The following is a 121,896-nucleotide window of genomic DNA, read 5'->3' on the forward strand; positions in this document are numbered from 1 at the left end:
ATGAAGAGCAGAGCACAGCCAGCGTCCACTGGCCCCGAGGCCCTCCCGGCCCCCTCACTGCCCTCCGGGGGGTACAGGGGCTTCTCACCCGCTTTGAACTTGGGCACGGACTGGGCAGCGTCCGGCTCCCCCCTGGGTCTGTGTCTGTGAGCGCCCCGAGGCTGAGCGTGACGGTTCTATGTTCTCACGGCTGGGAGATACCAGTTTTTTCTTCATTCTCCTGTTGATGGACATGTGGATAGTTTCCAGTCGGGCACGCTATGAACAAAGCTGGAGGGAACGTTCCACGAGTTCTTTGTGGCCACATATTCCCAATTCCTGTCGGGCCTATACCTGGGGATAAATCACTCAGTCGGGTGAATGTGATCGAAGCGCTTCCAAGGGTACCAGTTTACCCCCACTCCCCACTGTATTTGAAAGTTCTGGCTGGGCCCCCCCACACCGTCCCCCGCCGCCCCCTTTGATGCGGTCTGGCCATTTCCTCCCTCTGAGGGCAATCACTGTGATTTTAATCTGCATTTCCCTGTTACCAAGCTCAGCACCATTTCACATATTTATGGGGCCTCTGGCGCTCCTGGGGGGAATGCTATTCAAGTCACTTGTCCATTTTTCTGCGAGGTTATCTCCTTTTCTCTCATTGATTTGTCCTATTTGCAAGTATAGCTTTCTACTGCGTGGCTTGCCTGCTCTCTCACTTACAGAGCTGCATCCTTTTCCGGACCCCGGCAGCCCCCAGGCTCAGCTCACAGAAGGGGGGCTTTTGTAGGCTCACTCGAGGCTGAGAAGGGAACAGACACTCTCAGCGTAATAAGGTGCCAGACAGACACGAGCGGAGGTTCACCCCGGCAGTGCGTGCGCGGTCTGGTCAGCTTTTATAGGCGCCACTGCTGGACGGGAACCGGTGAGGGCCGCCTGCGAGAGGAAGCTGGGCCTGGGTGGAGTTCGGAATGAGAAAGATCAGGAGTGGCGAGGAGGGCGAGCAGCCGTGAGGACAGGAGGCCGTCCGAGGAGGGTGCTGCTCGCGCCCCCGCCCGAGGACCCTCCCCCGCACGCTGCCACCTCGCCCCTGCCACCTGCGCCTCTAGCCTGTCTCCCTGCAGCACGCCTTGAACTGCCCCCCCCCCCCCCCCCGCTTCTGCTCGTGCCACCCGTCTGAGCAACCCAACCCTGTTGGGAGCCAGAGAACAGAGGTCATTAAGTGGAGTCATAACTCATTTCTCCCGTGTTTGAAACCTCCGCTGACTTTTTTGTTGTGCTAATTCATCACTGGCAGCAGCCCCCTCCCTGCACCCTTGCGTCCCGGGGCCCTGGCCACCCATCGCTCCGGCTGTGGGTCCAGCCTCGGGGCCTCTGTGCTGGCCGTCCCCTCCATGTGGACGGACGTGCCCCAAACCTTTTCACATCGGAGTCTCCTCGTTCAGGCCCATCTCGGGGTCACCTCCCCCCGCCCCGGGGGTGTCTTCCCAGTGCTTTGGAAGCTGGCCCTGCCCAGAGGCATTACCCTATGGCTCCGTCTAGTCCCCTTCACCGTGAACTCCCTCTGAAATGAGCTACTTTTCAATCCACTCATTTGTAGACTGAGATGGAGGATCTGTCTGCCCGTTCCTCTGCTGCGCCCCAAAGCCCAGCGTGAGCCTGGCGCTCAGTGGGTGCCGGACGACGGCTGCTCCCCGAAGGCTGCTGGGGTCTGGGCTGTCAGGGCGTCTGGGGGCTCCATCAGCAAAGGGAATGTTCCATGGAGGACAACTGGTCGGGCCAATCTAGTCCCTGGGCAATTAAATAATGGTGAAAAGTAATAATGACCAAGAAGCGCCCCCAGCCTGGGGAACCACCATTGCCCTTGACCCTGGCCCACTTAGGACATCTACAGAGTCGGCAGAGCCCACACTGACCCGGAGCCTGGAGACTGGGTTGGCCCCCCCGGGAGCAGATAGGGGAGAGTGTGCCTTTCAGTCCCCGTTGGGGGTCTCTCTCGTAGCTGGGAGAGGGTAGTGGTGGGACTTGCTCAGGTTGGGGGACCAGGGCCCTAGGAGGAGCAGGAATTCTGTGCACTTGGGAGCCAGGCAGGAGCAAGATGAGTGATGCAGCCCCAGGGACAGAAGGCATGAGGGCACTGTGGGGTCCCTCACCGGGTCCCTGGCCCAAAGCCATTTGTAGTAAAAACCAAACCAAACTGAAAATGAAGCCAGCCAGGCACCAGGGCAGGTGTGGAGAGAGCCGCGGTGGCTGTTGATCCGGATGAAAACGGAAAGGCCTGGAGGCCCCTGGGAGAAGTCTCATTTTACAGAGGGGCCAGCTGAGGGCCAGGAGTGGGTGGGCCAGGGCGTAGGCTCTGGAATTGCCACCTCAGAGCTTCCTCCACGTTTTGAATTCTGCTGAGAGAGCTGGTGCTCAAGGGAGGGGATGGTGGAATGAGGGAGGGCATGCGGTCCGTTTGGGGCAGTGAGAGGAAACTGCAGGCCTGGGAGGAGCAGGAGTGGCAGGGGGAGCAGGTGATCCCCATGGCCCAGCTCTGCCAATTCAGGGGGAGGTGAGGGAGGAGGCAGAGGGCAGGACCCAGGGCATTGGGATTCCAGGCAGCTCCCGACACCCAGTTTTCCAGCTGGGTGCCCTAGCCAGCTCTCTGAGCATCCTGCCAGCGCCTCCTCTAATTGACAGGGAGGAGGAGGCCGGAGGGGGTGGCGCAGGGAAGAGGGAGGAGAGAGGGACAGGGGGACGAGGAGGGAAGAAGAGGGGCCTGGAAGAGAGAGGTGGGGGGAGAGGAGGGGAGCGGGCGAGGAAGCAGCGGCCGGCCAGTGGCCCCTGACACTGGTGGTCACCAGTGAGGAGGGTGTAGGGATGATGAGTTGGAAGGGAAAAGAGAAACGGCAGCCCTGGCATCTGAGAGTTCAGGCGTGGTAAAGAGGAGAGCCAGGCCGTTTCTGCGTCCACGGTGGGGGAGCGATGTCCTTTTATAGGGTGAGGGAAGTTAGGCGGGAAAGTGTTTGTAGGGCGGGAAAGGTTGACAGGGCGGGGGGGGGGGGGGGGGGGGGGGGGGGGGGGGGAAGGTTTATTGTCTGATTTTTTCTATGTGGGCTTCTGCATTCCTGCCCCCTGCATAGACCGTTCGGTCTCAGCCAGAAGGAACCTCATCCAGAGAGAAGCCACTTCCCTGGGATCACACAGCAAAGCGCGAGGCAGGCACACGGGGTTTTCTGATTCTTAGGCGGAGGGAGGGAGGGAGCATCCTGAAGGTGGGGCTTCTGGGGAGACCAGAGGTGAGACTGCTTGGGGGTGAGGCGGCCTGCCTCCTCCGGGGTCCTGGGAAAGCACCGAGTCCCCGCCTGCCTCCACCGCCCCACAGAGCCCCTCTGCCAGGAGCAGGCCTAATTGGCGTTTCTGCCCGCAGTGGGTGGCTGGAGTGCCAGGGCCGCTGATTGGAGTCATTAGTGCTAATGACAGGATTGGGGGCTCTGTTATCACACGCACTCAGCCCGCTGGGGTGTGCCCCGAGGTGGGCGGAGGGGCTGAGAGGTGGGCTGAGGGAAAGCCAGAGGGGAGGGGAGGGGTGGGCGGCAGCCCCCAAGTGGACCTGGGTCTGCCTCAGAATACCCCCCCCTAACTCCAAATGCTTAAAGGAACTCGGAGTTTAAAGGAACTAAGCTGCGTCTTCTCTTGGGCTATCCCACTGGTCCTGCTTTTTGTACATTTCTGCTACTGGGCCCTTCTAGACAAACTGGGCCTGAATGGGGGTTTCGCCTCAGCAGCAGGCTCCCCTTTGACCTGCACTCCCGGGGCTCTGGCGCCCAGATGTGAGGCTGGGAGTGGGGTGAATGTCATGGGCTGCTTTGCCAGGCCCCGGCTGGTGCTGCGCTGGCCCCCACCACCCCCTTCCCTGGTGGGCAGAGCTGGAGGCGACTTCTCACCCCCTTGGGTCCCAGGCCCTGAATGCAGCCCCCCCTTAGAGATGCCTTTAACCCACTGGCTTCCCCAGTGTCCTCTGCTTCCACGCTGCTCTCTGACACTTGTTTCAAATTTTTTAGAAACCCAAAACAGCCTTAACTTCTGTGGGCACAGCCGTGCCCTGCAGGCTGGGAGCCTGGAGTGTTCTGCCTGGAGAAAACTGGCAGTGCATGTCGACGACAGTGAGGATGGCATGTAAAAAGTGCAGCATGGATGAGCACATGTGCCCTGGAGACCCCCATGCGCTCCCCCATGTGATAGGTGTGGGGGTGAGGGCTGAGTGATCTGATGCACCTGGGAGGAAGGGGTCCCCATGCCAGGGATCACCCTCTGCCAAGTTGGGAGCCAGGTGTGTGAGTCAAGGATGGAGTTGAGGCCAGAGGGGGTGGTGGGCGGGGCCCCGGGGGGCTTTGCAGGAACCTCTAAGCATCCTTGAGCAGAAGTAGGCCGGTCTGCCAAACTGGGGCAGGAGCTGGGAATCTGGGCCAGGGGCCTGGCGGGTCCCCAGGGCTGTGCCTTACGGATGGTGCTTCTCTGCTGTCCACCCCCACTGGGGGAGCCCAGGGCAGTGTCGCCTGCGCATCTGGCGATCAGCGCCTGCCTTTACTGACTGTATCTTGAGAGAACTCTGATCTCACTGTGGTTAAATGGGGGACTGGGATCCTTGCTGTTAGGATGTGGCCTTTGGTCAGGCCTTCACACTGCTGGGGGGCAGCTGGCGACTCAGGACTGCCCATCAAGTCACCAGCCTTGGCTGGGCCAGTGCCTGACACATAATAGGTGCTCCATAGACTGATGCTAAGCAGCCAAGGTGTAGCAGACACAGAGCCAAGTTTATGTGGGCCACAGTGGCTCCCAGGAGCAGGGAACCCTACTGCGCAGATCTCCCCTAGCCATCAAGGACCACTTCAAAGCTCACCTCCTCCAGGAAGCCTCCTTGATACCACCCCCACCAAACAAATGTGATCTTCCCCTGAGTCCCAGTGCTCTGCCTCCCAGATCTTCCTTGCTCCCTGGGCAGGGATTAGGCCCCTCCTGCAGGGTCTGACTTACCTCTGCATCCCCCCACACTCCCCACGCCCAGGCTCCCCTTAGTGGGAGGGCTTCAGGTTCCTGTCCAGGGACACGAACTGGTGGGTCTGGGAGCTGAAGGCTTCCTGGGAAAAGCTCCAGTGTATCCTCCTGGGGGTGGAGATGGCGGAGGGTGGGGGGAAGGTGGTGCAGACCAGGGGCAGGAGTGTTGGGAGGCCGGAGTCTTGCTCCCGTCCACTCTGAGGTTCGGTTTGGCTTGGGGCTAGGCCTCCCCCTCCAGGCCTTGCTCTCCTCTGCACTGACTAGCCCCGAGACTGGATGGGGCCCTGGCGCCCACCTCAGCTTCCTCTTTTCCCTGGCTCTTGTCTTGTGAGCCCTTTATCTGTTCTTCCACCACCCCCACCTGTCTGCTAAGCCTGGAAGGTCCTGGTTAGGACACGTGGAGGAGGCTTCCAGCTCTCTTTCTCTGCACAGAGCCCCACCAGGCTGCCCACCCCTGAGAGGATACCCCTGTTTTCCCTCCCTCCCCAGCCTGAAGGCTGCATGCATGCCTGTGTGTCTGCCTGTGAACTGCCAAGATCAGTGTGACCTGGGAACGTTTTGCCTTTGGCCAGGAGGGCTGAAATGGGGAAAGCACCTCTACGGTCTCCTGAAGCCAAGGCAGCTGGTAGAGGAGAGGGCTCAGTGGACCAAGTGGGAGCCCAGGGACCAGAGTTCAGGAGTCTTCACCCTTCATGCGAGGGGAGGGTGGGTGGGAGTGGGCCCGCCAGCCCTGGAGGTGGGCAAGCACAGCTGAGCAGCTTAGGGGGGGGGGTGGACTGTGCAGAGGGTTCAAATACTAAAAGGATTGGGCTAGAGGGAATTTAGGGTCTCTTTGGCCCTAGCTCCAAGGAATTTGGGGGTTCTCTGCCTTAGAGTATCAAACATAAGTTTTTTTCCAGGGGAATCTGCATCTTTATAGAGAAAGCTTAGAAATCTTCCAGATGCAAAAGATGGATTGATAGGGAGGTTGGAGGCACTGTGTGTGTGTGTGTGTGTGTGTGTGTGTGAACTGCCACCTACCAGCTGTGCAACCGAGGGTGGGTCCCTCAACCTCTCTGAGCTGCAGGCGCAGGCGCATCCCGGCAGCTGTAGTCTGTTTGGAACGGTATTGGGTGTAGATGCGCTTCACCTGCACCAGGTGAGGGTTTTCCGGTCCATGGTTTTAATTGTGATCTTTGTCCAGTCAGGCCATAGGGAACCCAGGGCGCTTAGAGAATGAGGAAGCGATGTCGCATTATGAAGAGCTACAGCTTCAGATCTGGAAGGAGCCCTTGGAATAGGCACGGAAGCCACCTGCTCCCAGAGATAATAAAGGTGAGGTTGGTCCGCAGAGTGGGGCGCCTTGGGGTAGGCGGGCATGGAGAGGAGCTGGGGTAGGAAGTAGTCCAGCTGTGCCCCCTCCCTCCCTGCAGCTGAGGGAGTGTAGGAGGTGCTGAGGAGGCCCACAGGTGGCACAGTCTAGGCTGTTACTGGGGCTCCTGTGTGTGCATGGGCGTGTCTGCTCGGTGTGTGTCCATGCGCGTTGGCATACATGTGCACGTGTGTTGGTATTGTGCACAGGAGTGTGTGCACAGGAGTGTGCGGGGCCCGGCGGCTCTGTGCACACTATTTTCTACTGCCAGAGTGAGGGAGGCACAGATCCTGCAGTCTCTGGCCAAGGACAGAGGAATTCATTTCCATGGCCTTCCATGGTGATTAAGTCTCCAAACTTTTCCTTAACCATCATTTCTTCAAAACGAAACATCAAATTGCATCTCCAAGCAGCTTGGAAATCAATTTCTTTCAAAATGAACTTTTGGAGAAGCGGTTCCAAAGAGAAATAAGAGGCAGGAGGAGGGAGGGGGCATAAGGTGAGGACAGAGCAGCTGCTGGGGCCTCCGAGGGCTGGAGGGGGGTGAGGAGCAGCCCAGGGAGGGAGTAGGCAGGAGGCGCTGACCACAGGGCACTCGAACCCCTGACTGGGCTGCTCACACCCCCAGCCTCAGCGAGGACAATCTCGCCCACCAGTCACGGGCCTCCTGGGTTACGACCCTCCATCAGGGTCTGGTGTGGGAGACATGGGGAGGGGCCCCTCTGGGTGGGAGAAACAACCTCAGCAGAGTCAGGAGTGGCAGTGGCGGCCATGCTGGGGCTGGGTGTGAGGCTAGTGCCGTCCCAGCCGCAGCTCACGGGAGTCTGCCCTGGCTCGGCATCTCGCCCGTCTCGGTGACGAAGAAGCCGTGGCCAGCAAGGCTAGCGAGCTATTTTGAGGTGAGTGCAATGGCGTTTGGGCGCCCAGCGAGGAGGACGATGGATGCCTCTGTGCCAGAGTGAAAGGAGGGACGCGATGGCCCTTGTGAGGTGGGGGGGGGAGTGGCCTCAGGGGTTGTTGAGCACCTACTGGGTGTCAAGGAATACTTTGGCGTTTATTATCCATTTCACACTGAGGAACTGTGGCTCAGAGAGGGGGGGCTGGCAGGGCAAGGAGCCAGATGAGGCCCCTCGGGAGGCGCAGAGGCCAGGGCCGTGCTGAGTTGGTGAGAAGCAGGGGCTTCCTCTGAAGGCTGGGGGCCTGGGAGGCTCCTGGGCCGCCCTCACATGATCTCCTCCCCGTCACCATGGGAGACACCAGGAGGAGGAAGGAGGCAGCCTGTTTGGGGACCACAGAGGTGGCTCCAAGGTGGGAAGTCCCAGGTGTGACAGAAGGGCCCCGGGAAGCCTGTTTGCTGTTCCCAGCTCTGTCCACCTGGCCCCAAGGAAGGAGGCCGGGACTGGTTTGGGCTCCTGGACCAGTGATGTGTGTGTGTGTGTGCACGTGCGCTCGGGTGTGTGTGCATGGGTGTGTGTGCGCGTGTGGTGGAGATTGAGGGGGTGTGTGGGTGTGTGTGGATGTGGATGGGGTACAGGCCGCCCGGGGAGGGGTGTGTCTGGCACTCAGTGTCCGGTGGGGGCAGTGGGAGTGGTACAGGCCGCGGCTGTAGGAGCTGAGTGGGCGACAGTGCACACAGCCCTGGCCCCGCCCATGCTCTGCCCCCGCATCTATTTGTCAGGCCCGAGGGATCCAGAGAAGGAAGGGATGGAGGAGGCTGGCCCCAGAGGGGTTGAGAAGGGGAGGAGACTGGGGGTGGGGAATGGGCCCCGCAGAGGCTGGAGGGGCCTGAGGTTTGACAGGAGGCTGGGGCTGAAGGAGACTGGGGGGCAGAAGGAATTGAGGGCTGGGGGGGCTTGAGAGGGAGGATAGGGCTGGGGGTACAGGAGAGGGTGGGGCACTGGGGGTCAGTGGGGGAGGCCGGGCCAGCGAGGGCCTTGGAGATTTCCCAGCCAGTATGAAATGTGCCAGCAAGGCCACTTCTGCCCTCTCCCTGGCTCACCGCTGGCAGCTGGGGTTGGATCGTTTTCGCAGCGCTGAGCAGCGGGGCACTGGGGAGGGGGCGTGACGGGTTAGCAGCTGGGAGGGAAGCTCGCCAGGCTGGAGGTGGAGGAGGCAGGAAACACAGACAGTGGAACAGGGCGGAGGCTGAGAGATAGACAGAAATCTCAGACTGGAGGCGGCCTAGCGGGGGAGAGGCGGGAGGCTGGGCACTTCTCTGCTCCAGGCCCAGGGTGCCCGTCCTCACCTAAGACCAAGAAATGGGCCAGTGTGGTGCTCAGATTCCCTGGGGAAACTGAGGCTTGGGGGGGGGCAGTTGTCTGGGAGGCATCCAAGCAGAGCTGGGATGACAGGGCCCAAGGTGTGTGTGTGGAGCGGGGGGAGCAGGGAGAGTGGGCAGGGGAGGAAAGGAGAGGCCGAGACCTTGGGGCCTCAGCACTGGGAATTCTGGGCAGAGGAGGGAGCCTGGCTGGAGGGCAGGAGCCCAGAGTTCTAGTGTCCCCCCCAGCTCCCCGGTGTTCCTTGGCAAGTCCCTGCCCATCTGCGGGCCTCAGTCTCCCTGTTTGAGAGGAGGCCTTGGACTGCTCTGTCTGCCAGATTGCTTTCAACTTTCATGACTTGAGCCCCACGAGACCCATTTGCCAGCACTAACGAGGCGCTGAGTGGGCACAGCGACATCCCCGACCCAGAACTGCCCTGTAGCTGCTTGGGCAACGCCTTCAAGTACCCTATGCCTGGTCTCACCTTCTCTCATGGAGACTTGGACGGACCTGCCCACCCAGGCCTGGCCAGTGTAGCCTCCCTCTCTCCCTCCAGCCTCCTCTGCAGGGGCCCCGGGCTGGATCTGAAGAAAGGTTCATTTTCCCTTCATCGCGCAGGTGACAAATTCTGCCGCCAATAATCACTTGTGAAAAATCAACACTGAAGCCCAGCGGCTCTCAGGCCCCAGAGATTTCCGGAGGAGCCGAGTGGAAAAACCCAGAGGGGGCTGTGGCACCCAGGGGGGGCCAGGGCAGGACAGCGGCCCTCGAGGGTGCGCCCACCGGGGCTGGTGCCACCCAGGGGCACACCACGGCCCCATGACCGGCCTCTTGGCAATGCAAGTGGCCTGAGTGGGGCAGGGCAGCCTGGGCTGGGCCTGGGGAAGTGCGGGCAGCCTGGCTGGAGGGTAGAGAAAGGGGAGTAGTGGAGAGGAAGACAGAAGGACGGTGGGTCCTTGGGTTTGAAAGCCCTGAGAGGTTTCGTTCATTTGGAGGATAATAAGGAGCCACAGAATGTTCTGGAGCAGTTGAAGGAAGGGAAGAAGCTCCATGGAGCCTGTCTTCTCTATACCCCTTTGGGATGGGGGTCTCCAGGGAAGGTTCGTCAGCTTCCAAGGACCCAAGCCTGTATCCTCTCTTGTTGGGAGTTGTGGGGTGGAAAGTGCATAGGGCAGTGGGACAAAAAGGGGGTTGGGTGCTGCCTGTCTTATGCAGTGGGAGTATTCTCGGGGCTCCCTGGCTGGTGCAAACAGTAGGTGGCTGAACCTGGCTTTGAGTCTCGGTCTGTCAGACTACAGGACCTCAGCAGGAGGAAGGCCTGTCTGGGGGGAATTCCCCTAAGTCTGTGCCCCCCCAGACCCATTTTACAAATAAGGAAACCAAGGTTTGGAATTGTCACCGGGAGAGGTCACCGACTCCTGGACCAGTAGATGCTGAATAAACGCGTGAGGGTCAGGATTTGAACCCCCTCTTTGGGCTTCTGAATCAGTGATCTCAGATGGCACCAAAGAGCTTTCATTGGCTTGGGGCTGTTGCACCCCCAAAATGGAGCCATCTGGGAAATAAATGCTCCACCTCTTGGAAACCTGGCCCAGAGAGGGAGAGTGACTTGTCTGAGGTCACACAGCGGTGGAACAGAGACCAAGACCCGTGTCTTCAGGCTCCCCACCCCCGCCCCGGGCCCAGGCTGGTGGGTGCTGTAGACTCTGCCCAGAGCTGGGCAGGGAGGGTGGGCACTGCGCAGTGGGGTGGGTTCTCCTGGTCCCTCAGGCAGGATGGGAGGGCACGTGCTTTGGCCACCAGCAGCAATGATGGCCTGTGAGGCTGCGAGGATGGGGCACGGAGCCCTTTCAGCTTTTGGGGAGCCACAGGCAGCATCCAGGGCCCTCAGAAGCAGGCCTGGCCACTCAAGACCTCCATCCTCTCCCGGCAAATCAATCCACTCAACAATGAATTTCCGTTTACGCCGCTGCCCACACGGCTGTTGGAGAGGACAGAGGATTTCCCTCATGATCGTTCTGGCGGCTTCTTTACCTCTTTCTCCATTTCTTTCTCCTCCCCCTCCCCTCCCCTCCCCCTCCCCTTTCCTCCCTCTCCCCTCCCCTCCCCTCCCTTCCCCTCCCCTCCCGTTCCCCTCCCCTCCCCCCATCTCTTGCCCTCCCTCCCCCTTTTCCCGCGCCCATTTATTTCTCTCTCTTGGATTTTAGCTTCAGACACTTGTGGCTTCAGAGTCCCAGCCCCGGCAGCTCTCAGCTGTGTGACCTCTGCGGTGACCTGTCCACTGGTCTGGTGCCCGGCAGGCCTCGCTTTTCTCCTCTCCACAAGGGGGTGACGGCCCAGGGACTGGGCTCCGGAGCTGCGTGACGCGGAGGCCCACGAGCGCTCACAGGTGTGCTCCGGTGGGGGCTGCCGTCACTAGGCTCCCAGCGCCTCCCGCCCACGGGCCACCTGTCCCCGACTCCCAGCGCTCCGTGGCTGTGGGGGGTGGGGGGTGCTGGGCAAGCTCCCACCCCTGCTGTTTCTCTCCCGGAGCACCCCAGGAGGTTGGCTGAAGCGTCTCACCAGGATATCTGGCTTCTTTAGGAGTCTGCGTATTTCTGCCCCACAAGGATGGTCCCGGAGCATGTGAGAGGGAAGGAGGCGCGTGCTGACTAAGGGGGGCCCTTAGGGAAGAGAGGGGGCCCAGCTGGAGCGGACTTGGCCCAGCAGTCCTGTTTCCAAAACAGCTTCCAGATTTGGGTTTGTACAGCGGTGGGGAAGGGTCTTGGGAGTGGCTGGGGTGGCAGGGCAGGCCCGGCTCGCCCAGCTCAGAGCACTGGGCTGTGGGGGTCTCTGAGTCGCTGGGGCCTCAGTCTCCTCTCCTGGGAGGAGAGACCCCGTCTTGCCTTGCGAGCTCAGCTCAGCTGAGCTGAAGAAGCAGGGGCCGCCGGGGATGTGCTGGGTGCTGGGGTGGCTGGACACCCAGGGTCTCTCGGCTCAACGCTGCCCGGACGCCAGCTCTCCACCCCTCAGCTCGGGCGTCCCTAGCCTCAAGGGGCGAGTACCCCTGGCTCAAAGCAGCCCTCTGCGTGGGGACCCCTTCCCCTTCTCTGCTGTGAGCCCCAGTCAACCCTGCAGGGAGCTCACTCCTGTTTTTTGTTATTTAAAAACAATTCTGTCAAAATGTATATAACATGAAATTCCCCATGTTAACTATTTTTAAGTGTACAGTTCTGTGGCATAAAACACATTCCAATGTTGCACCCCCCTCCTCACCATCCATCTCTAGAGCTCTCTTATGCTCCCCAACGTAAACCACCCATTGGACACTGACTCCTGCTGCTCCTCTCCCCCAGCCCCTGGCAACCACTATTCTGCTTAGCCTCTCTGCGTTGGCTTGCTCTAGGGCCCATAAACAAGTGGAATTAGACGCATCTGTCCCCTTACGCCTGGCTCATTTCACTCAGCCTACAGGAGGCCCTCTTGGACCGGATGAGTCCAGTGAGGCGCAGAGCAGCCACAGGACCTGTCCGAGCTGGGTGCCTTCTCCCAGACCTTTTCCACCTCCTCTCTCCTGCTCCCCCACCTCCCTGTGGGGTCCCAGTTCACCTGTCATACCCCCTTCCACTAAAGAGAGAGAGGAACGAGCGATTCAGAGCCCCTAGGTTGAGACCCTCCACATGCAGTGCTCAGGCAGTCAGGGAACTCTGGCTGGGAGGGGCCAGAGGCTGGCGGGCCCCGGGGTTTCGTGGGGAACTTCCCAGGGGCCACCATGCCCCTTTGCAAGTCCCAGTGTCTCTTTTCCCAGGGTGACCTATGGCTGCCCCATGGGTTGCCTCTGGCTGTGCGGACATCCTCTCTCCCCAGAGGGGAGGGGACAGACTGACAACAAGCCTGAGGGGCTGCCAGGGGCAAAATAGAGCCTGATCCAGGATCTGGCCTCCTGGTGACCCACACTGCCTGATAACCATCCAGGTGCCCCTCTTGTCCCTTCCCAGGACTCCCAAGCCCAGGATGTGTCTGGAGAGGAACGTGATTTGGAGAGTTTTTAGGTACTAGGAAGCACCTCTATCGTGTGTACCTCACTGCGAGCTGGTGGACATGGTCAAGCCAGGAATCTGGTGAGGGAAGAAGGGAAAACCTCCCTGGCACTCTGTCCTCCTCAGTTGAATGCTTTAGGCCTTTTGTGATGTGGCCCAGCCTGTGTGTTCATCTGCATATACTGCTGTCCATGGACCCCCCTCCTTAGATCCAGCCATTCATTCAGCAAGGATTAACTGAGGATGGCAGTGTCAGAATCTGGGGCCATGGCCACAGCTTTGCAGAAGTCAAAGCTCTGCCCACTCACCTGGAGTTCTTGAGCTTGCCTCCCAAAGGCAAAACCCAACATCAAACAAGCGATCAGATGATATGCGCCCCCAGGTAGTGCTCAGGGCTCTGAGGTGGTTGGGGTCTTTGAGGGGCTCGGAAAAGTTTACGCTAGAGACGGGCTGGGATCTGACAGAAGGACATTCACAGCCCCTGTGCAGACTGCAGTTGGAGCTGGCTGGCCCTGCTCAGGAGGACCTGCAGATGGCCGCCTCCGGTGCTGGTGGGGTGGGGGATGGGGGTCAGCTCCAGGGAGTCATGACAAGTGCCCCAAGTTGGCATCGTGTTTAACTTCGCTGACGTCTTGCCCCTTCGGGTGTGGACAACAGGAGACTCTGAGTCAGAACAACAGGGAAAGTTTCTGACACTTCAGAGCCGGCGAAGGAAAAGCAGAACCCTTGTCAAAAATTATCTATCGATCGCTCCTGTTTTTTGACGTAAGAAAACAACGTGTCCCTTCTTGCCTGTGATACATAATCTTGAACGTGTGCCTGGCAGGGCAGTTGTCTCAGAGTCAAATCCGCCAGATTGCCCCCCAGTACCAGTCCTCACTCTGATTATCACTGTGGCGGAGACGAGAGCCCCTCCCATCCCTTTGCCACCCAGCAAGGGTTAAGCGGGGACCCTCCCTGCTCCAAGAGGGGGTTGTCCCTGAAGTTGGGATGAGAATGCCGACCCCCATACACACACCAGGGGGGCCCTGGGGTCTGGTGGGAGGCACAGATGCCACAAGCCCTTCCAGGCTCACCTGCAACCCTGCTCCACTGTCCAGATCCGACCCCCAGGCGAGGTGCTTCATTGCGGGACATGGGAGAGGAGGGAAGGCGGACGGCCCAGTGCGGAGAAGGCGGGAGGACAGGGGACAGGACTTGAGAGCAGGCGAGGGAGCTGGCCAGCCGGCGGCGACAACCACAGGAACCGTTTACTGAAACTTCGGCGCATCTGTCTGCTTCACACACGCGCTGCCTCAGCCTCCCAGCGCCTCCGGCCACTGGCATTATTGCTCGAGTTTAGTTTCGTAGAGGTTTGTGCTTAGTTCATCTGTTCCTTGGCGTTGCTAATGCATTTACATATTTCAATATTTACAAGGTAACTGTTCATTCCCAGGTGTCTGTCCCCCCTTTGCTTCCCTGGGGACCAGCCTCCCCTCCCGAGGCAGCCAGCTCCCTAGCGACTCCACCCCCTTCCAGGGTGTCTGGGCAGAGGCAAGCATGGGCAGAGAAAAGCTAAAACATACACAAGCACATTTCCCCCTTGGTAGCTCATGAGCGGGTGCCATTTCTCACCAGGGTCTTCTGATCCCTGCCCCCCCGCCCCCCGCCCCTTACATCTATTTGATACCAGAGGCCACCACTGAGACTCAGCGAGGTGAGGACACTCCTGTCAGGCTGCACGGCGGGCATGGAGAGGTGGGCAGAGACCAAGGTAAGCCAGCAGGGTGGGGTGAGGAGGGGCACAGAGGATCAGTTTCCAGGGAGAGGAGCAGCACAAGCGCCAGGTGGGAGGGGGGGCAGCAGAGCTTGGAGGCGACAGTCGGGCAGGGAAGCGGGGGAGGCGGAGGCGCTGGGGCGAACCAGGCTCCTGCTCCAGCCTCGCTCTGGGGGGTGCTGGTGGGGGCGGCTTCCCGGATGTCCTCCTCTGCCCCCTTCCAAATTGTCCTCCGGGGCCAGTTGGATCCTCCCCCTCCCTCTCCTTCCCCCCACTCCTAGCTTGGCAGTCTGTTCTGGAAACAGGAGGCCTCTGGTCCTTAGATCTATGTCATCTGTAAAATGGGTATGTAGTGTGGGGGGCGGGTGCTCGCAGTAAGGGGGTGACGGGGAGTGGCCAGCTGACTAAAGAGCCTTTTGCCCTGAAGGTTCTGGGGCTACCCTCTGTGTGATATCTTTCCTAGTCTGTAGTGTCCCTGGACACCCCACCGGAGCGCCTCCCCCCTACTCCCCTGGCTTGGAGGAGGGGCCGTCTCCGGGCAGAGGGCCCCAGGGATCCCACCCCCCACTGCCTTCGCAGTGGATCCTTGGCCAAGGCTTCTGGGTGCCTGCTGGGAGCTGTGGCTGGGGCACCTCCATGTCGCTGAGCTTTAATGAAGGCCCCCACAGCGCTGACTAATGAGCTCAGGGCCCGGGTACAAGCCGCCCCATCTGCTGTGCACCTCTGGGTCCTAGAGCCCCGTCTCCACTGACCGACCCTGGGTTCAAATCCCCACAGAGGCGGTTCTCTCTGCTTTTTCTGCGGACATGTGCCCCCCTGAGATTCACTTTGCGGGTCTGTGAGGTGGGGGTTGGAGGGAGGCGGGTAAGAGAATCCCTCTCACGATGGTTCAAAGGATAGGAAAGAGAGATCCACCCCAATTGCTTTACTCAATTCTTGGACTTAATAAATGCTCCTTCAACGTCTTCCAGGCTGATGCTGCTGATGGTGATTCTAGCTGGCGTGGCTGGAGGATTCGGGAGCCAGAGTGGACCTTGGAGAGACCCCCTGCACCCCCACCCTCCCTCCTCTCCTTCTCCCCCTCCCCCCACCACACCGAGCTCCCAGATCCGAGATGGAGGAGGGACCTGCTGGACGTCTATACCCAACACCGGGGAGGACTGGGTCGTTCCCAAGTAGAAATTCAGGGGTTCTTGGGTCTGGACCCTCAGCAGCCCTTCCTTTCTGAACCCCCTTCTCTAGCTTCACCCCCTTCTTGAAATGTCTAAAGGAGAAGGGCTATTGGCCATCACCTTCCATAAATCTCGGGCTTGCTCCGTGACCCTGAAGTGACACCCATCCTCTCTGTGCCCACATTCACACCTGTCACGTGAGCTGGGGCTGGCCTGGGAGAGCTTTTGACAAATGTCAGCTCCTGGGCGGGTCTTCAGTCCTGGTGACTTTCTCAAGTCTGGGCTGGGAACTCTGGCTGCAGACCTGCGTCTGGGGACAGAAGGTTCTAGCTCTTGCCTCTGAACTTGGGGACCCAGAGAGGGAACGTCATCTGCCCAGCCCCTCCCAGTCTCCTCTTTCACTTGATCCCGCCCCCCTGCCACCCAACCTCTGCTATTCCAGGGTTAACCAGACTGACTTGGGGAGACTGGGGGTGTAGGCATCTGGGCCCTGCCTGTGGCTGATGTCAGGTGCTTATGCCACTCGTCCCGGTTCTGGCCCCAAGGCTGGGAGTCCTGCCTCACTTTTTTGAGGTTTTGGGGTGCTCCTTGAATACTGGTGTTCACAAGGTCCCCTTCCTCCTGGGGTACCTGGGAAGGAAGGGAGTGCCGGTGTTGAGGAAGGGTCAAGACTGGCATTCAGTAAGGGGGTTCATGTGTCTGCAGCCTTGAGGGGCTGGTGTTCGGGTCCTGGCACCTCTGAGAAGGATGGAGGGGAAGTGATTGAAATGTACTTTTCGTTCTGGGAAATTAAAGTCCTCGATTGGAGAGCGTGGCGGCAATTAGTGTTTAATCACGGGAGGCTAGAGCGAAGGAAAATGTCCCCAGCACATGGATGGGGGGGCTGATTATTGACTCTGCTTCCTGGGGGGTGCGGCTCATCTACCCCCTTCCCCAGGACAGATTAAAGGTATAATTAGATGAAATCAAATTGTTTTCTGGAGGAGGGAAGAGGGAAGCAGAAATATAATAGCTAGAATCCCCTTGCTCCATCCAGTCCTAGAGGAGCCATCAGGCGGTAGGTGGGGAGAGGCGGCCCACCCCGTAGGGGAGACCCCATTGGCTTCCTGCAGGCACCGCGCTGACCCTCTGACCTTTGAGGCCTCCCCAACCTGAGTTCATATCCTGACCCTGGCATTTTTCAGCTGGACCTATGGAAATCCGCCTGACCTCTCTGTGCTCCGTTTCTCCATCTCTTAGAGGGACAGCCCAGCAGGGTGGCAGGGCTAACAGTTGTAAATGTGCTTCATGCAGTGTCTGGCACATAGTAGGTGCTCAGTAAAGGTGACAGTAAAGACTCCAAACCCTGGGTTTGGAGTCTGGCTTGCAAAGGATGGGGAGGAGGAGGAGGAGGAGCTGGAGTCAGGTTGGTGGGGCTGAGACAACGGACCCCTGCTGACCTGGGCTGGGGTGCTGGGCCAGCGGTTCTCTGAGCAGCATCCTTTGGGTCATGGGGGGACAAAGGCTCCAGACAGCAGGAATTCTGCATGGGGCTAGAGCCCCAGCCCTAGGAGCAGAAATAACCTCTTCCATCCTCCTGGAATTCTCCCCGGCGCCCTAAACTAGGTTGGGTCCCCAGCACACCTCAACAGCCTCTCGATACCCCATCTGTAGCCTCATGAATGCCAACGGGGCTGTATGTGGTGGTGGGTGCCCGGTATACAGGAGGTGCTCAATCAGTGTTGAGCATTGTGAATTGCTCACGCCTCAGTCAGACAGGCCTGGGCTCAGCCTCTTCACCGTGTTGGGGGGCAAGTTGCTTCCTTCTCTTTATCTCAGCTGCACTTTACATTTTCCTGGACTGGTTATTAATAACAGTAGCATTTGCCTCCTGCCTCCTCCTCGTCAGGACAGCCTAGAGGAGCCTCCGCTCTGCTCCAGGGACATTCTGGGGCACTGAGTGGGACAGTGGGGTCAGAGAAGGCCTCTCTCCACTTTCCAAGTACAAGCCCGGTGCTGCAGCTCTAGCCTTGACTCTCTCATCCCCATGAAGGCATGTCCAGAATGGAGAAACTGAGGCTCGGGGAGGTGACCTGGCTTGCTCTGCTCCCCAGAGTGGGGGGCCAGCTCTGGAACTTGGGGCTCTCTGACTCGCAGTTCAGGCTCCATTCAATCTGGCTGGCACTGCTGGAAGCTGGGGGTCTGGGCTGAGCCTGCAGCCAGGTGTGGGTGGTCCCTGGTGCCCATTCATGGGGCACCTGCAAAGTCAGGTGCAGATTTAGGGGCAAGGTAGGTGCTGGCTGTGGTGGGGCAAGAGCTCCGCTGCCGCCCCCTCCCATCTCCTGCTCCCGCTCCCAGGGCCAGGAAGAGAGGCTGGGGTGCGGGAAATCTCACACAAGGGGTATGTGCACAACATCACACTGACTTTCCAGCTGGGCCTCAGCTTTCCTTTCTGCCCTATGGGCTAATGGTCTCCACCTCTTGGGCCTGCTCTCGGCACTGAGGGCAGTAATATATGGGGAGGAACCTTATAAAATTCAGGCCAGCTGGAGCGATTGCTTCCCCCCCCCAACAAGAAAATGCTCTTTTGGGGATCCTAGGGTCTTGAGGATGCAAATGGATACCCACAGATATGCCAGGACACCCCATGCCCACCGCCCACCCCCCCACCCCCAGCAGTCCCAGGTGAGGGATTCAGTGCTGGCTTGAGTGGGTGGGTGGGTGGCTCTGGCTCAGCCAAGAAGTGCCTGCCTTTGATTGGAGGGCTGGTTTCCATGGCGACCGATTGATTGCCCGAGCTGCGAAACACAAGGGGAATGAGCAATGGGCCTTTCTCCTGGGCTGGACAGCTCTGGCTTGGGAGGCCAGCTCTGGCTTGGACAGCTCTGGCAGGGAGGCCAAGGAAGACACCGACTCCTCTCAGGGCTGGGGAACCACTGCAGAAGGGGGCACCTCAACTCCGAACCTGCTCTGGACACACCCTGGAGCAGGAGGGGGGCCGAGTATTTATGAATCACCTGCCGTATATGAAGCCTTGGGGCTGCACAACCACGAGGCTCCGAAGCTTCCCCATGAAGGTTGTGAGGCCAGGCGCATTCGTGGGGGCCTACCGTGCCCCGGAACATACCCTAGGAGGCACCAGTCCTGTGGGTCATGCTGAGGGAGGTCAGGACGGGCGCGTCTGAGGACTGAGAAGTCGGGGACAGGGACTAGGATGAGCTGAGGATAGGGGATGGGGTGCAGGAGGAAGGGGAGAAATGAAGGCGTGGGGGGCGCGGGTTTAGACAAGGCCAGGGAGCCCCTCATCTATGACACGGGCCTGGACGGGCCAGCGGGGATGACAGTGCCATCCCTGTCAACCCCGGAAGTCTGTGCTGACCACGCCGTGCCCATCTTACCTCTTCTGCCCTGCGCCCTCTTGCCTCTGCTCTCTGAAGAGGGGGGTCTCCATTCTGCCTCCCCTTCGCTGGGGCCCGGGGGAGTCCCAGCCCCCTCTGGCTGCACTGTCCCACCTGTTGAAGGAGGCGGCACAGGCGGGGCTGCAGCTGGATTCTGGTTTCTCTGGCCTCTCCTCGTGCAGCCCCCGCTCTGCTCCTGGTTCCTTCCCTCTGGCTCCGCAGACGGCTCCCTTCTCTCCCTGGCTGGGACACGCCGAATTCTCTCCGTCTTTCCTCCTGCCCCTGGTCTCCACCCCGCCTGCCTGGCCCCTGTCTGCTCCCTGTCCCAGCCTTGCCCACCCCAGCCCTTGCCCGGCCGGGCTCTGCCCTTCTTTCCAGCCCCTGCGGGTCTTCCTCCTCACCCCTCCTCTGGCCACTGCCCAGCCTGGGCCCGCCAGCCCCTGTTCCCCGGCAGCCCCGCCCCAGCTCACCTTCATTCTGTGCCCCTGCCCCAGCCTCAGGCTCCTGGATGGGCGCCCTAGGTCCTGGCCTCATTGTCATTCTGGGCACGGCAGCCTCCGTCGCTGGCTGCAGGCTCCGTTGGAGGCGAGGGAGACAGCGAGACAGAGGGGTCATGGCTGCAGCGCGGGGAGCAGCAGGCAGGCCGCCTGAGCTTCCTCTCAGGGCAGGAGGGCTCCGCCAGTCCAGGAATGGCTGCCTTTACTGAGCACCGACTGATGCCCGAAGCCGCAGACAACAGCATCTCTGACCTCCCAGCAGCCTCCCCGGCAGGTCTCCATCTTGCTCCCGGAGGCGTAGTGATGCCCCGGAGACACAGCCTGGGCTCAGGTCCGTCCGAGCCCGGCTCTGTCTTTTCCGGTGGGTTTGGGGGAATGTACCTCGGGGTCCCTGAAGCCCGGGGGTCTCTAAGGATGGTCAGGGCCCCCATGGGTGCAAATGGGGGTGAGTGAGGAGGACACACAGGGAGGAGGGACACACAGGGAGGAGCTAGTGCTTGACTGGTCAGGGCCTGGGGATGAGCTGGAGACAAGACCAGGTGTGGATCGGGGCGCTTCTCGCGGCTTTTAGGGCTCGAGGACCAGGCTGGGTGGCTGGAGAACAGGGAGCCTCCGCACGTTGTTGAGCAAGAGCCCACCTGCCTCCCACCCAGCCTTCCAGACTTCCCTCCTCCTCCTTGACTCATTAATCAGAAAGTTACTCAGTGCCTTCCCTGGGCCGTGCCTTTGCTGGGACTGCTCCCACTCCTGCCCTCCGGGGCTCACGGGCTTCAGGACAACCCACGCCCATGAGAATTGGCACCAAAGTCCCACTGGGGCCAGGAGAGCTCTGTACTCTGGGGTGGTGGAAGCGGGGAGAGGTCTGGAAAGGTTTCATAGAGTCTGGACCTGAATTGAGTCTTTGTGGGGGGAGGGTGATGCCAGGGCCATTGGGCTGGAGACAAGGAGGACTCTCCTGGGGTGGGAGGGAGCACCATCAGCAACCAGCAGGAGGCTTGAGGGAAGTGGTAGCAGCTTGGGCGCTTAACGTTGAAGAAAAGTGGCAGCACTGGGGAGGGCAGAGAGGAGGCAGGGTAGCACAGGGCACTCCCCCTGCTGCAGGGTGGGAGATGAAATGGAGAGCTCAGGGGGGCCGGGAGTCGGGCAGGAGATGGTGAAGATCGGCGGGAGAAAAGGGAAAGACTGCAAAGCGCTCAGATACCCGTCCGGCTAGGCGTGTGGGCCCAGCACCTACCGCGCACTAGGGAGTCTGCTGGGTGCAGGACGGGGCAAGCCTGGCGTGGTCACCGACGGGTGGGGGCTGGGGCTCAGTCCTCCAGCACACAGGGAGAACCAGGCATTGGGGGGTGGCTGGAGGGCGGTCGTCAGGTGCTGGGATTCAGGATGGTGGCACCGCGGCTAGGGTCGAGGAGAGGACGCTGGTGTTTCCAGCAGGGAGTGGACCGGCACTAACAGGGGGTGACGCCTTCATTTCATCCTCATTTCATATTATCCTCATTTTTCCGCATGAGGAGAGCGAGGCTTGGAGACTGTGCTTGTCTGTGGGGTAAATTTACCGTGGGGTGATTTTTCTGGAAATGGCTGGGTAGTCAGTATTTCCAGCTTTGGGGCCCATGCCTCCCAGTGACGCTCCTGACCTTGGAGGCGAGCGAGCGAAAGCACCTCCACACGGGCGAGGGCAGTGGTGTGGGTGTGGGGGTGTTCTCATCAAATGATAGACACGAACGCTGAAGTCTGAATTTCATCTACTGCCTCATGTCAGAAAACACTATTCTTGGTTTGATTTTCTTTTTAATATCCAAAATCGTGAAAACGATGTTTAGCTCCCCGGGCCCCCGAAGGGTGGGTGGGCAGGATTTGATCTTGGGCTTGGGCTGTCCGCTGCCCACCCTGGCTGGGAGTGGCCGAGCTGGGGCTGGACCTCGGCTCTGCAGGACACGATCAGCTTGAAGCTGCACCGGGGCCTCCGCTGCCCTCCCGGGGTCGGGGGTGGAGCTTGGCTCAGTCCGTACCCCCAACCCCATCTGTCCCCCCCCCCACCTCAGACGGGTCAGGCTCCCAGGCCTCCCCTCTGGGATGGAGGCGGGGGGGGGCAGCTCTGGACCTGGACCGGGGCCCACCCGAGGGGGCTCCTTGATCAGCGCCTCCTCAGCTGGGGACACCCCGCCTCTGGGGTCTCAGTCACCCCGGTCCGTAAAGTGGGCTCGTTCGAGAGCCCCCCGGCTGGGTCTCTGCGAAGCCGCGATGGGAACGTGCCTGGAAACGGGGCGCCGCCCTCTGCACCCTCAGTGCCCACCTCGGGTCCCGGAGCCGGGTCCCCCCGCCCTGCCTGCTGCTCTGCACCCCGGGCCGAGAAAGGGCCGCCTCGCGGGGTCTCCCTGCGGCCTCCAGCCAGACGGTTTCGCGAAAGCTCTGAAAAGGGAGGGGGGGGGCTCCCGCCCGCAGGAGCCTCCCGGGTGGGCGGCGGCCGCTCCCGGCCTTCGGGAGCTCGTGCAGATCCGCGGCTGATTATCATGGAAACCAGGTCCCCGCCGCGCCCGCCCGGAGCCGCGGGAGGGGGTGGGGGGCGGGGGGGGGGGTGTTGCGCCCCGCTGGTTTGCAGGCGGCTGCGCGCCAACAGCCTCCGCCAACTGGCGGGACGTGGGCGGGGGTGGGGGTGGCGGAGGTGGGGGGCGGCGTCGCGGGGGGCCCCCCCCTCCCCCCGCGCCGAGTGAGGCCTGTCCGAGGAGACCTGGGGGGACCCGGGCCGCGGTGCTGGGTCTTTTCAGTCCAAACCCAGGAAGGACTGTGGGGCTCACCGACTTCCCCCCGCCGGCACCCCTGCTCCGACCACGCCCTCCCACTGAGCCCGGTGCCTGCGCCCAGCAGGGCGTGAAAGTCTTTAAATCCTCCAGGGATGTGGCATCATCACCCCCATTTTGTAGAAAACAAAATAGAGGCTCAGAGAGGCAACGATTTTAGGGCCAAAGAGCTTGAGGGGCCGTCGGAAAGGTGGGACCCGGGACTGCCTAAAGCCCCGGGCCAGTGTTCACGGCCCTGGACGTCCTGACTCGGGGGAGCTCGGGCTGCGGGCCGGGCGCTCATCCACCTCGAACGCCCCAGGCCCCTCTGGAGGAGGCCCCTGCGGACAGTTACCTGGACAACATGGCTGTGTCCTGGGAGCACTCAGGGTGCCCGGGAATGGGCAGTGCTGAGGCCCCGGGTTCTGACTCTGCCTAAAAGCATGAACAGGGGGGCTTGGGGTGAGTCAGGAGGCCCCCTCCCCTCCCCCTACCTGTGTCAAGGTGCACAAAATCCCATCTTTCAAAATCCAATTCCTTTATATTTTTCACGTTCTCAAGAAGGGAGGCCATCTCAGCTTAAAAGTGACAGAGGAAATAAAAATGGGCAAGTCCGATGGACGTGGTCACTGTGGAAGCCAGAAAAATGACCCCCGTGGAAAGACAAGCAGCAGTCTTGGGAAAATTTTTGTAGCAAACAAGAGCCGGCCATGGATCTGTCATCGTGATGTTACCAGGCAGGGTGAGGGGCACCCCGGATCCCCAAACCTGCTCTGAAGGGGTTCTGCCATCTGCCGCATCGAGACAAAACAGACTCTAGTGTGTAAGATCTTTAATGGAAAGGAACTTTAATACAATTGGTAGGCAACAAAGACAAGACAAAGAATACTGTTTCCAAATCAAGCACCCTAAGTTGCCCATCCCCTCCTAAATGCCCAGCCAAACAGGTTGGCCCAAAGCGGGGCCTCTGAGGCCCAAAAGGCCACACGTCTAAGGCACCTTCTGGTGGTGACCCATAGGAGGGGGCAGAAGGGGCCAGGCAGGTCTGGAAGGAAAAGAGCAAAATCCAAATCAAGATATGGGCCTCCCTGGGGGTGCAAGGGGTGAAGCACAGCCCTGAGAAGCTATCTGCTGCCTCTGCAGCACCAGTTCCATCTCCAGCCAGGGAGCTGACCCACATGGCGCAGCAGACCTCTCCTGTCTCACCTGTTGCTCCCCTCCGCAGTGTATTTCAGTAGATCCGCCTCCTCTGCTCCCCACTCTGTCCCACTCTGTCTCTGGTGAATCCTCTTACCCCGCCCTCGCACCTCTGGCTTGAACCCCAGTTCTTGTATGCATAAATAAACAAATCTTTAAAAAAAAAAAATCAAGATAAAGGCTGCCATTGTCGGCCTCCCCACGGGTGTCTCCTCCCATGTCCCCAAGTGTCTGCCCCACACGCCTCTCCAGGTCCCCTTCTTGCTCCCTTCCTTCCTGCCAGTGTCCTCTCCGCTTCTCCTCCCTCTCAGCAATACCCTTCTTTGGGTGGGGAAGGGAACCTGGAACCCCCCATCCCCTGGGGACCACCCTAGCCTTACCGGCAGGACAGGGAGAAAGCAGCAGGGAAGCAGGTAAAAGGCAGATTCACAGAAAAAAGGAAACAAACGCTTCACCACCACATGGGAAAAATTCATTCCCACTCAGAGACTAAGAGGCACGAAAACTTTAATAGATGCAATTCCATTCAAATTAACAAATATTTTAAAATATGAAGTTATTTTGTCTGCTACTGAATAACTGTAACGGTCTTTAAGTAAACTCTCAGGACATGCTCTAGCGCTTTAACGCTGGAATGTGAGCTGCGCCAAACCCCACCTTGCCCCCAGTGCATGACTGGGGAAACTGAGGCTAACGCGGGGGACTTACGCACTGTCCCAGGTCGCACAGAGGGTGTGGCGGCCCAGCGGCACCTGCCAGGCTCCGTAGCTGGGACCTTCGGCCACTAGGCCAGGGGTTCCCAGCGTGGTCTCAGACCAGGAGGTCAGCAGCACCTGAGAACTTGCTAGAAATGCAAGTAATTCGACCTCACCGCTGACCTGCAGAAACTCTGGGGTTGGGTCCAGCCATCCCTCTGGGTTTTAACAAGCCTTCCAGAGGATTCTGATGCTAAGATTGGAGAAGCAGTGCTCGGGGCTTCTAGAGGAGCGGACACTTGACTGTGCTGTTGAAGGCGAGTTATTTTGGTCTGATTCTTTTGAAATACCAATAGGTTTCCGAGGCTGAAAGAGGTCCGGTGATGGCGCTCTGAGAAACCCTATGGACATGGTTTTGTTCATGAAGATATTTTAGACAGGGTATTTATAACCGTGTAAAACTGAAAACAACCTAAGTCTCCAACAATAGGGGATTAGGGAGGGAAACTGTGACTCATCCCTGGGCTGTGGTGTCATTACGGAGCTGCGGGTCTGGGATGAGTGTATAGCCCGGGACAGTGAGGGGGGCATGTGCCCTGGTCTGCTCTGGCGTTCTCAAGTCCTGGGGTCCTTGGTCCTGACACACGAGGACACCTGGCCACCCTGCATGTGCTGGGCCTGGTGAGGCAGACCAAGGATCTGTCCTCCCTCCTGGATCGGCAGGTGGTAGGACGGTGCTTCCATGTCCCCTTGAACTTGTGAGCTGTTTTGGCCAACGGCACGTGAGTGGAAGTGATGTGTCAGGTCTACACAGTGCTGCTGGCATCTTGTGTGACTCCTCGGCCTGGGCTCCTGGCTGTGATGAGCAGAGACCCCTCGCTGGGCACAGTGTGAATAAGACAGGAACTCTTGCAGGTGGAGCCACCGAGATTTGGGGTTATTTGTTACCACAGCTGAACCTGGTCTATCCTGACTGTTACATGGGGGTGGGGTGATGGGGTGGGGGGGGTGAGCTGCATGGTGTCGAGCAAGACAAATGTTCAAAATTGCATCTGTGGTCGCGCTGCAGAGCTGTCACCTGTAAAGCAGACAGGCGCGCTGGAGACACGCAGAGATGTTTAGAACACCAGGTGGGGGGACTCGGGACCTGTGTTTCCTTCTGCCCCATAGCATTTTCCAATTTTCAGTGATGAGTACATTTTATTATTTTTTTATAGGGGACATTTTAGTGAAAAAATAATTTCCTTGGGTCAAAGCTGGGTCCTCTCTGGACTCTTATTTATTAAATGAAAATCCCTTGGAGGAAGGAGGAAGAGACCGGGAGTTAAGCCTTAGCTTGAAAGGATCAAAGGGGCTGTAAAGGTCGCGCAGTTAATCTCCCACTTCTTCAGCGCCCCTGCCGCCCCTGGGTGCTCTCCTCTTGTCCTCAACAAGGGCTCCGTCGCCGCTCCCTGGCCTGTGACTGTGACTGCGGGCGGGTCGCAAACCCTGAGCCTCCACACCCTCCTCTGTTAAGTGTGAACACGCCTGCTTTCCTTGTTAGCCACGGGGCGCCCACATGACAGCAAGTGACTCAGGAAATGCTGGTGCCTCGGCCTCTTTCTCCTCATGGGGCCTCTGCCCTGGGGGACCAGGACATGTCCCTGAACCTCTGTGAGCCTCAGTTTCCTCATGAAGAAGGGGAAGGGTAATGCTATAGACCACGGCATTCCTGTGCAGACACAGGGAGAGGGAGAAGGCGGAGGCTTATGGACTTTGGGGTTTGGCAGCGAACCCGAGCTTACTCCCTCTCTGGAACCTGCTGGAGTCTGGCCCAGAGCCAGGGACAGGGGAGTCAGGATTGGACCCCAGCTCTGCAGGCAGCTCGGGGCACCTGCTAGTCCATACGCTGTCCCGCCGGAGAGGATGCCCACAGGGGCAGGCGAGCCCAGCTCAGGGCCCCAGCAACGGGTGCGGAGGGGAGAGGGAGATTCAGTGGGAGGGGATGCGGAGTCAAGTGGAGAGGGGGAGGCAAGAAGAGAAGAAAGGAGGGAGCAGAAGGGAATGTAGGGAAGGCCCTTCCCTGACCTCAGACTGAGGGTCCCCACTTCGAGGCCTTATAGGCCCCTCTGATTCAAATGTGACCCCATTCATCTCCCCTTCCCCAAGCATGCACACCCCCTAGCCTTCGCAGCATCGTTGGGGGCCACCCTTACTCTCCCACAAGTCTTAACCCTGGGCCCGCAGCGCCTCTTCCCACTTCCTTCTGCTGTGCCCATGCCACCCTGACCGCCCCTGTCCTGCCCCCACTCACCACCTCCAGGGGATGTTCCTGCCCATGGCCCCCCACCCTGCTCTTCCCAGCCCCACAGCCTGCCCCCAACCCCCCATTGCAGCCCCCAGCACTTGGCCTCCACAGGAGCAGCTTTTTCTCCCTCCTCTGTCTTCCTTACTCCAGCCTCACACTGATTCATCCAAGTCTCTCCCTGAGCCCAGGGCTGCCTGGACCCGGGCCGGGTACCAGAAGAGCGTGTTCTCTGCCACGAGCCTGAGTTTCCTCCTGGAGGGAACTTGGTGGGTTTTTGGCAGCGAGGCTGTGCTCCCAGCTGTCTGGAAGCAGACAGTGGCCGTGGGAATGCCGTGCCAGCCAGGGGTGGGGGTGGGGGGCAGGTGACTGTGGCTCTGGAGAGGATCAGCCACTTACCCAAGATGGCACAGCAATGCAGGGCAAGGCCAGGACTTCCACTCCCGGAGGCTTCAGTCTTCAGCCAGTTTGGGGAGGTCTGGCGGGTGGGGCTTGGGTGGGGTTGCACTCAGGACTGCTGCCCCTCAGGCCAGGCTCTCAGGACATGGGGGCGGGGTGGAGGGTCCTTCCATCATCATTGGGAGGGCGGGCTTGGGGCTGGCGGAGCCCTGGAGGAGAAGGCCTGTCTTGGACTCTGATGCTTGCATTCGGTGGACCCCTGGGGAACGCCCGAGTCATCACTGAGCCTGCAAACATATTTAGCTCCTTTCATCATCCCTAATAAATCAGTTTCTGCAGGTCTCTCTCACCTGCCACGCGACTCCCGGCTGCCTGCCCCCCCAGCTTCTTCCCATGGCATCTGGGTATCGGGGCCCCTTTGTGAGCCCTGGCTTACAGTGCCTCAGGCCAGCGCTCCCCCTGCTGTCTCAGATCCCCCTTGTCCTCTGCTACTCCGTCCCAGGGCATCCGGTGCCCGGCTTGCCCCCCTCGTTCTGGCTCTGCGACAGCCTCTGTTCAGCAGGGGTGGCTGGGGTCCCGGTGGGAGCTTCAGGCTGAAGCGCATGGGGCCTTGAAGACACAGGGCTTCCAGCTCAGCGCATGCCGTTCACTCCCTGCCATCCTTGAACTTGCATTCTCTTGGCCCCCTGGGACTTGTGTTTGGGGCTCCAGGGAGTCTCAGAAATACCTTGCTTTATCATACATCCTCCTCTTGGGTCCTCCTGACTCCACTGGCTGGAAGACCCAGCCCTTGACCACAGCTTATCTGTTATGGGCACCTCTTCCAAGAAGCCTTCCCAGATCTCCAGCCCCCCAACCCTCTTGAATCTTTCCTTCTCCAATGGCCCCGCCTGTTTTGTAACTTTATGGACACGCACACAATTTGCGTTGTAATACTTGACCCTGAGTAGACCCAACACTGTTCTAAGTATTTTGCGTATATGTAACGACACCCACTTCGTAGATGGGAAATCTGGAGCTCAGAGAGCTCCGGAAACTTGCTGGAGCTCAGGCTCTCTGGGTGGCCTGTTTCCACCAGTGACTGGCAGCGTCTCATTATCCCCACCTCTCCCTTACCTGTCTCAGGCCCTGGGCTGCACCCATGTCTGAGACCCTTTTGTATACAGATGTTGCTGTTTGAGTCTGGACTTCCCCGGCCCAACCCTTCAGGGACGATCCTCCCAGAGTGGTGGGCACTAGGTCAGGGTCCTATACCAGAGTCAGAGCCGGGGTATTCTGACTCCCAGGCTGGGGATTGGGGTGAGCTTACAGGTGGGGGGAGGCTGTGTGCATCCGTGTGTCTGTTGGGTTGCTTGAGCCCGCAGGTCCTAGTGGACCAGGTGCCTTCCCCTCCAGGATGCCCACGCCAAGGATCTGCTGCCAGCTCTGTCTGAGCCCTGGGTGGCCTGTCTGGGGCCTGGAGAGGGTGAGAAGGGCTCATCTACGTGTGGTGGGCGCCCCCTGCTGCCCAGAGGGAGAAGCGGTGAAATGAGGGGAAGGTGGGCGGAGGCCCCCTGGGGAGGGGCTAGAGGCTGGAATGGGCGGGTCAGAGGTGGACCCACCTTGTTCTGACTGTGAGTGCCCTGCCCACCTCTCCTCCACCCCCCCAACCCCTGTGCCCCCCCACTTCCCTAATCCACCAAAGGTTTGCACCACTGCGGCAGAGGCCCAGAGGCACTTTTCAGTTCATTTCAGCCTGAGCAACCATCACTGCACACCTACTGTGTGCCCGGCACTGAGCGGTGCTGTCTGGCCTGTGAGGAGTGGAGTTCATAGTCAGAGTATGTGGTGTCTTTTCTGTGGCTGCCAACATTGAAGCACCCCCTTTGTCCCTCTGTCAACTAACCCCTGTGCCCCCCTTTTTAACCACACTGGGCTCTCACTGCTTCACAGAACTCCCCAGACATTTTGAGGTCCTTCTGAGGGCGAGGGCTGTGTCCAGGCCTTTGGCTCTGGCTGGGTGAAGGCGGGGTCGGGTCTCACAGGAGGTGCTCAGGAAGCGTGCCCCGAATGCAGGGGTGTGTGGGTCCGGGTCTATCTGTTCAGAGCCTTCAGGTCTCAGGGCGCAGCTCAGTGGTGGAGTTTCAGGTGGGGTGCTGGGCCAGGGTGTGGGCATCACCTTGGTGCCTTGAGCATCTGAAGGGGCTGCAAGGGCCCCAGAGTCAGGGTGGCCAGAATGTAGGCCCCACCTGGGAGGGGCTTCTGCCTTGTTTTCCGGCTCCTGTGCCACTGTAAGTACTTAATGAATATTGTGTGAAGTCCAGTGAAGCGCACTGGATCCGAGCCCCTCTGTACCCGCCTCCCCCCATCCACCCGCCGTCGACCCAGAGCTTGATGCGTCTCTCCTGGGCAGCGGCCTCTCCCTCTTTAGACAGCACTGCTGTTGGGAGGTTCTTGACCATGGTAGGTTCTTGACTGGGTCACTCTGCCCCTGCTCTGAGAGACCCCGGTTGGAAATTCAGTCCCTGGGGATGTCTGCCCAACACGGAAGCCCCATTGTGGGTCTGCTAATCCTAAGAGGCCTGTTCGGCCACCATTTTTGTTACCTGCAGTTCTGCATTCCTAGACAAGGTCAGTCAGTCATAGGATCCCAATCTTATAAGGCACCTTTCCAATCAACCACGAGCAGAAAGCTTGATCACCCCGGGAAGGCCGTGCATCACGAGGTGTGGCTGGGAATGCCCGGAGTGCTGCTGACTGATGTATAACAAGGGACCTCAGAAGCTGATCAGTGGAATGCCTAGTTGATGAGATTGGAACCACAGGGGGGGGGGGGGGGGAGGGGTTGAAGCCTGGTTTCTATGACAACACTTGTCATCAAGCAGATAAGAATTATCTGATCCGCAGACTCACTTCCCCCTGAAGCCTTAGATGACATAAGCACATTTTGAGTTCCACCGCATCTTTTTCTCCTTGTCCTTCTACCCCACGTAACTGATGCTGTGTGATTATTCCATCAATACAAAAGCCAGGATCTTGCTTGTTCAGCAGCATCCTGAACGGCGCAGCCTGCTCCACGCTGCCCGTTTATCCATGTGGTGTTGCCGACCCAACACCCAGGGCCCTGAGGACGAGGCGCTAGAGCCCTCTGAGTCCCTGCTTCTTGCCCAGGCCTCGCCCCTCAGGACGCCCCTTGGGGCGACCAGGATGGGCTGGGTGGGTCCAGCATGGCGGATGCCGTCACAGACTGGCCAAGCCCCACTCCCGCTTTCGCTCACGAGCTTTATGATCTCTTCTGAGTAATGCCCAAACTTGTTCTCCCTCACAACGAGGGAGGAAGCTGAGGACCAGCGAGGAAGGGAGCAGACTTGGATCACACATGCTGGTGCCAGGGAGGACCCGAGACGCCTGTCAGGGGGAACAGGTGCCCTGAGCAAACTCCACACAGGTTTGTGGACCCCCCCCCCCAGACCAAAGCCCTCGAGACACCGGGAACTACAAATCCCATCACCACCCAAGGGAGGGCTGCTGGGACCTGAGGGATGGGGGTTAAGCCGCCAGGTTTGGCATAAAACCAGACACGTGGGCCTTGGGGCTGTCTCTTGGCCTCACGGCTCTTGGCTCTTCGTCAGCTCTCAGCGCGCCTTTGGGATTCCAGGTCGGCGGAAGGGGTCGGACACAGTCACGAGTTTATCTCCCTCTTTTTCTCCCTGAGTTAGTTGTTTCTTTATTTCCCTTTCTTTTATCAATAAACCTTTTATTAGTCTTTTGTGTGTGCCTGCGGTCGAGTATTAATAAGTCCCTTGTAAGCGCTCGGGTGAGGACCCACAGTCAGGCAGCCACTTCACATCAGGGTTGCCCTGTAACACTTCCACGACTCGGGCTGCCCCCTCACGGGCCAGGCGGCAGAGGTGGCCGCGGCTCCCAGGCAGGCCAGGGGCCCGCGGAAGTCCTCGGAGGGCCTGCAAGGTCTCCTGCAGATGGCCGGCCAGAGCCTCTTCAGTACAGTGTCAGTGCCAGGCACCCCCAGAGACAGGGCTCTCCTCACCGCACAAGGCCGCTGCTGCACCCCGATCCAGTTGCAGGAGTGCCCCTGTGTGCGGGGCTGAGGAGGCAGGTTGCTCCCCATGCTGGGGAATCCACCTCGCTCCTGCCTGCCCACTCAGGATATAGAGGCAACCCTATATCCTGCGTTCCTGCCAGGGAACTTCCCTCCAGGGGCTCCCCTGGGGCCTGTGTGAGGGGGTGAGAAGAGCTACGAAGGAGTCTGTTCTGTTCATTCCAGAATCCTCCTCTGGGCGGGGCCTCCTGGGAGCAGAGCTCCTGCCCACGAGGCTGGGAGTTGGCTCCGCTCTGGCTGGTGCTGCTGTAGGTGACCGCAGGACACTGGGCCCACCGCGTAGCGCCCCGGGCAGTGCCCTGGCAGGGAGGCCATGGCGGAGACTGCCAAAAACTTCGTGTTCCTCATTGACTGGGCTACCACCTCTCGGCAGTCAGTCCTCTCTGTGGCCATGAAACTCTCTTCTTGACTTCTCGGCTGTACACCCTCCCGCTTGGGTACACTGTCTGGGGTGCTCTCTGCCATGTGCTGGGGAAGCCCCACTTGCCACCCACCCCACATCCAAAATGGATATCATTTAGAGTGGGGCCCATTCCGCTCTTGTCTCCTTAGCAGCCTTCAGTCCAGAGCCCGCTTTGGCTCAGTAGGTGAGTGTAGGCGTCCTGCAGTCACACACGCCGTGGGGAGACCCAGCGCATCTTGTCCTTCAGCGAGAGGGAAGAGCCAGCTCCTGGGATGGGGCTGTGCCTACTGTCACCCGGGGACCACCGAGTCAGAAGTGGCCAAGAATTTCTACCCAACACTGCAGGTTCCCACGGACCAGAGAGGGAGTGTGACTTGGCTGAGGACGCACAGCATGTTGGAGTTGAAACCGACTGAGACTTGGGGCCTGGACTCCCAGTCTGGGGGTCCTGGCAGTTCTACCTGTGGTTCTGAGTTGTGTGTGTCCCCCAGGCAAGGGGGCCAAGTCCCACCTGAGGACCAGGGAGTAGCTGCTAGAGAAAGTCCCAGAAGGAAGACGCATGGCATCACCCCTGCCCTTGAAGGCTGATGACGTTTCAGAGTGCAGGGGGAACAGGAGAAGAAACTGAGGCCTTGAGAGGACAGGGTCTGGGCCGCGGGGCTGCTGTCTCTTCACCAGCCTCCTTGTCCCTTCCTGCAGTGGATTTGGGACAGGGGCTAGCTGGGGACCTCACTCCAGCTCTGAACCCTTGGAAGGGTCCCATACACCCTCCTGAGCGCCGCCTCCCCACTCCTGTCAGCCTGAGGTAACAGGGGGAGGGGGAGGATATCCCTAAGCCAGGAAAGGGTGTGCTGGGGGGTGGGAGGCGGGTCTCCAGGTACCACAGGTCTTGGGGTTCCAACTTGCGGCCCCAGCACCACATCCTGGAAGCTCACTGCTTGTTGGCAATCTTCTTCTTCCGAGCAGAGACCAGGTCATAGACGGGCACGCGGGTGATGCTGGCTCTGGAACGAGAGTGGGTGCAAAGACTCAGGGCTGAGTCGACTGTCAGGGGCTGTCTTGTCTCCGGAGCCTGTAATGGGGTACAGATCTCCTCTGCAGGGGTCAGCCTGTTCCACTGCAGGGGCCTGGCCAGGTGGCCCCAACAAGGACCTAGCAAGAGCAAGTCCAGTGTCGCTGGTGTGAGAGGGTGAGACTAGAAAAGCCTTGGGAATTCTGTCCCCAGATGCCCCTGGGCCCTCTTCAGACCCCCACCAGACTCCCAAAGGAGGAGGGAAGAGCCAGGAGCAGCCCGCAGCCCAGCTTGTGGGCCCAGTGCTGCCCCCACTGGTTGTGCGGCTCTCAGCAAGCCCCTCCCTCTCTGGGCCTCAGTTTCCCTGTGGGTAAGCTGGAGGTAGCAATGAGCTTGGTGTGGAGGCCTCACAGGGCTGCTCTGAAGTCTGAGGGCAAAGGTCTGCAAGCCCCAGGCATGCCCGGCCCAGCCACCAGCCATGTTCTCCCTCTGGACCTCACGCATGTCTGCCCAAGTCTCGGAGTGAAGGGTGTCCTCCTGCCCCTCACCTGGCTCACCTCTACCTGTCCCTTTGCCGCCCATCTTGGCACCTCAAAACCAATCCCAACATGGGTCTTTCTCACCTGGCCATACCCTGTCCCTGTTTCTGGTCCATGGTGCAAGTTCGTTGCCATGGTGACAGAGGCCTGGCCATCCTCTGCAGCCACCTCCCCCACTGCTTGGCCCCCACACTGCCCGGCCTGCCACTGCCTGGCCCCTGCTGCCCAGCACCGGCCACCAGGACTTGGGTGTTTCTCAGGTGGCCTGTGCTGATGTGCCTCTCACCTGCCTGTCCATGCCCTTCCACCTGCCCTACCACCCGGGAGCCTTCCCTCCACCCCCACCAGCTATTCCCCGCGCTTCCGAGACAGAGGCTAACAAGAACACCAGCCGTGGGCACTCGCAGCGCCAACACTAGGCAAAGAGCTCAGCATACTCCTCTCACCAGATCCCCTAGCAGCCCCAGGAAATCAGCACCCAATCCCCTGCGTCCCGGGCCTGGCACAGGGCTGGCACTCGGTGCTCAGGGAACTTGGGTGGGAGGGATCTGCATGTCAGAGCAAGGATGGAGATCCTGGGGTTAGCCCCTCCACAGACAAGCAGATGTGGCCGCGAGAGAAGCAGAGGCTTCCGGACAGACAGGAGGCCCGTCCCGCCGGCTCCCTCCTCACCGGATGGCCTCGATCCACTGGTCCCGCTCGTCGGCGCTGGCGGCAGAGATCCGGTAGGACGCATGCTTGCCCTCCACCACCTTGCCGTCCCCGTCGGTCTTGCAGGCCTTTATCTTCTGGCCGCGGCTCTCGGGGTTGTAAAGCTCCAGGCAGAACTGTGAGGAGAGGTCCGGTGAGGTGGGTGGGAGGGAGGGCTCTGCGCTGGGCAAGACCTGACCAGCAACAGGACACATACTGCCCAGGGAAAAGAGAACCCACTACATGCCAGGCTCTACCCCAATCCAGCATGTCCCCCAAATTTCCAGTTGACAGATAGGGAAACTGAGGCTCCGAAAAGAACACTGAAGGCCATTGAGCCCTGTCACAGGCAGGATCTGACCATGAGGTCATGCCCTTCTGATGACCCTGCCCTGCCCCCAGGGTCCACGGCCCAGCCACGCAGGAGGAGGGCAGGCTCCTGATCACCCAGCCCAGCTGCTGTGCCCCCTTGTTTAGGAAGCCCTTCTAGTCGCCCTGGTGCTGGCCCCATACCCAGATACATACTGGCTTCTTGGGGTCATCCACCTTCTGCACAGAGAGGTTCTCAAGAGGTATGATGCCCCGCGGCTCCTTGTCCTGCGGGGAAACGGGAGGGAAGGTCAGCACCCACAAAGGACAGGAAGTGAGCTGGTGGGGCTCCCCAAACCCAGACTCTGTCTAGCCCTGGAGGGGGTGAGGAGCACTGTGTGGAGCACAGGGTGAGGGGCAAGAGACCCCCCTCAGCCTGCTTTCCCTTGGGCCTTGGCCCCTCCCCTCCGCTTCTTAGAAGCTCAAGTTCCCCATCTGTAAAATGGGCACAGAGGTGGACAGGGTGGTTTCCAAGGGGCCCCACGCTCTGTTAGTGGGATCCTGGAAGGATGTGGGGGGGCAGGCTCTGGAGCCCCAGGCTCACCGTGGTGAACTCGAAGTAGTAGAGGCAGTTGTCTGTCAGGATGAACCAGCGCCGTTTCCATGTCTTCACGCGGCCCCCTGCGGGAGGCCGGCAGCCACATCAGCCCCTGCTCCCTCCCTGCCACGCCGTGCCACATCTATCCCTTTCTCACGCTGAAACCACAGAGGCTCTGTCACCCCCAGGCTTTCCCTGGCTCTTTCATCTGGCATTCAAGGCTCCTCCAAGATCAGGTCTCGGAACGGACACTGGTCAGTCCCTGCACACCCCTGCCACTCCCTCCGCCTGCTCCCTGCCTGGCACCTGCTAAACCTTTCATGTTTTGTTTGCAGGCAATGCAAGTGGTCAAAAACATCCATGCATTAGTTGCCGCCACCATGAGGGGGGCTATGATTAGCCCATTTTACTGATGCGGAGGCGGGGCCAGAGCCTAGGGCAGGTGCCCAACATCCCACTGCTGAGCTGAGATTCGAGCCTGATGTCCAGGTCTGGCGCCCACAGCAAGCCCTCCCAGTGTCTGTTGCCCCATTTCATGCCTGTGCACACGGGCTGAGGAGCCTGAGCAGCCAGTGTGGGGAGGAGCTGGGGTCTGTGACCGAGAGGCTCCCGGGGACGAGAGCTGTGGGCTGGGCAGCCGAGGAGGCTGGAGGTGGGCAGAGGACAGACAGGCCTGTGGGCATGGAGAGGGCTGGGGTGCACCCCAGGCAGAGGCCCTGCTCAACACCGGGCAGAAGTCCCGTGCCTAGCCGGGGCTCCCCTGCCCGTGGGGGAGGCATCCAGCAGTGTACGTAGGTGCAGGGGCAGGTGGCTTGTGCCGCCAGAGTTTGCAGCCACCGCAGCAGCTACCCCCAGCCCCTCTGCAGGCCTGAGACACCCCTATGCCCTGCTTATGCCGAGGAAGGCTCCCCAGAGCCACATCCTGTCCCCCCCCCGCCCTGCTCCAGGGACACCACCGCAGCTGCCGCTTGCTGGTATGTGAGCTCAGGCAGCTGCCCAGCCTCGCGCCTGGCCTTCCTCAGCGCCCCCAGCAAGAGCCGGACCTGCAGCCACAGGGTCTGCCTGTGACCCTCCAGCCTCTCCTCCTCCCTCCCCTGCACAGACTACCTGCATCCTGCTTCCCTCCTCCCCCCGCCCCGTGCCCTCCATTCCAGACAGATGGAGCATGGGGCAGGTGAGCGCTGTGCTGGGTGGGGTCAGGTGCCAGGGGCCTGAAGCACCGGGGGCTGCATGTCAGTGCCAGCGCGTGCTGTGTCAGTGCCGGCGCGTGCCCGTGCTCACCCAGCTTGAGCAGCCAGCCCTCGCGGTCGGGGTTGAAGAAGGTGTGGGTGAGGTCGTTGCCGTCGTCCTCAGGGATGGAGAAGGGCTCGCTCTTGATGCTGTCGAAGAGGTTCTGTCGGGGGAGGGAGGGAGGGCCTGGCTGGGCCGTCCACTGGTCTGGGGCCTGGGCCCGACTGGCCTGAGTGGCCTTGGGTGGGTCCCTCTCCCTGGGGCAGAATCTCCCTCCCGTGAGCTCCTTGTTGGTCCCCAGCCTCCTCGACGAGACCCTCCCTGGCTGCCCTAGGCCCCTCGCCCCCATGCTACATGCTCCCCTGCTCTGCTGTAGGGCGGGGAGGCCAGCCTGCTGCTCATCCTCAGGCCCCCCAAAGCCTAAAGCAGGTAGGCAACTCTTCTGACTGTGCGGGTGGCACCCCCAGACACCCCAGGCATGAAAACGCATGCAGGACAAGAACACCGGCTGGGGTGCCAAGGCTTCTGGGTCAGACCCTGCCCAGTGCTGGAAGGCTGGTGGCCCTGGCATGCCCCTCACCCCTTCAGGCTGCCATGTCATCATCCAAAAAATGGAGAGTGCAAGGCCGACCTGCCGAGGCTCTGGGGGAGACATGAACTACCAGGTCTTGGAACCCTCTCCCCAAGCCAAGGGAGCACTGTCCCCTCCCCCACCGCTACCCAGAGCTGCTCCTGGGGCCGGATGATCATTCCTGTGGCTGAGGGTGCTGGTGACCAGGGCGCCCGCCGGGACCAGCAGTCCACACGTTCACCTGCGTGGGCACGTACGCACAGGCGCACACGCAGGCGCTCTGGAGCAGAGCAGCCAGGGCCAGGGCCCCCTCTGGCAGCACCCATAGGGGCAAGGGCCCCCTCCTCTGTTTAGGTGCAATAGGGAGAGAAGTCAGGTGTACCCTGGGGACGAAGAGGAACCACTGGGGGCCGGGGGTCTCGCAGAGAGCAGAGAGCTGGCTGAAGGAGAGGCTCAAGGTCCCTGACCTGGCGCTCAAAGGCCCTCTCAGACAGAGGGCAGAGGCCTGTGGGGGTGGGGAGCTCCTGAGGACAGCTTCTTGGAGGATTTCCTAACAGTGCAGCTGACATACAGAGGGGCAACCCTGTGGGACAATGAGGCCCTCATCCCCAAGGGTAAGCAAGTCAGGGCTGGGACCTCACCAAGGGCAAGTTGCTGATCCCTGGCAGCTCACCCAGTGTGATCTCTCTGATCCCCACCCTATGTGGGGCACGTGCTCCACGCACAACCAGCCCAGGTTTCTAAGTGTCTGGAAAAACACGCTAAACCTTCATTTCTGCTTATTAAAACCAGACAATGCTGGGTCTCCGCTCTCAGGTGATTAAATCATTTCTTTTTGCTGCATTTGTGTGCGTTGCTGTTCAGAGGCTTTCCTCCAGATTTTAAATGAAAATGTCACAAGTGTTGTTTGATTTCCCCAAAGTTTTAGAAATGGGGTTTGCTGGTTTGTCAAGGCTCTTTTTGCCTTAAGAGCTCGGGGTCCAGCACGGGTGGCAGGCAGAAGGTTTCCCCGGACTGGACAGAGCTGACTTCTGATGTCAGGCACCAGGGTCCCGGGCCCCGCTGGCTGAGGGTCTGGCATGGGGAGGAGCAGGGACCCCATTCTCTCATTGAAGCCCTTGCAACTGGCAGCAGCAGGAGACCTGCTGGCCTCTCACCCAGACCCAGCCTGGCCCTGGGGATCCCCGAAAGGCACTGCCTGGGGAGCAAGGGCTGCAGCAGAGAGCCCTGTCAGAAAAGCTGTCAAACCAGACAAATATTTGCAAGGGGGGTGGGGGGTAGAAGGGCGCCTCGGCCTCCACAACACCCTCAGTGGCCCCAAAAGCTTCTGCATGTGCCTTATCAGCCTGCACATTCACATTCTGCCCCGACAAAGAAAACAGCTCACTTTACCCACATTTCCTGTACCTTATAAAAAAAACAGTTCCACTCTCTCGCCTCACCATAAGAAAACACCCCCACACCTATCACCACCAAGCCAGCTGTGTGGCTGTGACCAGAAATACAGCGCTTGCTTTCCGCTAGGTGCTGGCCTTGCATCTGTCCCTCGCCTCCTTGGCTTTCTTCTGGGGAATCACCACCCTCTTCCTCTCTGTCCAGGTGCCTGGTGGGGGAGGGTTGACACCCTCCTTCACTTCCCCCAACTGGCACCAGGAGGGGGTAAAGGACTCACAGCTGGCTAATCAGGGACTGATTCAGAGGGATACATGTGACCCAAGTCAGCCAATAAATCTTAATTCTGGGACTTTAGTTTAAGCTTCTTAGCAGGATGGAAGCCTGGAACTGCCCAGGTGTCTCCCCACAATTTGGGGACCGCCTATTTAAGAGGGTAGCATCATGGAGGAGAGGGTAGCTGTGAGGTGGAGAGGTGGGCTTGAGGCCTAAGCTCACTGAGCCCCTGAATCTAGCCATGCCTGAAGCTGACCCATCTGAGGCCACACTGATTCCCAATTTTTAGCTGAGATTCCTCTTGCCAGGAAGCCACCAGCACCTAGGAAACACAGCCAAGTCCTTCGTCCCCAAATCTTGCCCTCTGGTCTTTGCAGGGAGAAAGGGCCTGGAGTCAGACCCGGGCTGGGATCTGAACTCCTCACAAACTTTGAGACCCCCGGCCAGCTCTTCTGGAGCTCACTTGCCCTCGCTTGTCAAGGGGGGATGGTACCCGCTGCCTACCGTTCTCGGGACTTAATGAGAACATTGCCCAGAACTAGGCTCTGTGCTTGGAGACACTTGGGCCAGGACCCAGAAGGTCTGGGGCCGCCGGCACAGAAGATGCCTTGAATTCAAGGCTCATTCCTCTCCCAGGGGCTCAGAACCGCTAGACGCCAGGCCTCAGAGCCCTACTTGTCCTCTCCCTTCCTTCCCCCCTCCACGCTCACTCCCCCTCTGGGCAGCTCTCCAGGTGAGTGGCTCCCTCAGCATTCTAGGGTGCCTGCCAGGTGCATTATCTCTTTGTCTCTGGAGGACTATGTGAGGTTGTGAGGCTGGTGTCCTCTGCCTACTTTGCAGAGGTCAAAGGCACGCGTCAGGGCAGAGCTGGGATTGAAGGACAGAGCAGGATGGCCAGGGCAAGTGGAGTGGCCCCCCACTCCCACCATGCATCTCTGTGAAATCTGCTGTCTTTGCACTTTCGGGGTGACCTTCTAGGTCCTGAATCGGTGTGAGTTAAATTTCCTTAAATCAGCCCCCTACAAGGCTTTATCGGACCTCAGCAGGACCCAGGCTGGAATCCCAGCTTTGAATATCTGAAGGTGCTTGAGACCACGTCCTTGCTTGACACTTGGGGAAGATGAGGCCCAGAGAAAAGACCCTGCAGCTGGCAGATCCCTGTGGAGGCCCTGAGGGCAAACTCTTTGTACCTTGGAAGCTTCTGGATTAATCAGCCACTCCAAACACCCCAGGCACTTGGCGAAACACCTTATATTTCTCCACTAATCCTATGCACTGGGGGATCAGAGAGGTCAAGCCAGCTACCCCATGTCACACACCCAGAAAGTGGGAGCCAGGCCTTGGAGGAGCTGTGACTGGACTCTCTGGCTCTGTTCTCTGCCCCCTTCACCCCCCATTCCCACCTCTCCAGGCAGCAAGCACAATAAACCCTTCCCAGACCTCCCAGGCAGCATTTGAAGCTAAATTGAGATAATAGACCCGAAGCCCCTTGAGAAGAAAGTTACAAGCTCTGTACAAATGCAGCTCATTGTTATTAACAAAAGCCTTGAATTGGGAAAAATATATAAGGAGGGCGCTGCGGCCGAGCGCACGGGCTGCCGGCGGTGGCGCGGCTCCTGGGAGATGGGGGTGAAGCTGGCAATGTCCTTAGCTCGTTTCCTGTGACCAGGTGCCCAGCCCCCCTGCACCCCAAAGAGAAGGGGCTCCAGTTCTCCGATGGTTGCCTTTGCTCTTCCTAAGTGTTGGGATTTTAAACTAATACTCATTACTCTTCACAGGAACCAGCCGCTGTGCAGTCTGTGCTCTGTGCCTGGCGTGGCCTCTGCCCTCCACATTTTTAAAAACTGTGACCCTCAGCAGCTCTGATATTGGCCCCCCGCCCCCCCCTGGGGGAGGCACGGTGGTTTGGAGAGGGTGGGTGCCTGGGTCACCCAGTGGGTCAGCGGGAGGTGGGACTTGACCTGGGCTCTAAGCCACTCTCCAGCCCTCGTCTGTCCTGCCCTCTCGAGAAAAACTTCTCTGGGGTCTGAGGAGGAAGGTGGGCAAAGGGGTGGCCCCCAGAGTCTTCCCAGACCCAGGTGCCCCCTGGACTTGTGCAGCAGGAGATACACAGGGCGCTGGGCCTGGAGGGTGGAGTTTGTACTCCTTCTGCCCCTCCTGTCGGACGTGGTGCCCTGAGTTGGGCCCAGGGCCTGGTGCAGTGTGGCTGGGGCCGGGGGCTGCCTGCCGAGGAGACGGGGGCCTGCATTCTGCCTGGCTTAATTGCTGGGAGACTCCAGTGTCCTCTCGGAAGAGCCTGGGCTCTGAGGGCTTTCAGCTCTGTGTGCAGAGAGTCTAGGAGCTGGGGTTCCAAGACATGGACTGGCGCCTGGGGCGCTCCTTGTGGAAGCTGGGAGTGATGGGTACCCAGAGTTCCCCAAAGGCTGACCTCCTGGGTGGCTCATCACCCCGTTCTTAAAACGGGGATACAGGGGAAGGCCCATTTCCGGGACAACCTCTTTTGAGGTGGTTGGACTTAATACCTCACCAGACCCGGTGGCCCTCAGCACAGCCCCTCCTGGAGGGGTCTCTCAGAGAACCCCCGTGGGCTGTCACTCCAGGGACAGCCCCTCCCGGAAGGCGGGGTGGCTGGGCGGCTGGGTCACCGCCCCTCTTACCCGCAGCTGCTCCTCGGGCAGGTCGCTGCCGTTGTTGATGCCGCGGTTCATGGACACGAAGCGTTCAAAGGGCGTCTTGTCCTTGACGTTGGGGTTGTGGAGGCTGGTGTTGAGCATGATGATGGAGAAGGACAGGACGTAGCAGGTGTCTGTGGGGTGGGATGTGGGTCACCTCCCGGCCCTGGTCGCCCCCTTCTCTGCCCCAATCCCTGAGGGCACCAAGAGCCAGCTGTCCACGACCCTGGTGGCCGGGCCTCCCGGCTGGGCCCTGGACCTGGCTTCACCTGCTCTGGCTGGGCTCCCGCTCCCAGCTAACTCCAGCAGTCACGTCGCTGCCCTTCATGTGTGCCCCGCCTGCACTTCTGCCCGCACCAGGCCCCTGCCAGGCGGGCTGGCCCTTCCCTTCTCTGCCCGTTTCAACCCTCTTTCTCCTTAGCTCCAGCTCCAGCCTCCTCCCCACTGAGCCGTCCAGCCCCTCTGCCCACTCTGTTCTCTGCCTCCTCGGAGAACACTCATTGTCGCAGCGCTGCTCCGGGGCTCAGTCCCGGGCTGCGGGGGAATCATGCAGGCGGTGAGGGGCTCCTGCGGCCCAGTCCCTGCTCCACTATGCAGACTCCATGGGCTGGAGGCGGGGTGGAGCCCGTGGGAGGGGCCACGGCTGCTCTGGGTCTTTCGTGAGGTTTCTAGGCCCTGGAGCCAGAGGCAAGGAGTCCTGCTGTGTCCCCAACTCCCTGACGGACCCTGGGAAGCAGTGACTGCCCTGAGCCTCAGCTTCCCCACCTTGATGTCAGGAGGTTTATCCTGGAAGTAGCTTCAGGTTCCAGAACACCGACAACTGTGCCTCTGCTGACAATGGTACCTGAGCTCCTCATATCCTCATGACAGCCCCAGGGGGCAGGCGCCGTTGCCCATTTTGTGGAAGGGCACACGGGGCACCGGAGGTTAAGTTACATGTCACAAGATTAAGCAGTTGGACTGTGATTCAGATTTGGTGCTTTGGAATTCCTCCCTTCTCACCGGTGTTTACTGAGCGCCTACTTATGCTTGGGCTGGGGGTTCACCGGTGAAACTGATATGGCCATGCCCTTGTGGGGTGTGTAGATTTGGGGAGCTGACAGATAGCAAAACATCAAACCCCAAATTCACGCTTAACCACAAAGCAGGGCAAAGGCTCTATGGGGCTTGCTCAGGGACCCACAGCTAAGAAGTGGGGTGCTAAGGATAGTGCCAACCTCTCAGGGTTGATTTAAGGATCAAATGACTTTTCACCGGCAAAGTGCTTGGCACCTAGGCGTTGCTCAATTAGTGGGATTGGTTCATGTCCCCATGGTCACTTCAGATCCAGAGAAGAGGCCAGGACAAGTCCGCCACGATGGCCTCTGTCCACCGCAATGGGAAGGTATGGGAGACTGACCTTTGTTGATAGCTTACCCTTTGGCCCCTCCATCCTGCTTCATGCTTCTGAGTCTTCTCTCAAACTAGAACTCCTGTCCAAAATCCCTCTCTCCCCTTAACCTACTAGAGAACTCCTACTTCAAAACCCCACCTAGACCCTACTGACTCTGGGAAGCTATCCTGGACATGTTGACTCCCCATGCCTGCCTCCCTGCACCATCATTTCTGATTCTTCACCCACGGATCGTGTGCTGAGGCAGTTCTGCCCAACACGCCCCTAGCAGCGGGCCTGGCATGGAGTTGTGTTCAGTGAGGGTTCATGAAGGGACCTGAAATCCCAGGGTCTGGGTGTTTGGGGAAGCCTGAGGGAGTGGGGTGGCCATGGACCCTTGTGGCACAGATCTGGGCCTGGCAGTGCTGAAGGGGTCCCAGATCCCAGGCCCCACCCCACCCTGGCACCTGTGGACTGGAAGACACCCGGGTTGCAGAGGCAGTATCGGGTGGCAAAGGTCTCCATCATCCGATCGATCTTCTGGGCCTCGCCCGGCAGCCGGAAGCTCCACAAGAACTGCCTGGGAGAGCAACAGGGCTGAGTGGGGTGTGGGGCTCTCAGGGGGCCCTGGAGCAAAGTGCTGGCCAGCACTGACCCTGCAGGGCAGCCAGGAAATGCCTTCTCGCACATCCAGGGGTTGAGCATGTGCTCCCCCAGCCCACCAGAGCCCTAGCAGTGCCTGCAGCCCAGCCCACCTCAGCCCATGGGGGGCCTCTGTCTGCTCCCAAACCCCTGACTGTGCCACCCTCGTGAGCTTGGCCCTGCCCCAGGATCACTCACCTGAGGGCCTGGACGAGGTTGAGGTTGGCGAACTCGTGGCAGTCCACAAAGGCCTGGAGCACCTGCAGGTTAAAGGGGTCCCTGGGGAAGGGGTGGAAGGGAGGAGCGGTACATTTGGCACCTTGCTGGGACCAGCTCCTGGAGGGGGTTGAGGTGGCAGGAGGAGAGGGGGTTGAGGTGGGACAGGCATCCATCCCGCTGGCTCCAGCCATAGTCTGGGCTTCTCACATCTGTCTGACATCTGTTCACTCCCCCCTCCCTCCAAGGTGCACACCTAGGTCCTCCCACACCCAAGCAGACCCCCACGCACCCCCCAGCTCACCAGCATAGCTCTAGCTTTGGAGAGGCCTGGCCCAGGGTCACCTCCTTCCCCTGTCACTGCCTGCCTGAGTGACCCCCTTCAAGGCATTTGACCTTCCCAAGCCCCAGTGACCTCAACCTTGTTCACCCACATTTCCTCCTTCTGCCCTGCTCTTAAACCAGGATGCACTGCTTTCTTGTCACCTGCATCCCTTGCGCGCTCAAGAGCAGGTATCCTCTGGGAGACTGGGAGAGGGGTGTACTCCATAGAGTTTAGACGTTTCTGACAGAGTTTCCTTATTTTGGGACCTATTCTCACAGAATGTGCCTCCCCTAGGCAGGGTTTTGTCTGTCTTGTTTACTGCTGTAAATCCAGGGCTTAGAACAGTGCCTGGCACAGTAGATACTAACAATATCTGTTTTTGAGAGGAAGGAAGGAAGGTAGAAAAGTTTTGGTTCAGAATCTACAGGAGTGATCAGTTTGCTCCCTCAGGTCCCAGAAGTGATGACACTCTGAACCTAACTCACTCGTCTGCGAGCGCACGCACACGCGCACACACACACACACACACACACACACGTGTGTGCACACCTGCTCATCCTTCTTCCCTGCCTCCCTCAGCCCCACCTCCTTACCTTTCCCCTAAGTAGATGCCGATGGCCGTCTTGTTGAGGCCCTCGCCCTTGTGCAGGAACTGGGCGATGTCCTGGACATTTGGGCTCAGCAGCTTGTGCTCAGTGAGATACTGGATGCCCTGGGGGTCATACACAGAGCCCATGAGAAATATCCACCCCTCACCCCTGCACAGCAGCCAGCCTGGGAGGAGCGGGAAGGAGCCCCAGTGACCAGAGCCCGGGGGTCCAGCATTCCGGCACCGACAGTCTGTTCTGGAAAGCTCCATTCTCTTCTTAATCAAAGCTACTTTTGTGAGGTAGTCAGTACCCCATCACTGGAAGCATGCAAGGAGGATGGGGTTCCTGCAATGAACCACCCTCTGTGGTGTCAGCTGTGGTTTCCCCTGGTCTTCCCTGTCCTGCAGGAAGGAGCCCAGCTGCCAGCCAGCTGGGTAGGGGTGGGAGCTGGGGTGGCACCCAGGCCGGTGGGGGCAGGATGGGGGAGGGCTGCCGGGGGAGAGCAGTGGCCTTGCCCTGAGCCCTCAGCGCCCCAGGACTGGCTCCCCAGCTCAGCGGACGGGCCGGAAGAAACTTCTGCAGGCTGAGTCCCGGAATCCAAGGGCTCTGCTGTCTAAAGCGCCACTCAAGGGCAGGAAATAGCCCCAGAGCCAAGGGGTGCCAAGTCCACGGCCGCTGAGACCCCACCCTCTCCTCCTGGCTCCAGCTCACTGTGCCCGGTGTGTGTGTGTGGGGGGGTGACGGGCCCGCCCGTGGCAGACTGTGAGGCTCCGGACATGGTGCCCAGCCTGGCTAGGCCTCAGCGTCCTCGCTGGCAGGGTGGGCCAGCGTGAAGCTGCCCCCATGCAGCTTGCCTGACCCAGGGGCCCTCCCGCAACTGCATACCTTCATGGGGTCCATGTTGAACTTCTTGCGTCCTATGCACAGCTCTTTCTCCTTCTGGGCCATCCGGCTACAGACACACCATGTCAGCCCGGGCTGCCCCAGGGCACCCCCTCCAGTCCCCAGGGGCCCTTCCTTAAGTGAGAGGGCTTCCAAGTGGAGTCCCCAGGCCCTTCGTGGAAATTCCCTGAGACTATGAGCTACATGGGCCCAGCACCCAAAGCCATGGCCTTGGGCGGGGGTGGAGCTATGTATGGGGGTCTGTGCAGAATTGCTCCAGGAGGAGCTTTCAGGGGACCCCTGTGCTGGGGTGGGGGTGCAGAGACTTGGGAGGCTGGGGTGAGAGCACAGTCTCTGGGGCAAATCCCTCCACTGCTGCCTGGAGGACACACTTTGGCCCAGTCACTTCCTCTCCTGGCCTCAGTTTCCTCATCTGTAAAATGGGGCCAATACCACCAGCTGCCTCCCTCTCAAGATAGTTGGGAGTTCAAAGCACTGAAAATGGCTGCTGGTCAGTGCTCTGTAAAGGCCACGGCATTGTGGGGACCCAAGCAGGGAGTCTGGGGACACAGGGCCAAGTGTGTGGACGTGTGTGCAAGCCCATTTATGTGGGGCTGGAAAGGTGGACATTAGAGGCTTCTGAGAAGTAAGGGTGGTGGGGTGGGAGGTGAGGATTTCCAGGGACACCCTACACAGGAGTCAGTGCCCTGCGGCCCTCGGGGATCAGGTAGGACCCAAGCTTCTTACTGTATTTGTGAGAAAACAAGGCCCAGAGAGGGGAGGGGCCAGCCCCAGTTCTCACAGCCAGCGAGAGCCTTCCCATCGAAAAGGCAGGGTGGGCGCTGCTGTGGGTGGGGTGCGGTGGACCAGTCTCCCACTGCCATGGGCCCAGGTCCTGTCTCCGTGGGGCCCTTGGCCTCCCCATCTGTGCTCCCTGTCCTCAGGGCTTGGATCCCTCCGCCCCCACGGCTCACCCCAGGATGCTCTGGCCAGCGACTGGTCAGGTGCTGGTGGGTTGGGAGAGACGTGGGTTGGAGTGGCTGTGAGGACGGCCTTGTTGCTCGATTGGGGCCTGTCGGGAGGCAAGGCCCAGACCAGACCGTGGATGGTCCCGGCCACCCTCTTCCTATCTCACCGCTGCAGCCCCCTCCTCCGGGCTCCACTCTCTGACTTCACCAGAGCCCAGGCCTTGCCCACTCATGGCAGGGCATCCTTGGGAAGCCGCCGCACTGCTCCCGGGGCCCTCACCTCTCCTCCGCGCTCTCGAAGCAGTCGATTTGTGCAAACACATCTGCGATCTCATCCTTCAGCTTCTGTGGATGGCGGAGGGGAGAGTCAGGGCCAGAGGGGCAAAAGGGCTTCGCTCTCCCACACAGTCACTCCCAGCCCTGGGCACGACTCCCAGGGCTCTGACCTGAGCTGCCACAGAGGAAACGCCTCCCAACAGCCCTCCCTAGACGCCTCGCGCCCTGTGCTCAGAATCCCAAGTCAGCTCAGCACCTCTGTCTGCACCCAGTTCCCTACCTGCTCCTGTCTTGGGGGAGGCAGTCCCCATGTCTCCCCTTTTGCCCCTTTCTGTATCCTGCTTTCCCATCTCTCCCCTCTGTAGCTGTAAAGTCTCCTGTCCTCTAGCCAAGCCCACGCGGCAAGCCCGCCTCCACCCGGCCGCCATCTTTCTGAAGCTCAGCTTGGTGCCTCCCTTTTCCCTGCCCAAACTCCTTCCACAGCTCCTTGTTGTCTCCCAGTCAGGAGGCGCACATCACTGCCCTGCGACCAGGCCCCAGCAACTCCCTGAGATCTAAGCGGTGCTGGTGATGGGGTGGTCCTGGGGGCTTGTTTTTGGGCCCAGGGTTTGCTCTAGGACCCTGTCTGGACCCTGTCAGCTCCTGTCCATGACATCTTGGCTGAGTCATGGAGAGGCTTCCCCACAAATAAAATGGGGTTCACTTGTAAGTATTAACTGAGAATCTACTCCGCTCTGACTATCGGGCTGGGGAGACCATGGTGGGCCAGCTTTTGCGGAACTAACAGTGGAGTGGGGTTGGGACCAGGAGGTGGATTTGAGCTGAGAATGAACTTATGAGGAAGAGCCATGACGAGACCTTGGGAGTGTCCCTGGCAGAGGGAGCAGTGGGTGCAAAGGCCCAGGGGCTAGCGCCGCGCCAGGATCAGGACCAGGGCCTGTTGAAGGCCCCTGAGCATAGATGAGCTGACAGCTGAAAAATAGGTGAATTGTCAGTTGCTGGGCAGGCACTGCTGTTGGCCACATTTTAGGGCAGATGAAACTGAGGCCGGCATGGGGTTGATACCTTATTGTGCCACAGGGGTGGAGTTAGAAGCTGCCAGGGATGAGATGTGGGGACCCTTGGCATAGCTCAGCCCCTTTCCACCCCTGCTGTCCTGTTCTTGCTAGTCCCAGCAGTGGGGCTCACGAGTGGAAGTCCTGGAACTTCTGGACATTCATGGGGCGGGGCTGAGGCCAGGTGTGGGCTCAGTCTGGCATGCTCTCTGCCCAGGCTGGGTCACGAGCGGGTGGAGAGGGGTGCCTGTGTGTGCTGGGTTATTTGTAGGTGTGTATGGACCTGAAAATGTGTGTCCACGAGTGTGCACCCACCTGAATGTCCTCCAGAAGCTGCTCCCGGTGCCATTTAATCTTCTGTATTTCCTCTGTCTCCCCACTGCTCAGCTCTGCTGGGTCTGGAGAGAGGAGAAGCAGGGTCCCACTCATGCCACCGTTCTCGGCTCCATCATGCAGCTCCAGCCATGCTGGGCTCCAGAAACTCAGGACTTGCCCTCTTCCTCAGTTCAGATGTCACCTCCTCCAAGAGGCCTTCCCTGACTGCCCAGTATGGAGCAGTCTCTCTCCACCCCGCTCCTACCCAGCTTTATGTTTCTTCAGTCCCCCTGGGTACAAATTCCCTGACATGGACTTGGTTACTGACATCTTTTCTGGCCTGCTTATTACACCTCAGCTCACAAGGGAAGGCCCTGCCTCTATTCTGCTCCCTCCTGCAGCTACTACAGCTAGAAAGTACCCGACACATCTCAGGTACTTGATAAGCTACTTGCTGGAGGCATTCATCTTTCCTGGAGCTCTAATTTACTCTATTGCTTGTCCACTTATTTATTTGCACAACCAGGAAGTGGTGGGTTTCATTTTTGCTTTGAATCCCATCAGCCAGTTGTGGTCACATGGCCCCACCTAGCCGCAAGGGACGCTGGACAATGAGCCTGGGGTAGGGTGGTCCTCATATCCTGACTATGGAAGATGGGGGACTGTATTGGGGGGCATGTCTTCCAATTTTTGTCCCAACACTGATGCTCGGAAAGGAGAGGTGACCTGGTCAGGGTCCCGGCGGGACACTGCCAAGTCGATGACCCTGAGCTGGTATCCTGTCCCCGGCAGGGAGTCACCTGGGCGTGAGAAGGGGTGTGAGCTGCTCCACATCCTCCCAGTGGTCTCTTGGGAGCTTTCCTTTCTGTCCCTGTAACTGAACTCTGCATTTTTGAGATCCTGGCTTCCAGGGGGTGGAGCGGCAGGAGGCAAGGCAAAAGGAAAAGCCAGTCTCATTAATCTTTAAGCTCAAGGACGCCTACTCCACGCCAGCAGCTCCATGTAAATTATGTCATCTAATCTTCACAAGGCTTTGAAGTGAGTCCCTTTCAGGTTGAGGCTCAGAGAGATTAAGTGACTTGTCCTGGGTCACACAGCTAGGAAGTAGCAGTGCTGGGTTCCGAACCCTGGCTTGCTTGGTTCTGTCTAAGCCTGCGGCCCAGGAGAAGTGGGTTCTATATGCCACTGGGGGCACGGGTTGGAAGGTGTGGAAGGTGGGTGGTGGAGACATGAGTAGGGACAAAGCAGGGGAGGCAGCAGAACCAGAACCTTCTGTTGGGGGGAGGGAAGCTGAGTGATGGTGGAAAGACCCTGTTACCTCTGGATGGCTTTGGGGTGGCAGATCAGCCTTTTCTGTTTTGTCTGTTTGCCTTCCCTGGTTTTCCTGTTGTCTGGGACTGTGTCCTGAAGGTTTGTCTGGTTTGGGCGGGGGACCGGGGAGTCTGCTGCTGGGGACCATGGGGACTGTGGTCTGTGGGTGGTCTGCATGCGGGGGGCGGGGGGCGGGGAGAGTGGTGGGACTCCCCTGTCCTGGGCAGCTCCTGGGCCACTGTCCCCTGCTCTCTCTCTTGCGGGCCGCGACATCTCAGCCCACTGCAGCTCCAGCCTGCCCCAAGCCTCGGACACTCCTGTCCTCATGAACTGATCGTCATCTCATGTCACAGAGACCAAAAGGAAGCTCCTAGAACCTCTCCTCTACAGGACCCCCCTTCCTGATCCTCAAAGTCTGAGAATGGCCCAAGATACTCCACAGCACCTCCCTCAACCCCTGTATCTTCCACACCCCTTGGTCCTGTCCCTCTTTTGTTTGGCCTCCGTCCTCACTGGCACAGGCTCTGCTCTGGAGGATGCAGCCCCCCAATGTCCCCCTGCTTCCACTCTGCCCTTTCAACCCAAGGTGTGCATGCTCCGAGATGAAGATCCACGGCTTGCTGGCCCCCCAGTCCTGCTGGTGTGACCCCTCTCATCTCGCTTGGTGCCCGGCTCCTGCCTTGGCTGGACTCTGGCAAGTGCCTGGCTGTTCCTTACTTGCGGCTGTGCCCTCGCCCGCTGCAGCCTCTGCACGTGCCGTTCCCCCTGGGCCAATGCCTTTCCTGCTCCTCTTTGCCCAGTAGCTCCCATCCACATTCCCAACCTCTTCTCAGTGCCCTGTGCTCTGTCTGGGCAAGTCTCCTCCCTCCTGCCCGCAATGGGCCAGCCAAACGGGGGGAGCACCTACGAAGTGCCAGCCCACATGCTCCAGGTGCCTCCTGCCCATTGTCTCACTGCTCTGGAGGAAGGTATTTCTGACCTCGTTCTATCAACGAGGTACCTGAAGCTCAGAGAGGTTAAGTGACCTGCCCAAGGTAACACAGCTGCAAGGTGGCAGAACTGGGCTTCACACCCGGGACTGTCTGGGGCTCCAAGGTCACCTTTCTGACCTTGATCTTCTGAAGCCATGCGAGCCATCAAAACTCCACAGATGCTGATCCTGGAGGTTCTGACACAGAAATGCCAGCCACAGCTATAGGCGGAAGATAAAGATGGAGGCAGAGATGCCTGCAGCCTGAGCTGTTCCCTTGTAGTTGATGTCAGAGGTGGGGAAGCAGAGGCACAGGCATGGATGGGAACTGCTTTCCCAGGGACTGGGGGCCTGGGGGGCGCAGAAACACCCCCACAGCACCTGTTTGCATCTTTTCCTCACACCTCTCCTCCTGTGGCCTGGCAGGTGTGTCCACGTGTCTTGCTCCTCCACTGTCCCCTCCTGCCAGGGTCCCGTCCCCAGCAAACAGCAACAAGTCAAGTGCATCTGAACCCACAGGACAGAGCTGATGCCCCGCACGGTGCAGGGGGTGCCCAAGCCCTTCCCCTATTTATTATTAAAAAGTGGAGACTTCTCCCCATTTTGGCACTGAGGACATTGAGGTCCAGGGAGAGTGACAAGGACCAGCCCGAGAGTGGTCACTTCTGACCCCAAGCCTGGAGGTGATGGTGCTTTAGGCACAGACTCCCAGGAAACAGATTTTTCCCAACTACAGCGTTAAAACACAGGTGATAGTAAAGCAGTAATATCACGGCTGCTGGCTGTTTGCTTCTCCTTGGTTCTGCGCGGCCACACCTCCCACAGGCCCACCTGGGCTGCTGGCCCACCCCTGCCCGGGCCTGTGCTGCCCTCCGCACCCCATGCCCAGGCGAGCAGCATGCCCGGGTGCCCGCCCCACTCTGCGGCTCCTCCCTACTTCCCCTTTGTCCTTCCGCTTTCCCGTCATAATTTTAGAAATCTTTCTGACTGCAGCCCGATTTCAGGACAGCTGGCCTGCTTCCCCTTTCCAAGCTGGAGGAGGGTGCTGTCCTGGGACCCTGGGCAGAGGCCCCTCAGAGCAGGCGCACGTACTCTGGGGCTGGAGGGGCGTCGCTGGGGCTGCTCCCGCCTCAGCCCCCGCCTGGGGGGTGCATCTTGTGGCTTCCTCCCTGCGCTGAGTGACCTCTATTTTTAACTGTGCTCTTGCTGCACCGGCCCAGCGCTGTCTTTGGTCACACCAGAGCTTTGCTGCTTGGACCTCTCATCTTCAAGCCAGGCCCTGGGGGAGGGGGCCTGGCCTGCTTCCGGGTATTGCACACCCACAGAGAAGGGGAGGCAGGGGAAGGGTGTTTGCTACCTGCCTGTCATTGTACAAGTTGGGAAACTGAGGCCCATGGAAGGAAGAGGTCCTTTAAAAGCACTGGCAGTGGGGTGCAGAGCTGGGACCTGAGCCTGGTCTGGCTGACTCCAAATCCCCGCTCATCCCCCCAGATATCTGCTCACACAGGATGAATCTGAGCTCAGAGAGAGGGAAGCCACATGGCCATGGAGCAGCAGCAGTTAAGATGCTGTCTGGCTGTCAGAGGAATGACCTTCACTCTCACTCCACCTCCTCCAGGAAGTCTACCCAGAGCTCCCTATCCAGCTGGAAAGAGTTTCTTCCTCCCCTACTCCAGGTCTGTCTTGCTCTCCCCCATATCTTGGACCAGCATCTCCCCTGGGCTGACCCCAGGGGTAGGTCATTGTTGTCCCAGCATCACACAGTACAGGCTTTGCACAGCAGAGGACTAGATATAGGACCGACGGATGGACGGGTGGCTGGATGGATGGGTGGCTGGATGGGTGGGTGCGTGAATCGAACCAATCAATGGTGACCTCAAATCTCCCAGTGGACCAACCTGCGCTGAGCCCATTCAGTCCCGTCTGCAGAAAGTGGGGACTGCCCTTCTGGCCCCTCCCCTCTTCTCCAGCCTGAGCCACGTGGAGCCAGGCCCTGCTCCCTGGCGGGACCCTCTTGCCTGCCAGTGGCACTTACAGCAGTCTGGGAGCCACCTGACCCCAAAAGCGGGAGAAGCGGGGAGGCGGGGGAGGGAGCCCTGTACGGGAGCCCGCAGGTAGGGAGGTTCTAGCCTCAGGAAAACCAGCTCCCCCTCTTAGTCCCCATTGACCCACCTATAACGGGGCCTTGGAAACAATGATGGTTCTCGAAACATGTCCCTGGAGCCCACGGGGTGAGGGATGGCTTGGAGTATGGGGTCAGATTGCTCTGTTAGGTTTTGTTTGAAAAAAGGGTTCTGTTGCTAACCGGGTTGACTTAAACGGGGCTGGGGAGCCCTTGTCTTTTGGGATTCCAGGTAATGCCAGAACATTCTGAGACACACAGCTCTGCCTCACAGAAACTGACAGCCAGCCAGGCCTCTCCCAAGCACGCAGCCTCCTCTCGTCTCCCCTCCAGAGGGCCGGGCTGCAGCCATGGTCATCTGCTGCTTGGCCTCGCGCGCCCCACTGGCTCTAGGCGGTGTCTTCAGTTTCCCCAAAAAGCTATCCTCAAAGCCCAAACAGGGGCTTCAGAGCCTTGTCCCAACCCCACAGTCCTCATAGTCACCAATACGGCCACCTGCGTCTTTAGTGCACACAACCTTTCTCAGCCCCACCTCCAGGCCTCTGCACTCTCTGTTCCTCTGCCTGGAAAAGTCTCCCCAGAAAGCTACGGGATCACTTCCTGCTGCTTTCACTTCTCAGCTCAAATGTTGTCTCCTCTTGAGACCCTACTCCTCGTCCTGCTCTGCTGTTCTTCATCCTGCTTGTTACCCCCTGACATATCATCCATGTATTTACTGTATTTACTGTCTCCCCTCCGAGGTGTCAATCCACTTCACTCTCTTGCTTCACTCTCTTGTCTCAGCGGCTGAACCCAGCGTGGCCCGAGCCTGGGCGCAGAAGCACCGCTGCGGGCGTCTCCCGTTCCCACTTGGGTGGATGTTTCCATGGCGATTCCTCCTCCCAGGAGCCTGGGGGGCAGCCTGCCATGACCCCATTCTACAGAAGGGGAAACCGACGCCCCGAGAGGCTGGCGCCCCGTGCTTACCTGGGTGGCACAGGTCCATTCTGAAGCCTCAGGGAAGGTGGCTCCCGCTCCCGTTCCTGATCCAGCTGCAGCTCACCGTGCCAGGCAGGGCTGTGACAACCCGGCGCTGACAGGCCCCTCTCCCCCCCACTGGGGAGGAAGTCCTGTCCTCTGAGCTCTGACGCTTGCTGAGCAGCACTTCCCGAAATGCAGCGGCTCCGGGGGCAGGTTCTCTTCGTATTCTGGGCCAGAGTAAGCAGAACAGAGACGGCTGGGCGCGAAAAGTGAAAGACACTCTCAGGCCCACAAAGGAAGGTGATCCCCGGAGGACAGAAGTTTCTCTAGGGAACAACGGACATTTACCCAGCAACTGCCCCACAGAGTCCTGTAACTCTCCCATCAACTCTCACTCAAGAAGAGAAAAAAATTAAAAATTAGTGCTAGGAAGGGCTTTTCCCCGTCTGCCGGCCAACTGGGCAACATGTTCAGTGTCTCTTTTCCCCCAGGCTGCAGGGAAACCCATGTCAAATCTGAAGCTCCTTTACAGCTGTTATATGACTAGTATATGGACTCTGGGGCCTGGCTCAGCTGTGTGACTTTCAGTTCTGTCATGCAGTTCTCTGTGAACTTGGGCAAGCCCCTTAGCTGCATTGAGCCTCAGATTATACCTCTATAAAATGGGAATAACACCTCAGGGGCCTCCCTGGTGGTACAGGGGTTAAAGTCTCAGCACTACCAAGCTATCACCAGCCGGTACACCCTAGTTCGATCCCCAGCCAGGGAGCTGACCCACATGGTGCAGCAGACGTCTCCTGTCTCACACACTGCTCCCTCGGCAGGGTATTTCAGTAGACCCGCCTGTTCTGCTCCCCACTCTGTCGCAGGTGAATCTTCTCACCGCCTCCCCCACACCTCTGGCCTGTACCCCAGTTCTCGTATGCATAAATAAATAAAATAAATATTTGAAAAAGATTACCTCGGGAGCATAGGAAGGGGAAGGGAGATAGTGTGTAAGATGATTTGGGCATAGTGGGTGCTCAATAAACACTATTTTCTTTCTCTTTTGGGTTTTAATTTTCTTCTTGGGTTAAAATTTTATTGCTTGTGTCTTTTCTGGAAAGTTGATTCTTGCCCTTTGTGGCTAACGATGTGGTGAGAAGAAACCGATATAAAAATAAGTGCTTTTTTTGTGGCACATAGTGGTTTGTTCATTTTCCCCACCAGTCTGAAGGCCCCGTGAGGACAGGTCACGTCTCTGCCCCTGTGTCTGCAAATGCAGGAGACGAAGAGAGCTCAGTGTGCAATAACAAATGAAAGAATGAAAGGGGCCTAGGGGGACGTGAGGTTGATGCAAAGGTCAACTGTAGTTTCCACCCCTTTCTGCATCCACGGCCCTTTGTGTGGAGACATGTCACTCCTCTTATCAACAGGCAGCGTCTGTTTCCTTTGACACTGAATGTGGGCTGACCTTTTGTCTTTCTTTGATCACTAGAATATGGCTAGGCCTCAGCAGACCTTGTTGCTCCGAACCCCTGCTCAGGAGCGAGGAGAACTTGCCCGGCTCACCTGCTGGAGAAGGAGAGGCTGCCTGGACAAAGGCCAAGTGTCCTGGATGCCACCTGCTGCCACCTGATGGATGAGCCTGGGGAAACCAGAAGAACCACTAAGCTGAGCCTAGCCCAAGGTCCCATCCCATAGAATCATCAGGAATAATGGATGGGTGTTGTTTTAAGCCACCAACTTGGGGATGGTTTGCTATGCAACAGAAGATCACAGTTATAGAGGCAATCCTGCGCCTTCACTTAATTGAGGAGAAAACTGAGGCTCATTTCTGGGACGTGCTGGACTGAGCTGGAACTTGAGTTAGTGGGCAGTTCAGGACAAGGAGCCAGGTCTGCTCACAACCAGTCTGCTGCCCTCAGGACTCTCAGAACCTGCCCCTCGGCCCCCTCCCACCACAGGTTCTTGCATGATACAAGTTTATTTTCTAGGAAACTTGTTGCAATTATCTCCATAGTAACATAGATTTTTCTCAACAAATCTGGGATGGACGCGGGTTGGGTAGAGCCTGCCTGCACCTTAGTCTGCCAGGGATCTCTCCCTCACCCGCCCATCCCTCCTTCCGGGCCCCCACTCTCTGCTTAGCTGCTCCCTGACTCCCACTTCCCCTTTCTAACCTGCACCAGACACTACAGTCACTTCCGGGCAGTAGTTTCTGCGGGTGGACAGGGATAAGCATTGCTCGTGCCTGTCACATGCAGGCGGAAGTGCCCAGCTCTGTCCACCCTCTCCCCTCCTCCTGTTCCCGCTCTGCTCCCTGGAGGAAGGGCCTGGAGGAAGCAGAACTCTCCAGTAGGCCCAGGTGGGGGTGGGAGGAGGCTGGGGGCTGAGACAAGGCAGAGACAGCGCCTCCCTGTCACCCCTGCCCCTGCGTTGCCAGGTGCTGGCCTTGGGGGCCAGGAGTCTCACACCTACTTGACCAGCCCAGCAGAGCCCTGCTCATCCCATGGGACCAGGCCTGGCCATACTCTCACTTGGGCGCAAGGGATCCTGGGAAACAGCATCTAGGAGGGAGGCGGGGTCCCTCAACAGGGAGGTAGGACACAGGGGGCTACTAGTGGGAAACCAGGCAAAGGCCTGAGGGCCTCTGGAAGGAGATGCCACCACAGGGACAGAGAGGAGCAACAGAGAGATGGGAGGAAACCCAGGCAGAGTCAGAGACCCCCAAAGGAAGGCCTTTGAAGAAGGGTCAGCAGTGACCATGGCAGGGCTGAGGCCCATGTCTGAGTGTCAAGTGTTAGCAGCAGGGCAGCTGGGGTGGGGCGGTGAGGCAGGGGCAATGGAAGGCAAGCCAAGGCAGGGGAAGCAGTGCAGAGGGGCAGTGGGGAGAGAGCAAGAGGTGGGCCCCCCCAACCTGGGGGTGAACTAAGGAGGGTTTTATAGAAGGGATAATTTTCCTGAGTCAGGTCACCTGAGACCCATGGAGGTTTTGATGGGTGGGGTTTCCTGGGAGGAGGTAAGGAGGGCCCAGAGTGGAGAGGCTGTCCAAGGGGGAAAGGCCAGAGGGTCCCCCAGCCCATTATACAGACCAGGAAACCGAGGCCGGGAGGGCTGCCCGGCACTCAGTGGCTGCTCAGGGGCGGGTTCCAGCTCAAGTCTGGTTCTGATGTGAGACATTGTGGTCTAATTTGAGTCATCCTTCTGGGTCATGAGTTCTAGTTATTTTGGAGGTCCTTCCCCTGGCGCTTTTATCAGCCCTCTAAGAGGCTGAAAGTGGATACTTCAGTATTTAAGGTATGTCAGGGTCCTTCGGCTGGGCAGGCTCACTTTTTGCTCAAAAGTGTAAGTACAGAGTTTACATGACCTTCAGTGTCCCCAGCCTCCTTTTCTGCCATTTTGGTCTCAGCTTGCTGGCGTCCCTGTCCACACTCGTGACCATGCAGCACGGGGAAGGCCAGGCCCTGCAGCCATAGCTTCTGGGCTTGAGCTGGCCTGTGGTTGTCCTGCCGCACAGACGCCGCCCACCCAGGGCAGGCTCCCTGCAACCTCCTGCTTTCAAAAGCAGCTGCTCTGCGGGGGCTTTATGTTATCACCTGGAGTCTTGGTTTCACTCAGGTCTGGCGAATTAAGCCAATCGGAGACCAGCCACCAAGTGTTAACTAAAAACAATCAAATAGCTACCCCCCTCCCTGGTCTCAACTAAGGGGTGCAGACTAAAAAGCCAGAGCCCAGCTGGGCTGACCTGCCAGGAAAGCTGCATCAGCCATGAGGAAGTTGTGTGGGACAAATCAGTAACTTCCGAGAAAGACAGACTCCCGGGATTTGTAGTGTGGCTGACACTTCCAGGTCCCCGAAGATAATAGGGTGTTTCCCGAATAGACAGGGTAACTTTGAACACCCCTCCTTGTCGTGCCCGATGCCTAGACAGCATGAAATAGACCCATTAACCAGACATCAGTCTGGACTTTCTCTGTAAAAGTCCTTGGAAAGGTAAAATGTTTCCCTTGCAGACTGTGTACTGTTCTTACCTTGAGGCGAAGACTTCGACAGCTTTCCCAGAGTCATCTGGAGGCTCTACCTGGGCCTGAGTCTTCAGTCTGGATTCTTTAATGAACGTGCTTAGTTTGGCTTGGCTTAGTTAGTTGAAGTCAGGAAAAGGTAGTTTGCTCCTCCCAGGGGAGGGGGCCTGGCAGCCCAGGGGCTACCCAGGAAGCTGCAGGGCAGGTCCGAGGCAGAAGAGCCCGGATGAGGTAGGGAAGGAGCCTTCCCTGGGACTTTCCAGGGCAGGAACAGGGGAGGCACCGTAAGCAGCTGATTATAATAATGTTGGGGGGCTTTTCCCACTACATTTTGGAGGGCCCTCATGGTCTGTTGCGTGGCCCTGAGATGTCACAGAGAGATCTTGGCTCCTGGAGCATAAAGGAGGCAGAGGAGGCAAGTGGGGCACGGACCGAGGCTGGCTGGTTTGCACGAGAAAAGGTGCGTTTTCCAGACCATGCACTGTCTCTAGAAATAGCCAAGGCCCGTAGGGGCAGCCCCGCCTCTGCTGTGAGACCCCAGGTGCCCCCTCATCAGGATGCAAAGATAAAAAAATAGTGATACTGGTAGGGTTGATTCTGCTAAAAAGCAAAATTCACACATTTAGGAATCTTATTGGCTTTATGAAATGATTCCCAGTCGGGCAGTGTCCCCCTGTTAGGGGGAAAGGATGTCCTGAGCTAATCCCATGCAGGCTTTGTGGACGCCACCCCCACCCCAGACCAAAGCCATCAGGACACTGGGAAAGACAAATCCCATCACCACCAAAGGGAAGGTGGCTGGGACCTGCGGGTGGAGTTAAGCAGCCAGGTTGGGTATAAAAACCAAACACGTGGGCCTTGGGGTCGCTCTGTCGCTCTCCTCCTGGCTTCACGGCTCCTGGCTCGCGGCCAGCTCTCAGAGCGCCATTTGGGATTCCAGGCGGATCGCGTAGGACGCATTTAAAACTTTGTCTCCCGCTTTTCTCCCTGAGCTGTACATTTCCTCATTTCCCCTTCCCTTGTGAATAAACCTTTTATGAACCTTTCGCGTGTGCCTGCAGTGGAGCATTGATAAGTCCTTTTAAGCGCGCGGGTGAGGATCCACAGTCAGGCACCCCGTTTTGTATCGGGGCTGCCCTCTAACACCCCCAGCTCCTGCAAGGGCTCACAGAGAATAGAGGGTATTTGTAGACCCAAGGAGGGCAGGCAAGCTTATTAAAAAAAAAGTTTATCTCAGTTAAAGCCACCTCCCCCCTGCCCGCGGCCCCCTCCCCCCTGGAAGGCAGGGGGTTCTTATCGCTGGGGCTGATAGGAAACTCCTGATTGATTGGTTTAGGATTATATTTCAGGGAGAGTTCAAAGCTGCAATAAATATGAGTCTTGGCGACTGGCGCGAGGGACTCCATTTGGGACCCATTTTTCGCTGTATTTAACAAGTCCTGCCACACCCCTTAGCACAGGCTTGGCCCATGGGCGGTGCTCCACACGGGCGCCTCGCTGCCCAGGAGAGGCTGTCACCGTGTCGTGGGTGTGTTTGTGAACGGTGTTGTGTGTCCCAGCTTGAGGATCGGCCCAGTTCCACGTCAGCCCAGAGCTCAGTGGGTTCTGGTGGGTCACCCCAACTTTGTACCTCACTGCCTCCGCCCACGGGCTGTGTAGCATCGTCTGGGCTGAGGCTTTTCACCTGTGAAGTGGGAGCGCTGTGGGGTGTCTTTCCAGCTGGGCAGAGTGGCAAGTGCCGGGCCTGGGGAGACGGCCACGGGCCCCTGGCCTCCCCCTGGCTGCCTGTTTCCCAGGTGCCCCAGGCCTGCAGATGGTAGGGCCAGTCTTGACTGTCTGTTTTCCCGAGTTCTAGGAAACATGGTTGTAGGCAGGGGACCCCGAATCCAGATGTGCACCCACATCCCTTGAAGAGTCTGTTAAGATAGAACCTCACAGGCACTAACTCGAGTCCATCCCCAGATGGACACACTGTTTTTTGGAGTCACTATTTTTTACCACTTTGCTCAGCTGCCGTGACCCCAGCTAGGGAGATGTTGTTCTCTCTGGGAAGATGTCAGGGCTTCAGCACTCCGGGGTCAGCCCTTAGCAAAGATGCTGTTGCAGTAACCAGGAAATGGCTTCCGGGGCTGTTGTGGAAGAACGGCCATCACCTGGGGCCCTTGGGTCAAGGGTGCACAGAGCTGTCTTCCAGCACGGCGCCGGGAAAACCCGACCCACCAGGGGACTGGCGAGCTTCCCCTTTTCCCGTAAGGAGAACCAAGTACTTGCCCTGTTTCCCTTTCTACCCCAGCTGCCAGGAAGCTCAGGCAAGCCTGAAGCTCAACCGCCCCAACCCTTCATTGGGCATATTTGCCAAAGTTCAGTTTTCTGGCTCCCTGGGCCAGTCTGGGCTGTGGATGTCTAAACAGGCTGGCTGGAGATTGCAATGTGCTTGCAGCCCCTGAATATTCCAGAAAATCCTGCATGGAGGACGCTTAGGGGTGTCTAGTATCTCTTCCCTTGTGGTCACAGAACAGAAAACCATGGTGAGGAGGTATTCCCAAGAGCCGCGAGCCCTGGGCTTTATTTCCCCCACCCTCTTCTGTCCTTTCCGGCCCCTCGGGCTCTGCGATCTGTCCACACCAGGTCGCCAGGTCTGGGAGGCGCCACATCTGTTTCTCATTGTAACTCCTGCCCATGGGGTCCTGACACAGCCCTGGTGTGGAGGGAGCCTCGTTCATGGTCTGCACCAAGGGGATGGGCAGACCAAGGACTCCTGACTCCTCCCTGCTAGAACTTTCCTACCTGGGGCCTCACAGCGGGGGCCGCACTGGGTGGGGAGGCACAGGAGGACCACGGCTGTGCCAGGAGGACAGGCGTCCCTGTGGGCTCTGTGCCTCCCAGCTGTGTGACAGGAGCTGGCTACTCGGCCACATGAGCTTCGCTTTCCAGTTTGATCCTCCGATGTGCTCGGCCGGCCAGCTCTCTGCTCTGGGACCGTGCAGACCCACTCCGAGGGGCTCAGGGCGTCCACTGGGGGGCTGGTGCAGGCCGAGGAGCCGGCATGGCCACCTGGGTCCTCCCGCTCACCCCCAGCTGCCCACCCAGGTCCTTCCCTTTCTGGCCTGGGGTTCCTTTCCTGTCAACCCGGGGCTAATGACGGCATCTCCCACGAAGGAAGGCTTGAAGGATTCATGAAGGCATCCGTGTTAGCACAGTGGCTGGCCACAGTCAGGGCTCAGAATCCCACTGACCCAGAGCGAGGCCTCGGACAGGCCCTGGCAGCTCTTGGAGGAGCCAGACGGGGAGATCTCCTCCTCCATTCCTCTTTTCCCTGTTTTCTGAGACCAAAAGCAGACTCAGGGCTCTGCCCTGTGGTGGCCCCAGGGACACCTTGCAGAGAAGCCACAGCCCGTGGTTCCCCAGTGGACCTCTGAGGACTTCACCCTGAGGGCCACCCAGGGGTCTGTGGGGCTGGGTGCCAGGAGGAAAGCATCAGCCCGGTCTGCCTGTCCTCCTTGGTCTCCTCCCGCTCCCTCTCCCTTGCTGGCACCAAGGGGAAAGGAGTGGGGTGGGGGAGGGGGAGGGGTTGGGGGGTGTGGGGGGAGAGGTAAGCTGAGAGGGGTGGACAAGGAGAGCCTGGACCTGGGTGAGGCCCACGGGGTAGTGTAAATACTGAATCAGATTCTTTGTTGTCTTTCCAACAAGTGGTGCTGGGGAAACTGGACACTCACATGTAGAAGAATGGAATCTAAATTTCTGTTTAATACAATACAATAGATTTCACTCATACTTCAATGATTCTCTTTCTGGCACAGCTTAGGAATCCAAACCAAGCTAAAATAGAAAATCATTGAAGTGACTTCAGTTTATTTTTGTTAACAATAGCTCTGCAATCATATACTATTACAACTTTCATTTAATGGAAAAAAAAAAAAAGAATGGAGTCGGTCCCTTCCCTAACACCACACAAGTCACCCCCTAGTGGATCTAGCTCTTGCTCATAAGACCTACAACAATAAAACTCATAGAAGAAAACCTAGGCCCAAAGCTTCATGATGTAGGATTTGGCCTTGATTTCTGGATGAGATGTCAAAGACACAGGTAGCAAAAGAAAATATAAACAAATTGGACCTTGTGAAAATAAAAAATGTTTATGCATCGAAAAATACTGTCCAAGGAATAAGAAGGGGACCCACAGAATGGGAGAAAATATTTACAAGTCATTATCTGACAAAGGATGAATAGCCAGAACCTAGAGAACTCCTAACAACCAACAACAAAAACACAGAGCACCCGATTCAAAATATGCAAATGATTCTAAAAGCCAGTTCTTCAAAGAGAGGCAATTAGCCAATAAGCACATGAAAAGGTGCCTAGCACCACTCATCATCAGCGAAACAGAAATCAAAACTACCGTCACACTCCACACCCACTATCATGACTGTTATTAAAAAACAAACAGAAAATAACAAGTGTTGGCAAGGATGTGAGGAAATTGGAACATTTGTGCACGGTTGGTGGAAATAGAATGGCACAGCCAATGTGGAAAACTGTGGCAGCGCCTCGGAAAATTAAAAATAGAACGACCACGTGATCCGGCAGCTCCACTTGTGGGTGCATATCCCAAAGGATGGAAGGCAGAGCCTTGAAGAGATAATTTATCCCTATGTGCACAACAGTGTTATTTACAATAATTAACACGTGGAAGCAGCCCAAGCGGTCGTGGATGGATGGATGAGTGAGGTGTGGGATGTGCATGCGATGAAACAGTCTTCAGATTTAAAGAGGAGGGAGTTCTGCAGTGCTGCAATACGGATAAAGCATTACGCGAAGAGCCATCAGCCACGAAAGGACTAAACCAGGATGATTCCACTTACGGGAGGTACTTAGAGGAATCAAAATCATAGAGACAGAGGCAGACAGTGGTTTCTAGGGTCTGGGCTGGGGTGCAATGGGGAGCTAGCGTTTAATGCGGACAGAGTGTTAGCTTTACGAGGTGCAAAAAGCTATGGGGATGGTGGCCGTGCTGGCTCCGCGATGTGAGTGTGGGTTCACTAACGGTGCACTTAAAAATGACTCAGATGGTGGATTTTATGTTATGTTTATTTTACCACAGTAAAAAATAGAAAAAAAAAAAAAAAAGGTGACTGGTTGGGAAGTTGTGGCAATACCCAGACCAGAGAAGCTGGTGGCCTGGGGTTTGTGACCCAGGAGCTGGCATGTAGTAGACAATTGACCAAGTCTCATAAAAGCTGGAGGATGAAGATGAGAGCTCCAAGGACATTTCGAGGTTTCCAACCTGGGGGGCCGGTGGGTGAGGGAGCGATTTCCGGAGGCAACTGAGCCATGGAGCAGCAGTTGCACAGTCAAGTTGGCTGCGAGCGCTGTGCTGCCCCCAGTGAGGAGCAGGGTCTGCACCCCGGACCTTCTCGGACCACAGAGCAAGGGGGTTGCTGTGGGTGAGCGGTTTCCCCAGGGGAGGTCGAGGAAGTGTGTCTGGGGGCTGCTGGGGGCTGTTGGGGGCTACTGGGGGAACACAGAGTCAAAGCTGCCAGAGAAAGAGCAGAACAGCGGCTAGAGAAAGGGAGAGGAGCCCCAGCTCGGCTGTCCAGTGAGGGGTGAAGCCTCTGGCTGAGGAGGCAGGGTGTGAACACAGGGGCCCCAGGCCCATGGGCGGGAGCGGCTGGAGGAGAGCATGCAGCGCTGCGTGGAGTGGACGCTGAAGTTATCTAAGGACGAGTGGATGGTTCCGAATTGTTGGGGTGTGTGGCGTGTGCACAAAGTTATGCATAAATGTTTTCATATTAACCTTTCATGTTCTTTGGGTAAATACCTAGGCCTGGCATTGCTGGATCAGGCAGTATTTGCATTTTTATTTTTTTGAGGACTCTCCATGCCGTTTACCAGAAAGTCTGCACCAGATTGCATTCCTACCCACAGCGATGAGAGTTCCTTTTCCTCCACATCCTCACCAGCATTTGTTGCTTCCTGTCTTTTTGACATAGGGGTTCCCACGGCGTGTGTGTGTGTGTGTGTGTGTGTGTGTGTGTGTGCACGCGCACATGTTATCTCCATTGTAATTTTGGTTTGCATTTCTCTTAGGAGTGACTTCTAATATTTTCATGACTCCATTACTCCCCAGGATGGCATTGCACCATCCTGGACTTCATCAGCACATCTTGTAGAGTCTACAAAATATACCCTGGGTGGATCTGGCCATTTTTCTTCCCTGTCCACCTCTCTGGGCTGAGCCTCCATCCTCGCCCCGACACAGCCCAGGCCCACGGTGGCTCATTCTTCCCATGGCCGCCAGAGGGCGCCCTGCAGCTCGGGACCTTGAGGTTCTCGCTCCAAGAAAGTCTTTTTTTTACAATATTTACAATAGCTGAGCTATGGAAACAACCCACATGCCCCAAAATAGAGGACTGGATCAAGGAGATGTGGTACATCTACACCATGGAATATTGCTCAGCATTCAAAAAAGATAAACTCATGCCATTTGCAGCAACATGGATGGCGCTGGAAGGGATCATGCTCAGAGAAATAAGCCAGAAAGAAAAAGAAAAATCCTGGATGGTCTCCCTCATAGCAGGAATCTAGAAAACCCAAATAAGGGACCAGGAAAAAGACTAATTATAATAAAGAAAAAAATCAAAATCAACAAGTAACTACAAGCCAGAGACACACTGGGGGGGTGGGGTAGGGAGGGATTAGGGTCAAAATAAGGGGGGTGCAATTGTATGGGGAATAGAACCAAAATGAAAATGCGAACATTGTGCAAAAACGAAAAATGATGTAAGAATTATATCAAATAAAATATATTAAACGTAAAAAAATTAACTATGGTCAACAGAAAAAAAAAAAAAATCCCAAAGTCTGTCCTGGCTTCTCCGAGTGCTCCTGCCCGTGCCTCCCCTCTGGCCTTCCTGCTGCCCTGGAAAACCTTCGCAGCTCCCTGCGCCTCGGGGCCTTCCCTTGGCGAGGCTCCGCCTGTGGGCCCTTCCCGCAGTCCACTCTCCTAGGGGCAGCCCGGCCCCGGGCAGGCGCTTCTCCTTGGCCCCTGGTTCTTCCTTCGCGCCTGTGATGTCATTATGGTACCACCTGTGTCCTGCGGTCCCTGCGGGGGTGGGCTCCCCGGGGGCAGGGGCGCGGCTTTGCCCTGGCTGTTCCCCGGGCCTGGCCCGGGATGGACGGGCGGGCAATACTTGCCAAAAGAGGGGCGCCCATGCCTGCGGCCTAGCCCTGCTAGAGGGGACTCGCGGGGGCAGCCTCCTCTGCACCCATGACCCCCCACCCTGGGGCAGCCTCCTTGCCTCCCTGCTCCCTGCTCAGCACCACCCCCTGGCCCACCTACCCCGGGGCTGGGGCACAGGAGGGGGGCGGGGGGCTGAGCCTCTGGGGGGCTCGCGGAGCAGGGGCTGGGTAGACACACTGCCTGCTGGCAGTTGAGGTCTGGGTGAAGGGGAGCCAGTTGTCTTCCTGGGGTGCTTCCCTCCCTTGTTACCACCAAACACTCTGGCCCCCGGCTCGCCCATCCCAAGCCTTCCCACTGACAAAGATGGCTCTTCTGAACCTTCCATCCCCCGACTCCCCCGACCTCCTCGCCTTAACCTTGGAAACCTTAGCGTGGCGACCAGTGTCGGCTCATTTATAACAATTTCGCTTTGTCAGTTCCCCGCGCTGTCTCCCCACATGACTCCTGTGGAACGCCCTGGTGCTGGCCCTGCTCTTTCTGGCAGCTTTCCCCGCTCCCCTCGAGCGCCTTCGTCTTGCCACCCGTGGGTTGTCCTGTTTGCTGACAGCCGGGGCGTCTGGCTGTGTGAGCACCCCACATCTTTCCCTTGCCAGCCCTCTGTCCAGGGGCGCAGGCGGCCCCTGTATCACAGCCACTGTAAATAACGCCCAAGCAGGGGGTCCTGGGAGTCCAGACCCAAGGCCCCGGGGGGTGCGCTGTGGGCGGAGGGGCTGCGCAGGCACCCCAAGGCTGTCACCCCCTGCGAGGGCACGTGGGCGCAGGACTTGTGCTGTGCAGCCTTGGCGGAGCGGGCGGCAGGCGCGCTGGGGAGGGGTCTCCGGTCCTCCCTCCCAGCCAGGGCAGGCCTAGGGTTAGGGATGGGGGCAGGGGTGAGTGGTGGGTGCTGAGGAGCCCAGCGGCGAGCACCCCATGCAGAGTCTGGGGGAAGAAACTCGATGAGGTCAGGCAGGGAGGGGTGGACAAGGGCCTCAGGGCCCAAGGACCAGGGGGCACAGGACACAGGCCTGTGTCGACTCCCAGGGGTGACCCGGGGTGGCAGGGACCAGCGCTGGAGTGGGGGGGTCAGGTGGGACAAGCTGGAGGACCTCCTGCCCCAGAGAGGGAGAGGGGAAAAGGATGCAGCGAACATTCTGGAAAAGCCACAGCCTGCCTCCCGCAGGGCTAACCCTTAATTATCAGGCACTCCTGGGGAGAAGCGCTGAATCCCAACTAGAGCTGCGAGGTGGAAGGTGAGAGGAGGAGGTGTGGACAAGAAATGTGGTGGAGGGAGAAGCCGCAGGGCCTACAGTGCTGGGCTGGGGAAGGGAAGGGAGGAGAGGGGTGCAGGTGTGATGGACGCCCTGGGGACGCAGCGCCCGGTAAGGGACCCCAGGCAGTGGGGGCAAGCACTGATGGGCCCTGGTGGTGGTCCCGGGGTACGATGAGATGGGCCGATGATCCGATGTCAAGAGTTGAACGATTCCACTGCAGAAAGGGACCATAGGCGAATGTTCCAGAAACATCATGTTTCGAGGCCTTTCTAACAGTCACAAAGACTCTGAAAGCCATAGAAGAAAAGATTGATGGACTGAAAGACATAAATGTGAAATCCGCTTGGCACAAGCCGTGAGCGGAGCCCAGGCCCTGGACAGTCTGTGCAGACGTGAGTCACGCGACAGCCCGAGGGCTCATTTCCCTACTATGGAAATCAATGAAAAAGACCTGCATCAAGTAAGAAAATGGGCATGAAGACCCAGCTGGCAGAATAGGGAAATGCCCGTGGCCGTGAGCCCTCTGAACAATGCTCACTCCTGCTAAGAGAAATGCAAATTCAAACCCCACTGTGTTACTGTTGGTTTTCTTTATTTATTTATTTGCCTACCAGAGTACGAAAGATAAGAAAAGTTGCCTGAAAGACTGTACTGGGGAGAGTGTGCGGTTGCCAGCTTTCCATTGCGCTCCGGGGGAGGATGTGTGGGCATCCCCATCCGGGGTCCCGAGGCACACGCCTGTCTCCCGGAAACCTCCCAGGGGGACGCCGCCTTTAGATCCTGGCACAGGGCAGATGGGTGACGCCCCACCTGCCACGCAGGTGGAGAAACAGAATGTGGGGATCCCTCTGCTCGTCAGTGGGAGTGATCGACCCTCTCACACCCCAACAATGGGACTCTGTTCCACTCACGGATGAATGAGGAAGCACTTTGGGGAGGAACACAGAGCAAGTTTCAAGGTTGATGGTAAACAGAGACCCGCGGTGCCAGGAACCTGTAATCGGTGCTCCCGTTTGGGGCCAGAGAAAGGAAATAAAGAATGCTTTTTGTGGGAGGTGGGGTGGGAAGGACTCACAAAAAACTGGCCATGGGGTGTGCTCTGGGGAGGGGCCTGGTTGGCTGCAGGGGGTGGGCTGGGGGGGTTGGAAGGCTGGGTATCCTGCTGAGCTCCTTGTACCTTTGGGAGGTACCTGGGAATGTAGTCCTCCCTCAAAGTTCGTTTTTTAGTAACTAAAAAACTTATTAAACGGTTTTTTGTCAGGGTCTCAGTTTAGGGGAGTGTGGGGTGGGCGGGGGCAGGCGGGTTGGAGAAGACAGTGGATTTCCAGGGGCTAATGGGGGTCTGGGGTGAGGATAGGACCTCTCCAGCAGGTGGAGGGGAGTGTCTAGGGGTCATCGCAGGAACTGGGACTGCAGTGGGTCAGAGAGAAGGGACCAGGACAGCTGGTGAGTGGAGTTGCAGGGGCGGAGAGGAAGCGCCAGCCCTCGCAGGAGCGAGCGCAGCCGAGTCCGGCAGCACAGCAGCGGCACTGTCTGCAGGCACCACAGAGAGGAAAGCCCATCAGGCTCCAGGCTCTGTGAGCGGTGCCGCCTGGCCCCCCATAGCCTCAGGCTTGTATGGACCCAGTTCTGAGCCCTTGGGCACTGCCCCTTGCTGAGTGGGCACTTCACCCCGCTTGGCTCTGCTGCCCTCTCCTCTGCTGCCCTCTCCTCTGCTGGGCAGAAGAGGGGTCCTTTTTTGTCATGCCCGCAAGTTCAGTAGCTGTTTAACTTCAGTTTTCCATCTTATCCCTGCTTTCAAATATAATTTAGTATTTGCTCCCTCCACAGGATAGGAATTTGGGGGGGACGAGGGGAGACTGTGCTGTTAGGTTTCTTTGCTAGCGGGTCTAAGGCCCTCTCTCACCTGGCCCCAGGGCCCTGTAAGGTGACTCCAGATCAAGGAGCCAAAAGTCTGTTATTCTTAAGGGACTAAATGCAGAGTGTTTACCTGGTGCTCTAAGCAGGACTTACCTCAGCACACACACACGCACACACACGTGCACACACACACAAACAGTGTGCTGCGGAGCTGGTGGGTGAGCAGAGGAGGAGGAGGTGTGCCTGCATGGGGACAGGGTCCTCACATGCATTGAAGTGGGGGCCGTGGGGACGGCCATGGCTGTCCTGACTCTCTGGAGTGTGTCCCACGCATATAGCCTGATCCAGGGCAGCAGGAAAGCCCCTGAGGAAGACACTCTGCACCCAGGACTATGTGGGAATCTCCTAGGAGAAAAAACCCCAGCCTGAGCCTGTGACACGGCTCCCAGAGGAGGAAGGAGGGAGTGGCTGGAGTGAATTGGGGTCAGCTCAGGGGGCTGGATTGGGGATGTGGATGGGGAAACAATCATCTTCCTGAATCAGCCCCCTGGACTTTGACCCCAGAGCCCAGTCCCTCTGGGGAGGACCCTGCCAGGCTGGGGATCAAACAGCAGCCTCTGGGGGCCTATCAGGCATAGGCCACCCCCACCCCATCTCTTTTGGTTGCGATGCTGAGCAAGGGGCCCACCCAAGGCAGAGTGATCCTCCACCCCAGGGATCCAGCCCTGCCTCCTGACATCTGCAGGAGACTCCACCCCTTGGGGTTTTTTAGCTCTTATTTTCAACTCTCATTTCTGCAATAATTTATTAAGTGCCAACTCTGTCCCAGATCTTAGGATATAGTAAATACTTAGAAAATGTTGGCTGCTGTTTAAATAAAAGATTACCATTTTTAGGAAGATACTCTAATTCAAAAGTCATATACATTTTAGGTTATAGCCTACATATTTATAAAGCAAGAATAAAAAGCACCAGAATTGCTAGTAGAATGAACACATCCACCAGCATGGTGGGAGAATAAGATAACTTTTCTCAGGAGCAAAGAGACTGGGCGAGGCAAATGAAAACAATTTATAAAGATATAAAAGACTAGAACTGCACAGTTAAAAGCTTTGATTTATTAGACATCTATGGAACACCCAATAGCTACACATTATGAAACAGTGAACCTCAGCCCACGTCAGACATAAATCATGTGCATCTCAACAAATGTAAAAGAATCAGTGTGATACACTTCATGTTCTTTGACCACAAGACCTTTCAAATAGCAACATTTCCCCCAACATTTGAAAATCAGTAACACTCTTTCAAGTAACTTGATCAAAAAGAAAACCATAACAAAACCATACTGACAATTTAAAGATGAAAGTAAGACAGTAAAATATTACATATCAAAATTGTAAGTGGTGGTAAATTTTATGTTATTTATATTCCACCATATTTTAAAAAAACACAACTGTAGGTTGCAGCTAAAATAGTATTTGAGGAAAATTTATAGCCTGAAGAGTTTATATTAAGAACAAAACAAGGCTGAAGATTTTGAACTAAACATTCAAAACTGAGAAATAAAATAAGAACACTAGAATATAATCAAAGGAAAGGGAAGAAAATGGAGGGACTTCATAAAGAACAGAAATTAGTTATGTGTAACAGAAAGGATTAACAAGGCCAAAAATTGGTTTTTCTGAAAAGATCAGTAAAATTAACGACTTTGGGAAGCAATTTAGAACAAAGGTTGGAGGCAAAAATAATTAGGAAGAAAAAGAGGGATATAACTGAAATAAAAAAAGCTATAGTGCTATGAATAGTTTTATATTAATGACTTTGGAAGCCCAAGAAAAACAGAAAAATAAGTTTAAAAGCTATAAAGACAGATAAAAGATGGCACAAGAAGTAATAGAAATCCTATAGTCCTGTGTCCAGTAGAGAAAATGAATTAGTAGTTTAAAATCTACCATTCCCTCTTCCTAAGGGGGAAAAAAATCATTCAATATTACATATCTTCTCTAAAAATAGAAAAAGAGATAATATTACCAACTCATTTCATGAAACTGACAATAACACAGAAGCCAAACCAAAACATAAAACAAACAAACTAAAAAAGAAAGGTCATAACGAGAAAGGAAAATTCTGGCCGATCCCATCATGATGGGCACCTCACCCCACTCCCAAACTGGTAACCTGAAACCAGAAATTATAAAAGACTGTTATCATGAATGGCTACTTAGCATAGCTTAAGCGGCTATAACAAAAAGACCTCAAGGTGCAGTGGCATAAAGGAAACAGCATGTATTTTTTGCTCACACCCAGAGCCCAGGGGTCCAACTCTCCCCTCCCCCACCTACCCCCACCCCTTGTGATTGCACCTGCGTTTCTATATCCTCCAACCAAGGGAGAGGGAGGGCAGATGTACAGGACACATGGTTTCACCTTCAGGGAGCTGAAGCTGCTGCCCACATGAGGTCCATTCACACCCTTGCTCTCAGCTGAATGGGAGCTGCCACACGTGGGCATCCAAGGGGTGGCCTTGGCATCCATGGGGTGGGCTCGGGCTGTGGGCTGCAAGTTCCCCAGCTCTGTTGTGAGTAAGTGGAGGCTGGCCTTCCTTGGGGTGACTAAGCCAGGTTGGTACAAGCTAATTGAATGCTAGAAAATGCATTCTTGTTATTCGTCACGTCTCCATGGATACAGAAAAAGGCACTCAATATAATATGAACACTTATGATAACAAAATACAACTGTTCTTACTAAGAATAGGAAGGAAACTTCTTTAACTGATAATATCTGCCCCAAGCCTGCACGGGGTTCCGTGATGAGATGCCAGTCAGGTTTAAAATCAGAAATAAACTAGCGGGTGCCATAACCCCCGCAGGACTATAGGGTTTGGAGTAGGGAGCTAGGGGCTACGAGGGCTGGTGGTGGCAGAAAAGAAGAAAATCGGAAGTAAGAAGATGTGGCCATGGCCAGTGGGGACCGCTCTTCAGCCACCAGGACAGATGGCCACGACCGTTGGCCACAGAATGGAAGGAGCTGGCGGGGGATTCCGCACAGCCAAGCAAGTCAGGGCGACACATACCGGGCGTTCACATGGCGGGCCATGGGTGAAGCAAACACTTGGAGAAAACTACGGCCGTTTAAACACGAAATGAGGCTCCTGAGGTTAAGGGGGGAAGAGGGTGTTTGCTTTGGCAGCACATCCACTAAAACTGGTCCCACAGAGAGAAGGTTGAGGGGGTGATGAGCCTGGCCCTGAGCTAGGGTCACAGGCAACTTCCTGCAGCTTCCCTGTTTGGGGGTAAAAAAAAAAAAGAGGGAGGAGGGAGGGAGAAAAGGCCAAGGGGATATAGGGGTGGGGGTGGGAAAATAAACCTAAGGTCAGCAGACATCATGCATCATGTGCACCGTCCCTCACTCTGGCCCCCACCTGTAGGGGGCAGCAGTCAGAGGTGCTGGCTCAGAGCTGGGCACCCCCGGGCTTCCTGTGCCCCTTCCTTTGGAAGGTGCATATAGCCTCACCCCTTGGAAAGCGCCTCCCAGAAGCCCTCAAGGACATAGCCTTGGGAGCAGGTGTGGGGACGAGCTGAGTGTTGTGGAGGCCTTTGCTCTGCGTGTGTGACTAACACAGCTTACGTCGCTGTATAGACATTTGCGACTTGTCAGCTTGGGCTGGGAGGGGAGGTCTGGTGGGACTCCCCCTTGTTCCTTACAGCCGCCTGCCAGTGTGGAGTGTCTCTCCCTCCCCCTGCCTATGGGAAGCCGGCTTCAGATTACATCAGGGCTGAGCCTGGGGTTGTGACCCCACAATATTGCAGTAAAAGCCCCAGACAGTTCCAAGGAATTGGTGTTATAAAAATTGGGGAGGTAGAAATAAAACTGTCATTTCCACAATTGATAACACCGTCTGCAAAGACAGTTTGACATCTTAGTAGCAAATGTTCTAGATCAATTATAGTAAGAATTTCCTTCCAGGTTGCCATATATATCAGTCCAATATGCAAAATCTGACACTTTCCTTGCATAGACGCAACAAACAGAAATGCAATTTTAAAGTGTTAGTTACAGTGGCATGGAAAGTAATAAGGTATTAAGTAATAAATCTCATGAGGAAATGTGGGTGACCTTTCTGGGGGGGATTGTAAAACTTGATTGAAAGATGTAAAGAAGAAATACACCATGTTAATGGGAAGGAAGGCTGGATGTTACAAAGTCAATTCTCCCCAGATTCCTCTATAAATTGAATAGAATTTTAATCAGAATTCTGACATGATTTTTCTTGGGACTTGGCAAGCTTATTCTAAAATTTATATGGAAGAGTAAATGGTCAGTGATAACGATAAAAATTTGAAAGAGATATAAAGATCTGACACCGAATTTCTGTAATTAAAGGCGCTGACCCCCGGTGGACATATGGGCCAATGGGCAGAGAAGCTGGGAATAGACTCTCGCTTGTGTGGACACGCGTTATGAGACAGAACCCCTCAAAAAATGTGGGGAGAAATCGATCGTGGAGAGGACAAAATTAAATCCATATCTCACAAAAATTGAAGAAGTCCATTTCTCACCGCACTCTAAAATCCATCCCAAGAGTGTCAAAATCTGACTGCGAGAAAGAAGCAAACTTTTAAAAGCTTTGGAAGAAAACACAGGAGGCAATTTTTATAAAACTGGGAAGAGAGAAGGGCTTCTGAAGCAAGACTGGTTCCACACACATGAGTTATTAGAAACGAGCGTTTAAATTACGCTACATCCAAGTAAAAATTCTATTAATTGAAAATCACATCTGATCAAAAGACATCACAGAGACTGGAAGAAGTATCTGCGATGCAGATGGTAATTAAAGTTTGGAAATCAGAATATAGAAAGGACTTCTCCAAATACATATAAGACAAAGACCGACACTCCAATAAAGAAATGGACAAAGGATATGAAAAAACGTTAGGAACAGGAAACTTGAATTTCTGGAAAGGACAGAGGAGTTCAACATTGCTAGAAATGCATGGCTCTATATATATTCACACAATGAGATGCCAGTTTCTAGAGAAAGCTCTAGAAGCCCACAGGTATTCATAACAAGACTATCTGTAAAGCAAGCATTGTAAGCCTATGTGCAGGAGATTGGATAAATACATGTATATATTAGAATATTACACACCAGCTAAAAATAGCTAAGCTAGAGCTGGAGGTTCAACATTTGCCCCCACACTGCTGGGAGGGGGGTGTATCTTCCACCTGTGGTGGGGAGGAGGGATCTGATTGACCTGAGTGACCCCAAGACCAGAATTAGGAATCCGGGGCAGTAGGCCCAGCTGCTCCAGGATGGAACAAACTGTCTCCTAAGGGAATGAGCTCTCTGTCTTTGGAAGTATGTAACCTGGGCAGTGAAGCAGGCATTGGCCTCCAGGGGTGCAAGGGCAGGGGGTTAAAGATGGCCCGTATGGTCTCTCTGCTCGCCCAGAAGCCCCGTGGTTTATGATTCAGCGGGTTTGCAGAATGTGGTCAAGAGGACAGGACTGAATGAATAATCATGGTGACACATTCCTGAAATGGAACACCACTCACTAATGAGGGGACGGGTCATGGCACTGCCACAACATGGTGAATCTCAAAAACAGAGTGAAGGAAGCCTCGTGCAAGAGCTGGCATGTACGTGAGATTCTGGAGAACATAAAGTAATCTATAGTGACAGAAAGCAGATCTGAGCTTGTGAGAGGGTGTGGGTATGGGGGAGCGTGTGAATGAGTGTGAGTGAGTGTGTGTGAGTATGTGTGCATGTGCTGGGGTTCAGGAAACTTTCACGGTGATGAAATATTCTGTGATATTCTCTGTATCTTGATCGTGGCTTCAGAGGTGCTTACACCTGCCAAAGGAAATGAAGACATACACGCTTCAAATGGATGCATTGCATGGAAATGATAGCTCAGTCTAGACACTTGAAAACAAAAATGAAGGGGCCTCCCCAGTGGCGCAGTGGTTGAGCGCTGGGTTGAGAAGCTGCCCGCGGCCTCTGCGGCGCCGGTTCGATCCCCGGCTGCTCCCCGGCCACCGGAGGAGGGTCCCACATGGCGCGCAGACCTCTCCTGCCGCCCGCTGCTCCCCTCAGCAGTGTCCTTCGGTCCTTCTGCCTGCTCTGCTCCCCGCTCTGGCTCTGGTGAATTCTCTCACCCTCCCGCGCTTCTGACTGTACCCAGTGCATGTATAAACAAAACAAACAAACAAACAAATAAATAAAACATGCCTCTATTTAAAAAAAAAAAAAAAGAAAACAAAAATGAAAAGAAAGTAAAGGTGAAGAGGACTGGACAGGCCAGGGTGGCGGCATGAGGGTTTGGTCACCAGGACCAGGGCCTCAGTTTCCTCATCTGTGAAATGAGGGTATTGAAGAAGACCTGAGTCAGATGGCTTCAGCCAGGGAGACTTTTTTATTCGGGATTGTCCTGGGATAGTAGCTTTCTCAGAATGGAAGGAGGTGCGCTCTCAGGGCCTCTGCGGCCATGTGTGCTTGGGCAGGTTGTTGGCTGCAAGAGGAAGCTCTGACTAGGGGTTGAGTGGAGGGTAACATCCAGTACTGTCTTGCTCCAAGTCATGGGGTCATACCCATTGGCTGTGTCTTCCCAGAGTTTCTTTATTCTCTTTAACAAAATCAAAATTTTAGCCTAGAATAATTTTAGATTTACAGAAATGTTGCCAACATAGTACAAGAGTTCACGAACACCCTCCGCGAGTTTCCCCTTATATTCACATCACTTGTCCGAGGAACTCGTCGGAACTAAGCGGTGATGCAGTGACGCAGTGGTGTTAACTCAGTTTCAGACTCGATTTGATTTACTATTGTTTGGATGTACTATTTTTACAAGGGTGTTTTATTTTGTCTTATTTTCTGTTTCAGGATCCAGCCCAAGAAGCCACATTGCATGATGTTTATTTTAGGTTAACCCGGCGGCTGCCCCACGGGCTGGCTGTGGATGGCGAAAGGCTGAAGGGAAGCGGCCAGGATAAAGTCCAGAGTGGCCTGTGAGGGAGGGGGCCAGGGGTGTCATGGGGGATGCCTGGCCTTCTTGACCTGGTCTGGGGACCTCGGAGTGCTTCCTAGCATCTCGGCTCAGCCTGGGTACCGGGCAGCGGGCGGCTGGTTCTCATCACTGGCCTTGGGGAGGCTGCCTCTTCCTTTCTGCAAAGCCACTTTGCCAGCCCCATGGCTTGGGTGGATGGCTGAACAGGTTCAGCCCGCAGGTGCAGATGGGAATCCTGGGCTCAGCCCCCCAGGGAGGGCTGTGGGAGGGGTGCTGACCTCCCAGCAGGCTGGGTGCTCCACATCCTCCTGTGTTTCAGGTGGGTGACCCGTGCTCTACCACCCTTCCTCTCCCTCGGGGCTTTGACCTCAATTTATATAGGTAAGTAAAGAATCCAGGATTGTTTCTTCTTAACTAAGGAAAGAAGCTACCTAGCTGGTTTCTCAAAGCCTCCCTTGATCTCGCAGAGCTAATTCAGTCAGAGCTGCCTGTGGGACGATGGAAGGACCAAGGTGATTTGAATCTCTCATCTTAAAGGCACCCCTATAGATGTGGGGTGCAGTCAGGCTGTTACCTCCTGCTCCTTCCTGCAGCTCCACAGGGGCTCAGTCTATGGGCTAGTCTGACGCCCCAGGGGTCTTCACAGGTGACAAGAATCATTGTTCCCCTGATGCCAGCCTCTGGAGGGGCCGGCAGGGTGCAGGCCGACCTTCCCAATACAGCAAAAATATAGGATTTCCTTTTCTTGGTCCGCCGGTGCTGTGCATGGGAAGCCACAACCGAGCTGAGAGCCAGGTGAACGTGGGGTGCAGTGCTCTGGAGTCTGGCCACACCTAAGGGAGCACTCACCCTCCGCAGGAATGCAGAACTCAGGCAGAACTTACCCTAGACAGCAGCTGGGGTGCCAGCAGAGCTTGGGGTCACCTGGCCTGGGTCTGTTTCATGCTGAATGGTCCTGGCGAGTCACCTGACCCCTCAGCTTCTGCACCCCTCAGCTTCTGCACCATCAGGATAGGCCGGGGATTCCTAGCTCTGCTCTCCGGTCTCTCACCCCCATCCCCCGAGTTGCCTGACTCTGTGGCACTGCTGTCACCTCCTTTCCAGTTCCCCTTCCCCATCAGCAGACCCCCACCTCCCTTCCAGCCTCGTCATCTGCCCCCATCTCCCACCCTTCCCACTCAGGGGCTCCTGCACTGGCCCTGGCTTGGGTGGCCTTGAGTATTGCTCGTGCACCCCCTTCCCTGGAGCGCCCCCTCTCCCACACAGCTTGAGGGCTGAATGCCCCCCTCTGGCAGATCCCCTGAGGTTCATCCCTTCCTGCCTGGCTTTACTGACACCCTCATGGGGCTGGCCCTTCCCCAGGGTCAGCTTTACCCCCTGCTTCCTGGATCTGCCTACTCCCCAAACTGTTCCTGGTACACAGTAGGTGCCCATTAAATGTACTAGGCTTAGAACTGAGGTGAACTGAGTTCTCAGAAGCCCCAACCTGGAGACCAGCGCTGGCCCTGCCCCACGGGCAGGCGTGACCAGAGGCTCCCAGGTGTCCTGCCGGTGCCTCAGAGCAGGGGTTGGCCCAGCCCACACCTGAGGGCCCCCACCCCGAGCTTTTCTGTCAGACCGCATGCTCCGCCCTCTGCAAAAAAACGGCCACGGGGGCAGAAACTTGGGCAAGTTCCCCTTCCGCTTCCTCTTACACTTGTCCCAAGGCTCCTCTGCTCTTTGGGCGCCTCGCCAGGCTCTCCACACCCCTGGTGGCCACAGAAAGGCTCCTGCCCTGAGTTCTCACCGACGCTGCCACCCGGGCTCCTGACGCCATGCAGGCCATCAAGTGTGTGGTGGTGGGAGATGGGTAGGTACCTGACGGGCAGCCCGCTCCTGGGGCAGCCCTGGCCCTCTGGCCTGAGGAAGACCCCGGCCCTGCAGATGTGGGTATCCTGGAGGCCAGCCAGGAGGAGTGCTCCCTCTTCCCCCTGGTCCCGGGGCGGGGGCGCCCTGGCGTAGGCTGAGGACAGCTTCCCTCTCTCTTCCCTCCTCACCCCGGAAGCTGCCTGGGTGGAGGGTGCAAGGCTGTGGGTGGGGGTACCGGGGACATCTTGCCCGCACCTGGAGAGCTGGGGCTGGCCTCCCGGGGACCCCAGTCTCCAACTCTATGGCTGCAGTGGGGGGTGGTGAGCCAAGAATCTGGCCTTTTCCCCAGGCTGACCTGGGCTGAGTGTGTGACCTTGGGCACGTCACCGCTTCACGCTGGGCCGCAGCGCAGCCATCTGGGAAGAAGTAGATTTGGGGTCACTTGAAATGTGTTGAGAGACTCCTGTATGCATGCTCAATGTTAGCCTCCCATCCTTATCCGCGCCTCCCTGCCTCTTCCCCACCTGGCTGGGGAGGATATGTGGGGGACGTGGGCTCGGAATAGGAAGGGGGCCAATGAGAGACACAGTTCGGGAAGGTGGGAGGAAGGGATGGGAAGGTGGTTGTGGGGGTCACTTTGGGGCAGGCTGGGCTGAGGGGTCTTCTCAGGGTCAGACCTTCTTGCCCCAGGCTCCTCACCTGGAACAGGACAGGCCCAGTGCCTCGGTGTCCAGCCTGCAGATCCATGCTGGGCCTTCGGTGGGTCCCACCAGCACATCCCAGCAGGTTCTAACTGGACAGCCTGAGGCCCTGGGAGACCCCATCTTTGCTGGCCAGGGTCCCGGCAGCAGGACAGTTATCAGGGAGCCCTCAGCTGACTCTGATGCATGCCCGCTGGCCGTTATCTGCCTGCCTGCCCAGCCTCCCTCACTTCTGCTTTGTGTCTGATCTGAGGAGGGGCGGGAGGAAGCCAAGGGCGCCCTTCTAGTAGTCATTTGAATTTACCTTGGTGCAAACACTGGGAGGGCGTGGCTGGGAGGAGAGGGCACCCAGGCTCCTTAGAATAGGAAGTGACGAAACCCAATGAGCGGGGGAAGGTCCAGGGCTGCCCCTTGGCCTCCTGCTTCCCTCTGGGCCACCTGAACCCCCTCCCAGGCCAGCAGGCTGAGGAGGGTGGGGGGCAGCCCCAGTCCTGTTGACCACTGTTTATTAAGCGCTTGCCATGTGTCAGGTGCTGGGTTCAGGCATGGCCTTGGATTTCATCCTCCGCCGACCCTAACATCAGGCCCATTTTACAGCTGGGAAAACCAAAGCTCAGAAAAGCAAAGTACTTTGCCAAGACTGCCTGGGGTTTGAACTCTGACTCCACAGCTGTGCTCTTCTCTGCTATGTTCCTGGTGAGGTGGGAGGGGCAGAGGAGAGCTGGTCCTCCCCAGTGTTGACTGGTTGCCACTCCATGCCGCACGCTGGCCCGGTTTCCTTGTGGGCTTCTTCTAAGTGACTCTCTGCACACTCCTATGAAGATGTGCTCATCCCCATTTTCTCGACGGGTAAACTGAGGCACAGGCAGGTTAAATGACTTGCCTAAGGTTGGCCACTGGTGGGTGTTGTTGATGGGATCTGAAGCCCAGGAGCATGAAGGCAGAGTCTGGCCAAGGTCCCAGGAGTCCTCAGCATTGTTTAGGGAGGGGTTCCCGGGCACCCCTGCTCTTTTGTTTAAAAAAAATGTTTTATTGAAGTAACATTGGTTTATAACATTTTAGGGGTTTCAAGTGCACAGCCTTACAAGTCAACCTCTGCGCCGACCACATAACCAATAAAGTCTAGTTGTATATAGCTGACACCTCTTTTACCTGATTACCCACAACCCCCTTTGTCTCTTCCCTTCTGGTGACTACATAATCTAAACTTGTTTGTTCATTAGTTTTGTTTCTTTTTCTACCACCTAGGGGTGAAATCATGCTTATGTCTCTCTGTCTGACTTACTTCACTGAGCATATCCCTCTAAGTCCACCCACGTTGTTGCAAACAGCAGGATTTCACCTTTTCTTTTTCACAGCTGAGTAGTATTCCACCGGGCATATACACCCCACTTTCTTTATCCACTCATTTATTTGTGGATGGTCACTTAGGTTGTTTTCAGCTTGTAGCTATTGTGAATTATGTCATGATGGACGTAGGATGCAGATAACTCTGAATTCGTGTTTTCATATTCTCCAGGTAAATATCTAGGAGTGGGATAACAGGATCCTATGGAGTTTCTGACTGTAATTTTTTGGAGACCCCTCCATGCTGTTTTGTGTCACCGCTGCCCCAGCTTACGCTCCCACCCGCAGCACATGGGCCTGGGCAGGCGCTTGCTTTCTTCCGCCTCCTCACCAGCCTGTTTCCTGGCTTGTTTTTGATAATAGCTGTTCTTACAGGTGTGAGGTGGTATCTCATTGTTGTGATTTGAATTTCCCCCATAACAAGAGACAACGAACATCTTTTCAGGTGCCTGTTGTCCAACTCCATGTCTTCTTTGGGGAGGTTTTCCACCCATTTTTCAATTGGTGTCTGCTGCCCTTCACCCACTGTCCTACCTTGGTGTCACCTGGGAGAAATACAGGTTCCCAGTTCAGCCCCAAGCTGGTGGACCAGAGTCTCTGGGGTAGGACCCCCGAAGCCTGTCCTTTAACAAGTACCCCAGGTGACACTTAGATTTGGAAACATGGCTCCTCAGGTGGGGAGGCTGAGGTCAGAGGGCTGGGGCTGGGTCCACGCTGAGGTCTCTAAGGCTGGGCGCAGGGGGGCAGGCTGGTGTTCAGAACTTCCTGTGACTGGGCAGTGCCCATGACCGCTGTTTCTCAAACTCTCTTTCAGAGCCGTGGGCAAGACCTGCCTCCTCATCAGCTACACCACCAACGCCTTCCCAGGAGAGTACATCCCCACCGTGTGAGTGCCGAGGGCAGCAGAGCGTGGGGCACACGTGACCAGGCCCACCCCTCCCCTGCATCGCCTTTGTGCAAGTGGGCAATCAGGGGGGGGGCGCCGCCTCACAGCAGAGGGGGGCGGAGAGGGCGCGCCTGGCCGAGCAGGGTGGGGGCGGGCTGGGTGGGAGAAGTGGAGGGGAGGGGAGTAGGAGGAGGTGCCCGCGCGTGTTGGGGAGGGCAGTGCCATCTGGAGGCCATGGAGCAGAGCCCGCCCGGGGGCAGGAGCACGTGAGTGTCAGACTCAAGGTGGGACGCGTGGGAAAGCACCAGCTCCTCCTCACCAGGCCTCAGTGGGCCCATTTCTCACGGAAAACCTCCCAGCTTAGGTGGCGGGGCGTGGAGCCCCGCGTGGCCTGCTTGCCATCTTCCGTCTCCCCGTCACCGCCCAGAGCTTGGCTTCCTTCTCTCTCTGCTGCGGCCTCCTGCTGGTGACACTCCTGGCACCAGCCTGTTTCCTATTTTTTCACAGCTGAGTAGTATTCCACCGGGCATATACACCCCACTTTCTTTATCCACTCATTTATTTGTGGATGGGCACTTAGGTTGTTTTCAGCTTGTAGCTATTGTGAATTATGTCATGATGGACGTAGGGTGCAGATAACTCTGAATTAGTGTCCACCTCAGGGCCTTTGCTCAGGCTGCTCCCACTGCCGGGACTGCTTTGCCTCCCCACACCCACATGTCAGACCCCCAGACCCCGCTGCAGTGCCCCTTCCTCCAGGAAGCCTTTCTGGTGTAGCCTGAAAGGGTCGCTCACTCCCCAGGTGACCCTATAGGAGCTTCTCCAGGACCAGGAGCCCATGGAGGGCAGGGAGCCTCCCCCACTTCTCCTCAGGTCTTCCCATGTCTTAGCACAGTACAGTCTCTGCCTTGCCTTACACACAGTAGGTGTGTTTTGAATTGACCTCATGCAGAAGCCCTAGGAGAACTGGTCACGGTAACCAGCTATAGAGGACCTACTGTGTGCTGGCCTTGGCCAGAAATGACACGGTTGAGCTCTCACTTGACCTCACTAGGCGTGGGTATTATTATTCCCCAAGGCGGACACTGAGATGTGTGTCCCCTGCCCCCCCCCCAAACCCCGCACTACACAGACTCGGGGTCACAGGATGGGCTGGGCTCGCTTTCCTGACAATTCTTGCCTCAGGCACCTGGCCCCAGGCAGGAGGAAGGCCGTGGATAGGCTGGGTGGGGAACGTGCAATTTAACTTCTGCCCACCTCGGACCTGACTCCCACCTGGCCTAGAGCGCGTGCACCCCCCTCTGTTCACTGCCCATCAGCGGCCTCTCCTGTGCCAGGACAGCTGGCTCTGGCCTGAGCACGGAGGCAAGTGCAGACCCACGTCAGGCAGCTCCTGCGGTGGGCCACTGTCACCAGGAAATGCTGGCACTGTCTTCCTGCCTCTGCCCGTCCCAGCTGGGTGAGGGCCGCTTGCTGAAAGACCTTAGGGCAAGCACTTCCCCTCCCTGAACCTCAGTTTCCCTTCCACAGGAGGCAGGGCCTGGGCTGGGAGGCCAGGCTCGTTGGGGGCACCTCCCCTGTGCAGGAAGGTACAAGGTGACAGAACTGCTGGGGGCCCGGCTAGTTCCAGCTGCTCTCAGCAACTGGGGCGCCAGGCCCTAGTGAACACAGTTGTCCAGATAGCTTTGCTGAAGGACAGACAGGTGCCCAGACGAGGTCTACCTGGGCCTAGCCTGGCTTCCTGGCTGTGCCACCTGCAGGTGCACAGGACCCCAGGCTCAGCGGGACATGCACTCGAACCTGTGCCTGGCCCCGCCCTCCTTTGTTGTCCAGTGAAGTTGCTCAAGCCCCCCCAGAGGGGCTCCTGCTATAAGCATCCTCTGGCAGCAGGGTGGGGGTGGGGGGGTGTCACACTAAGCCCTTGGCCACTGGGTGGCGGGGAGCCAGGGAGAGAGCAGCTGTGGGAGACAGAGACAGGTGCCTAAGGTCCCTGGCACAGGCAGCAGTGGTTGGTGGTCTCGAGACCTGGCTGGCAGGGTTTGCGGGGGTGGGAGTGCCTGCTGCCACACGTGCCAGCATCTGCCGGGAGCAGGGGCCAGAACCGGCCATGGGGGTTCTCAGCCCAGGTCGTCTCTGAGGGGAGGAAGAACACTCGGTTACTTTAGGTTGGACGGGCCAGTGTGTGACTTTCATCCTCATTTGCGAACTGACAGATCAAGCCTGAAATCCTCACGACAGGGCGACGCCCACCTTGGCTGGTCCCAGCCACCAAGGTCACGCTGTTCCCTCGCTGTGCCTGGCTGGCCCCCGCCTCCTCGCTCATGCACCTGCTCTGTGCTCACACCCCTCTGGGACAGCTCCCTGCTCCCCCATCTCCTCCAGCTGCCCTCCCCTTCTCTGGGTGCTCCCACTGGTCCCCCCCACCCCCTCGGACCCTGCTCCAGGGCTCCTCCACCCACCAAGGGGGCCTTTTCTAAATGCAAATCTGATCTTATCACGCCCTGCATGGTGAGCCCCAGGCACTGACTGGTATCCTGACAATAGCTCCCCGCCCCCGCCCTGCCACCTGGGGGTGTCAATCCACCTCAAACTTGCTGGGTGTCCAGGTGCTTCCTTCCTGAGGTCTGGGCTTGGGTGGTGGTCAGGTGCTGAGCCCCTTTCTCCTGCCCCCGTTTCCATCCTCCACGCCATTCCAGGCCTGCGGCCCCAGAGAGTGCAGAAAGAGGCCACAAAGACTGCATGTAAACAGCCGCCCCAGGTGCGGTCATGTGACCCGGCCAGGCCTTCTCAGTCCTCTGAGTCTGGTTTCCTTGTGCAAACGGGGCGATGATAAAGTACACTTCCCCGGCCCTCTGAAGCGATGGAAGGGTGAAGGCCCCCAGACAGCGCTTAGCACCCAAAGGTGCTCAGCAAATGTGGGCTCCCTGCCTGGCGCCTCTCCACCCTCATTTAGGATCAGCCCCTTCCACCCACCCACCCGCAAACCCACCCCCCATGCTCTGGCTCAAACTCCTCTGAGCCTCTGGCCGGAATCAGCAGTGCTGCTCGCCACACTGGCTTTCCTGTCTGAGCAGCAGGCTCAGTCCTGGCCCTGGGGCTCGAGCAAGTGCCCTCCTGCCTATGAGGCTCAGTCTCCTTATCTGGAAAATGGCCGCAGTGGTGGTCATTTGGTCCTTGATCCTCTGGTCCTGGCTGCCTGTGGGTCTCTGAAGTGTGGCAACCCCAGGGAATCGCAGATCACTCGTGCTTCCCTGCAGCCCCCGGACTCCGGCCTGGGCCTGGAGGAGGGGCTGGTGTGGGGGTTTGGGAGCATGGAACATGAGATTGCCTAGCTTCTCAGCCTGTCCCCACAGGGGGTTTGGGCATCTTCTTGCACTTGGGATCCTCTTAATGGCCCCAAGAGATAGGGCCTTTTTCACAGCCAAGAAAGTAGGGATCAGAGAAGCTAAGTTACTCACCCAGGGTCTCACAGTGGGGTCCAGGTTTACAAGGAATTTTGGCTTCCTTCCCACTCTGGTTGACGGTCCCAGGGGCTGTCCCAGGCTAAAGCAGCCCTCTTGCTGTCCATGGGAGTCACAGAGAGAGAGGGCTAGGCCCCTTGCTGCTGTGGTCATGAGCTGGCTGGCCTTGCAAAAGTTGCCTGACCTCCTTGGGCCTCAGTTTCCTCACATGTCTAATGGGAATTACATGAGATCCTTTTGCCTTGGGTCACGTGGGATGTCATGACCTAAGGGGATGAAGGCCCTAACTCCCTGTTCAACCCCAGAGTAGGTGCTGGGGTTCCAGGAACCAGCTTTTCCCTGTGGCCGAGTCCCTCAGACCCTGGAGTGATCTAGGGAACAGAAGCCTCAGGCTCAAGGAAACTTGGGAATCTTTTGGCACCAGAATTTCAAACTAGACACGAGAGGAGAGAGCTTGTCCCAAAGAGGTGTTTCTGGCTAACTGCAAAGAACATGAGTGGCCCCTTTCCCAGTGTGCCCAGCGGCCTCTCCCTGGGTGCTGCCTGGAGCAGATACACAGAACACTGCAGTGTTCCAGGCACTGTGCTGGCCTCAAGGGCAGTGAGGGATAAGCCAGACCTGGTTCCTGCTCTTCGGGGAGCTAGTCAGCAAAGGCTGCTGACTGGGGAGGCTTCCTGGAGGAGGTGACTTTGAGATGGGGCTGTGGTGGTGGAAGGGGGATGAATTAGGGTCAGGCCAGCACAGGGGAAGGAGAGTGGGAAGTCAGGAAGAGTGTTTGCAGGAGCTTCACAGGCAGGAGAGAATAGAGCCTCAGGGGAACTGGGAGGTGACCAGGGGGTGTCTAGGAACACGCTCTGAGGCCCAAGAAGTCCGGTGTGTTGACAGTGTCCACTTGCCCACCTCCAGGCCTGTGTGAGGGGCTCTTTCTTAGGTCCTGGGCATTACTCTGAAGCATTAGGGCCAATGCAGTCCGTTGCTGAGCAGCATTCTGACAGGGCTTCTCAGAGGAGGCGGCACCTGAGGGCTTCTGTTCAGTCTGCTCATTCGGTCCACCCGCATGCACTGGGAGCTGGGCCTGAGATGCAGAGACAAGCAGGCATTGGCTGTGCTGCAGGGAGCCCACAGCCCATGACTGGATGGTGACCCCCACATGGCGCTGGGTGCCTGCTCGAGGTCAAGGCAAAACAGTTGCTGGAGGGAGGAAGCAGTCAGCTCTTTCCAGGTGGGGACAGGGAAGGGGGTGACCAGAAGGTTCACCCTCAGAAGAGGAACTCCCTGGGAAGGGTTTTGAAGCATGAACAGGAGACAGAGGTGAAAGGGGTGGAAGGGTTTGCAGAGAGATGCAGAGGCAGGATCCAGGCCTGGACGGCATGCAGGGCCGTGTGGCCAGGACAGGTCAAGATATTTGGACAAGGAGAGGAGGAGAAGGGCTTCCCCTGCAGGGTGCGTGCATGGGCAGGCGTGGGGAGGTGGGCAGTGCCAGCCCTGCACATGAAGCTGGTGTCTGAAAGAGCCTGAGGTCTCAGCGGACCAAGCCCAGGGTTGAGGTCCAGTGTCCATGCAGGTGGCCTCAATGAGCAGAGACGGAGGGGTGGTCCTGGGCCTTGGGGCAGCGCTGGGCCTCTGGCAGCACAGCTGTGCCACAGGGCAGTGAGCACGGGCTGTGGAGCCAGACTGAACCTGTTTCTCACTAGTTCGGTCACTCACGGGCTGTGTAGCGTGGGCAGGTCGCTCTACCTCTCTGATCCCCGCTTTCTCTTGCACAGCATCAGCAACCAGGGCTTCCACTCCTGGCAGTGTGTAATGAGGAATACTGTTGGGTTGGATTAACAAGGAAGCTGGAGGCTCAAATTGCCTGGAGGCCTCTGGTACAGCACATGGCTTTTAACCGTGCGCGCGTGCCCAGCCTGTCCCGTTGGCATGTCTTTTTGGTGTGTGCCAGGGGCATTTCCTGAAAGTGCCTGTGACTGATGGCTCTCAGTGGCCACTCCGGGAGGGGCTGAAAGGTCAAGGAGTTACCTGACGCCCCAGGACACCCTCCGCCTCTGCAGACGGAGATGGTGGGTAAATGCCTGCTTCCTACCCCTTCTCTGCAGGGCTCATGCTGACTCCCAGGTGCCCCTTGAGCCCAGCTGTCCACAGCACTAGAGGCACACGGCAGGACAAGACCCACTGCTGCCCCTTGCCACCTTCCAACCCCCTCCCGAGGCTGCCAGGGGTCACCGAGGCACCGCCTCGGTGAGGGTTTGCTCCTGCGGGACCCCACCTGGGAGACCAGCCTCAGTGTCCAGCACAGGAGGCGGGTAACGCTTGCTTATGGTGATGGGCTCTCGGACTGGATGAAAGTCACCCCTTCACAGGACAGGGGAGGACAGAGAAATGATCAAAGAGTATTTTCCGCTTGATGCTCTTATGTATTTAACGATTTTTAATGTAATGCATGAGTAATGAAAAAAAAAAGAAGGAAACTCAGCTGCCTGGTGCTGTGTGACTTGGGTCCCATTGAAGCCCCTCTGGGCGTGGCCCTGCGGGAGGATACGGACGGAGCTCCAGGGCTGAGGCTGACCCTCTGTCTCGCCTGCTCCCCACAGGTTTGACAACTATTCTGCCAACGTGATGGTGGACAGCAAGCCGGTGAACTTGGGCCTGTGGGACACCGCGGGCCAGGAGGACTACGACCGCCTGCGGCCGCTCTCCTACCCACAGACGGTGTGTGCCTGGCTGGCCCGTCCGCTGCCGGGGGGCCTCCCCCGAGTCCGCCTGGGGAAAGCGCACCCTCCCTTTAAGCCCTCCTGGCCCTACTCCTATCACTGAGCCCATCTTTCCGACCTCTCTGCCTCCTGGGCTCTGGCACCCCCGCGGCCAGTGGGTGGTGCAGACCTGGATGGGGCCCAGGAGGAAGCCCGGGACAGTGAGCTCCGTGCTGGGAGAGGAGGGATGGGGCAGGGTGGCAGGTGGCTCCAGGCTGCCGTGCCTCCAGGCTGGCCTAGGCTCTCCATGCCGGGTGGCACAAAAGGAATGGGCACCTGAGGGGGTAGTGATGTCTGGTGAGGGGAAGTGACTCTAGAGTCCAGATGGCAAAGCCTTTGACCCCCACTTTCCCACCTGTGGGGAGGCGCAGCCACTCACTGAGTGCAGAGCCCCGTGAGGACTAACTGCCCAGAACAGGCCTGGCCTTTAGGATGTGCTAGAAAGACCAGCAGCAGCCGGCAGTGGAGCTGGCAGGGCCCCTGCCTGCCTGGGTCCTAAGGCCCCATGTTCCCCGGCTGCTCCTCCGCTGCCCAGGATGCCGGGGGGGCGGCAAGTGGGGTACCTCTGCACTTGCCCTCACCGCCCCCCTCGCCTGCTCTGCCCCCAGGATGTCTTCCTCATCTGCTTCTCCCTCGTTAGCCCAGCCTCCTATGAGAATGTCCGTGCCAAGGTGAGCTGGACAGAGTGGGGGTCTCATGGGGGCAGGTCATCCTGAGAGATGAGGGGAGGTGGGCGGAGGGGAGGCACTGGTAACTTTTGGCCTGTTCCTGGGGTGCGGAGGGTGTGGACAGAGAGGGTCCTCCATGCCAACCAGGGCTGGGGAGTGACTCAGAGTGAGACTGAGGGCGGTCTCAGAGGGCGCTGGGATAGTCAGCCAGCCTCTCAGCGCACGCTCACCTTGTCTTCTCTCCTCCCCGCGCAACTTCACGTCTGCCTCTTGTCCTCACCCCACTGCTCATCTTCCCACAATTTGGTGTCCCCTTGTCTCCCCCCACTCTCATGCTCCCTCCACTCCCTGCACAACCTTGCGCCCTCCCCCTTCTTGTCCTGCACAACCTCATGCCATTCCCCCTGTCCTGCACAACCTCCCACCCCGCCCACCTGCTCAGTGGTTCCCTGAGGTGCGGCACCACTGCCCCAGCACGCCCATCATCTTGGTGGGCACCAAGCTGGACCTGCGGGATGACAAGGACACCATTGAGAAGCTGAAGGAGAAGAAGCTGATGCCTGTGAGCTACCCACAGGGGCTGGCACTGGCCAAGGAGATTGGTATGGGGCTTGGGCCCAGAGCAGAGGGGAAGGCAGTGGGGGGAGGCAGGAGGGGTCCCCACGCAGCCTCAGGGTGACTGCAGACATGCTCTGGGACCAGGCTGTGCAGTCCCAACCCTGGCTAGCCCATGTGCTAGCTGTGTGACCCTGGACAAATCACTTAGCCTCTCTATGCCTACGTTCTTTCATTTGTAAATGAAAAAGCAATAGCAGTTGCAGGCAATAATGACAGTTCCAGGCAGTTGGGAGAATTGAATGCATGAATGCCCAGGAAGGTCCTAGAGCAACTCACACTCCCGGAGGCTCTGCTGTTAGCATTGGTGGTATCCGCAGCAGATACTGACGTGCGTGTGTTTTGGGCAGACAGAGCAAGGGTGGAGGGGGGTGTGCTGTGGCTGTGCACAGTCAAGCTTGGGTTTTCTGAGAAGGCTTCCTGGAGGAGGTGCTTCTGTCCTGGGTTTGAAGGGTGGTGCCTTCCTTTCTGCCTCCCTCCCCCCTCCCTTTCCCCAGCTCCTGGCTTCGCAGCCTGACTCCTCTCTCCACCTGAGCACTGGCCTGCACCGCTGTGATTTCTCAGGGTCACACCTGGGATTTGAACCCGGGCAGCAATCGTCAGCGCGGGGGCCTCCTCATGGTGGCCCAGGGTGCCTTAGCCAGGCAGGTGGTGGCTGACGGGTCTGGCCTCTCCTGTGGCATTCAGGCCTGCGGTCCTGGTCCAGCCTGGCTTGCCTGCAGCCCAGAGACAGGGACACTTGCCCAAAAGCCCGGGACCGCCAGCCAAGCTTGACCGCCAGGATCCGGGGCCCTGGTCCTCTGCCCCATTGCAGGGTCCTGTGGGACGTGCTCGCCCCGATAGGTTGGGCCTCCCCACCTAGGCCCTGCCTCACCCCCTCTTCCTTCCGCCGGAACTAGGAGGGCCCTGGGGACGCACATCTCTTCACAGGAAGAGAAACCACAGCCGCCGCCTCCCCCCTTCCTGCGACAGGGCCATCTTCCCAGGGGCCTCGGGCTGTGCCCACACCCTGGTCCCCAGTCCTGTCCTGGGCCCTGGCTCCCAGGGTGCTGGTCTTTCCTCACCAGTGCTGGGATCACACATCTGGTCTTCTGGCCTGCTTTGCCCATGGGCTCCGCCTGGACCGCAGCTCCCCAGCGGCTCCGACCCTCCCCTTGGAAAGCACACGCTTTGGGACAAGGAGGAGGAGGGGGAAGCTGGAGCCGGCCCTGGCCCTGGACCTGACTGTGTCCTGGGGCTTGCAGCTCCCCAGCTCTGAGCTTCAGTCTTCTCCACACAGCGGGCCTGCACAACCCCAAAGATTCTCTTCTGCAGGCGCTCACTCTAGGGTTCTGCCTTGACCCCCAGTCAGTCCCTCCTGGAGCTGATTCCAGGTGGTATGGTGGGGGCAGTGACTTTGACCTTGCCTGAGGCCCACCCCTGTCAGGGGGAGGCCTGGGGTCCTGCAGGACTGATGAGTGCAGAGGCTGCCCCTGCCGCCATGTCCTCCCCAGCAGGCGGGGTCGAGTCGTGGGGCCGCTGTGGCCTCCGCTGGTGATCACAGCTGACACGGTCCAAGCACTCCCTGAGCCCGGCTGTGCATAGCCCTCTTCCTTCTCACCGCAGCTCTGAACGAGGAACTCTTACCACCCCACTTTACAGAGGAGGAAACTGAGGCTCAGGGAGAAGTCGCTGGCTCCAGGACACCCAGCAGAAACCTGGGCTGCCTGGCTCCCCCAGTCACCGTCAGGATCCTCTGCACCCCCTCCCCCCGCCCACATCCACCTGACCAGTCACCTCCCACCACACGCTCTAGTTACCTCTAGGTACACGGGAGCGCGTCCCAGGCGGGTGGGAGGTGGAGGCGCAGAGGGGGCTGGCCAAAGCCCTCGGTGGTCAGAGGCTGAGCCAAAACCAGGCCAGGCCCCCCAGCCCAGGCCCCCAGCCCAGGCCCCCAGCGACTCCGGTCATCATGAGCCGAGAACAGCAAGGGGGCAGTGGATGCCAGGACGGAGGAGCCAGTGAGAGGGAAGAGGTGGCACTGGGCACGGCTCTGGCAGGGAGACAGTGGTCAAATGCCCAGTGACGCCTTCTAGGCACAGAGGGCTCGGGCGCCGAGACCCTGCCCCCAACTCCGGGGGCTCTGTACCCGCGGAGGGCAGGGGCCGCCCGTGACTTTGGTCCCTGCTCAGATTCCCGGTTCCTGCTGCTCTTTCCTGCCCCAGGCAGCAGCGGGCTCGTCCCCCTCCCAGGCGCCCCCGCCCTCCGCTGGGTGTCCGGGGCCGCGGCTGCCCCTGTCTGGGCCTGTCTCCGCCTCTGGGAAGTGGGCAGGGTTTCCTCACAGGGGGTCGGAAGCACCAGCTCCATGCCCGCAGGGAGGGGGTGCCATCTGCCCAGTCCCCTTCCGTCCCCCAGAAGAGCGGCTCCAGGGAGGAACCCGCGTCCCCTGCCCCCTCTCCTTCCTCTTGTTTCTGAAATCAGCCCTCGGGCCTCTTAGAGAAGCCGTTTTGTGGTTCCTCGCTTCAGGGAAACTGTTTGGAGTGCGGTAGACATGGGAACTCACACAGGTTCCTTCCGGAAGGTCAGGGGACACTGCTTCCCATTGGGGTCCCTGCCTTCCTGGCCGCGTGTGCCCCGGGCTCCAGCTGTGAGCCGTCGCGTGGAAGGAGGTCCCTGGGTGCCCCGCCCTGGGCCAGAAGGAAGTGTCCAGCCTGTGACTTTGGGCTAATGACCTCTCTGTGACTGTTGGCTTCCTCATCTGGACAGTGGGGCGGTGCTAGATCCTAGATGGCATTTGGAAGGGCCTGGTAAGGGTCCAGGGGGCCTCAGACCTCCTGGGGGAAGCAGGGAGGCAGGTAGGTGACCATTTTCTTGAAGAAAGTGAGGTGCTGAGAGATTTGGTCGCTTTATCTTGAGTTCCCTTCTTGCCAGGAACCATCAAAATTCCTACCTGCCTTCTGAAAATTAAGGGTTTATACGTCCTGGAGAGTCACAGAGGTTCTTAACGTCTCCTGAAGTCAAACTCCTCATTTTAAACATAGGGAAACTGAGGCACAGAGGGGGAATGACCCTGTGCTGAGTGACATGGCCCAGGTGACCTGTGTGGACTGGACCCTGAGCCTGGCAGTCGTAGGACTTGGGAGGGGTGTGCGTTGAACCCCCACAAGATCTGACCTCTGCTCCCTTGCCGCCTCCCTTCAGACTCTGTGAAATACCTGGAGTGTTCTGCCCTCACCCAGCGAGGCCTGAAAACTGTCTTCGACGAGGCGATCCGGGCTGTCCTGTGCCCCCAGCCCACGCGGCAGCCGAAGAAAGGTTGCAGCATCCTCTAGGGTGAGGGACTCTCCCATGCTTCATGATCCCCACACACACACAGTAGCTTCTAGCTGGAGGGTGTCCAGCAGCTGCTCATCACCCTCAGTTTTAGTGGGAGTGGCAGTTAGGCCAAGACAGAGAGGGAGTTTTAAAATGGCCTCAGTGTCCTCATTGGCCGAACCAGTCCAGCTCAGCCGAGTTTGGTTCCCAAAAGGAAGGTCCAAGGTATCAACAAAAACCAGGTAAGACGAGCCAAGATGTGGGTGTCACTGAGCTCCCACTCTGCCGTCCTGTAGGAGGTGGGTATGGGGAGTACAAGGGACGGGTAGGCCCCCCAGGGAGTCCAGTCAAGCCAGGGAGACCTGACTCCCACATATATGGTGGAGGCAGAGCAGACTGAGCTGGGACCCCTGGAGTGGGTGGAGGCAGCCTACAGGCTTCCTGAAGCGATGGGCAAGAAGAGAGAGTACCAGCGTGGTGTGCAGGATGGCACCTGCACAAAAACTGGGCGGTGGGAATGAGTCTGAGCACCCCCAAATTCTATCCCCAAATTCCTCCATCCAGGTGGCACCCAGTCCTCACAGCCAGATGGTTCTGCTCCAGGCCTTCCACCCAATACCCGCTGGTACCCCGCTGTCATGCTGCCCTTCCCCGTGGTATTTCCTAGCAGATGACTGCAGAGCTTGGCTGCTCATCTTCGCTGTGCTGGAGCCCCCAGGGGCCAAAGGCTGTGGATCTGTAGGCGCAGTGCCTCGATTTCTTCATGCCCCTGCTTTCCCTGGGGGTCAGAGTGGAGGTCCAGGAGCCAGTGAGCCACCCCTCTGTTATTGTGGTCCGTGCCAGCTGGTGCAGAAGGCAGCATTATCAAGCTGCGTTTTCCAGCTGCATCTTCCAGCATCTTCCAACTCTACTAAATTCCTGATTCCCCCGGAACTTTGGTTCACATGTCACTGGTGAACGAAGATATATATTCCTTCAGACTCAGGTCTGTCAGTGCCTCATGAGAGTTACGAGAGAGTATCAGATCAGTAGCACAGTGTGAAGCCCTTCTACTGAAATAAAAAATGAGTAAATGAGAATGCATACATATTGGGTCTCTGGTCTTTGTTTTCCTTTCTGAGATAACAAAGGAACTAAAATTCTTTAACTCTCCCTGGGCATTTCCCAGCCAATCAAAAGCCTGGGTCTAGCTGACTCCTTTATCCTTTATGTCTTTCTGCTTTATCCTTCATGTCACAAGCTGCATTTGCCGGTGAGTCTTAAAATTTCCAGGCCCTGCTGGTCAGGACTTTTTGCTATGGCAAACAGAAAACCCAATCAACCTGCTTAAGCAGAAAATAAATGTACTGTTTCAAATTTGGAAAGATACGACTTCAGGTGCAGCTTGATCAGGGTGTTCACTTTCCTGTATAGCTTTGCTTTGCAATTAGCTGTCTGGTTCATTCTCAGGCAGTTGACTCTCAGGGTTTTATCCTTCCAGGTTCAATTTCAGCAAAAAAGAGCAAGTGTCTGCCCCAGGCAAAGTTTCAATTAAAGCTCACTCTCATTGGACCAGCTAAGGTCCTGGGCTTCCCTTTCAACCAATCATTTTTGTTCAGGAGTTGATGTGGTCTGATGGGTCAGGCCTGGACGACATGCTCCAGCAGAGCTTGGAGTGGAGGCATCCTTGCCAAAACCACACACACAGGGTGTAGGGGTTAGCTCCCCAGCGGGGACTGGAATTCTTGGATTTGGGACCATGGGTGTCAAACAACCAGAAACCCCCAACTCCACTATTGGAGGTCACAGGAAAGTGTTCAGCAGTGTGGGAAGCAATGCTGATCCCAGCAGGCATGAAGCAAAGTACATTTCTTTAAAAGAGAGATGGGGCTCTGTGAAGACTTAAGAAATTTGTCAGGGCTTGGCATGGGGTCTGTTCCACATTAGTACCTGCTAATTTATAAATGCCAGGCCTTATACTCCTGCGGATGATCACTCTTCTCTGTCTTAACTTTATCCATTCATTTACCTCATCTACTCATTTACCTTCATCCACTCATCTACCAAGACGATGCTGTGCCGGCGGCTGTTTGGGGTATGGGAATCAGTGGGGCTCCCTCAGAAAGGGCCTGAGCGTAGGGGCGAGGCCCTGTGGCCTTCCTTAGTCTCAGCTCAGAGCAGCTTGTTATGTTTGAAAGTTACTTCTCTCTGAGACAAAAACCAGAAAAAACAGCAACAACAAAACCCCCTTAAAACCCACACAGTCATGACACAAACACCCACGTGGGTGGGGGGACGGCTGAGACCCACCTCTAACGCTCAAACTCGAAAAGCCCTCAGGCTCCCCCTCCAGGCAGCCAGAGTCCCAGGGGAGCCTCCCTCTCCTCCCTGTTCTTCTGGGGTCTCAGGATAAACTTCATCCCCTCCAGGATCCTCCCAGAGACCTGGTCTCACTTCACTCCTTTCCTGCTGAACTCACATCTCCACTGTCAGACCGAGCTCTCAGTTCCCCAAAGTCATGTTGACACTTCTTTAACCCGAGCTCTTTGCACAAGCTAATCTAGTTCTCTTCCTCGAACAATTTCCTCTCCTCCCCAAGCTTCCCCGCACACCAGGTGTGGGCTGAGGCCTCTGCCATGTGCCCCTTCCCTGGGCCTGCCCCAGTGGACACAGGCCTTGCTTTACACCAATAAATGTCAGTAAATATATTCTCTCTCCACTTGTGGCCTCACTGAGCACATAGGATTTCAGTCTTCCTTGGGGCCTCCGAAGGTAAGTAAGGCCAGCAAGCCTGGTTTTGCAAAACAGAAACAGAGCCCAGGAGTTAGAGATCAGCTCGCTAAGGCAGACACTCGACTTGCCACCCTTTACCACCACGCCCATCCTCTTTTCTAAAAGAATCCTAATTTTTGTGCACAGAAACAATGTATCTAGCTCCAGACCAAAAAAAAAAATACTTGTTTTCCCAGCCTGCTTTGCAGCTGTGGTTCCAAAGTCAGACAGTTCTGGGGACCAGGAATAAGTGAAAGTCAGTTGGAAGGCGGCTTCTGTGAAAGCTTTTGTTTTCTTTCACAAAAAATGATAGACCCAGCAGATGCCACCCTTTGCCCTGTCTGCTTCCTTGATGGATGCTGATGAGATGTCTGGAGCTGCAGCAGTCATCTTATGAACCCGAAGCCATGTCCATGAAGATCCCTGGATCCCATGAGGATGGAGGATGACTACTTTGGTCATGGACCAAACCAGTCCCGATGACTGACTTGCAGTGGGTATAAATCGAAAATGAAACCATTTCCCCCACTGTTGGTCAGGCTTTCTGGTACTACAAGCTGAGAGCATCTGGAACTGAGGTCTTAGGACTCCTTGACCAGGCTCTTTTCACTGAAACACTGTGCCTGTCAGTTTCTGGGCATGGGGTGAGTCATTCATTTCTGTTCTGCAAATTGACTGAGGACCAGAGACCTCTCTGAGAGGAAAGAGAAACCTTGAGAGAAGTGGATGAGGAACCTGCTTTGAAACAGGAAGAACGGATGGTCATAGGCAGGCACCGACAGCGTGTGACACTCACAGAAGCCCTTCTAAGCACCGTCGAGTCCTGGGTCTGCGCTGGGTCTCGCTGCTCGGGTGCATCAGACCCAGCCCCTTGCAATGAAATCATCACCTGGTGGGCAAGGGAGCACTTCCCAGACGGTTTCATTTGGGGTCTCTGTCTCCAAGGCGGGCTGCTGCTGTTCCTTCTTCCAAAGCAGAGGTCTGGAGACTCCCCCGGCTCCCCCCCTTCCCTCACTCGCTCATTCACTGCACCAAGCTTGGGCAATTCGACCTCCAGACATCTACTTAACCCATCGCCATATCTGCCCTGTTGCCACTTCCTGTTCTAGGCCTGCGTCTCTCCCGAGGACAGCGGCCTCTCCTCGCTGGCCTGCATGCCTCCGCTCTCTCTGCCTGTAAGCCAGCTCTGCCTCACAAATGTAATTGTACCACCCAGATGTCATGGATGCTTTCAAAACTCTTACACAATCACGGGCTCATTCAGTTCACCACTGAATCATTCAGCAAATCATTACTGCTATGGTGCCAAACATAGGGACTGAGGGGGAGTCAGGCATGGGCCTGCTCTTAGAGGCTCACAGTCCAGTGAGGAGGCTGTTGAGCCAGCAGAGAGCCAGGGGAGAACGCACTCAGCTTGGATCTCTTACCAAGCAAGTCTTATCAAACAAGACCCAAGCAAGTCCCTGGCACCTTGCAGATACTGGGTAAATGGGTGTTGATAGAAACAAATAAGCAGATGCACTTTCATGGAGAATGACCCAGCTGAGCCCAGCCTGCCAGCCAGTCCTGCCAGGGCACCCTCATCCACGTGAGCTATCTTGGGGGTGGCGGCTCAGTTGAGTTCCCAGATGACTCTGACCCCAGCTAACCTCACGTGGAGAGGAAGAGCCACCCAAATGAGTCCCACCGAGTCCCAGCATCGTCGCAGATCACAGATGGCGTCCTGGGACCACGCTTTCCTGAGTCGGAGTGTCTGCTCTCTCTGCTTTCCTTGGCTTCTCTCTCCTTCTTACCCCTCATCCTCCCCTCCCAGGAAATATGCACTGCTGGGGACACTGGACTCCATCTAGGCCTCATAGGACAGGGAGGCAGGGTAGGGTGGACTCTGGGGAGGGAGAAAGAGATTTAAGATGGTTCTAGAAGGCCTCAGAAGACCTCAGGGAAGATGAAACGAGGAGCACTCGTTTGTAAAATCTAGTTCAATTTAGTTCCTGTGTGCTCCGTGCCTGCTGTGTGGACAGAAAGAGGTACAGAGAGGGGCGAGACCCAGCCCTCAACTCCCCGGGGACTCAGAGGCCAGCAGGGGAGACGGACATGTAAATCAACACCTGCCAGGAGGTGGGCTGTGCCTGCCACGATCTACCCAATATCAAGATGAAGCCACTCTGGTGTCAAGATGCCAAGCAGCAATGCTTCTGCCACCTCCCCCCACCGAAAAGCTGCCTCTACAAGGAGAAGATGAAACAGAAACACAAACTCTCATCTTCAAAGAAACCAGGAGGCACCTGCGGCACTAAACCGCAGCGGAGAGCAGATGGAGAGGTGGTAAATGATTTAACAGAGTCCAGGAAAGGCAAACCTAGGGGCCTGCTGTTTTGTGGCCTGGTGGGGTGGGGGTTAAGAGACTGAAGAGATGGAAAACAATTGGCTTTGCACAACCCAAAGGAGGCTCCAAACTATGGACCCCGGTTACCACAGATGGTGAGGCAGGAGGCTGAAAACAGCGGGGAGTAGGGGGTGGAGGGGGGTGCTGCTTGGAAGTCTGTTTAAGGAACAGTTAGAAACTCTCCCCCCAGGCCCTCCCCACTGCACTCTCAGGCAGTAACCACCCCTCCCTAATGCAGGCCAGGAAAATCCAAGCAGAGAACTCTGTACCCAAGGACACCAGCTACAGAGTGGATGGGGGTGTGAGCACACATTGATCATTGGGGATTGTTCTTAGCAGTCACTCTCTCCACCCCCACCTCCAGGATGAGCATAAGTCCCCATTCCACTGATGCTGTCCTTGAGCATGTGACTGGCTTGTGACCAATAGGATCTTAGTATGCGCAGCACAAGGAGAGAGTTGAGTGCTTGCACTCTGGGGCAAGCTGTCTTGTGCCCAATAAAATCTGTGCTGGCAAACTCGATGACTCCAAAAGTATAAGAGAAACACGAGGCCAAGCTGTCCAGCTGACCCACAGGCCTGCAGATTTGCTTATTCCCTCGTAATCTAGATCAACCCCCCCCAACCTGTAGATGTATAGCCAAATAAATGCTGATTATTGTGTGCCACAAAGATTTGGTGGGTGGTTGTTATACAGCAATATCTGAATGATGCAGGCAGACTCAAGTGAAGGTTTAACTATTGCAGAGTACCCCAGCCCTGTTCCTTGGCCCATTCAGGAATGCTAGTGTTACAGGGCAACCCCAATGTGAAATGGGTTGGCCTGACTGTGGGTCCTCACCTGAGTGCTTGAAAGGGACTTATAACGAGACTCAATTGCAGGAACACACAAAGGGTAATAAAAGGTTTGTTTACAAAAAAAGGGGAAATGAAGAAATGAATAACTCAGGGAGAAAGAGTAAATTGGTGAATAAATTGGTGAATAAATTGAATAAATAAATTGAATAAATTGGTGAATAAATTGGTGAATGCCTCTTACCAGTTCCACTGAGCTGGAACCCCAATAGTATGCTGAAAGCTAATGAAAAACCAAGCACCCCCAAGGCCCACATGTCTGGTTATATATCAAGCCTGGCTGCTTGATTCCATCCTCAGTTCCCAGCATCCTCCCTTCAGTGGTGACGGCATTATGGGATTTATAGTCCTTGGTGTCTTGGATCTCTTTGGTCTGGGGTGGGGGTGGGGTCAATAAAACCTATTTGTGGAGTTTGTTCAGAACACCTTTCCCCCCCAGCATTAGCACCCAGCACCCACTCATCCCAGACAGGAATCTGTGGACAGGACCCAACAACTCCTGAGAGCAGTCTCACTGAGGCTGACATCTGGGTGACTTTGACAAAAACAAACAAACAAACAAATAAATAAATAAATAAGTTTTAAAAATCCAGTTTTCCATACAGAGAGGTTCATTATCGGCAATTCCTATCTTTCAATTTGGGGCTTCCAGTCAGACTTTTAATGCCTCATTCTGAAATAAGAATGAATAACAAAAGATGATTGTATAAATAAGAATGAATAACAAGAGAAAGCTGAAATATGAAAGAGACCCAATTAAATAAATAGGAAAAAAGAAACTAGCAAGAAATAGAGACAATGCAATGATCAAAAGAAAACTTTAAAAAAATCATCATGGCTATCCCAAGAGAGATCAGAAAACACATTATATCCAAAAATGGAACAGAATGCTATAAGAAAATAATAACCAGAAAAAAAGAGATGAGTTCGTAGGAGTTAAAAATATGATATTTACTTTAAAAAAGGGTTTGAAAATAAAAAGAGTAAAAAATAAACCCAACAACTCTCAAAAATTAGAATAAGATAAAAGAAAATAAGAAAATGAAAGGATTCATTTAATTTAATTTAATTAAAGGAAGCCAATAGCCAAATTATAGACATTCCAGAAGAAAATTATTTCCCAGAACAGAATAAAACATCTTCAAGCTAAAACAGTACACTGAGTGCCCAAAACACTTGGTTATAAAATTTAAGAAATTTAGGGATAAAGCAAAAATCCTAGAAGCTCCAGTATAAAGAAAAAAGTTACTTTACGTGATTGAGAATAAGAATAGAGCTGGAAGCTAGTGACAGGGACTGATGCCTGCCACTATTTGACTCTCAACTTAGAATTCTATACCCAGCCAGGCTGCCAACAAGGATGAAAGGCAAATTACTATTTTCAAGCATGCTTATTTTCACGGCAGTTACTGGAGGATGTACACCAGCCAAACAAGGGAGTAAACCATTAAAGAGGAAGGCATGGGATTCCAGAAACAGAATCTAACAGAGAAGAAAAGGAAGGGAATGCCTAGTGGGATGGTGAAGAGAGAATTACAGTGTGTCAGCTATGCTTGGGCAGAGAGGACAGCAAGGACAGGGGAGGAGTTCAGGGGTCTTGAAAAAAAATTACCACCCAGGGTAGAGTCTGAAAATTCCACTATGAGATTTCTGTGAGGCTATAGGAATGTATGGGCATATTTAGTTCAAGAAAACTAACATGTTTTTTTAAAAAACTAAGCAAATGAAAAAATGAGGCTAACTGAGCAGCAAATTATATTGACATTGCATTAATAATGGAAACATTGAATTTTCATTTAACAGAAAATTAAGAAATGCAAGGATGGGGAAAAGGATGAGAAATCTAAGACCTTATCTACCATTATTAGAAGTCAGTAGATAATGGGTAAAATTGGGGAATCAAGAGATAGAAAAATAAACCTGATACTTAACAAGATGGAGATGAACAAAGAGAAACAGCCAAGAGGATGGGATTGCCTCTGGGAGGGGGCTGGATCAATGCTGTGGGAGACGGCTGGGTTGTTTTTTTTTTTTTCTGTTGTAAATCTTTTTATTACTATGGGTTATTAATATTTGCCTACAAATAGCACTTTAATAAACATTGAAATAAACTAAAAATAACTGTATTACATAAAAAAAGAGAGCCCAGAGGAGGAAGTGTCAGAGAATGGGAAGGTTCCAGAGAAGGCTTCCCTGAGCAAGTGATGCCTGAAACTGTTGAAGGATAAACAGTGGGAACAGCCTGTGCAAAGGGCTGAGGTTCAGAATGAAGGTCATGGTGCTTTAGAAAGAGAGGGAGGGGCGAGTAGGAAGAGAAGCAGGTGGAGACAGGGTGCTCAGGCACTGTAGGGGCTGTGGATTTTATTCCGCAGCAACAAGCGACCTTGGGCGGGCTCCAGGAGAAAGCAGTTGAGAGACTTGTTTTTAACAAACTCACTGTCCCAGCTGAATAGGAGGTGAGGGCAGAAATAGGGGGACCAAGAAGAGGTGAGTGAGGCTTGGCCTGGAGGGAGACTCGGAAGATGGAGAGCAGCAGAAGTGCGGGAGGGTGAGAGAATTCACCAGAGCTAGAGCAGGGAACAGAGCAGGGAACAGAGCAGGCAGACTGACGAAACACACTGCTGAGGGGAGCAGTGGGCGCAGCAGGAGAGGTCTGCGCTCCATGTGGGACCCTCACCGGTGGCCGGGGATCGAACTGGCGCTGCAGAGGCTCAACGGCTGCGCTACCAGGGGAGGCCCCTAGAAGGAGGAATTCAAGATTGCTGTAATAAAGCTCTGCATGGGGGCTGACAAACTGGCAGGCATGACCTTCATTTGACCTTCACAAGAACACCCCCCCCCCCCAGGGCAGCTAGGTTGGTGCTCAGGCCCCAGGCAGAGCATCTTCAACTAGGTGGGCAAAGATGATGCTTTTGGACAGCCTGCCAGTTTAAACTGGATTTTACAGATGATCATTTGCAATAAAACCCTAATAATTCCTATTAGCAAAATGTTGCTGTCCCGTCCCCTCCCCCGAAAAGAATTTCACTCTTCTTAATAGCACATTGGTATTTCAAAAAATTGTCCTTGATTATCATCAAATTGAATCAATTTACAAAGAAAGGAAGTTTGTTCTCTGGCATTTTGGCTCCTGGTCCTCAAAGCCTGCGGTATTTATTCTTCCCCTGTGCTCCTCCTGCCCTGCCTCCAGCTCTCTGGGCTCAGCCAGCCTCAGGGCGATGCCCCCCATGGACTGGCCCTGCGCCAGGCATCCCACCTCTGGCCAGTGAGGTCAGCCTGCAGCCCAGGGCCGGCCCAGCTCCGGCTCTGCTGAACCCCACACCAGCCTGGCCTGGGACCCAGGGGAAAGAGGCACACGTGCGGGAAGAGGACGTTTGGCCACGGACAATTGGCCCCCGGCTCCCCGAGCACCACCCTCTCCTCCTCAGCCCTCTGCAGGAGCCAAGGCCAGCGTGGGTGGCTGAAATCTCCCCGGTAACAGGGTCTGTCCCCCCTCCAGCCTCCTCCCTTAACCTGCTACCCCTCCTCCCACACCCAGCACCTTGCACCTGCTCTCCGGCCCCTCGGCCCCTCCCTCGCCCCTCCCGCAGTCCCCACTCCTGCTCCCCCCTTCAGGGCTCCCCTGTCACCATCTGTGGCACAATTCTTCTCTGTCACTCTCCCTGCCACCCCCTCGTTCTCCTTCCACGCTCCCTCTCCTGCCTCTCTTCTGCATCTCTCTCTCCTTCTCCTGCTCTCTCCTCTCTTCAGCACGCAGTTCTCATCACTCCCCCTCATTCTGGCTTTCCACCCACTCACTGTCTCTCCCTCTCCCTGCTCTCCACCTCGGATCGACCCCCCTCCCTCTGTTTCCATTGGCTCTTTGCAGCCCCCTGTTCCCTTTTCTTTTCCCTAGGAGGCTTCTCCCTCCACCCCCACTCAGACCCCCATCTGTGCCCCTCCCCGCCCCCCAGGAGGTGTCCTGTAGATGGGGGGTGACGCACCAGGCGCGGGTGGGAAGTCAGGGCCGGAGAGCAGATGGGAGGCTCTGTGGGCAGACATGCGGCCGAGGGCCTAGGAGCGAGCCCGGCTCTGCAAGCCCTTAAGTGGCCACTGTGTAGGGTCCCCAGCTAAGGGGCACTCTGGGGGACTGGGCAGGGAGAGGGGGCAGCAGAATGATGACCAACCTGGTGGCGAGAAGGGGAGCCTTCACCCCACTGCCAGGTAAGGAGGTCGGGGTCTGGGGAGGTCTGGAGGGTGGGGTGCTGGAGCCCACCATCTGTCCTGATGTACCCGAGAGACTGGAGAGGGTGAAGGGCCAGGGAGGAGGGAGGCCTTCCCGTGACCTCTTCCTGGCGGGCAGCAGGAGATAGAGGGGGGCATTAATCTTGGAATCTCCTGTCACAGTTCTAGAATCTGGGAATCTCAGAACAGACAAATGCCAGAGCAGGAAGAAACCAGATGCAGCTTGAGGCTTGGCCTCCTCGGCTTACATGCCAGCTCCCCTGAGCCCCTCTGTGCTGGACACCGTGCTCTGAGCCCTCCCACTTCATCTTTACAACAACCCTGCCTGGAAGGTGGGCATGCTGTCTTCATTTTAATAGGAGGGAAATGAGGTTCAGAGATGGATATTGACTTGCCAGAGGTCACACAGCAATATGGCCTTATTCTGTGGCAAAGCCCAACCTCCTACCTGGGTTTGTGGGGTGCATTTCTGGGGGTCAAATCCCAGGCCTGTAGTGGGAGTGGGTCCAAGATCACCGATTAGCACCAGTTGGGCCTCTTGGGGGTGCCCAAGGGGAGCAGCGGGCAGGCAGATGCAGCCTGCTCACTAGAGACTGGCCCAGCCCTGCCCTAGTCCTTGATTCCTCTCAGCCCAGGCCTTCTGAGAAGCCATCAGGCCCAGGAGGTGTTGTGGGTTCAGGAGCAGACTGAACTGGCTTTGCATCACGGCCTCCCGTTCATTCACCAGCTGGGTGGCCTTGTGTAAGTTACTTAACCTTTCTGAGCCTCAACTTTCTCCTCTTTAAAGTCCCTACTGCCTGGGCTTTGCCAGGATTTCACCCTGTGAGTTGAGGCCTCAGCCCAGGAGCAAAGTCTGTCCCAATCTCCTCACTGCAGCGCTGGCTCCAGCCACTTTGCCAATGTTTCTGGTGCCGCGCTAGGGACTGGCATCAAAGAAATAAATAGCTCAGGGTCCCTGCACCAAAGAGGGGCAGAAAGTGGGAGACAGACAAATGGAGGGGCTGTGGGGTATCTCTGAGGAGCCACCTTGATTTGCTGTGGGCTCAGGACAGCCACTCACCCTGGCTGGGCTCCCCTCCCATCCAGAGCCGTCCTCTGAGGAGTCCGCCCCCAGCTTTCAGGCAAGCTTGTGCCAAAGATAAACCAGACAGGGAAGAAAAGTCCCTCCTCCCCGAGGATGAACTAGATCATGCACAGATTCCAGCTCCTGGAAGAAAAGGCAGCACCTAAATTGCAGGTCTGGTTGGCGCCCCCGGAAAGCTGTAATTTCCCTGCTCTAGGCGCCTGGCCCGGGCAACTTTGACAGGGAAGATGGGCCCAGCCAGGGTGGAGGCAGGGAGGCTTCCAGGGCCAGGTGCAAAGGCTGGGAACTTGGTGTTTCCTGCAGGGTCCCATGTGTGTATGTGCGTGAGTGTGTGTGTGTGTGTGTGTATGTGCGTGTACGTATGGGAGGGGGGCTGGCTTCTGAGCTCCCCATAAGGCTTCCCTGGGGGCATCTGATCCTGCAGCCTGGAAATGAAGCATGCTCCTGTTGGGGAGCCCCTCCCTCCGTAGGCCTGCGTTGGCTTGGCTGCCCAGCAGGGATGCTATAAAGAGAATCTGAGGCCCCAGGACAGGCAGGCAGATAGATGGGGGCCGGGGACCTGGGCGGAGGAAGCCAGGCATCCAGGGTCTAGATTCCACAGTTGCAATCTAAGAAGGGTTGATTCAGGCAGCCTGGAATCCTGACATTCTCTGGTTCAAGACTACTGAGTCTAAAAAATCTAGGACTCTACAACTCAGTTTTAAGTGTCTAAAGTTCTATTTTTAGGCCTCTAAATGTCTTGGGGTTTGGGTCCATGATCCTGGTCATTCAGGAGCCCAGGGAGCAGTGGGGAGAGCTCACGACAGGCTGGTGGGGGAGCTAGATACTTAGGCAGAGCCTCCCTGGGTCTGGTCTCAGGCTCCTGGCCTGTGAAATGGGGGTGGAGGGTTCCCAGCTTTGTCCCTTTTAGGAGCACAGTGAGATGGCTGGGCTGAGGGGATCCCCAAGTCTCTGGGTCCCAGGGGAGGCGACACCCTGTGCTTGTGGTTCTTAACTGCATTGGCACTCAGATCTGAGCTCTGGGCTCTGCCCAGTGGCCACAGACATGCTGAGTTTCACCATCATTTTGGGGACTCACAGATCCTTCGAATTTTACCAGGAGCCCAGGGTTTCAGGCTAAGGACCTGTGATGTGCAGGGGTTTCTCAAACGCGAGGAGGACTTGTTGGTGAGTCTTAGTCCATTCAGGCTGCTGTGATAGGGTATCACGGGCCAGGTGGTGTGTAAACAGAAATTTCTTTCTCCTGCACAGTTCTGGAGCCTAAGAAGTGCGACATCAAGGTGCCGGGAGATCCGGTGTCTGGGGAGAGCCGTCTCCTGAGTCTTAGACCGCCATCTGTGTTGCCACAAGGCGTGAGGGGCCTAGACCATTCTGGGGTCACCTGTATAAGGGCACTAATCCCACCACGAAGTTCCCCCCCTCATGACCTAATGACCTCTCACATCACGGTGCTGGAGGCTAGGGGTGCATTGTGACTTGGTGGGGAGCACATTCAGCCTGCAGCAGCAGGTGAGCCGCCTGACACCCTGTGCCCTGGGCTGATCCTGAGCCCAAAGGGCAGATGCTGTCCTATGAAGCAATGTGACTTCTTGAGGTGGCAACGTTAGATGCGCTGGTATCAAAAACGTTTGAACAGTGCTGCTGTGGAGGAAAGGCGCCATGTTGTCAGGGCCGATTGAGGCATCTGCTCGCTCCTTCACTGACCTTTGTGGGGTGTCCCCTGTGCACAGGTGAAGCCACATGTTGCTGCTCCCCCTGGGGTGCCCGGGTGGTGACAGGGTGTGGGTGACCACAGGCTCCAGGGTGCTGGTCCCTGCCCTTTGGAGTGGGGCAAGCCAGCCTTCCATGCCACCCTGTAGCCAAGATTTCCCATCTGAAAGGAGGGGCTTGCTGGCTGGCCTGTGCAGCAAATGAGCTGCTGCCTGCCCTCGGGGTGGGGGGGCTGGATGAGTCTCCAAGCTTGGCGTGATGGACCGTGTGCTTCTTCCTGCAGGCCGCTAGCTGAGTGTCGAGCGTGCTTCCCGGGCCATGGACATCCCGGGCTCCCCCACACCGGTGCCCATGACTGTGGAACCTGGCAACGCCTCCCTGGCCTGGCCCCCGGATGCCACCCTGGGAAATGGGTCGGCAGCCCCAAGCGCGGCAGGACTGGCCGTCCGCGGCATTCTGATCCCGCTGGTGTACCTGGTGGTGTGCGTGGTGGGCCTGCTGGGCAACTCCCTGGTCATCTACGTGGTCCTGCGGCACTCGGCCAGCCCCTCGGTCACCAACGTCTACATCCTCAACCTGGCGCTGGCCGACGAGCTCTTCATGCTGGGGCTGCCCTTCCTGGCGGCCCAGAACGCCCTCTCCTACTGGCCCTTCGGCTCCCTCATGTGCCGCCTGGTCATGGCCGTGGACGGCATCAACCAGTTCACCAGCATCTTCTGCCTCACGGTCATGAGCGTGGACCGCTACCTGGCTGTGGTGCACCCCACCCGCTCAGCCCGCTGGCGCACGGCCCCCGTGGCCCGCACGGTCAGCGCCGCTGTCTGGGTGGCCTCCGCGGTGGTGGTGTTGCCGGTGGTGGTCTTCTCGGGCGTGCCCCGGGGCATGAGCACCTGCCACATGCAGTGGCCCGAGCCGGCGGCCGCCTGGAGAACCGGCTTCATCATCTACACGGCCGCGCTGGGTTTCTTCGGGCCGCTGCTGGTCATCTGCCTCTGCTACCTGCTCATCCTGGTCAAGGTGCGCTCGGCCGGGCGGCGGGTGTGGGCGCCCTCGAGCCAGCGGCGGCGGCACTCGGAGCGCAGGGTCACGCGCATGGTGGTGGCCGTGGTGGCGCTCTTCGTCCTCTGCTGGATGCCCTTCTACGTGCTCAACATCGTCAACGTGGTGTGCCCACTGCCCGAGGAGCCTGCCTTCTTCGGCCTCTACTTCCTGGTGGTGGCGCTGCCCTATGCCAACAGCTGTGCCAACCCCATTCTCTACGGCTTCCTGTCCTACCGCTTCAAGCAGGGCTTCCGCCGGGTCCTGCTCAGGCCTTCCCGCCGCGTGCGCAGCCAGGAGCCCGCAGCGGGGCCCCCGGAGAAGACCGAGGAGGAGGATGAGGATGAGGAGGACGGGGCGGGGGCTGGGAGGCAGGGCCCGGGCAGGGAGATGAACGGCCGGGTCAGCCAGATCACACAGCCGGGCACCAGCAGGCAGGAGCAGCCACGGAGCAGCGCGGCTGCCAAAGAGCAGCAGTTTCTACCCCAAGAGCCTGCAGCTGCAGAGAAGGCAGGTGCGCTGCACATCAGCTATCTGTAGGGCCTGGGGAGGGCCAGGGTGGCCCAGCGCAGGGCAGAGGCTGGGGTGCACCCAGGTTTGAGGCTCCAGAGGCCTGCTGATGGGAGGTGCAGAGGCCTGGGCTTGGATCCCATGGCTGCCGAGACTGGCTGTTTGACCTTGGATGGGTCAATTCCCCTCTCTGGACCTCGCGTTTTCCTCTGTGACTCGGATAGCAGTGACCAGCCTGGTTGGGCTCTGCCGGAGAAGTCTGGAAGGGCATCACCTGGGCTGAGCTTCCTGAGGGGGGTCCACCATGGGGATAGCTGCAGACTGGTCTTCCTCCCTTGGAAGATCAGCTGAGATCTGGGTCCTCAGGGGGATAAACCAAGGCCTGGATTTCCTGGACTCAGAGTCAGGTTCACTGGAGAGGGACTGAGGCTCCAGGCTCACAGGAAGCTAGACGGCCTCCAGTTAGAAGAGGGCATTTCATGGTGGGAAGGAGGCTGTGTGTCTGTTCAGGCCACGTGTGCGCTCGCCCGCAACTGCTGCAAGGCCTTGAGCCAGCTCTTCTGGGCCTCAGGTCTCACCTCAACCCAATCACCTCCAGGCCTCCTGGCCCAGATGGCCAGTGCCAGGACTCCTGTGCCCCTGGAAAAGAGCAAGAGAGGCAGATTTTCCAGGAAGTTGGTTTCAGCAGTCCAGCTTCAGGGTCTCTCACTGCTTGGCCCCTGCAAAGCCCTGGGTCTAATTTTGTACCAGTAACTTTGTATTCCAGCTCTTAAAGAGAGGCCCCAGGTTGCATAAACCAGTTACCACAGCCTAGCTTGGCCCTGGTAGGGACAGCTGACCAATTCCCAAAGCAGTTTGCTTTGCATTTGTGGCTACAAGGGGGTCTTGAGGTTTTGTGGGGGTGCCAGGTACCTCCTCACAGGAGGACTCATCCTGGCTCCTCTCCTCGTAGAGGCCAAAGCCGGGCTTCCATGCAGACCGGCAACAGAGAGGTGGAGTCTTGGCCTGACTGGGTGCTGGTGCTGGCCCAATCAGCCCCAAGGAAAGGATGCAATCAGATTGGGAAGGCAGATGCCCTGAAAGTCACTGGTCCAGCCCCTTTGGGTGCTCGTCGGGGCTGGTAAGGAGGTCTGGGCCTTGATGCAAGGCCGGGATCATTATTGGGAAGCAGGGCCTGGTTCCCTGAAGAGGTTGGAAGGAGTGGGGTGCCCCCAGGGGGGCTGGAGAACAGGCTTCCCCACCCTTTAGATTTTCCTGGAGAGACAAATCCAAAGGTCCAGGGAAAACAGACAATAGGGAGCTGGAGTGGGACCCTAGGGAGAGTCGCTGTCCAGGGCTGGATCTGGACTGGCCTGATTCCCTCCCAGAGATGGCCCCTCAAAGCCACAGTGAGACTGGGCCTGGGAGGTGGGGCCTCAGGCTAGCTCCTGGCCCCCACCCTGCAGAACACAGAGGTCCTCAGGGAATGCACATGAGCCACAAGCTGGGAGACCTAGCTCTTCAACTCACCTCAGCAGCCTGGCAAGCCTTGACCTCCTGGGCCTCAGTTCCCATCACAAATGGAAGCGGTTGTCCCAACTTGTCTGCCTCTGGACATTTGGGAGCTTAAAAGAGTTATGTTGGGTAAATTGTCACCAATACTGCAATTAGGGGAGGGGTATATAAGATTAGAAAGTGGAGTGGCCCCTGCCAAGCTTGGCCGACACCCACTTTCTCCTTCCTGGAGAAAGGCCTGGAGTGGCCTGTCTTTAGCTCTTGGGGGCGAAGACAGTGCAGGGCATGAGAAATGGAGGTCAGAGGCCAGGGGCCAGGGAGGAGGGTTTGGAGAGAGTATAGGCCTCCCACGGGGATGGAAGTTCATGAAACCAGAGCTGGTGTGGATGCTGCGGCCAGCCCTGGTTGGAGCTGGGGGTCAGCGGGAGGAAGGCCTGGGCTGGCATTCCAGCGTGTCCCCCCTTGACCTGCCTTCCTGACTCTTGGGTGCAAGTGCAAGAGGGATCCCGTGCTGCTTCTGTCCCAGCTTTTGTCTATAAAGATGGGGACCTGAGACAACGGCCATGGCCTGGGCCTCTGCCAGGCGTTGTGTCTGGATTCGTGGTGTGTGTGTGTGTGTGTGTGTGTGTGTGTGTGTGTACTGAGTCCACCTCTATCAGGATGCTTCCTCTGTCCCTCTGCCACCTTGGTGTGCCCAGGCCCCTTTGTGTGTGGCTCCCAAGGTCCTCTGGGGAGCATGAATGATGTCTCAGCAGGTCTCAGCCTATATCCTTACAGATCTTGATGCAAAAGCAGCACATGCATCTCTTCCAGCGTTCAAATAGCAAATCTCATGGAAGAAAGCTGATTGCTTCAAAGTGAATCGCATGATGGCGCCTTGGGCCAGTCACCAAAGACAAAGTGATGGGGTGCGGTGATTGGTCACATACCAGTCCTTTCCACCAGAGACAAGGTGGGGCACTGTGATGGACAGTCTGGCCTGATCAACAGTATGGGGGTGGGTCAGGGACTGACCAATGGCAAGGGGAGGCAGCCATTCAGAAGCAGCAGTGGTCTGGGTGTGTGTCTGAGCTGCTGCAGGGTGCACATAGTAGGCACTCAGGGTGTCTCAGCTGGAGCCACAGGGGTACTGGGGCCTTAACACCAACGGCCTGCTGTGCTGGGGCAGGTGTGCATGGGGTGGGAGTAGAGGGACTGGTGGGTGCTGGGTGTTGCCTGGGAGGCCAGGGAACTGTCTCTGGACACCAGGGCCAGTGCTTCCCCACCACATTGAGTGGCCTGTGCACACTCTCATGCACACGTGCATGTGGACATCCCGCTAAACAGGCTGCGACTGACGAGTCTCTGTTCCCAGGACCTGGTCCTTCATGAAATATTTGGAATCAATGGATAAATAAAAGAATGGGGGAGTTCCATCTCACAACTCCATGAGCCCCTCTGCTCTGTGATTCTATCCTCCCTTGTATTCGTGCAACAGTGGTGGCTGAATAAATGGGGAGGGAGGAGAGTTGTGGGGACAGAAGGAGCTTGGAGGGGTTTAGGGGCTGGGTTCTATGGGTTCTAGGGACCATGGGGGTTGTAGGGTAAGTCTAGGCTCTAAGCCGAAGTGGGCTGAGATGGGCGGTGGTGACCCTCCTGCCTGACTCTCCCTCTCCAAGCATCCAAGTTGCTCAAACACGAGGCCGTACCTTGAACTTGTCTCTCAGAGACAGTTGCCAGGCAACAGCCCATGGCCACCAGGTTCTGGACCAGGACATCATGCGTCAGCTCAGCATCAGCTCAGCATCAGCGGAGAGGGGCTGGAGGAGGGAGGTCAAGGCCCCAAGGCTTCAGAGCCTGCTCACCCACAAAGCAGCTGGGGAGATGAATGGAGGCCACTGTTCCTTGGGGAGGTGACAGCTTGGGTTCCACAGGACGCCAGATACAGAAGGAAGCCGCAGGCGGTGAGAAGCCTCGCTGTGATGTGCAGGCCCTCTCTGGAGTGTGACGAGGCCATGGTCCGACCTCAGGTTGCTTCCCTGTCACTGCCGGCCCTGGACAGACCCCCTGAGAGTCGATTGGGAGACTGGGCGGGGAAATGCACTCCCCAAAGTTACTGGACCCAAAGTCACGTTGCCACAAACTTACTGTGCAACGTTGGCCCATGCACGCCATCTCTCTGGGCACGGCTGCTTTAGTTAACAGAGACCTCCCTGGGCACTGACGGTGTGCGAGGTCCCGACACTGGGCAGGGCCCTGTCAGGAAGAACAATGTGGCTCACAGTGCCACATCAGTGGCCGTCTCCTTGCTGGAGGGGGGGCGGGGGGATGTGCAGTGTGCTCTGGGGGACCCTGGGTAGGGGGAGAGGTCAGTGGCGGGGTGGGGGCGGTACAGAGGAGTGAGGGTGCCACACAGTGGCACCTGGGTGTTCCAAGGCCTAGTGGCTGGAGGAAGGCAGTGAATGAGGGAAGAGGCCTAATTCAGACACATGCTGGTGTCACACATGATTTCCTGTCGGGGGTTGAATGGTCCCCCCCCAATTCACATGTGGAAGCCCCAAACTCCCAGTACCTCCTGGGGTGCCCTCGTTTGGAAACAGGGTGATTTGCAGATGTGAGCAGGGAAGATGAGGCTCTACTGGAGTGGAGCTTACCCAGGATACTGGCCTTCTCCAGAATGGGGGGATCTGAACAGAGATGTGAGCGCAGGGAAAACACCAGGGTGACCCTCTACACCCCACAGAGCACTAGAGATCGCCAGCAAATGCCAGAAGCCAGGACGGAGCCTTCCCTCAGGCCCTCAGGGAAGCAGCCCTGCGCGCCTTGGCCTTGACTTCCGTCTCCAGAATCGACACAACACAACCATGTTGCTTAATCACTGCTCTGTGGTCTTTTGTTACTCAGCTCTAGCAACAAATATAGTTCCCCAGCCCCTGCCTGCCCTCCCCGGGGTCTCTGGAGGACCTTGACTGACCTGTTCATCTTTTCATTCTACAAGAGTTTACCCAGCTGAAGGCAGAGAAGCACAGGGCCCAGCCGTCAGGCGCGAAGATAAGAGATGAACAGGAAGCTTATTGCCCTGGCTCTGGACCTGCGGGGCTTTGAATCCGGCTGGTCCCTTCACTCACTGTTTGACCTTGAACCAGTTCATTTACTCTTCTGTGTCCCTCATCGTCTCTGAGATGAGGATGAAAGTAGACACCTGTATTGTCAGGCGATCTAAATGAATGAATACTTCCAAACAGCTTAGAGCAGTGCCCAGTGCCTCACGGGCATAAGGGGCAGTCCAGGCCCCAGGGGACCCCAGTCACCTCCCAGAAGTCCAGCCACGCTAAGCCTCAGCCGGCCTGCCTGCCAGGCCAGGCTGTTTGTACATGGGGGGTCTGAAGGCACACTCAGGCACACGTGTGTGCATGGAAAGCAAGGTCAGCCTTTTCACAGGCCCAGAGAAAGCAGCAGCCAGACGTGGCACGGGGTGCCAGACACCTCACGTCCTGGCTCCCACAGCCTGGGGACAGCCTGTAGGCGGCCGGGAGCCCATGTCCTCCGCGGCCATCTTGTTGCAGACCTGGCATGGGCTGTGGCCTCTCGGTCCTGCCACTCTTTGGCCGGGAAATATGTCCATATTTGCACTGGGGATGTGCTGGCCAGCGCCGCACCCGGGCATCACAGCCAGAGCCTGCTTCATTCTCTCTCTGTAAGGGGAGCGGTTGTCTCCGAGCTCTGGCCTTCTGGCTGCTCGTCAGATAGGGTGGGCCTGTCCTCCTTTCTGGTCATAATAAATGGCAGCAATTGCCTGGACAACAAAGCAAACACAGAATGCCCTCAGGCGAGGGTGGCAGTCAGCTCTGGGCCACACAATCAGGTTTGAACTCCAGCGGCTCCACTTCTAGCTCTTGTGAGCCCTTGAAGCAGCCTCTGCACCTCTTGGAGCCTGTCTGCTCCTGTCAGATGGGCTCCACGCCGCCTCCCACAGGTGCGCTTCAGCACCGGCAGGGCTTCCTGCCCGCTCAGACCGAGGCCGGCGCTGTGCTCTGTGTCCGGCAGGGGGCGCCGTAGGACTTCACCGAGGCCGCGCTCCGCTCGGCTGGAATCGGCTCTGTTCGGCCACACCTCGGTTCTGCTCGGCACACTCGGCAGGACTCGGCTCTGCTCGGCCACACCTCGGCTCTGCTCGGCGCACTCGGCCACACCTCGGCTCTGCTCGGCCACACCTCGGCTCTGCTCGGCTCTGCTCGGCCACACCTCGGCTCTGCTCGGCCACACCTCGGCTCTGCTCGGCGCACTCGGCCGGACTCGGCTCTGCTCGGCCATGTTTGGTTCCGCTCGGCCCACCCCCGCGGCGCCTCCCTGCGCGCTGGAGGCCGCCTCCGGGGGGAGGGCCCCCAAGGCCCGAGTACCCCACCTGCCCGGGCTCCCCGCAGCGGGGGTCGGCTTGGCGGAGGCCTGGGCGGCTTGGAGGCCGCCAGAGCCTTGCCCGGGGCTGCGGCAGCTGGCCCCGGGGTCGGGGGGCCGCCCCCCTCACCTCTACGGAGGGGGACCCCCCTCACTTCTACGGAAAGAAAAGGGGAATTTGGCGCTGGCCTCCCACGCGCCGCGCGGCCCCTTCCTGCCCCGGCACTAGTCATCTCTGCACCTGCTGACTGAGCCTCAGTTTCCCGTCCTAAACGATTAACAGGGTCCTGGCTGGGGCGGGGGGGGCGGCAGAGGGCTGGGGTGGCGCCCACTTCTCCTTCCCAGGACCTCGGGGTTCAGTTTCTCCTTGAAAAATGGAATTAAACGCTCCTAATTCGGGGTCTGACAAGGTTGCTGCAAGCCCAGGCTGGAGAAACTGAGCCCTGAGGGCGAAACTGATCCGGGGCCGCGCAGCCGGGAGAACCCCCCCTGCCTCCCTCCCCCCGCTCCCCCTCTACCCCCACCCCCCGCGCCCCTAAGCAGGCTGCTTTGGAGAACAGGGGTGCTGGTGGACCCTCTGCCTGCTGTGCCGGGAGTGGGGTTCAGAGGCAGAAGTGAGCGCGCGGGCGGCCCCCCCAGCCCCCGGCGGGCCCCTCACCGGCCCGCGCCCTCCCCCCTGCAGGCCCTAGGATGGGGACCCGCGGGGCCTCTCGGGGTGGGGTGCTGGGGGGGTGCGGGGTGGGCCGGGGCATCGCAGGCCGCCGCCAGGTGGCGCTCACGGCCTCCTTGTCGCTGTTAATTCCTGCTGCCCCTGCCCAGGCGGGTCTGTGACTTTCCTGCTGCTCGCGCCAGAGTCGTCGTGTTTTGTCTTTTGTGTCTTTTTTTTTTTTTTGACAGGCACACGGTTTATCCCTTTCAATGCAGGAAGGGTGCCTGGGGCTCTGTGAGCATGGACTAAATATCACTCTTTTCATACAGCACATCCTAGAATAGCTTTTCTGTCCTTTCATTATGTTGATGGAGAAAAAAAAACCCAACCCGTGGACATGGGAATAAGTGGGTTATCCTGGCACTCGGTTCCGAGCATATTGTTTCGCTTCAAAGTGCCACTTCCCGGAACCTGTGGGTCCCCATCAGGTGAGGACTTACCTGCCTTCTCCCCACCCTGGCCTGTGAGTTGTGTGGTCTGTCTGAACCTCCTCTTCCTCGTGGGTAAAATGGGGATAACACCATGCCCGCCCGGGGTGTTGAGAGGGTCGGGAGTTAGTGGGCTACAGACTCTGCCGGACCTGGTGGGAGTGAACACTATTTTCTGTGAGCAGGGGGTGGCTGCACATGCTTGGCTCAGGCCCTGGGTCTCTGACCTTGGTGACAAAGGTCTGGCCCGATGCGCTGGCACTCTGCCCTTGCTATAGGGGTTTTTACAGAACAAAGGGGGGGGGGGCTTCTGAACCTGTTGATGTCCTGGGTCCCAGGGCTTCCAGGCTGAGCGTGCATGAGGGGTGCATGCCCTCACCAGATCCCCCCTTTAACGGGGGAAGCAGCGCCGATGACCAGTCCCTCTGTTGGGGTCCCCACCAGGCTGCTCAGAGAGGCTTGGCCTCCTCCTGCTCTCTGGCCCAGGGACAACCAGGCGTCAAGCGGGGAGGCATGTCCAAGGTCATGGAGCTGGAGGAGCTGCAGCTGAGATATAACCCAGTTTGGGCTGCCTCACAGCCAGAGCTTTGTCTCTGAGCTGCCCGGCCAGCTGGGGAGACCCTCAGAATGGCTGGAGATGGACGTGGGAGGGGTGAGGGGTTGATACCCAGATGGAGGAACTTTAGGCATGGTGAAAGAGAGCAGGAGGAAAAAAATGATGAAGTTTAATATTCCTGAGTCTGCCCTACCCCCAGCCAGCCTCCCTGGACCAAAGGGGGACAGGGAACTTTTTCTGGGGCACAGGCATGGCTGGGAGCCAAAGGAGCTGGCCTAGAACCTAGAGTCCTCGTGCTTTTTCAGGCCTCAGCCTGTGGCCCTGTTAAGTGGGGGGAGCAGCCTCCCCTGACAGGGGACATTGAGTGAGGCACAGGGCAGGGTGCATGGTAAGCCCTGGACGCAGGCATTCCGCGTCCCCAGGCTGCTGTCCCCGCCCCCCAGCCTCTTCCCTTCCCGCTCCTCTTTGTTCTCAGGCTGGTTTTCTCAGCCAGATCTCAGAGGCCAGGAGCTGTCTCCCCTGGGGCTCTGCTGACTCAGCCCTTTTTCTGTGGTGCAGCCTGGAAAGACTGAGGGGATGGCTCCCCACCCCCTCCGGGTCTGCAGCCCTGGCTCTGGGCCCTGGGAATGCTGCCTGGGGCAAGCCAGGGAGGATCTGAGCTTCCCAGTGGCCGCAGTTCCTACAGATCTGCTCTCTGTGGACCCCTACAGGGTGTGGGGGCTCCCAGTGGGCTGGGGGAGTAGGTGGGAACGTGCAAGCGCCTGGAGGTTGGGAGAACCCAGCTCTGTTCCCAGCTTGGACTCCAGCCTGCCCTGGGGCCTTGAGCCACAGAGCTGGCCTCCCTGGGTCAAGGTCTTCCCCCCTGGTCAGCTGAAGGAATTGGATTAGATCATCGCCAGGGACCTTCCAGCCTTGATGTTCGGCTCTTAGATTCTCCCCTGAACTAATAGGAAAGCTGAGGCCCAGTGATGAGCCCTGGTCAAGAACACAACACCCCACCCCCACCCCCCAGGGACTGTCAGTGGGAACTGGGATTTGGCACCCAAGGCCCAAACATCCCGCTCAGGTCCCTGCATTCTGCTCCAACCCCAATGTGAGAGGGTCCCCATCTCCTCCCAAGGGACAGCCCTGAACTGCAGCCTTTGCCCCCACCCCCCCAATACTGGGTTCTCTGGCCAGCATGTGGATGGGGCCCTTCCACTGAAGTCACCTCAACCCCACCCTAGCTCCCTCTCCTAAGGCTGGAGTGGAGTTCCTTGAAATAATGCATGCCAACCCTCTCTGAGTCCCAAAAGCCCCTGCAAAGATGAGGCCTGGCCCAGGCAGTAAACCCTCAAGTGCTGATTGAGAGGTGCTAGAGGGCCAGATGGGCTTTGCACAGGGGTCTCTGAGCCCCGAGGCCCAGGGCTGCAGCCTTTGCAAAACCTCCCACATCCTATCCTGAAGGTAACTGAAGCAGGATGCTGGCAGCCTGGGGCCCTGCGGGCCGTGGCCTCCTGTGAACTCCAGGCCCGGAGGATGAATCAGTTGTGGCAGAATTCCAGGCAGGGCAGGAGAGCTTGGTGCCCACTGGGAGCTGGGAGTTGACTGGCGGCTGCCTTCCAAGACCCTGAGGAGGGGATTGGGCAGGTATAAAGGGAATGAAGTCCTTTTGTTTTTACGTTGCTTTGCGGAGAATTTATCCGAGGACCTGCTCTTGTTTTTTTTTTTTTTAAGGTTTATTTATTTATGCATACAAGAGCCAGCCCGGGCACAGGCCAGAGGTGGGGGGGTGCGGGGGTGGGGGGGTTGGGGCGGGGTGTGTGTGTGTGTGAGAGGATTCACCAGAGACAGAGCAGGGAACAGAACAGACAGACAGACTGAAATACACTGCTGAGGGGAGCAGCAGGCGAGACAGGAGAGGTCTGCCGCGCCATGTGGGTTGCTCCCTGGCCTGACGGGGATCGAACTGAGAAGCTGTGGACAGCTTCATAGTGCGGTGCCCAACCCCTGTGCCACCAGGGAGGCCCGGACCTGCTCTTGCTATTGGACATAAAGTCAAAGTTTGCCAGAACCTGCAGGAAAGGAGAAATGAGGACTTGCTGTGTCTGCTCCTCCCTGCCCGGAGGCCTGCGTGGGGCAGGGCGGAAGCTCTGTGGACTACAGCGTCCAAGTCACTGGTCAGTGGGTGGCAGGGCCAGGATTTGAACCTGTGGCTGCAGGGCTGGTGTCCACGCCTCTCCGGCCTCTCTGCCTCTGGAGCTGAGGCTGGAGGCCCCTGGTCGCTGGGGTTCTGGTAGCTGCTCCCCCTTCAGGGCCTCAACTTCCCATCCAGCCTGTACATCGAGGGGCCTCAGAGCCCTTCACTCTATCTGTGGCTCCAGCAGCGCCCACTGGACCATCAAAGAGTTAAGGGAATCCTTGCTCCCTCAGCTCCACAGAGCCCAGCGGCTGGAGGGGAGGGAACAGGGAGAGGGGAAGTGGGAAGCCGGCCTGGGCTCCCTCCGCCCTCCTCCGCCCTGCCTCCATCCCATCTCTCTCCCTCCCTCCCTCCCTCCCTCCCTCCTCAGCTGAGCCTGGGGGTCTGGGCCAGCAAGGACTTATTACCACGGACATGGGCCGAGGAGCCAGAGGCGGCCCAGAGGCCCGGGGTCAGTGAGCGGCTGTGCTTTGCGAGGCCACGGGACGGGACGCACGCAGGGTGAGTGATGGGGGGCCGCTGCCGGGGCCCCAGCGCCCTGGAGGCTGAGGTCAGAGCCTGGGATCCCTCTCCTCCCTCCTCTCTTCCTGGCCCCGGCTCAGGCCCCGCGCTCCCCAGCAAATCCCTCCAGGCTCTACCCTCCCCCTCCCCCCTGCAGACGGAGACTTGGGTAGCTGGCGCTGGGCTGTGCCCGCCCCTGACGCATGCACACCCACTCAGCTCTGCAGCGCCGGCCTCCTCCCTCCCGGGTAGAGGCTGCGGGGACCCCCAGCGCCCCCAGACTGGCCTGGCCCCTCACACCTGATGGCCGCCCAGCACCCTCCAGGGCCAGACGATGGCCTCCCTGTGGTTACGGTCACTCTTTACAGTGGCTTTGCTTCCTGTGTCCTGCTTCTGTTGCAGTCCTGTGTCTCCGAGCTTCTGACTCTCTCCTGGCCAGGCCCAGCAGAAGCCTCCCCAGCTGTGCCCGTCCTCTGGGGGGAAGTCTGCTCTTCCTCTGGGAAGAGGTCCAGGTTGGGCAGAAGAAGGAACAAACTTTTTATTGAGTCTTTTTTATGAGTCAGGCACTTTGCCTGCATTTCTGGAATCTTTCACAGGTCGGCATTTTCTTGAATCCTTTCCTATGGCCTGGGAGGGAGATTAAGGCAAGGAACAGGAAACCCAGAGAGGTTAAGCCGCTAACCCCAGGTCACACAGCTTGCAAACTCCTGGGATCTCTTCGGGTCTGACTTGAAGGCTCCCTTTTCCCCATGAGGTCGCATCTATGGTCAGAAAAAGAGGGGATTTTTTGTTCTCACAACCACAGGGACCTGTCACTTACAGATAGAGGAGGTGAGAATGCTGATCGCTGAGGATTTACCCTGGCCCACTGCTCCAACAGGAGGCTGGACGAGTGGGCTGGGGGCAGTGAGGCTGGGAGGGGTCACCTCCAGGAGAAGGGTGGTCTCGCTCAGAGACACCTGTCCACCTGTCCACCCCTCCCGCCTCCTGCAGGGGAAGGGGCTGAGGCTCCTGCCCCTTTAAGATTCGGCTCAGTGCTCAGCTGAGTTAAGGTGACAGGGAAAAAAAAATAGTAATAATGTATTAACCACAGAAAAATATTTTTGAATTGTACTAAATGTTAAAGGAGAACAAAAAGGAAATAAACAAAGAAACACCAGAAGTGTAAAAACCAGTCTGGTTTCAAAAGCCGAGTTTCTGATCCTGCGATAACCCGGCGCCAGCCCCCAAACTGCCACCACCTCAAAGGCCACTGCCCGGCTTCCTGCCCACCGCCCGCCTGCCTCCAGCCCGCTGTCCAGGCTGCTTCCTGCCCTCCTGGGTCCCTGCTTGGCCAAGCTTGATGGTGGATTTTCATGAACCCTGGGACTCCTCTGAGCCTTTTGAATTTTCCAGACTTGGTGGTCCTGCCCCTTCAGTCCAGTTTCCCAACTCGGCCGCGCTCGCCAGGTCTGTGATGCTGGCTGTGCCGCCTCCCAGGGAACTCGCTCTCCTGGCACCGTCCCCGGGGGCTGCCCGCCAGGTGGAGTGGTGTGGGCTGTTGACTGCACCAAGATGCCCACCCCCTTCCCAAAAGGGACTTCTTTTTTTTTCCTGACTTGCCTGTGTAGAGGGTGCCCCTTCTCCTTGCGCAGAGGCGCTGCAGAGGTCAGCAGTGGCCTTGGGGAGCCCAGCCCCTCCTCTGGCTCTCCATGCTATCACCTGGCTCTGGGCGCTGCTCAGACACGCTGCCTCCTGCCTGCCAGGATACTTTCCTGGCTCCCTTGTGGGGACCCCTGTGCCCACGGCCACACGGGCTCAACCCCGGGTCCCCTCGCCTGGAGAACGAGACTCAGAATCGTCCGTGCTGTCCCTGGGCATGCTAGCCTCGCTCACGCTGCGCCGCTGGCAGGACTTGCAGGAGATGCTGCCGTCAATGGCAGGAGAGGCAGCCAGAGGCAGGCGGGAGGCATTTTGCTGTTTCTTTGGCCTAGACACAGGGGCAGCCGGCCTGGTCCTCACCCACCTCCTCCAGGCCTCCCGGGACCCTCTTCTGCTGGCCGCCGTGGCCTGGGCTCCGGGAGACTCAGCCACCATGGCCTGCTCTGCCACAGTCGTTTCATGGCATGGGTCAACTTGCTTCTCGGTGTCTGCCTCAGGCTTCCTGCCGACTAGATGGGGGCGCTGGCACCCCCCCCCCGCGACCCTCAGCAATGCACGTGGATGCAGCACCCATGCTGGGCCCTGGTGCCTTGACAGTCAAGCTAAACGTGTTTCTGCCTCTCCTTGCAGGCTCCCGGTCGCCATGGGGATGGCTGCCCTGGGCCTCCTCTGGGCACTGCCCCTGCTCCCTCTCTTGGTGCTTGGGGTCCCCACCCAGGAGCCCAACGCCGGGGAAGTGGCGGCCTCTGGTCCTCCTGGGCGTTGCAGACGGTGCTGTGACCCCGAGGAGCTCCTGGCCCCCGCTGATGCGGCAGATGCGTCCCCGGCCTCTCCGGCTGCCCATCCGTACGTGCTGCCTGAGGTCAAGCCCTACATTAACATCACCATCCTGAAGGGTGAGGACCCCCGCGTGACTCGGGCTGGACTGGCCTGATCCGGGGACAGGAAGGGCCTGATGTGTTTAAGGAGCAGGGACGAGGGGAGCAGCTAAAGGGGAGACAGATCACGTGAGACTCTCCTCTAAGTGAAATGGGGAGGACAGAGGCCTGGCCAGACTTAGCTCGCGAATGGATGGCTCTACTGTCTCCCGGAGAGAAGACGGCGGGTAGGAGGGTGCAAGAAGGAGGCCATGCGCGGTGCCCGCAGGCCCTTCACACCCTAGACCTCTGTCTTCACTCACAACAACCCCGAGAATTCAGTAGCTGTCATTAGTTCCGTCTTGCAGATGGGGAGGGAGGTTACACCAGTGTCAGGGGAAACCCAGCATCTGCGTCTGAGGCTGGCACAGGCCACCCCGCCCTGTGCCAGGGGTCGGCTCTGGTGGGCAAGGGTATTTCTCTTGGTTCCTCCACTGGGTCAGAGGTGCCAGGTGCACCTCGCTACCTACACTCCACAGGGGTACAGGGGCCGGGGCCCTTCTGCTCCTGGGCTGTGTGGCCATCCGTGGGACACTCAACCTGTGAGTGCAGAGGGTCGTGGAGGCATTAGAGGGCCCACAGAGGGCACAGCTGGCAAGCAGTGTGTCCACTACATGCTGGCTCCCTCTCTGGCCTGGGCAGGGGCAGAACCTTCTGCAGATGGGCAGAGCTTGGGTGGCCACCCTGACTTCTCTCTTCTTGTCCCCACAGGTGACAAAGGGGACCGAGGCCTGCTGGGCACACCCGGGAAGCTGGGCAGGGAGGGTCCCCGGGGAGAGCGGGGACCACAGGGCAGCAAGGGCGCCAAGGGGCAGGCAGGCAGCCCCGGCAGCCCATGCCAGACGCGCTTCTCGGCCTTCTCAGTGGGCCGCAAGACGGCCCTGCACAGCAGCGAGGGCTTCCAGCCGCTGCTTTTCGACACGGTCTTTGTGAACCCCGATGGCCATTTCGACCTGGCTGCCGGCCACTTTGTCGCCCCGCTGGGGGGGCTCTACTTCTTCAGCCTCAACGTGCACAGCTGGAACTTCAAGGAGACCTACGTGCACGTGGTGCACAACGAGGAGGCGGCCGTGATCCTGTACGCCCAGCCCAGCGACCGCAGCATCATGCAGAGCCAGAGCGTGATATTGGCCCTGGCGCCCGGCGACCGCGTCTGGGTGCGGCTCTTCAAGCGCGAGAGGGAGAACGCTGTCTACAGCGACGACGTGGACACCTACATCACCTTCAGCGGCCACCTCATCAAGCCCGAGGAGGATTAGCGCCTCCTGCGGGGCCCTGGCTGCGGCTGCTCCTTGCTGGAGGGGCCCGGACCTGGCATTCCGGGCAGCCCGCCTCGTCGTCCCTTGCCATCTGCTCCTCGGCTGTGCTTTAAACCTCCTAACCTACATGTTCTAGAATTTTCCCCACCTTTCAGGCCGGTGCTTCTCAGGTTGGAATGTGCACACATCACCTGGAGGTCTTGTTAAGATGCAAAGCGCTTGTGGAGGGGCCGAGGAGTCTGTGTTTCTAACCCGTGTTAGGCCAAGCCGGTGCTACTGGCCTGGGGGCCCACTTGGGTAACCAGGTTCCAGATCTTGCACAGCCTTCTAGGGTTTTCTGAACATTCTGGAATCCTCCAAGTGTTCTAGAATCCTGCCAGCATCCTGCTGTCCTCTTGGCTCATTGGATGCTAATTCCCTCCTCTGTCCTCTTTCTCCTTCCCTCACACGCTCCTCTGCGCCCCTTCCTGTGTGACCACGTTCGTATCCTCATTCATGCAACACCTGGAGGTGAATCGGGCACCGGGCCTGCCCTCAGGTGCACCCAGTCCCGCCAGGATGTGCAGACCCCAAGAGATGTATGGGTCCCTCCCCACAAGTCTGCAGGCTGGGGTTCAGTCCTGCAGCCCCTCCTGCCTGTGGCTCTTCAAGCCTGGCAGGATGGAGTTACGGGGTGGGACAGCCCTGCCCACTCCCCTCCTTCCTGTGCCCATCAGTAAAGCCAACACCAAGGGGTCCTGGGCGGGGCAAGAGTGCTATGAGGGGAGGCCTTAGCGGCATTTGGGGCAACGTTGGTCCCTTGAGAAGGGTGCCCAAACCTGAAGCTCCCCTCATAGCTTGTGTACCCCAGCGAAGGTTTCTCACCTCCTCCCACCCTGTTCCGGGGACTTCCAGGGCCTTGCTCACCTGCCTGCCAAGGCCTCTGGGCCTCTGAGCCTCAGCCCTCCAGCCTCCCAGCCACTGTCAGCCCTGATGCCTGTGCCCCGACTCTCTGAATCTCGTGACCCCCTCCCTCTAGTCCGGCAACCCCGGCTCTCAAGCTTTGCTAAGGTGCTGAGTCTGGTGGGCAGTCGCCCCCAGCAGAGCCTCCTCTGGTCTGGTGCTTCCTTTATACATGCCGTCGGGTGCTGGGCCTGGTTGGGGTAGGCACTGGGCTTAGGGTCCCTCAGCAGGTCTGGGGAACTGAAGCGGGCAGCATTCCAGGTCAGTCAGGGGGTCCTCCTCTGAGCCACGCAGCAAGAGAGGCAGCGGGTAAGCCAAGGCTAAGGAGGGACATCAGGCCTGATGTCGCTTCTCCCGCTCCTGGGGTGGCGCGGCCTGACTGCGCTGGTCTTCCTCGCCCCCGACTCCAGGTGGCCTGAAACTCTCCCCAGGGAGACGGCCGCCACCCACTGGTGCTCATGCAGACTCCGGGGCTGATGCGGCCCTGGCGGTGCTCTCTGGTGCTCACTCATAGCCACGGGCTCAGGGCTGCGTGGCGGGGGCCGGGGGCCAGGCCTGACGGAGAGTCCAGCCTCTGCCCGCCTCGCCCCTGCCCTGCTTATCCAGCGTGATTAAAGATTGCTGTGTCTTCCCGGCGACTCAGCTGCTGCTTTCTGCGTGGCTCCCTTCGCCCACCTTGGGCGGGCATCTGGTCCTGGTTCCCCTGGGCTCAGGTCCGGGACTTCTCATGCACAAAGAAACCAGCCTCCTCAGTCACTCGGGCAGCGGATCTGCCCAGGAACCAGCCCAGAGTCTGCTGTGCAGTGCGTGGCTGTGGCTTTGGGAAAGTCCCCACATCTCCGAGCCTCAATTTCCTTGTCTGTAAAATGGGGATGATGATAATTTACCCCTTGGGGCACCCCACAGGGCTGGATGAGAGGTTGCCCAGTGGGTGCTGCTGTCATCCTCTGAAGGCGAACAAACTCCCTGGACCCCCTTAGTATCCTTATCTGGCAGGTCAGATTCAGAATCCCTGCTCTAGTGCCCCATTGAGGCCTTTGGGGGTTTCCAAGTCTGCATGAGATGCTACAGTTCCAAAGCCTCGAATTAGCGCCCCAGATTAACAATGGGACGGCAAGGTGCAGCCAGTGCTGACTGCAGCAGCGAACATAAAGTGCACTCAGCGGGGTTTGAAAAGTTTCAGAGCAGCAGCACAGGCTCAAATTCCAGAGGTGGTGGTCTCTGGGGGTGGAGGGCCAGGGGATCAGGGCTCCTTTGGTTGTGGGGGCTCTGAGCTTGGGTTCACATGTCCTTTGACCAGCTCCTGGCTCGGAGCAGACTTGAATGCTCCTGTAGGTGTGACCCGGGCTTGTCCCTTCCTCCCTGTGAATCTCCGTTTTGTTCCAAAAGGGCCGAATGGAGTGACGTTGGTGCCTTTTCCGTGGCCTGCAGGGAGTGGGTGTGCAAGGAGCAATTGTTGGATGAATAAATGACTCACTGAGAGGGGCAGCCAGAAACAGGAGCCAGGAGTCCTTGGCCAGAGGCAGAAGTCGGACCCCCACCACCACCTCCTCAGACCCATCCCAGCAGCCGCAGGCTGCCACGTATAAGCCCGGAGAAGGGGAGACACAGACAAAATCTCAACGTGACCACAAACAGATGTCAAGCGCATTACGGGTGGAGCCGACAGGGGAGTCTGAGCCAGAGAGGAAGCAGGGATTTCCATGACAGGAGTCAAGAGTTGGCGGCGCTAAGCTGGCCTGGCGGGAGCGCTGGCCCACAAACCTGGGAGGATGGGGGGCTGGGGGCACAGAAACTGGATGGGGCTGTAGCTCAGGGTCAGGACGGGCATGAAGTCACCACTTGCAGTGCGGGTAGGAGGATGCAGTAGGTGGGGTCCAGGCACACGGAGGAAACGTGTCCTTTGCAGGGCAGCGGCGTGGGTGTGGGTGCCAGCGACCCACCTTCGCTTGCTGACTGTTAATCTCCACTGAGGGGAATGAATTGATGCCCCAATCTCAGCTGCACACAAAACAGACTTGTTTATGGCCCAGCTAATCTTCATGTCCATTAAGTGTTTCCGTCCTGCTGAAGTTGAAGAAATGCTCTTGGCGGTGGCAGGGCCCTGGCACCTGTGCCCACATGCCATCAGCTGAGTTCTGAGCTCTGGTTCCTGGCTACCTGCAGGGCCTCCCAGGACGCCCAGGTGCTCTGTGCACAGGTGCCAAAAACTTCTATGTCCCTCAGAGCAGCCTGTGTCTGACCCACTGCCCTGTCTACACCTCGTGGCCATTTCTTCGCTGAGGTCTCAGCCGCCTCCCTGGGGTTCTGTCCGGGGAGAGAGGGAGGGTCCCCCTGGATCTCAGATGCTCCAAACCTACTGGGGGTCCTCTCTGTGGCCCCTGTCAGGCTCTGTCAGGGGAGGAGCCCCAACACTGACACATTCCTTGCTGCCTCTTTACCTGCTTCCTCCAGAGGCACTTAGGGGTCATCTGGGTGTTGGTGGGCAGGGGACTGATGTCCATGTCATGCCTCCCCTTCTGACGCTTTTGGCTGGGCACCCAGGCTCTCCCTTGCCTGTTCTGACGCCTAAAAACCTGGAGAAGACACACCCCCCTTCCTCTGCTTTTGGCCACACCCCTCTTGCGTATTTGTCAGGATGCTTTAGGGTGCAGGGAATGCAGATCCAATACCAAGAGCACAAGGGGAATCACTCAGGCCTGAGGCCGGGCACACTGAAGTGAGCCTCTGCCCCTGGGCCAGCTGCCCCCAGGGCACAGGACAAACGGGGCCAGAGGAAGCTGCCCCAGTGCCGGTGTCACATCAGGC

The 121,896-nt window shown here is 57.6% G+C and overlaps 4 protein-coding genes across 8 annotated transcripts; 3 read left to right on the top strand and 1 right to left on the bottom strand.

Annotated features, from left to right (window-relative positions):
- Positions 1 to 30,243: 30,243 nt before the first annotated feature.
- On the bottom strand, positions 30,244 to 52,837 carry CYTH4 (cytohesin 4). Of its 2 annotated transcripts, XM_037513619.2 has the most exons (13): positions 52,603 to 52,837; positions 47,234 to 47,316; positions 45,868 to 45,932; positions 44,623 to 44,689; positions 43,741 to 43,859; positions 42,805 to 42,885; positions 42,432 to 42,544; positions 40,578 to 40,726; positions 35,733 to 35,844; positions 34,458 to 34,534; positions 34,070 to 34,141; positions 33,527 to 33,681; positions 30,244 to 32,307 (listed from the first exon to the last, which is right to left on the bottom strand). In XM_037513619.2, exons 1-13 carry the CDS (start codon positions 52,619 to 52,621, stop codon positions 32,235 to 32,237), a joined length of 1,185 nt encoding a protein of 394 aa, XP_037369516.1. In that variant the 5' UTR covers positions 52,622 to 52,837; the 3' UTR covers positions 30,244 to 32,234. The 2 variants fall into 2 exon arrangements, with proteins under 2 accessions (XP_037369516.1, XP_054552023.1); XM_054696048.1 differs by lacking the exons at positions 45,868 to 45,932; positions 52,603 to 52,837 and having other exon boundaries at positions 47,234 to 47,295.
- Positions 52,838 to 75,661: 22,824 nt separating this feature from the next.
- On the top strand, positions 75,662 to 90,608 carry RAC2 (Rac family small GTPase 2). Its single transcript, XM_037515217.2, has 7 exons — positions 75,662 to 75,809; positions 78,671 to 78,742; positions 84,795 to 84,912; positions 85,562 to 85,624; positions 86,064 to 86,223; positions 89,417 to 89,548; positions 90,095 to 90,608. The coding sequence occupies exons 1-6, from the start codon at positions 75,775 to 75,777 to the stop codon at positions 89,545 to 89,547; spliced, it is 579 nt and encodes a 192-aa protein (XP_037371114.1). The 5' UTR covers positions 75,662 to 75,774; the 3' UTR covers position 89,548; positions 90,095 to 90,608.
- Positions 90,609 to 99,445: 8,837 nt separating this feature from the next.
- Positions 99,446 to 106,997, top strand: SSTR3 (somatostatin receptor 3). Of its 4 annotated transcripts, none has more exons than XR_005125700.2 (2): positions 99,446 to 99,725; positions 99,909 to 100,073. XR_005125700.2 is itself a non-coding variant. In XM_037513620.2 (2 exons), the coding sequence occupies exon 2, from the start codon at positions 102,859 to 102,861 to the stop codon at positions 104,116 to 104,118; it is 1,260 nt and encodes a 419-aa protein (XP_037369517.1). In that variant the 5' UTR covers positions 99,446 to 99,725; positions 102,824 to 102,858; the 3' UTR covers positions 104,119 to 106,997. The 4 variants fall into 4 exon arrangements, 3 of the variants coding, with proteins under 3 accessions (XP_037369517.1, XP_037369518.1, XP_054552024.1); XM_037513620.2 differs by lacking the exon at positions 99,909 to 100,073 and adding an exon at positions 102,824 to 106,997; XM_037513621.2 differs by lacking the exons at positions 99,446 to 99,725; positions 99,909 to 100,073 and adding exons at positions 100,951 to 100,983; positions 102,824 to 106,997.
- A 7,208-nt stretch (positions 106,998 to 114,205) lies between these two features.
- On the top strand, positions 114,206 to 118,161 carry C1QTNF6 (C1q and TNF related 6). The gene is made up of 3 exons (XM_037513622.2): positions 114,206 to 114,329; positions 116,601 to 116,866; positions 117,599 to 118,161. The coding sequence occupies exons 2-3, from the start codon at positions 116,614 to 116,616 to the stop codon at positions 118,144 to 118,146; spliced, it is 801 nt and encodes a 266-aa protein (XP_037369519.1). The 5' UTR covers positions 114,206 to 114,329; positions 116,601 to 116,613; the 3' UTR covers positions 118,147 to 118,161.
- Positions 118,162 to 121,896: the final 3,735 nt, after the last annotated feature.

This window comes from Talpa occidentalis, unplaced genomic scaffold, assembly GCF_014898055.3.
Source record: "Talpa occidentalis isolate TD23 unplaced genomic scaffold, MPIMG_talOcc4v2.1 talOcc4.16, whole genome shotgun sequence".
Lineage (NCBI taxonomy): Eukaryota > Metazoa > Chordata > Mammalia > Eulipotyphla > Talpidae > Talpa > Talpa occidentalis.

What these genes read in the sequence shown, in the direction of transcription:
- CYTH4 (XM_037513619.2), bottom strand. An exon ending in ACTACTTCGAGTTCACCACG is followed by an intron (nt 34,142 to 34,457) that starts GTGAGCCTGGGG and finishes GTTTCCCCGCAG; the next exon opens with GACAAGGAGCCGCGGGGCAT. An exon ending in TGGATGACCCCAAGAAGCCA is followed by an intron (nt 33,682 to 34,069) that starts GTATGTATCTGG and finishes CTCTCCTCACAG; the next exon opens with TTCTGCCTGGAGCTTTACAA.
- RAC2 (XM_037515217.2), top strand. Translation starts at nt 75,775, where the DNA reads ATGCAGGCCATCAAGTGTGTGGTGGTGGGAGATGG. An exon ending in CGCTCTCCTACCCACAGACG is followed by an intron (nt 84,913 to 85,561) that starts GTGTGTGCCTGG and finishes CTCTGCCCCCAG; the next exon opens with GATGTCTTCCTCATCTGCTT. An exon ending in GGCACTGGCCAAGGAGATTG is followed by an intron (nt 86,224 to 89,416) that starts GTATGGGGCTTG and finishes GCCTCCCTTCAG; the next exon opens with ACTCTGTGAAATACCTGGAG.
- SSTR3 (XM_037513620.2), top strand. Translation starts at nt 102,859, where the DNA reads ATGGACATCCCGGGCTCCCCCACACCGGTGCCCATGACTGTGGAACCT.
- C1QTNF6 (XM_037513622.2), top strand. Translation starts at nt 116,614, where the DNA reads ATGGGGATGGCTGCCCTGGGCCTCCTCTGGGCACTGCCCCTGCTCCCT. An exon ending in TAACATCACCATCCTGAAGG is followed by an intron (nt 116,867 to 117,598) that starts GTGAGGACCCCC and finishes TTGTCCCCACAG; the next exon opens with GTGACAAAGGGGACCGAGGC.